Raw genomic sequence first — 142017 nt, 5'->3', positions numbered from 1 at the left:
CGTCGCAGCGAGAGGGCGTCACCCGTCACTATGGCAACATAAACAAAACATGACTGTACAAACAGAACCCCGAACAGCCCTGTCCCGCTACAATATGCTGCTGAGAATATAGCCCAGAAGAAGCGTATAGTATAGCTTTTATTTTGGAAAGAGCCATTTCTCTGTAATAAACTCTCTTTTCCAAAGATGAGTGATTCCTCAATCAGATACAGGTGTTACCGCGCCAGATCCGCGGCCCCGAACAGTAGTAAGGAAACCTCTGGCAGTTACTTGAAGGTTCCGTAACTGACTCGTAGCCGGCAACAGCTTACTATACAGGTCAACTCCGCTAGCAAAAAGATCGAAGGAGGCGTAGGAAACTGCTTCACCGAACTTTATTTCTTCTCTAAGGCACGAACACCGCGTACAGTGGGCTGAAACAGTTTACTCACAGCGAGCATCGCCGACACAACTCTGGCTGTCGAGGGAGTTATTATATTCCTTTTATTTATTTTCTTTCCGTCTCTTCTGTAGCTAACCGTTACTTTTCCCCCTTCTCCGCTCTCTCTCTTCACACACACACACACACCAGGCAGTCCCGCTAACACACATCCCGAATACATTTCCCATCAGGCTTCATCCTTAAAGGGCCATGCCTGTAACACAGGGCTTGCAAAATCGCTAGCCGGACGTTCCGGGGCTAGCGATTTTTCCAGTCGGGCTACCAAAATCTATCTCTGCCCTGCCCGTCGGGCTATCATAGGAAGGAAAAATATATGTCAATGCTTTTGCATTCTTTCGGAAATGTAGCTGGGTAATTATGTCATTGGCATCGGTGAGCCACTGTCAATATGTGACATATTGAAATCGCGTTTGAATTTGCGCTTGTTTTTTGCTTTCACTTTGCAAATGTCCAGGTGCCTTCTTTTGGCGCACCGGCCGGTCACGACCGGCGGGGGAAAAGTCACTTGGGTCAGAACATGGGGTGCCACCATCATCCCACTTCTGACACCAATGTGGCGAGCTCAGACAACGAGGAGACGGAGGTGTCGTTTGGTCTTGCTTCCCGTGAGCTAGCCAGGGAGCACAGCCGTTTATTGACATCTGCAGAAGAACACTGCCGCTAGCTAACTGCTCAGCGTGGCAACCGCACAGCAACAACAACAACACACAGGGCGCCCTCTGACCCCGGAAGGACACACCGTCGCAGCGAGAGGGCGTCACCCGTCACTATGGCAACATAAACAAAACATAACTATACAAACAGAACCCCGAACAGCCCTGACCCGCTACAATATGCTGCTGAGAATATAGCCCAGAAGAAGCGGATAGTATAGCTTTTATTTTGGAAAGAGCCATTTCTCTGTAATAAACTCTCTTTTCCAAAGATGAGTGATTCCTCAATCAGACTGATATATTTATTTTTTTAATTACTTTTGTTTCAGCAACATTAAATTTAAAAACTGTACTTTTGAGTTAAAAATATATATTTATAATTTTAATAAATGACAAATTAAAAAGGCATGAACATTTTTTTTGTATCGAAAAAATATCGAACCGTGACACCAAAGTATCGAACCGAACCGAACCGTGAATTTTGTGTATCGTTGCACCCCTAGAAAATACCTACAAACACATACAGTCTCACCAACGGTATCAGGCTTATCAGGTTTTGTGGATATGCCCCTGATCCCCTCTCATCCATCGCTCTGGTAGAAAAGACATTCAGCTCTTTGTTGTTGGCTTTAAGGGACGTAACAAGAGCCTGCTGAGGTGACGGCTCTGAAACACAAAGGACCTCTGTGTGTGTGTATGTGTGAGTGTGTGTGAGTGTGTTTTTGTGAACTTGAATGAGGCAGACTAAGAAAATGTCTCCCTGTCCTGATTCCAGATGTTCTTCTCTTCTTCCTTTTTTTGACTGCTCCCTTTAGGGGTCATCGCAGTGGTTCATCTGCTGCAGTGTCACCTCATCATGTATGTGACACCAACCCTCTGCTTGTCCTTCACGGCATTCATGCATCCTCTCTTTGGTCTTCTGTGGTCTTTTCCTCATTTCTGGCAGCTTCATCTTCAACATCCTTCATCCATTATATCCACTATGCCTCCTGTGCACATGTCTAAACTGTCTCCACATTGCCTCTCTAATGTTTGCTCATTAGTAAGATTTCCTGATGTTCCACCCCGAGGAAACAGGTTTTTCTTAAAACCCAGAAGAATAGGAAGGTTTGCTGTGCCCACTGTGGCCACCACACTGGTGTGACTGTTACCAACAAGTGGTTAAATCCCATTTTAATCACTGCAAGTATCACAAGTTCCCAGTATATTTCCACTCATTTTCCCTGTAAGTAGCACAACTGCAACCATGACTGGCTCCTACCGACATAGAGCAGGGCTTGTTCCCAAAGCAGCTCACATGTACATCTATAAGTGGGTCAACCTTCAATTGTTAGCAGTTCAATGGAAATGTGACTTTCTGAAGTGTTTGTCAATTTGGCTGATTTGAAACAGCATGAATCTCCAGCTGTTAGAGAACAATATGTTATTTCCCTGCAGAAAGTAACTAACCAAAAACCTTAAAAAGGCAGAAAGCAAAACAAATATCTGTTTAAATCACGAGATATGATTTAAGCACATGCTCTGGGGATTTTCTCTACTTTGTGAACTGAAGTGATTGACAAACCAGGTGGGACTGCAGTGGAAATTTATGAAATACCAGTATTCCTTCAAATATTTGTTTTGCTGATAATGTTCCCTCAGCTTGTGTAAATGATGGGTCATTTCCTTTCCTCGCATATTGTCCAGGTTGTGCACTTGTTGCGTCCTGAGAAAATGGCTAAAAACAAGTACACTGACATCTAGTGAGCACATAAGGCATTACCTTCTTTTCATTTATATAGCAGAAAGTTGTTTTTCTTCAGATCAGGACTCTGAAATTTGCAGGATACACAAAAAAGACCTTGTGTTGAGTTCTACTGATTTATTAGCACACACGAATACACTGAACAGTACAAAATAATGCATTTTCAGAGGTGCTTAGTTGTGTATTTAGAATGCTTCAGGTAAACCTTAACGATCCATGACAGCACAGCTCAGTTTTACTACTTGTAAATTTAAAAAATAATAATAATAACACAGAAGCACTCTGGTGGCATGCAAATAATCTCCTCTGGCCTTTTGTAACATCAAAAGGACCTAGCTAAATAAATAAAGGATATGATGATGGGCTTAAACATACACAGTTCTCATTACAAACTCAGATAATCAGCAGTATTTGAGACATTTTATGCCATTAGTCCACAAACACTAACAAGAAAGCTAAACGAGTAAAGCTTCAGCAATAATAAAGCATAACAACAGCATATTATTTAAAATCACCCTACGGAGATTTGAATCTTTGCCATGCGGTTAACAGACATAAAAAAAATCACACTTCTTGAACTGCAAAGCGCATCTATATCTGTATTTCAGAAGCCTCTCACCTTTACGTATAAGCTTATCTAAAAAAAGACAGAAGATCTTTGAGGGATTGCAGCATAACTGCACCTCCTCTGTGACCTGTTCACGCTAAACTGCTTTAGCCAGGTGATTATGACACAGTCATCTTCACAATTACAGTTTAACTGCTCAGTTTTATTCCCTGTAGGCGATACATTCATATGCTGTCAAAGTGTTTTTTCCATTGAAATTTACTGTGCACAGAAGATACCCGCCCCCACTCCCAGAAAAGGAGTCTGCCTATGTTAAGAGACCGTAGTGGTCATTCATCTACATTCACTTTGATTTACAGTGGGGTGCAAATGGGAGAGATCCGGGTGGATTCACATGTCTGTCCAGGTGGTACCCAGGGTGGCTGTCCTGGTTCCTATGCCTGACACCAACACAGCAGTGCTGTGTGTCAATCCAGCCAGACGTCCCCCAGTCCAGCTCACATCACAGGCTGGTAGCACGCCACGTCATTGGCTACTAATCTCATTCAGCATGCAATATGTACACGATTATATACAAAATATGTACACACAACAAAAAAGTGCAAAACAGCATTGCTCGCATCTCAAAGCCTTCACATTTCTTATGTTTCTGTTAAAGCATTTTTCTTTGTGCTCTTCTGAGCAGCCGACTGTGAGCAGGCAGATTTTCTTCACTTCTCTGGCATTTTGATAGAGCGGAAAAAGATACCAGAAACCCACGCTGTCAACTCTCGACAAGAATTGAGAGTGAAAGCAGACTTCAGTTACCCTGATTTAAATATGCTTCTAATTTGATCTCTCTGTTACACAAGAAATCCAAGAAGCACAAACAGGCCAAGACATCACAACGCTGGCTTTCCTCCTCCAGAAAGAAGAGGGAGCTGGGATCTCTGTGTTACATCACAGAGTTTGCCAAAATCTCACAGATAAAGAAAGGAATGATTAAAAGATTGAGGATTTTGGAAGAGATTTCTTTAGGCTTGGCTAAGCTGTATTTAGTGTCTTTGAAGACCGCTGATGCATTTTGCTAAGTGCTTTAGCCTGTGAATCTGTTTCAAAGGCCAGCTCTGACTGAATACTCCCACAGTAAGGCACCAAACATGGGCTGGGACTGTGGCTCGAGTGCAGCATCAACAACATTCAGCAGAAACATCAAAAGCTGCCTCTGTGTTACTGCATATAGGTTGAAAAAAAAAAATACACGGTACTTGAAGTAAGAGGAATTTCTTAAAATATGTTTTTCTGCTTTTTAACTGCACTATCTGAGCCTTAAGGGCAGCAAACTTGTCAACTCAAATACCACAACATTATAACAAATTAAATATTGAACTTTAACCACATGAAGGGAATAATTAGTAGGGATGCACATAAGAAAAAATACAGAACAGAAACATACAATGTGGTAACATCACTTCAATCGACAGTTTGAGTTTTTGGGAAATAGCCTTATTTATTATTTATCCCATCATTTTCACTTGTTTCTGCTTATTGTGAATTTTGAGCCAGGAAACAAAATTCATCAACATCCCTAAACCTCACAAAACTGGAAAGTGTATAAATCACTGTGAGGTTTAGAGGTGTTAGACCGTTTCTTAACTACAAAAACAAACTTGCTGGAGTCCACATTTAATAAGCGTATTTCCCAAAAGAAAAAAGAAAAGTCTGCGTGTTCTCCATCCATTTCATCTAAAGAGGTGATTTGAGGGCTTGTAGTGCAGTGTGAGCTGACGTGAGCTGTAGCCGGACATGCCGATACCCACGAGACCCAGCAGGAAAGCCATGCGCGGCGTAGCAGGGCCCTCCCGGCTCTGCACCACAGTCTGGGCTGCCTGGGTCTGAAAGAGAGAGCAGGGGTCACCACCACTCAGTAGCTGCGACAACCTCCACCACCGGGCACCACCATCATTGCCAGGGATGATCCTCCTGGTGATCCTCCTGGCTCTGGCTGCGGTTGAATCAGTGAACAGGTGGCCCTGGTCGCACACCTGCTTCAGCCCAGCAATCGTCTTACCATAAGGGAACAGCCGTACTAGAATCTCCACTTTTGTGAATATTAAGTATTTGTTCAAGCACCCCATACAGCTGATGCCGGTGTTTCAGTCCTCTGTGGGGGGTTTTTGGAGGGGTCTCAAAATTTAGTGCCAATCCAACACATGCCCTAAAGTCAGACACAGATTCAGTTACTTTCTGAGCTCAACACTGGTGTGCCAGGCACTATCCAGTGAAAACTAGGAGTCTCCAAATGTGTTTATTTTATTTTATAAATGGAGAGATCGAGCGTTATATTATGAACAGTTTTTTATTTAAATCTAGTTTTAGATGTCTGAAAAATTGACTTACACAGAGCTAAAAACATGAATATTCTTCTTATTTAGGAGATAAAGTTATAAATAGTTAGCAAAGGAGTACAGCCTTTTGTTATATTGCTCATAAAAATGAAGTTCTGTTTACACAAATCACAATCCTGTTTTACCGGAGTATGAGTTAAGCTCCTGAACATAAGCTGGGATGAACTGAGACACAGTAATAATCATTTTTAAAACAAACACAAACCATACTGGAGGTTTCTAAAACCAATACAGTCCCATATACCCTCCAGGGTCGCATGCCATGCTTCTAGAGATCTAATTAGAGGGCATTAACCTGACCCCAGGAAGCGAAGGAATCTCTGACTCAAATCCATTTAAGACAGGCTGCTCTAATCCTCTATCCTCAATCCGACCATGACACACACTAAACCTGGCACTTTGAGCACAGCGATGACTTAGTGGAATCATTTTCAAAAAGGATTTGTGGTGGTGGCCAGTGCAATGCAATAACAGAAACCTCATTTTTACCTATGTTATGGAAAATTCTTTGCAAAAATGGCTGCAAAAACTGAGGTGAAATTTGTCGTGGTTTCGTTTAAAATCTACAGCCTTTTGTTTTTCTTTTACTGAAGCACAGTTAAATTTGTAGGGCCTCGGCTCCAGAGCTCAACAGTTGTTTGTTGTTGGAGACGCTGCCTCCACTGTTTGTGCCACTGCAGATGTCCCCTGATGTCTACCCAAAGAAGAAAATTACCTCAAAGCATCTTACGTACCTGGAGGTATCTAATATATCCAGGGGTCAGCCGAGGGATGCGGAAAAACATTGTTGTTGTTGTTGTTCTCGCTGATGCTTCACAGGTGAGACCACAAAACCCCTCTGCGAGTTTCCCTCAGGACGTTCAGCCAGGCAACTGTTTCACTGGTTATCCCTCTGCTTCTTAGTGTTATGTGACTCTTTGCCCTCGGTTCTCTTCCCCAGCCTGAGTGTGGAAGCAACAGCAACTCTCCCCCGTGTCCAAAAACACACACGCAAACACACCTCACCCACTCACTCAGACACACACCTGCACAGTGATGATCTCCCCTGAAGGAGTCCAGCCTCTGTAGGTAGTATATAAACCCTTGACCTGATTGCGTAAGCTGGTCACATGGTTTTGGACGGTGCTTGTGTCTTCATGCGGTTGTGCATTTGTGTCACTGATGGATTAGCAGAGCTATTGGAGATGCAGTGAATTATTATTATACTTGTGAGCGGTGTTCCAATTCCAGTGGCCACCGAAACGTTCAATCAACCGACGACAAAGCAGCATGGGATGTCTGCAGTCTAGATCTGCTACCCATTGAAAGCATTTTGTTTATCAATGGAAATCTGCTCTGTCAAGGATGCAGAAACATTTTGCACACAGAAACATCAGTTTCTGAATGAGAACATATTATTCAAAATATTTCTAAATAACAATATATTATATTTTTAAAAACATGTCTGTTTCCACCCTTTGGTAGAATACAGTGCTTAACAAATTTATATACGACCAGCCATAAAAATAAGACAGCAAATCATTTTTAAGTCTCTCTAAAAGCCTCCTTAAACTATGTTTAAATTTTGTCAAAAAACAAACTGAATTCATGTTTTTATTCCCCAAAATTTGAGCTGGGACACTGGACACTTTCACAACTAAAACTAAAGTTTCTGTTTAGGTAAGTAACTATAAATAGGCATGTAAAGAATAATAATGTGCGCTACTGTTTTATTTTTCTTCACCCTTCCAAACTAACCATGCTTGTTCAGTCTTTTTCTAACTGAACTTTAACATTTAACATGCAAAGTGAGGCCTGTAGAGTTTAAGATGTAGCTCTTGGGGTTTTTGCAGGTTCTCTGAGCATTGCATGGTCTAACCTTGGGGTGAATTTGGTGGGACACGTGCCTGAATGGTCCAGACCAGCAAACTACCAAACATCTGCTTTTATAGAGGTGTTGACACTTGCTGATGATCAATTAATTAAGTGCATTTAATTAGCAATGCCTAGCTGCTACTTTCCAGCTGATGGGGTGAGGCAGAATCAATAGATTTGTGTTCTAGCAATAAACATGCCTTACTATGGAAAAAGCCATCTTCACTGCTCAGTAGGAGTCAGGCCTGCTATGTAATAAAGGTGACAGTGTTATTGTCCTGCAGTTCAAAAATTGGAAAATAAAAACTGTAAGGAAGCAGGACTCTGGTTATGTGTTTGGTGTCACGAAAGTGAGGATTTGACTGTTGCTTCCAAGAAGGATTTCACAGACTCGGTGGTAGCATGTGACTGACAAGCTGCATCACAGAATGAAGAATGTGGAAACTTAATAACTCTCCACTATCCACAGTGCTTTGCTCGGTGCTCGGATTTTAAAAGTACACCAAAGGGAATATAAATTTAGCATGTGGAAGAAAAATTATTTTCACTCTGTGTGCAGACTGTCTGGAGCCACAAAGGTTATGTTCACTTGTTCCTGAGTGCCTTTCTTTCTCACAGGAAAGTATACAAGATACTAATATTTGTCTTGAAGGGAGAACAGCTCAGGATGTCTTGAGTCACATGCCAGGAACAGATTAGCTCAATCTTATAGACATGCAAGCGTGATTAAAGGAACCTCTAATCACTTAATCACTCAAAAACAGTGCATTTTAAGTTTTATGTAAATTTGCCTTCGCTATTATTAGGCACGGATAAATACAGATTCCTTGAATGCGACTTCAAGCTGCCTAAAGCCAGGATGTTGACCTTAGTATAAGCAGACACACAAGCGAGTCATATGATTCTGCAGCAGACTGAACCACTGTAAGAGGAATCCATATAAAGTCTATCAATAATCTGTTATTCAGGAAAGTTGTGAGGCTAGTTTTAGGTGGGTACCTGAGAACCCGAGAAGTACATAAAGATTATTGGACATTATAGGCTTAGGAGTGGGTTGAACTGGGTAAACAAGTCCCTAGCAAGCGTGAGAGTGACTCCTGAGAAACAGTGATATATGGCCAAGAAATGAGATCAGACGAGGAAGCGTCAAAATGTGTGTGGTTTTTTAATTTTTTAATTTAACAAACACAAATACAATACGCAAAAAACAGGCCTTTTTCAGTTACAAAAGAAGCATATGTAAGTTCATTAAGAAAATAATTCAGGGCATTTTTTGTCCATCATATAGCACTAAAATCTAAAAAAAAATAATAGTAATAGCATTTTTTTTTTTTTTTTGCTAACATACTCAGATTATTTGTCAGAAAGTCTTTAAAATATGTTTAATTGTTAAGAGAAATAAAATTTAAAACAAAAAACAAACAGGAGAGGGCAGCAACACTCCAGTCTAGTCTGTCTGCCTCAGAAGAAGAAGAAGAAGAAGCAGAAGAAGAAGACGTCTTTACGCATCATCATTGCGCGTCCTCAGGTAAAGAAGGACCCACGAAGGCTCCAAAAACAACGCGGGCTAATGTAAACTTCGAAACCGTATAGTCACTACAAATTCTCCATATAAATAAACTGTAACTGGGAAAGCCCGAAGCATATACGGATGTTACGTTCTGTCGATGCTGTGTTACAACAGAGGAGTGAAGTTTTCCCTCCGAGCTGGTAAAAACGAGCCGGCTAACGGAGCTAGCTACCGACCAAAGCTGCTGTGGCTGCGCAGTTTCGTTTCAGCTGAACTCACCGAAAACACCCAGTAGACCTGCCAAGTCTGTTCACGTTAGCTGACCAAATATACTTTTTAAATCGACATGGGTCAGTCTGCAAGACACCTGCAGCGAAAGCAGTAGATAACGGGTCATATTTGAAGTTTTTTTTCTCTCTCACCTTTGAAGATTTAACGTTTTATGTCCAGTCCTGGTAACGCAGGCTAACAGGTACTCCTCGGGTTTCCTGTAACGTTAACTCTGTTCTGTTTATGCTAATTTTCAATGTAACTAAATAATTTGACCTGCTTATTATATTCTTAATTGATGTTTAGCCGTGCCTTATAGCAGCTATCATAACAGGAAATACACAACACTAACTTTGCGCGTTTCTTTCTTTTTGTTGTCTTCATATTGAGCATTCATATTTTATAAAACATTTAAGGGTTACAGCAAAAGTTTGTTTCTATCCTCAGCTTTTTTAAAAATTGTTTTGACAGCCTAAAGCGACATCTTAACCATAATACAAAAATTGTCGAGGATGAATATTTTAATTAATATTTTAATTAAAGTGATAATAAAATCATCAACTTATTCTATATCAAAGTGATAAACTTGGATATAGATATAGATTCTTAATTTTTTAGTGAAATCACTGAGAATTACTAAGCCACTAGTCTTGAGCCGTCTCTCATTTCTTTATATTTTGCTAGAAAAATGGGATAAAACATCTGCGAACATAAATGGAAATACAGTTTAAAAGGCACAGCGATAGTTTGTAAAATTCAAGAAAATGAATAATTAATATGATCACCTTTACTCTCAACATTGCCTTGAACTCTCCATGGCAAGCTTTCTTGTAGTTTCTTTAAATAGCCTTCAGGAATAGTTCTCCAGGGCTTTTTTTGAAGGACATCCAAGGCTCTTCTTTGGTTGTTGGCTGCCTTTTGTTCTGTTTTTTATCAAGATAATCCCACACTGCTTGAGGAATGTTGAGGTCTGGGCCTTGGGGAGTCCAATCCATGACTGATAGTGCTTTAGTGTGCGCTTTTACTGAATTGGCATTGCGTTTGGGATCATTGTCATGCTAAAAAATAAATGAAGCTGTTGCCAGTCAGATGTGTTTGAGATGGTATTGCGTGGTGGATCAGACTCTGGCAGGACATTAATTTTGATTAGATCTCCAACACCACTTGTTGAAATGCAGCCCAGAACATGAAAAGCCTCCATCATGTCTTACAGATGGCTGTAGACACTCACTGTTGTACCTCTCTCCTGACCTCACTTCATACTGTCGACAGTTCGAAACAAAAGTTTTCATCTTTAAGTATGGCTTCTTGACAGCCAACCTTCCACTGAGACCATTTCTGATGAGACTTAAGTGAACAGTAGATAAGATAAGATAACCTTTATTAGTCCCACATGTGGGAAATTTGTCAACTGAAGGGCTTGATGCATCTCTCAGGGCATGTCATGTACTGTAGATAGTTTTTTAGGTCTGCTATTTCTTTTTTTTGTCCTCCTTGTGTCCAGTTTCCACAATTAAAAATAAAGGAAAGAAAGTCTGGCTGTTCGTAAGCAAAATATGAAGAAATGGATGTGTCTTAAAACTTTTTGCAAAGTCCTGTATAAATATTAATTTTGTCCTGTAAGGTCCTGTAAGAGCTTGTTTGACCAAATGTTTGTTTTTTAATCCATTCATCAGTCACTAAATTAAATAATCAGTAAAGAGTTCATAAAATATGAGTCCATCTCATACATGTTTGCATCATGTGCCTTTGCATTTTAGTTGATATGAACTTGTGCTTTAGTCATCGTAGTTGTAGCAGTTGCTTTATTCCCATCACATATCTTTGTTTTCTGTGTTATAATCTGTATGTTGTTATTCTTATTTTTTTACTGTTATCTTCTTGGCTCTTTTTCAGCCGTAATGAAGAGACGAGCCGATGTGTCTTTTGCATCACTTCATGGGACAAAGAGGCATCGTGATGACAGCAGTTCAGATGACGAGTCAAGACTATCCCGTCAAGGTAGATAATTAAAACAAACAAAGACAACAAAAGAAAATAGTCTTATATTTAGGTACAAACCCAATCTTTTCTTACTATAGTTAAAACTGAAGCACCTACTAGAGATTTTTGGTTATACATGGGCCAACAGCACACTAGTATCTCAGTTTCTATTGTTAACTAAATCATTAAACCAGGTGAAGATCATTCCTGCCTTCAACTGCCCAACCAGTTTTATTTTATATGTGCTCTGAAATTCTAAACTAAGGATGCCTCTCAAAAAGCCCCTGCCACAGCAGCAGCAGCATACAGATGATTATGTGGAGGAAGGTGCCACTGCAGACTCTGGGGAAGCTGACTTTCAGTTTGAAGTTAGCTTCAGTATGTCTGCTGAGCCTAATCTGGCCTCTTTGGCCAAGGCGAATAAGACATTCATACAAATTCAAATGGAGAGAGATAAAAGACAGGAAAAGAAGGCCGCCAAGCAGGAGGAGAAACTGGGCGTACTGTCACGTCAGGTCATGCAGCTTCAAATGGACCTTGAAGACGTCAGAGCCGGCCAGCCAACACGAGTTCCAGCCGGAGAACCCACGTTACAAAGGTTAGAAGAGTCGGACAACATTGAATATTACCTTTCCACCTTTGAAAGACTGGCAGAGGTCTATAACTGGCCACGGCAACAGTGGGCTGTCCGACTAATTCCACTGCTGACAGGGAAGGCGTTAACCGCTGTTCTGGCCATGGACCCAGCATACACCAAAGACTATTACCTGCTGAAGACTGTTATCCTGAAAACGTATGAGATTAACAGAAATGCTTACCGCCAGAGGTTCCGATCTTACAAGACACCTGCTAAAGAATCCCCCCAAGAATTATATGCACGTCTGAAGCATTTGTTTTGCAAGTGGGTGGCTTATGACACCTGCACAAAAGAAGACATTATGGAGAAGATGGTCCTTGAGCAGTATCTTAAAGTGCTGTTCCCAAAGGTGAAGGCTTGGGTCAAAACACACAACCCAAAGACTGCTCAGGAGGCTGCTGACCTGGTTGATGCCTACTTGATTGGTCACAAGGGACCAAGGGTTAACTGCTATGCTGGCCTTCTCAGACCAACACGGGGTAAGTTTGGGGTAGGTAGTGGTTCAGCAAACTGTAGTAGACTATATTAAACCCTTCTGCTTGGTAAAAAACAAACACACAAAAAAGTCTACTCTGTTTAAAATCCTGTAATATTTACTTCCCAAGATACACTCTCTGTCACTTTTAGTAAACATACTGATAAACGGGACATTGTATCCCAAATACGTTCCTAAAGAACTGTGGGATGTAGAAGACAGTACCCACTGTGTGTGTACATAGATGTAGTTTGAATTTGCCCACTGTATAACTCTGCAAGCACATGAAGTACATACTTTACCATGACTTTTGAAAGTAGCAGCAATTCCTGAGTTGCCATATCCTGTTCTTATTCTGTTAAATCTAATACAAGAGAGTAGCACCACATTGTGTGGGAACATCACCAGGGCTAGAAGAACGTAATCGGAGGCTCCAGAAATGTTAGAAAAACCAGCGTTAGTTCAGCTAGACCCTGTATGCTCAAATTTGGCCACAGGTGGTCTTGCTCGGGTCGTATTCAGTCTCAGTCCACTTCTGGAGAAGCTACACCAGTAACACACGCAAGCTAACAACGTGGATCTCAAGGGCAGCATATGAAGAAAGGCTGGAGAGGTGCAGAGGGCAGTTTGGAGGAAATGCTGGTTCTGTCCTCAGTAAAGGAGTTACCTTTTCTCAAGTGGAAAAAGTTGATCCCATCATGTCTAAAGTCAAGTGATACTTGGACCTGTGGGTTGGTATTCAAAGTTCATTCCTAGATTCTCTACACTCTATAACTTGACAAAGAAGAACCAGGCCAGTAGGGTTCAGTGGATTGTGTGGAGTGGAGTGTGAAGAGCCCTTTCAGACCCCTACTGAAGAGTTACAGCAGATATTCATTGCTCAGGCTGATGCCTGTGACCTGGGCTTTGGAGAAGCTCTGCTGCAGGTTGAACCAGGAAGCATGCATGCAAGTATTTGAGGATGCAGAATGAACGCCTTGGCATAGAGTGGGAATTGGACTTAAGTGTGACTTGTTGGGAAAAAAGTTCATCCTCTAGAATGGCAACCAAGCACTATAATCACTGAAGAACATGAGGGATACCCCCTCCAAGATAACAAGGTGCTTCCTGGCTGTGCAACCCCTTTGACAATCTCTACAAGAGTGTAAAACAGAACTGCATAGCTGACTGCCTCTCCAGGATCCCACAGGTGTTGTCTTCAGCAGGAGGAGGGGGAAATTGCAAGTCTAGAAAATTTACATTTTCAACACACTAGCAACTCAATTATATTATTCTGTTTTGACAAGCCAGCAAAATCTCATAAAAATATCAACTACATGGGAAAAATGAGTGCATGATTTGTTCCTGTAAGAGGAGCTAATCATAAGTGTGCTTCCACCCCATTGAGCCTGTTCTCATTTACAAGTATATTAATGAAGATATGGTCAGCCATTGCAAAGAAGAATTTTGACCTAGTGAGAGTCCTTTCCAGGTGCAGTGGTATACCAGAAATGGACATGAGGCTGTAGCTTTTAAATGTATTTTATAGATGTGTAAGATGGTCTAAGATTGTTACATTTGATGGATAATTCGTGTGTGTGTGCGTGTGTGTGTGTGTGTGTGTAGACTCTAGTCAAAATGACTCCCTTAGTGACCAGGAGGATCAAAGACCCGGGTTCTCGATGCCCTCCATATCATCATCATCATCATCCTTTGATACCCAGGACAATGACGCCCCCTCGCAGGCCTCCGCCAAGTTCGCTATGTACAACAGTGTGTCACAGAAGCTCATGGTAATGTATCAAAACCCTCTCTAAGCTGAGGTGTTTGACAGTTTCTATATATTTTAAATTTTGGGGGGGGGGGGGGTTCAACTTTTCAGAATATTTCCAAACAACAAAGAATTTGACCTTAGGGTTTTATTAACTTACTTGATTTTTTGCTATTTCTTACACTTTCAGGCCAAAATGGGCTTCAGAGAGGGCGAGGGTTTGGGTAAGTTTAATCAAGGACGCAAGGAGATCGTGGAGGCTTCTACTCAGCGAGGGAGAAGAGGTCTGGGTCTCACACTGCAGGGTTTCCAGGGACAACTTAATGTTGACTGGCGCGATGAACCCGAGGTAGGCAGTAGTCCTTTTTGGCATTTGTGTTTTTTAATCTTTAGGTTTGAAATAATATATGTGAATGATCAATTAACTGTCACCTGATCTCTGTTTTGTCTCTTTTCCTGTTTGTCTGCACAGCCCAGTGCTGTTGAGAAGGTTGATTGGTTCCCAGAATGCACCACAGAGATCCCAGACGCCGATGAGCTTAGAGACTGGATGATCCAGGGACCGGTAAAACCAGAAACTCAGATTCTCACTTACAGATATGCATGCATTGCTTTTGCAGTCTATTTATATAATTCCTGATTTTCCACTCTGGACAGAGAAAACTTAAAATTGAGGATGAGACTGAGTTTTGCACAGAAGATCTTTTGCACACTCTTCTACGATGCAAAGTGAGTTACATCAAGTATTTGCTTCTGTTAAATTTATTCCCACAAGGTATTTAAATTGTGGCAAGTGTACACCGGAAAAAAAATGATGGAAGGGTCATAGATAACACAAGTTTACATATTTCTCAGCTGTGTAATCACTGCGCCTCTGTGATGTTTAGTCAATTTTTGATGACCTGGAGGGCGAGGAGATGAGGAGAGCGCGGACACGCTCCAACCCTTATGAGACTATTAGAGGCGGTATCTTTCTCAACAGGTCAGTCTTTCGGTAGTAAAACACAGGCAGGATGAGTAGCCAGTGTCAATAATATATAAGTAGTTTCCTTTTTTAATAGTAGTTTGCTGCTATGAGTATTAATTTAGGTTGCTTCTTACATTTTTTTCAATTTTGCACAGCATTCTATGGCCTGACAGTCGTTTAAAGACAATGATGAGCTGTATTATGTGCGTTGTGTATTTAGAGCAGCTATGAAAATGGCCAACTTGGACTACTGTTTCGACCATATGTTCACCAACCCAAAGGATTCCCAAGGGGTGAGTGGGTCAGCTGTAATACTGAACTTTTTTAGTTGTATCACAGCACAAAGCTCCATATAAACAGATGGTGACATAAATCTTCTGTCTCATTATGCAGAGACCTCTGACGAAGGACCGCGAGGGCGAGCTTCTTTACTTTGGTGATGTGTGCGCAGGACCTGGAGGCTTTTCAGAATATGTGCTGTGGAGAAGACGCTGGCATGCCAAGGGCTTTGGCATGACGCTGAAAGGACCCTGCGACTTCAAGCTGGAAGATTTTTATGCAGCACCGAGCGAGCTGTTCGAGCCTTATTACGGTACGTTTACAAAACCCGCACGTCACACCCAGGGGACAAGAGACACGGCTTTGTGTTTCCAGTGATGAATGATTCACTGAAATCGTCACCTCTCTGCATCCCAGGTGAGGGAGGCGTGGAGGGTGACGGTGACATCACTCGGCCTGAAAATGTGACTGCCTTCCGAAACTTTGTCATGGAGAGCACGGAGAGGAGAGGGCTTCATTTCCTCATGGCAGATGGGGTAAGACTAATATTTGTAGGATATGAGGATAAAATAAAGGTGGACAAACTTCACAAAAGGTTATTATGGCTTAATGTTTGGATCAGTTTCAGTATGGTCTCTGTTTTTTCCCAGGGCTTCTCCGTGGAAGGCCAAGAGAACCTCCAGGAGATCCTGAGCAAACAGCTGCTGCTTTGTCAATTCCTCACTGCAATTTCCACACTCAGGACGGGTATGCATGTCTCTTTAAAAGCTTGTAAATTGACACACTCACTAGTGTTCCTAAACTTTCTCTTTAACCACCTGTCACAGTACAGTGCACATGTGCAGTATGTTTATAACCCACATTATAGTTGTGTCCCAAAACGTAGGCTGCATCCTCCTGAGGCTGCATTTGTAGACCAGTTACGTCACAGCGGCGCGAAGAAGGCTGTCTTTGCGTCCGGCCACCAAATGCGTCCTCCTTTTCCCCAGATTTGAAGGATGGGTCAGGTGTATCCTTCGTGGCCCACCATATCCCAGAATTCATAGCACAGCCCAGCCAATTCCAGTTTCCAACAATGGCTGCTGCTACTAAGTTTTAATCTTAATCTTATTAATCTTTCTGGGTCACAAAATATACTTTTAAGATATTTTCAGGCGAGAAAGTAGCTGTGTAAACTTCAAATATCTGCTTGGTTTATCAAGACATCACATATTTGCAAAAGTTCTGGAACGTTTTCGGAGACGTCTGTTACCCAAACCGCTCGATAGCAAGCCGGGGGGTTCAATGGTCACTGGAGTCTGCGAGAACAGCAGACTCACGGCTTCATTGTTTTCAGGCACCCGCGGTCTTTCGCTACTCAGGCTAAACATGATATATAAGAAGTGTGAGATGGTCGAGAATTTACGCCAGCTGTTATATTTTAGATAGCAAGGAGCAGACGGCTGAGTTTATTAAACTCCACCGAAACAGCAGTGACGCAAATCTGAAGGCTAGACTGTCCCATTTCACAGCCTCGCACTTCTGGCCTTCTCGGTCTTCGAAGGACCCGGCTCACGTAGACCGCGAAGGACAGGTCCTCAGGAGGATGCAGCCCATGACTTTGGACACAGCTTAAGTCTCACTTTCTCTCCCCTAGGTGGGCATTTTGTCTGTAAGACTTTTGACCTCTTCACTCCCTTCAGCGTGGGTTTGGTGTACCTGCTCTACCTCTGCTTCGAGAGGATCTCACTCTTCAAACCTGTCACCAGCAGGCCTGCAAACTCTGAGAGGTGAGCCCACGTTATAATGTGTCTTTGTACATGTGAGAATACAATGAGAGTGTGTTTGTAAAATAGCTACATTTTCTGCCACCTACACGCTACACTTCAGAAGCTTTTGTGGCATCCCATTCACCAAGATGGGCTCATAGGGATAGCTCGCCGGGGTAAATTGTGCTGCAAGTCTAAACTGCTGCAGATTAAATCTCTCAGCTCACTGCAGGGAAAGTAGGATGATCTATAGATCCAATGTAGGATTTATGAGGGGGTTTATGTAAGTGAGGTTACAGATCTCTTCTCACATTGTCATCCACAGGTACATTGTGTGCCGTGGCCTGAAACCCGGCTCAGACGCAGTCAGGGAATACATGTTCAGAGTCAACCTGAAGCTGAACCAGCTGAGGAACACGGACAGAGACGTTACAGAGGTGGTTCCGCTGAATATCATCAAGGATGACACTGACTTCTACCAGTTTATGGTCAACTCCAATGAGAGGTAGAAACACTGAGAATCCACAAAGCCTTCAATCACTGCTCATGAAACACAGTGACTGACAAAGATGGTGTTTAATTGTCTCTTCAGCCTTTGTGCAGTCCAGATCAAGGCCTTGGCTAAGATCCACGCTTTTGTTGTAGACTCGTGAGTAAACACTGTTGAACATTTATCTTTGCTGCACTATAACCATGTGTTTGACATGGTGTTTTTGTCTGGAAACTGACTGGGTTACACTGTCTCTAGGAATCTCTCAGAGACAAGGCAAGCTGACATCAGGAAGGAGTGTTTGAAGCTCTGGGGAGTGAGTACAGAAGCCGATATACATACCAAACTGAAAGTGAATTTTGAAAGAATGACTTAAAAAAGACAAGTTTTTATGTGCACTTTATGTTTATTTATGTCAATTTTTAGGTCCCAGACAAGGCCAGAGTCGCTCCTACTTCGTCAGACCCAAAGTCAAAATTCTATGAGCTGATTAAGGTCAGTTAATAAATTTGGGTTTAAATCAAATCCTACTGGGTACTGTACAGCGCTGATAAATGAGCTCTGCCATACAGACCGTAGAAACAAATGAATAATTAAAAGACAAATGATTTTTTCATGTGAAACAGTGTTATAAATAGGCTCATTAAACTTCTGAATGTGTCTCACTTTCTGCTCTTTTTCTGCTTCATATCAGAGCTCAGACGTGGAGTCGTTCCAGTGTAAGCCGACTCCTCTCAACTCCACCACACTCGAAAAGTTGCGCCATGTCCTGGACTACAGGTGCATTGTGGGAGGTGGAGAGCAGATCTTTCTTCTAGCACTGGGGGTGAGTTGGATGAAAAAATGTGGTTTGTGTGACACGGAAAACAAAACATAACAAGAAGCACTCCAAGACCTCAAACCTCCACCAAGGCAGTGTCATAAATTCTGTTGTGTTTGCGCTTTGTTTTGATTGAACACTGTAACTACCCCAGAGACTTTACCGTCTGCGCGACTTTGATCAAACCTGGTTTTCGATGACTTTTGCAGAAGTCTCAGATATACACCTGGGATGGGAAAATGCCTGTGCGCTGGAAGAAAATGGAGAATTTCAAGCTGGAGCTGCCAAGAGATACACTTCTAAGTGTAGAGATTGTCCAAGAACTAAAGGGCGAGGTGAGAGAATGGACTAAAACTCTGTGACAGACTCAGGTTTTCTTATCACTTATTATTCTGATCCTCTTGGACTCAAATTTTCTGTTTAAACATTTTTTAAGGTATAGACCTTTTACAGCTAGCCTCAATCAGAATGCGTGACTTGCATTGCGGTTTATGTGCAGCTGAGTAGGATGCTTTCTGAGCTGTGTTACGCTCTCCCTTTGGTCCTCAGGGCAAAGCTCAGCGCAGAATCAGCGCAGTTCATGTAATGGATGTGCTAATACTGAACGGCACTGATGTAAGAGATCAGCACTTCAACCAGCGGTGAGACATTTTTATCCACTAGCTTAAAAATGGGTCTTTGTATGAGAAAAAAGTAGAAAATCATTAAAAAGACTAGTAATGTATTCCCTGTATATTCAGTTTTATATTGTAATAGTTTCAGATAATCTTCGTTGTGTCTGCTAAATGATGTTTGTTATGTTTCCAGGATCCAGATGGCTGACAAGTTTGTGAAGGCGGTGGCTAAACCCAGCAGACCAGACATGAACCCCATCAGGTACTCCCATCTGCCTTCTTTTAATTTTATTTTCTTACTAACTAAATATTAGTTTATGCAATCTCACATGGTTTATAATACTTAAAAATACTGCTTCCAAGTACTGCTGCGGTAGTTGTGATCGAACGCTGAGCAGAAATCTTACTTGCAGTTTGGTAAATTACAAAGATTACAAAGCATCTTTTTTCCCCCCAGAGTGAAGGAGGTTTACAGGCTGGAAGAAATGGAGAAAATCTTTGTCAGGTATGGGAAGAGAACCCTTTGAGTAGCTGCCGTGTATATTTACTACTGCAGCTTCTTAGATTTGTCCTGTTTTTCAAGATCAAGGCTCCTTTTATGGCGCTTGTCAGAAAAACTTGTCATTTCCTTCCCCACCCAGACTAGAGATGAAAGTGACAAAGAGCTCAGGAGGTGTCCCGCGTCTGTCCTACACAGGCAGAGATGACAGACACTTCCTTCCCACGGGCCTCTACATCATCAAGACTGTCAATGGTCTGTATGTTGTGATTTGTTTTAACTGCGAGCACAAACAATGCTGCGAGCAAAATGTCTTTATTTATTTATTAGTAAGTAAATAAATGCGGGATTTCTTTTCTCCTCCACCATTCAGAGCCGTGGACGATGGCGTACAGCAAAAACTCCAAGATGAAGTTCTTTTATAATAAAACAACCAAGGAGTCGACCTATGCAATGCCACCGAACTCTGCTGCTCCTTTCCAGTATGTAGCGTCCTCTTAATTTCTCTCTTTATTCCAGAGATTCACATCTGAAAAAGTTCATATGCTTTTTAAAATAAAAATAATAAGTGAATGTAAATATTTTAAGATCTCATAAGTAGGGCTGTTCGATATAACGATATATATCGGATAACGATAAAAAAACGTCTATCGTTTCATTTTACGCTATCGTTTGTTTTGTGGTGTCGCAAAATAAACTGTTTATGGCAATATTTTTTTTTTATTGTTTTGATGGTCACTGTAGAATTTCCTAAAGTTCTCTCTTTCTCTTATATTTAGTAACCACATTTAGTAATAACCACACTACGGACAGACAAGCGACTGTTTTTATGCGTTGTCATTAGCAACAATGATCGTGTGGCTCCGCCGTCCGCTTGTTTATTTTCCACATAAATCTTTCTCAGTAAAGCTGAAATTCCTGTTGAGATTTTTCAAAATAAACTGAATCACGTGACAGATGAGCGGCCAAAAAGAGCCGTCAGGTGCTAAAAAATAAACCTTAGAACAGGCTTTTCCCCGAAGCACGCCGTGTAATAAATACTCACGAAGAAAATTGCGGCCGTTTCAACTTATGTAACACTCGACTCCAAGTACACGGCGCCCAGCTGAAAACACTTCACGCAAATCGAGTTGCCCGAGATTCACAGAATTGGCTGAAAATGTAAAATTTTTGTGATATATATCGTTGTCGGGACGATAAATGTCTTCTATCGGGAAATTAGATTTTGGTCATATCGCACAGCCCTACTCATTAGCTCATGTTTTATTCACAATAGAACACAGGAAACGTGTTAAACAGCATTTAAGCTGTTTCACTATTTCATGGAAAATATTGACAAATTATTTTCCTTGCAGCGTGTGCCACTCCGAGCGGCTCTTCTGGGCCTGGGTGGATGGGGTTATAGTTCATGATTCTCAAACCAGAGTGGACCCTGAGAAACTGTCCAAAAGTAACGTGCTGTACTTCATACACCAGCATTACCAGCCCTGAAAGACTCCCAGTCACAGGGCTTTGTCAGCTGCAGACTGTACACAGAGTGCGCTGGGTTGTGAAGCCTTGGCAAAGAGTACAATCCAGTTCACTAATCGTCATTTCATTTAACAATCAAAGGACAGTTATTAAAATGACTTTACAGCTGATTGTTTTTATGAATCCGTTGCTTACTGTCTTGTTAAATATCAATAAACTGCTTTATGACCCTTTGGAAGGTACCTCCATGTTATTTTGTTATCAGGTTGGAGTTGTTTGCTGCTGTTTTTAGCAGTGGCATGTCCTCGTAAAACTGATGTTTGACAGACCGGTCTATTTTTCAGTCTTTTCCACTTCCTTTGACTCGACCTTTGATTTTGAATTGTAATGAGTAGCATTGCCTTATAGGACAACATGGAGGTGTTTGCTGTGCCCTATAGATTCAGTTTCTCCAGTTCCTCCTCAATGCCACTCTTGTTTTTGTGCACACTGCATTAGCAGTGATAGATAGGGTCACAAGGTCAAACTGTGAATCCACATCTGTAATTATTCTTTCTTCTCACCATGACTGGTCTTCTAAAGAAAACACACGGGTCTGTTTGCCTCATCTTTACACTAACAGTGTCGCGGTGCTTTCCCTTGCAAAACTGTGTAGCATGTAAATCACCCTTTAAGTCGTTCTCACAGTCATTTCAACGTGCATTCAGAGATGGAGCAGCTCTCTCCTTTCCACGCTTCTCTGTCATCTAGACTGTGGAAGTGAAGTTTGGAAGGTGTCCCCTTTAGTTTTGAGGTTGTTTGTACCCCACCTGCTCTTTAAAATTGTGCCTCCATATCTTCTAGTTGTGTGTCTGGTTTTTGTTTTGTTTTTTTTAATGCTGCAAATGAGTTATTTTTCTGGTGTAAATTTAGCTTTCAATTTCTTTGATGTAAATATTAATAAGTAAATAAATGGGAGATGCTGTTCCCACAATATATGTTCAACTGCCTGGTGATATTGGGTGGAGACAGTAGTTGGAGTAAAGGCTGGATTAAGCTGTTAGAAGGCAACGGGTGTGCTCATATACCAACCAAATTACACAAGTGCACACAACATTTTGTAGCTTAGTTGTTTTGCTCACAGCTTTAGAAATGTGGTCAGACTGTGGGAATTTGTTATTGTAGATTCAGTAAAACCCAACTTGAGCCCAGTATAAGAGAAATAAAGCTTTGGGAATACTAATCTGTTCACTCTGGAAGCATGAACCATTATGAATCTATTTCACCTGCTGCGTAAGTACAGGCATTAACAAGTGCAGGTCAACCCTCAAGGAAAAGCAGTGGTTTTGCAGGTGGTTGCCACAGAACTTGCCTTCTCCTGTTTTTCAGCAGAGTCTCAAGAGCTGCACGGTGCTGGTCTGTGAGCACTGGCCCCACTAAAGGATGGCAGAAGCTCATGCTGGTCCTTGTTGAGTCTGTTTCTGATAGTTTGGTCAGTAACACACAGGTGAGTAGCCTGCTGGACGTCATTGTGCAGGCCTCCAGCAGTGCTCCTCCTGTTCCTCCTTGCACAATGGACCTGCTGGGTTGATGTTCAGCCTATCAGGTCTATCCATAGATTCCTCCACTACGGTCCACTGGTATCTCTGGATGTGCCTTCATAATAATAAAAGATCTGATCCTCTGGGTCATTTATTCCACATTAACTTTCTGAATCCTTTCAGTTTCACTGGCAACTCATAAGATTGAGAGTCACTTCTATTAACAGCAAATTGTCCTCACAGTTCTGCTGCTTTTTACACATTACACAAGAGAAACATTGTCTTTTACTCTTTTACCTTCAACTCTGAACACAATAAAATCCTATTTCACTGGAATTTTTCAGGCACGTTTATCATTTCATTATCTTACATCAGAATAATACATCCCAACCAATTAGAGTAGAAGGTTATTATAGATTACTAAAAGTAGACGTGAAAATTGTTGCTGTTAAACTGAAATTAAGATAAAATTGGATGTAAAACCTGTACTGAAATAAATGTATACGGGAAAACTTATGAGTTATGAAAGAAATAATCAAACAGATGCAAAGTTTCAGTAACTGGTTTAAAAATCTATATATTTCTAGTAGAAGAATTGTTGTAAATGACTTCATATATAATTGATTTGTCATGATAAAAAGTCTACATGATGTTAAGCAGAAATTGAAACAAATAAAACATAGTTCTATAAAAACTTTGTAAGTGGCTAGAAAGGACTGAGCTGATTACAATGTAGAGCACAGTATGTATAATAATAAGGACAAGGATACTTTCAAAACAGGTCATTTCTTTATTTTACATGTAAACCCTTTTATAAAGCCTGTTGACTACAGCCTGTATACTAATATAAGCAAAGACATTAGACATTAAATAACACACAAACACACACGGAAATCACTTTTTGGTACGAAAGGGTGTACACATTCATGCCAAACCGGTTTAAATTCAGGCTGAAGTTGAACTTTCCAGGAGAAGGCTTGTATTTACTCGGGGCGTGTCCTATTGTGACGAGACAATCGGTCCGCCAATCAAAATGCGCATTTATGTAACAGGAAGAGATGTTACGAAAACAAGCCAAAGCGCTCCTAACAGCACACACCTTGTTCGCCCAGACATCGGTTACCAAACACTCGAGTTGACTGGTAATTATGTCTTTTTCTATCTTTATATGTTATTATTTTACTGTAAAAAAAATAATTTTGCTGTGTTTTGATAAAAAGCTACACGTCCACCGAAATAAGAAAAAAAAAAGCGATTGCATTCGTAGGAAGTTGTTGAATAACCTAAGACGCGCGGTTTTACATTATTGTTTAACTTTGCAGCGGCTGGAAAGCTGAGTTTGCTTCTGTCTTATCCTTGGAAAAGGAGGTTTGGATCATCAGTCATGCTGAAAGCTGTGGGACAAGTGTTGTTCTCAACTGGTCTGCAGAATCCGAAATTCACTGCAGAGGAGAAAAAGGTAAGTGCTCTGCAGTTTAGCTCATAAAACAGAATATTGGACCTTTGGTCTGAGCTTGTCCCCACTGTGACGGGACAACAGGGTGATGTGCATTAAATGAGTGCTTGATGTTCAGTTGACAGCAGAAGAAACCACAGTAAACTTGGTTAAACTATTAACCCCTGTGTCGTGTGTGCACTGCGTTATGCATATTTCCACTTTTTGATTTTTTAGTTCTTGTGATGCTGAATTTATCCAGTAGATCATCCAGATGTTTGTGCTAAATATAAACAAGAATAAAGACCAATTCGAGAAAGTCTTGTCTGATATAAGATTTGTAACTGATTAACGGCCCTTTTTTGTTGCATTATTAATTTCATAACGAGCTAAATATTTTCAAGTGGTGAAATGTGTGAACTGCAGGCAGGTCAGTTCACACCCAGACTCTTCTGTTATGAAGCTGTGCTATTGTAATAGCACAGCTTCATAATAGCACGTATACAGCTGGCATCATCTGAATGCCAGCTGTATACGTTGGATAAGCTGTATGTGTTGTTCTAAAACCTGTATATACAGCAGGGGTGGAACTACAGGAGGGGGCAGACAAAAGAAATGTCTGACAACAGAAATTTTCCATTTTGCTTTAGTGCATTTTAAATGAACGTTGGCCCAGAGAAGAAGGTAGTGTTTCTGGATCATGTTTCATATATATATTCATGGATAGTGAACTGTGTTCATAGACAGTGATTTATGGAAGGGCTCCTGAGTCCATGCAGTGATTTCCATGACAGACTCGTGCCTGTTTTTAAAGCAATGCTGCCCGAGAGCACAAACCTCACAAGAATCCAGAATTGATTTTGGGGCCTTTTCTCGTGCGCATGGAGATTTCTCCAGATTCTGAGATTTTTTTGATATTATGTATTGTAGATGATGAGATATTTAAAGTCTTAGATGTCCTTTTTATACTGTGTCATGTTACTGATGTGCTGACAGTTAACCTAATTAGTGCAAAATTTTCCTCCAGATGTTACTTTTTAACACCACCAACACCACCTTGAAACATGTTGCAGCCATCAAATTCAAAATGAGCCAATGTTTTTCTTAAAAGTTTTATATTTTCTCAGTTTCAGCATTTGATATATTTTTTCTGTTCTATTGTAATGAAAATATGCTTTTATGAGTTTTGCAAATCATTGGGTTATGTTTGCTGTGTGAAATTTTCACACAGCAATTTTTTTCACACAACTCCAGTTTTCTAGATTTGTGGCTAAATGAGTCATATTTTTGTTGTAACACACATTTGAAGAAAAAATGGGATTGTCTTTTTCACAGTTTCGCGGTATTTTGTATACAAAATCTTGGATTTTTTTTGTGTGGCAGGGACAGGACTATGAAATCCGCACCTACCAGCCCACTAAGTGGGTGAGCACCTCTGTGAGCGGGATGCAGCTGGAAGCAGCCTTGTCTACTGGCTTCCGTAGACTCTTCAACTACATCCAAGGCAACAATAAAAACAGTGAGTTTCATGTTACTGCTATCACCTTCACGCAAGGTAAGCTGAGCCTGTGTTGCTGAGGCTGTGCGAGTTGTTTAAGGCTTTTATTTTGTGGCGCTGTGGCAAATCTGTTACAAAACCTACACGTCACAATGGCAGTATTTTAATGTTGCACAATAAATTTACAGAGAACTGGGGTTCCAAGGCATCAATGGATGGAAAAGTCAGAGAAAGTGCACTTTCGTTCCTGCTCAGCACTTTGCAACAGTTCCTCCTCTCTTACTTTTGCCTTGCTCAGCAGTTTGCAGCAATATTTATGAGAATATATATTGTTTGTGTTGCTGGCTCCTGAGGTCAGCAGCATAAGGAGATTGTGATCTGTAAACATGGCGTTTAATCCCATTCATCTGGCGCACATCGTGGTTACAGCCCAACCATCTGTACAGCTGTCACCATTCACCAAAGTTTCGATTCACCAGCTGGTGACTGATAGTTCGTTTAGGAAATTTAACATCTGTAAATCTTACACAAGCTGGTTATATTTCAGCCCTATTATCATCATCATCGTGTTTGGCATGTGCGGCTACTTTTTTTTTTTTTTCTTTTTTCAACAAAAGAACCTCCTTTCTTGCTGGTTCTATAGAGGCCAAAGTGGAGATGACGGCCCCCGTGACGTGCCACGTGAAACCCGGGGCCGGCCCTGCGTGTGAATCTCAGTTCACCGTATCCTTCTACATCCCAGAGGAGCATCAGGCCACTCCACCCGAGCCCAACGAGCCCGAGGTGTTTATAGAGCACAGGAAGGAGTTGACGGTGTATGTCAGGTAGGGTACAAACAGAGCCGCCAGGTTAGACTTTGGATTGTTTATTTTGTGAAAGTCCAAAACAAATACAGTGATCAGCCATGAGTGGTTTAGTTTTTTTTTTGTTTTTTTGGGGGGGGGTTTTTTGTTTTTTAAAAAGAAGAAGAAAGAAATCAATCTTTTGTCTATTCCTCCAGGACATACGGTGGTTTCTCCAATGATAACATGAAGCGTGAAGAGCTGCTGAAGCTTATGGAAAGTCTGAAGAGGGATGGAGTCCAATACATCGAGAAACCGTACTACGTAGCCGGGTACGACAGCCCTTTCAAACTGACCAACCGCAGGAATGAGGTTTGGATCCTCAAGAACGAAGAGGAGCAGTAGAGCGTTCCTGGGTCACTCTATCCTATCAAAATGTTAGTGAAGGGAATTTAAATGTGATGATTTGATACATTTCTGTTTGACCAGAAACAAAAGTTAGATTTGCTACTTACACTAAAAGTCACTGATTACTCACTGAAAAACTTGATAAGGAGACTAATTACACGACAACTAGAGGTCCTATCAGCCATATGAAGCAATATAACCAGCAGGTGGAGCCAAGTAGTCAAGAAAATGTTTCTTATGTTAACAGAAAACCCCACAAGTACGTCTTAATTAAAAAAATATGTATTTTTAATGAATATTTTCAAAATACACTAATTTTAGGCTTTTGATTGTGCATGTTGCTAACCTCCTTTTTCACAGCAGATGTTTTAGCCTGACGGGGCAGGGACAGCACCCATGTGACCGATAACATTCACAGTGTGAGCCGGGTCCAGGGGGGCGGTGTAGGCTGGCTCACTCTGGGAGCACACTGTGTACCTTTCCTGTGTGCGACGGACACGAAGCTTCTTGCTTTTCATTTACACTCCCACACTAGCAGGTGAGAGCAGCCACGTGTCACTCAGGCGACGCTGCTTAGATTTGCCGTGTCATCAGATGTTTCCATCAACAAAGATCTGTTTAAGTCATGCTGACACCATAAATATATCTATTTTAGGATCACTGGCTGCACTCAGAATATGTGAGACTTTCAAAAGTAAACCAGAATATATATATATATATAGTCTTTCCTGCAGGTCTTGTTGGAAGACTTAGTGAAAACCGTTAACCCATAATCATGAAACACAATTTCAAACAAACAGTTTCAGCTGCTTTTTCCTGCAACATCAAGTCAAAGCCTTTGCTGTGAAAAATGTTCAAATAACATGGCAACTAACTGCTACTTGTTTACACTCACATATTGATGTGACAGGACTGTGTAGGAAACAAAGAAAGCAAAGGAAATGTTCGTAGTTGGTTTTTAAGTCAGTCCTAAAATAATACTAGTGCCTTTATGGACATTAAAACACAGATAAATCCAGTCATCGCTGTGTGTAAAAGTGCAGTCTGACGGCTATTAGATGCAACTGTGAGGCTTTGTCAGTTAGAGTTACGTGAATCAGCAGTCAAAATGGGGAGAAAAATAGTTTTTTGCAGTTTAGTGAGGACTCGCAGTCCATTTAAAAAAAAAAAAAAAAAAAAAGTAAATCTACACAAAAATTATCAGTGCATCTAAAAGTGCAGAAGCCTCATATTTGTTTTCACTGAACTTTAGAGTATAATATTTGCACACGCCACGAGTTCAGCCTGTGAAAATGTGTCTCCTGGTACTTGGATTTGAGTCGCATTAAGAAAGGGATCGCATCAAATCCATTATGACCAGAGGGATCAAGTGCAAGGGATTAAGCATTAAACATATTTTGACTTTGTAGATCAGCTGCACAGTTTAGCAGAAGGTTTGTGTTGTCAGTCAGCTCTGGGAAGGTGACTCTGCCTGGCAAGCGGCCGAGCGTCGGTAAATCTCAGTTTATCTGCTCTCAGGCCTCACTTACTGCCACTGCGACCGCATATGCATCCATTGTGATGAATGGCTGGGCCCGTCACAACACGTCTCATAAGCTGTCATTTTTGTCAATGAATATAAATGTGTGTTTAACCAGCTTTGTGCTCAATTGCTCAGACTGACCATTTTTGGTTTAATATTGACAGAGAGCTAACAAAAATGTGCCTTTTTTCTTTTATATCTTCATATAATCATTAAGTGTGTGTGTGTGTGTGTGTGTGTGTGTGTGTTTATTACTCATAGTAGTACTCGGATGAAGAATGATGGCACGAGCAATGCACTGATAAGAATATTGGGAAATTTGAAAGTTTACATAATGTAAATTGTCTTATCTAATCAATAACTCATGATTAAACCATTATTCGGATCATAAATGTGCGTTTAAGTATTTGTCATTTGTATTTCCTGCTGGGCTTTTTCAGTCACAGATTACAGTTTCACGTGTTCAGTAACAGATAAAATCTGGATCGTCCTCGGCGCTCGTATCGATCGTTTGTCAGCCGCGGCTCACTTCGCCCTTCCTCACCTCACCTCACGTCTCCTCTCGCGCCCTCGTCGCTCTCAGCCCGATGTCTGCTGAGTCACTCATTTTATTTGTGGCAGAATTGTTCCCAATATCATGTTCACACACTCAGCAGAAATTTATGTATTTTTTTTTTATCCTCTGTTCATGCATACACACACGCATATTGATCTCGTTGGCCGTGCTCAGCAAAGCGAAACATGCTGTAGAGGGGATCGGTATAATGAGGCTCACTGTTTTAATCTAAACACCACAGTTTTGTATTTTAATTTTATCTCCTCCCCTCCAGCCTGGCGGAGACTAGAGCTGATGATGTGAAAGTACTTTCATTTTCTGGTGAGATTAACTGGAGAAATTTACTGTTCAGTTTGGACGCAACAGAAACTGTGTGGATGTAGTATTCATATCTCATAATGCACATGTAAGAACTCTTTGTCTTTGAGATTAATATAACTCCTGCCATTCATTAACTATAGTACTTTGGCTCAGCTGACTGGTGAATGAATGCTAGAGTTTAACACAGTTCAGACAGAAACACCTAAACACCAGTATTGGAAAGGTTTGGGCGAAGGGAGTCTACGTAGCTGCTGTAAGCGGGTCCCCAAAAACTGTTTTCTTCTGTGGTTTAAGCCCTTATGAGTTAAAGTGGATAAACTAAGTATTTAGCTTGATTAAAACACTTTCTTCTACTATTATGCCTTTTTTTTTTTTTTTTTTTTTTTTTTTTTTTTTTAAATAGCGTTCTTGTTGGAATCTTTAAATACTTTCACATTGTAAAATTTTATGCCCTCCAAATCAGTCCATCCACCTTTCTTTCACTTATCCAGATTTGAGAAGGTGCTGGAGTCTATCCCAGCTGTCATATGACGAAAGGTGGGGGTACACACATAGGTCTAACACATTCAGTCACACCTATGGTCAGTTTAGACTAACCAAATTACCCAACATGCACGTCTTTGGACTGTGATGAAGCCAGAGTAACCGGAGAGAACACGCTCCAACAACTCCACACAGAAAGGTCCCAACCTGGATTTGAATCCATGTGAAAATTATTAGCATGAAAACGGTGGTTAGCACTATTGCCTCACAGCAAGAAGGTCCTGGTTTGATTCCCCCATCTGGCCGGAGTCTTTCTGTGTGGAATCAAGTGCAAAAGAGCTAGATGTTTAATAAGTGAAGCAGCACTCTGTTCTCCAGCCTAAACACATGTGGTTACTATTCCTGGCCTCCCTGCGATCAGCCCTGCTTTATTTGCCATGACTTATAAACACTCTCCATTGAGTGGTCTTGAATGTAAGAAGACGGGGGGAAGCGGTGAAGTGTCAATAGTGTGATTATAGCTGCGGGGAGTTCGTATTGATTCCCGTCTCGCAGCCAGATGGACGCTGCGTCAGAGGGCAGGTGGCTGCTGAATCAGAGGTGACGGGGCTTCATTTAAAATACTAAGACACTGTCTGCGTTTCTGTTCCCCTGAGAAGACTGACGGGCCAGTGGCGCAATGGTATTTAAAGGTGTCTCTCTGCAGGACGTTGATGCAGGAATATTGAGAAGTTGCAGCGTCCTGTCTGGATGGCTCAGCGCTAACTGGGAGTCACGCGAGAGGCTCTAACACAGTGTGTCCTAATAGGATGTCCAGAAGGAATATAAGTGATGACCCCTGCAGAAGGAGCAGGGTGAATAATGGGAGTTTTCCAGATGACGGACGAGTGTGGGTGCCATGGCGACGGCGCTAATGAGGCTGTGATTTGGGGTGTTGAGCAGGCAGATGGCCGTGAATCTCTCTCACTCACACACACACACACACAGAAATGACACAGAGATGCGTTCTTTAAATATCACCTTGTTTTTATTACACAGACATACACGAGAGCGTTAGCAGCCTGCCTTCAGCTCCACTCCCACTACTACTTCTGTCCTCTCTGTCTTTTCACAAGCACAGATGCTTTCAGGAGCGCTCAATCACAGCCTGGCGGGCTCTGGGAGACACATTATTTGGTCACAGGTGATTAACACACAGGCTGTTAGGAGGTTATGAAGTCTCACGACTGTCACCTAAAGAGACCACGTTTATTCAGCCGTGAGCACCAGTGTGGCATGACTTCAGATTAAAGGCTGGTTAAAATTGATATTATTATCTTTTTGATGTGTCTTTAACAGAATAACGGCTCGCTGGGGTCAGCCAGCTAAATGTGGCTCTTTGATTTCTCTGCTTAACCCCTAACCTCTCTTTCCTGTGCCTCAACCACCCGTCAGCTGACTCGGACCAGTTAAACCATACAGACGCCCTCCTATGTGAAAATAAATAATCTACGAAAAAGGAAACCACTCCCTTTCAGCAAACAGAGGGTTCTAAAAAAAATGTACAAAGTCTTTGAAAATAGGTCAAGTGTGACTTAAAACTCAATTCTCTATTTATTTACATATAGAACCATATAAAACTGCAAAAGGATAAACAGAAAGGTCAACAGCATTATAGAAATTATATAGAAATCTGCCCCCACAGGGTCTGGTGGATCTTCTCGGAGCGTATGCACGGGGGTGTCAGACTATCGGATTGCTGTCACGTCCAACTCAGTTTCATTTTTCAAGCTCTTTGGTAACCCACACGATCACTAAAAGATAATAAAATATTATTTTACTCTAATGTTATCATTTCTTACTTAACTTCCAAACACGTGACATGACATGATGTAATTGGTTTATTAAAACATTTTTTTTTTTTTAATTCACCAAGAAAAAAAAAACTGTGCACAGTGCAAATTCTACAAACTAACTTTTATGAGCCTTTTCAGAGAGTAATTTTGATGTTTTGGTTGAACCTTCGTATCCCCCAACTATTTTTCCACACTGTTCCCCGTCACTAGGTGGCAGCACTGAGCCCTCTGCACTTCCTATGGACCCCTGAACACACCAGCTCTGCAAACTAAAACCACCGATCAAAGAGCGGGAAAAACAAAAACCCCCCGTTGGTAACCGTAGGTGAAGTTGTAGCGCAGAGCCACCTGCTGTACCACGTCCTCGCGCCTGTTCCACGTATTGATTGGCTGTTTGAAGCCGACACTTGCAAGCCACGGTGCTCTCAAACACTTCCCACAGCCAGCAGAGGAAAAGCAGAAACTGAAAACAGGCGAGCCTCCCGCACACTTTTACATTCCACTCTCTCCTAGCTACGTAGCACCACAGCAGCAAAGTTAAGCGAACAGTCAGTGACTTCTCCATTCCTTCAATTCACTTAAGTTTGCCATCTTAACTTTTAGTCCTTTGGTGAAACTAAAAGGACTCCTGCGGGATGAAGTTAGAAAGAAAACAAAAAAACAAATGGCAAACAAAACTAGGAACACCAGGTCTAAAAGAAACACTATTCTTTGAACAAAAAAAGGTGAATCACCAAACGAAGGAAAGAATGAGAATCATGGCAGTCTTAAAAAGCTGGAGCAGGTCCACTTCTCTGCTTCAGACTGCGCTCTGTCCGGTCCGTGATGGAGCTGCATCCAGGTCCCGCATCAGGACCAGACATGTCCACTCCCTCAGAGGGGCGGGGGTGGAGCTCAGGAAGGTGTCTCTAGAGGGCCTTGTGTTGGGCTCCTCTTCCAGCTCCCTGCCTGGTTACAACGAATAAGTTCAGCTCCCCAAAGCTAAGGGGCGGCTCCTGCTCTTTTAACTTCTGCTTTCTTCAGATAAAGTGCCATTGGAGTCTTTGAGCACAGGGACAGCCTGAGCTGCTGGCTGAGACAGACTTTCTGCCGTGTCTCCGTACTCGCTCTCAGCCAGTTCCCCGTCCCGCTCGCAGATTACTGTCATCGGGCTGCTGAGGATTCGGCTGCGGGCGTTGTACTTGCTGCTGGCAGCTGAGGGCGGCGTCCGAGAGCGCCCGTACTTAAATCCGCCCATTGAAAAGGGCGACGAAGTCGGCGAGGACAGGGTAAAGACATCATAACGGCCCCGCTCGTCAGCTGCCCTCTTACCCCGGCCCGGGGAACCGGCCGGGCTGTGCAGGGCCATCGGTGAGGAGGGAGAAGCAGTGGGGGAGTCCAGCGCCGATTCGGAGCGCGTTCGCTGGGAACGTGGGTCAGTGGAACGAAGCATTTCGGCAGCAGACATCCTGAAACTGGTCTCAGAGCGGCTTCCCTTTTTCAGGAGAAGTGCCTTGAAGGTGTCGCTGCTGGTGGAGGACTTGCGGAGATTGCGCTGGATGGATCCCGACTGACGGGGCAACGACGACGTCATCCCTGGAGACAGGCTCGTCGGGGTGGTGGGTGGAGATTGCGAGTGGCTCCCAGGCCGGGTCTTGTCTTCCTCGGACTCCTTGCGACCCAGGACCTTGCGCTTTGACCTGTGGAAGAAAAGATGATTTTAAAATAGTCTTGAGGAATTCTGCTGAGTGAGCGAGCGGAAGCATGGCTGATCAAATTATTTTAGGGCAAATAAATGCTGACTCGACAGAGCAAAATACAGGACTAAGTTACTGGGGCAGTGTTGTCAGGGAGCAATGAGCTCAGATTTAACTATTCATCCACGGGATTTCACACGTGTAAGCCCACTCTTGTTGATGTTTGTGCTGCAGCTTAAAAAAAAAGATTACATTTAAAACTCTGCTGCCCACGTTCCACAAATCTTTGTCCCAAATTTGCCATATGTCAGCACTGCCCCCAGCAAACAAACATGGCGGCGTATCTCGGAAACAAACCAGGGCTAAGGAGCAGAAGAAGAAGAGTTACACATTTCAGGTTAAAAGAAATTCGGTGAGGTTTTACAGCAGAAGCTGCAGAAGCTGCAACGCTGCATGAAAGCTCAGACGCGGCACAATAAAATTAATCAAAAACAAACTGAGGAAAGCGCCCAGAGCTGTTTTAATCACATGAGGACGAGGCGGCCTCCTCTCAGCAGGAGGCGGTTGGTGGTTGTTGTGGTCGGTATCAGCGTAGTCTGCTGCACCACTCATCCTTGAGTGTTGATAACTCCTGCACCAAAGCATGGCAATAAAAGCTGCAACTGGCAGAATTAGGAGGCGTTAGGGCTTGAGGCGAAAACAGCCTTATTAATCTGTGTCTGTGATACCGGGGGTGGCGGGTTGCACCGAGGGATTACTGCTGCTAATCCCAAGGCAGCATCAGCGTGGCGGTGGTGAAAACAAGGCTCACTAATTAAAGGAAAGGGGCTACTTGCCACTACGCACCTCTCTAGAAACACTGCACCCATTCCCTCTCTGCACAGTGGAAGAAGAGAGGAGAAACATGATTAACGGAATTACAAGTACACATTCTGTGATAAGGGAGACAAAATTCTTTAATCCTCAGATTAGATCGTTGGAGGGAAATCTTCCCTAAAGGGCAAATAACCTGTGGGGATGTACAGCGCTGTGTGAAGGTCAAAAAAGTGCGAGGGAGGACTGAAGGGATGGAAATGGTTTGTGTGAGAATCTAACGCTGCAAAATATGTCTGTGCCCTAAATTCAACCTCCATCTAGCGTCATCCGCTGTGAGCTCCCTTTCCACATTAGCCCATCAGCATTACATAAGACTTTTCTCACGCACAATCCCACGTGCGTGCACTCAAACACACCTGAATTCAAAGGCTCCGGTGTGAACTTGCAGTGGCAAACATCCAAACAGAGAGCGCAGGTGCCAATCCCAGTTATAGAGGTAAACAAGGAGGCAATATAAGCATGGCTGCAATGGATCGATTTCTTTCTGCTGGCTGGATTACATTCGGTTTGGAGGATTTCTCTCACAACGAACTTGTGTTTTCGGCCACTGCTGTGAAGGAATTTCAACTCGAGGCTTTTATTACTCTGATTTCACAGACAGTGAGAGAGAAAGGACGGGGGAACGTGAAGGTGAACGAAAATAAAAACAAAAAGAACTGGGCAGGTGGTATTACAGGGGTGTTACAGTTAATACCCGGTGCTTCCACCCTTGAACAGTTCTCGATTGAATTTACAGTTTAGGGCACTTTTTGCAGATTGAATTTGTGCGAGTTCATTCTTTTGTTTGAGGGATCTTCTTTAGTTTTAACAGCACCGCTGGGAAACGGTCATCACTTCCCAAATCTGCAAAATTATTCTATATCTCCCACGCTGTGAGGGTGCGATAGATGGAGGAGGAGGAGAGTGGTAAACAAATGCTGCCTTGACTACAAACGCACACACGCTTACACAGTATTCACGTTTAATTAGGCAGCGCAATAAATGATACATGCACACGTGACGTGGGGACCATAAATACAGCAAAATGAAATCCTGGGACGCTTAAGAGAACTCCCCAATGCTGCTGCTGCTGTTGCACGTGACCGCGAAACACAAACTGGCGGGCTGCATGAGAAATTTATGCCTGTGCCGCCTTCAATCACAAGAGCACGTATGCAGTATATGTCAGAGACGGCGGAGCGGCGTGTAGACGGAGAAACGGAGAATGAGAAATGTCTCCAGTGGCCTCTAACCCAGATTAGGACCAGGGGGTGTCGAGTAGTAAATTATGGATGAAGCAACAGCCTTTTTTTCCCCTTCTTTCTTTTTTCTTGCTAAAAATGAGCAATTGTAATCTAACTACACTCGCAAACACTTAGTATACAAATTAACCGTTGCCTTCATGCTTCACAGCCTGGCCAGAGATCGGCTTTCTGACAGATGTGTACTCTTCTGTATGGGATAATGCTGGATAAAGTTATGACTGAGAGGTGGAGGGCAGAGAGTGGGTGATGACTGAAAAACACAAATCAAGGGTGACACTGTGGTTTATGAGGATGTTGGAAAAGCAGGAATGACAGAGAGGGCAGGTGGAGAGGAAAGAAAAGTAGGAATAATAGGAAGCAGGACTATATCGGGGAAATAAATTATGTATCCAGAGCCGAGGTGGGTGAGGAGAAAATAAGTTGCTGTGGTGCTCTAAAAATGAGCAGGGCGACAAGGACATTAGACAAGTGCATTGTCGTACCTGTGAATGGCGGCGAAGAGGTCCTCTGTGGTTCGGGGTCGCGTGGGAGTCGGGGTTACCATGCTCTTCTCGGACGCCCCGTTTGCTGACGGGGCTGGAGACGACTCGGCCGTACTGGATTCAAAGACGTCACCTGAGGTCAGGGGGGATATACAATTTACATCCAACACAGTCAGGAGAAAGCAGACTTTTAGGGAGCACACACTCCTACATCCATCCTGTCGCATTAACCTGGCCGCCTATGAAATCTGAAGTCGTACGGAGGAGATGTCCAACTGTCTCCTTACATTTTCTTCCCTCTCTAGATTTTCCTCTTCTTTCATTTCCTCTAGTTTAGCTTTTTTCCCCCCTCCTCCTCCTCTTCCTCTTAACCTCCGCGCTCACGTCTGAGCTTCGACTGCCTGAGCCGCTGCAGGCAGTCTCACTTTACGCTCTCCCCATCCTCCCCTTCATCCCCTTACCAGATCCGTTCCCCTCCCCTCCGATACGACCGGGCCCCTCCCCCCTGTCCCTCTAACCACATAAAGCATCTCCTTTGGGATACTTACCCCCCTTCCCTTAACTCAGAGAGGGAGTGGGACAGAAGGACAGCTGAGTAGGAAAAACACGGGCTGAGCGATTAACACAAAAAAAGAGAGAGGGAGCAAGAGAAAAGGCAGAGGGGCAAAAATGAATATTTGGACAGAAGAGAAGGATGGATGGTGGAGCGGAGTCGAGTAGACAGCGGAGGCTGAGGTGTGTGTACGTGTGCAGCAATGCGGGGGGGGGGGACAAAAAAAGAAGGGGGACAGCAGCCAAAAGAGATCTCCGCATACAAAATATAGAAGGAGGAGTAGAATAAAGAGTAAGCAGGATGATTGCACGAGGCTGCAGAGCTGCTGTCCCAGTGATAAGCCGTCGCTCCCGCTTCGTTTTCACACTTTTCAAACCTTTAAAAGCTTCTGCCTTCAAGTTTAGCTCGCTTGCTTAGGGGCAAAATAAATTTTACAGCAGCTCAAAGGAACCCATTGCACAACCCTCAGTCTGCTGGATCACTTCTAACCTCTTAGGATTTTGGCAAATAAGTACATTAAGGCTTTCTGCTTCCGTTTCTGCATTTCTGCGTTTGTTTTGTGGAAACATATTCAGTAAACTACGAGTCAGACTCACCTGCCTCGTCGTCCTTGGAGCTGATGGACCCTGTGGTGCTGCTCGTCCCATCACAGTCCTCTTCCTCTTCTTCATCAGCCTCTCCGTTGGTATAAAGCCCAGAGGCATTACTCGTCTCCTTGCTAACAGATGTAGTGATACAAGACTCGTATCGGGTTTCAGTGAATGCTCCTTTGCGCTCTGCTAAATGCTCTAAAGTGTCTTCTCTCTCCTCCTGATGCTCACCGTCCCCCTCTTTCACCTCTTCTTTTGTTTGTCTTCGCGGAGAATCTACTTGGTCTTCTGTTTGGGGGATGTTAGTCTCTTCCTGCTGAGATGGAAACAGTTTATTTATTGTTTGGGGGCTTACTGGTGGGACAAGGGAAAATTTGGGCTTCTTGGAGACTGCTGGGGGTGGGGCCTTCTGCTTGATGGGAGAGCTTTCGTGGCTCTGTGCGGGACTGGGCAATGCTAGTGCCTCCTCTTTTTCATTCCCATTCACAAGTGTGTAACTTTCATCATCAGTTTTTCCATTTACGATGGCAATGTCCGGTGAGTCCTCTGTGATGCTATCATCCAGTGACAACTCTTCCAGGAGCTTTGACACAGGCGATGGTGAGGAATAATGGGAATCCGCTTCCAGAGAGCTGTTCAACAGGGGTAAGACAGTGGGATGCTCCTGAGAGTAACAGCTATCCAGGCTCAGAGGCTTTAGCCCCTGAAGGAGGTCCATCCCTGTTTTCTCAGCTTTGTTGTCATCTGTGATCTCCTTCTCTGGTCGCTTGACTGAACGAAGCTGAACGCTCTGAAGTGCAAATGGTGTGATGAGGGGCTTAGGTGAGTTTGTGGGACTGTTAGAAGGAGCTTCTTTAGGAGCATCATTTAGTGCCTTCTTAAAAGATGGGGAGGAGGAAGCTGTAACAGTAGCCAGCAAAGGAGGAGGAGGAGGTGGGGGTGGTGGAGGAGGAGGGGGACTGAAGCTCCCATTGGGAGATGAACTCGGGTGAATCAGCATCTCGGGGGATGGAGGTGGAGGGAATTCCGGGGAGGTGGAGCAAGTAGAGTTCAGGCTTAGAGAACCTCCCTGAGGAGTGGTTGGCAATGGGGGAGCTGGTGGAGGAGTCAGGGAAGCTGTGCTAGAGCTTGGCGGTAGAGGGGGAGGGAAGGGTGGAGGTGGGCTGAGAGGGGTGTTGGGAGTTGAGGAGGAGGAGAAGAGGAGAGGTGGTGGTGGTGGAGGAGGAGGACCGTTGCTCTTAAGTGAGTCTGAAGTGTTGGAGGAAAGGGAGGTAGAAGAGGAGGACATGGAAACTGATGAGAGGAGAGAGGACTTCCTCTCGGGGACTTTGGGTTTTGGCCGGCCGCCCGAGGGAGACATGGACCTGGCAAAGGCGGGCACTGGGGTTCCAGCTGTGGGAGTGTTGGACTGGCTGGAGTAGCCACTAGATGGCGAGGTGAGTCTATGCACCCGGTCTGGGGAGGAGGTGGAAGCTTTGGGCTTCGCCGACACCTCTCGCTCCTGACCTGGAGCTCCAGGGATCTGACTTTTGTGAATCCCTCCTCCATTCTGTAAGACTCCTGGGTGAACGCCGGCTGACATGTTATCTGCGGCATGGGCTGGGGGTGTCTGCTCCCCCTGGTCCGTGTTGTTACGAGGGTAGTCCATGTAGTAGCCCCAAGAGTCGGCGTAGTCAGAGCGCAGGCTGCTGGTGTCACTGTGGGCAGGTGTCACATGGCATAGAGAGTACACACTAGACACGCCGCCGCAGTTTGCGTTAGCTGCTAGTGATGCTGCGGAGCTGCCTGCACTGATGCTGCTGTGACTGCGCGGCCTGAGGACCCAAGGGTCATCATAATCGCTGCTTGGGCTGTGAGAGGTTGATGATGGCGACGCACCCTTTCCCTTCCCTCCTCTCAACCCCATCTGCAGGCTCTGCTGCAAGCTTGCAATTAGAGTTTCATTAAGTGTCGTACCCCTTTCCCCGTTAGCACCGTTGATGGCGCTAACGCCTCCGGGGGGCATTTTTGCAGCTGGCTTGCGTCTGAGAGAATCCGTGCGAGCTGGTGGCAGGGGAGGCTTCTTGGATTTGCGTAGGGAGATGCTGCGTGATAGCGAGCGGTCACTGTACAGGCTTCCAGAGTCCTCCTGATTGGCCATCTCGCGGCACTCGTACATGCTGTGTCTGGTGGCCCGGCCAGCTGCCACCCCGTGCCCGCTACCGTGACTGCGCGAGCGCAGGCCTGAGTCCAGGTGCATAGAGGTGTAGTATCCATCATTGTCCTGGGAGTAAAGAGAGCTGGAATCAGTAGTGGTCCTAGAGGACTGATCCAGGCTGCCATAGAGCTGGTTGATTGGAGTGGAGCAACTGGAGGTCAGAGTGCGGTGTGGAGCCACCACGTTTTCTGGTGTGTCGTAGATCCAGTTCTCCTCCGGCAGACAAGATGGTGGAGTGGGGGCCAAGGTGCTGTGGCTGTGGGTGCTACTGTCAGAGTGACCTGACTCACTGGCAGGTGCTCTGACTTTCAGGCCACTATCCTGTGCTGTGTGAGTAGGAGTAGACGTGGCCAAGGCAGGGCAGGTGGAGCTGTGGGTGAAGGCTGCTGGACTAGAGATCAGCGGGTCAGCATTAGTTGGGGAAGCCAGACTGAGCGCTCGAGCTGCGGGGTAAGCTGAGACCGGGGACTGGGTGAGCTGGCTCGAGGTGTTAAGGGTAATAACCTCAGCAGAACTGGACATGGTGGCATTGGGGATGAATGAGGTGGAATAAGCAGCATGAGGGGAAACCACACATGCCGGACCCCCGCCCCACTCACTGGACAGTGTCCCCTTCAACTCCTGGGACTTGGGCCTGGGCAAAGTTCCTGTCCTCGGGGCGTTTCTCATGTGTACCACAGTATCGTCGACCTGAAGCTTTCCAATTTGCCTCTGCAGATGTTCCTCTGACTTGATGGGCGTGCTGCTATAGATGGGATCGGCACTGAGGGACACTCTTGCGCCCTGTCGGGGCAGACTGTGAAAACGCGACGGGTCTCCATTAAAATGCTGCGGCAGCATCAGTATTCCAGAGCTGTCGCTGCTGGAGATGGATATACTTCCTGTTGAAGAGGAAGCGGATATGCCAGCCATCTGAGCAGCGATTCCCTGTCCTCTCTGCGCTCGAATTCTTCTCATGGACGGGGGCACGATCTTTACTTCTTCTGTCTGACAGCTCGAGTCTCTGGTCACTGAACGTCGGAGAGTTGAGTTGACACTCCCAGTACGGCCAAGTGTGGAGTACTGTCCAGGGAGGAACATAGAATGTGGCCGGAGATCTCCGCCGTGTCCTTTTGCTGTTGCCAAAAAAAGAAAGAAAAAGAAAAAAGAAACATATCAACATGTGATTCCTCTTCCTGCTACCCCACCTTCACCCCCCCCCCTTGCTATAACTTCTTCAGCCACAAACCTTTCTGCTCTTCTGGCTGGAATGTCAGATAAACTGTGGTCACATGGAAGCTAATTAATTTGATTTGGCGTAACCTGATTTACGTTAATAACTTCTGGTCTTCTTCATTATGGAGAAAAGGATATGAGGAGAGACAGAGAGAAGGAATAGAGGCTCTGCTACTACGCTTCTCCTACGCTGGCTACATCAGATAGAAAAATGAAGTAGTCTCCTTGGGTGCCAGGACAGGCAGCTGGTTAAGCATTAGGCAGAGAAAACCCCCCCCAAAAAACACAAATAGGAACACAGACATACAAGAAGACACGTGTGCATGCCAAGCCAGCCCTGTCATGCACAAGGACAAACATAAAATGCACATAACAGAAAGATGCACACTGAACATACCAGCTAATAAACAAACAGTTTGAAGATTGAGTCGTAAAACGAGAGAGGATGTCTACTGTGTCTCCCATCTGTGGTGGCTTCTACTGTTGATGCTCGTCTTCCAAAACATACACACTCTAGCGTCCTTTCTTCTCTCTCTCTCTCTCTCTCCATTCGCTCTGAACCACACATACACTCTCCTCCTCCTTTGCTAAAAGCTGGACTGACAGCTCGGCTGTTGCTGCTGCGATAGATTAAGCTGCAGGTCTACTTTGCAGGCAGCTCTGGTGCAAGGAGAGGGGAGGGATGGAGCACTGGGACAATTATCCCGGCCCAGTAATCATGACATTCAGAGGGTGTTGTCAGCTGGGCACTAACCAGACTTTAAAGCTCTTTTCCTATCAGCCTGGGCGATGTTATCGCACAGAGCAATGACATTTCCCTTAAATGGTGCTGTCATCCCGAAGCTCAATGACGTGTAAATAAACATTAGCCATGCGGTGCTGTCAGCAGAACACGGTGTCAGATTAGTGATCTTAGTACTCGCTTAACACTGGGCTCAGCTGAGTAACTCTGAGGGGACCTCAGCATCTTTACATTTCTAATGTAGGACAGGATGATAATGCTCAGAAAGAGCATGTGAAGGTGGCTTATCGACCTGAGATCAGGGCTTGTTGTCTCATAGATAGTTTATTAATAATCTTATGCTACCAGCATACACTATACAGATATACACAGAGATATACACACATCACAGACAAAAGGACTTCAGAAAGTTGATCCAAATGATCAACCAATCAGAAGCAAAGTCTGACGTTACCTTCTACCATATGACAGAACTGGCAAACTCTGCTGTTATGTTAGAAGTTTTTTAAGCAGTATAACAAAAAGACAAGAAAAACAACAGAACTACAAAAAATGATTTCATAACTTGTTCTTGGCTGCAGATCCTCGGGTGGAGGAGAGTGAATGAGGACAAATGATAATGTAGACATCAGCTGTAGCAGCTGCACATCCTTTATCCAACACTGTGAGCTCACTTGAGTCAGTCTGACCCTCCTGGGCTCGCCAAGTTTCTAACTGTACACAGTTATGTGTGATAAAAGCATAAACCTATAGAGAACAAGGTTGCTGGCAGTAAAGAAAGGAAGAAGAGATGCTTGTCTAGCGTGTTGGGACAGGTCTGTGGACAGCAGAGGGCAACATGTAGCTCCACAGTGATCCATACCTAGCTCCAGGTTGATGTTGTCAGGCAGCCCTGATATAGTCTTTCTGCGTTTGACCTTCTTGGGCCGGCGGGACACGGTGTCAGTGTTAATGAGGGAGCGCCGGATGCTCGCCTGTCGGTCAAACACTGCCCCTGGTAGCCGGGAGGGCGAGAGCAAGGCAGGCGGACAAACAGGCAAACAGCAGTCGGTTAGTCAGAAGGAACAAACTCAACAGACATGCGGAGGGTTTTTGTTTTTTCCAAGTTGGACATGCAACGTCAACAGGGCAGGAAATATTAAGGTCAGTTCAACCAAATTACAAATCAGCATTTTCTTTCCTTGCTTTTATTTTAAGTCTCAAACTGATTTGTGCTTCTAAAAACTTAAGATTTTAGTTTTTATTTATTTTTAAGGATGAATGCATTGCTTTTTTTTTTTTAAAAGGATGATATTACTCAAGAGTGTCTTTGAGGATTTCTGTTATATTTATATTAAGGTGCAAAATCACATACTGGAAACCCCTCGTGTGGAACTGGAGACTGTTCTAAACAAATAATAAATGAGAATATAGCAAAATATGACAGGAGACGTCACAAGTGTAAGTACAGACTACAACACCTATTCCCCTTATCAAGTTAATATGATAAGAGAGGCACCTGAATTTTAACTTTATTTATTTTCATATTTATTTATTAGAGACATTATGTTATATTTTGTATTAATATTATATCATTTAATTCGTACTTTAATTGGTTAGTCACTGTCTTGTAGCAAATGTGAACAAAATTTCCTCTGGGATTAACAAGTTATTTGATTCTGATTCTTCTGATTCAATTCCTGAGAAATGCTAAATATTAAATACCTAAAATCGTTCTTATGTCTGGATATCCAACATATCCAAACTACTAACTGGACTTGAAAAAAAGTCTGCATTTTTCTGAACTAAAGCTGGATTCAAATACAAAGGTTTAACACTTTCTAGTTAAGTATGATTATGCTCAGTGGTGGGATAAGAGTGATCCACAAAAACATGTTGTGCAGCAACTTTCAACACGAGAAAGTTTAGCCTAATTGAGAAAATGCATTGTGTTATTTGGGTGAACTGAACTTGAGTTAAACTTTTTCACCAACCAGCCAAAGTGTCTTTTACAACCCACGGAGAGAAAATGGTTGTGATGCCAATCAAAAACAAAAGGAAGGGGTCTGACAAAGAAAACCTTGGCTGGCCTTTATGCAAACTTCCATTACGGGGTATAAACATACATTGATGTAAGATGTGTGAGATGAGAAGTACATGCTCTTACCACAAAGCTCAACATGCGAAAGGACAGATATGGGATGAAAGGTGCTTTCAAACTCACACACGTACTCATGCAAACATGAACTGCTTCTCAATAATCTCCTCGCTCTGAGTCCGGTTTCCCTGAAGGAAGAGTGATATGTCGCTATGAACTGCTGCTCTTTCTGCTATCTCACTAGCTGGTGACAGCCTGCAGGCGTCAGGGAAATAGAAACCGATATAAGGGCGGATAGCTGCGATCACAAATTCCTCCCAAAGTGGCAAAGCCCCTGATCTCTCGGTGGGTGTTTTACTCCTTTTTTCCCACTAATTTGAAGTGACAACACTGATTTGTGTGGCGAGGGACCACGTTAAATGCTAATTAGTGTCAAAAGGCTGTAGATTGCAGATATATTAACTGTGACAATAAAATATAGATGTTGATGCTGAACTGAGAGTTCTGCGAGTCCATCCCACCGCTGGACTCCTTCCAAAAGAATCTCATGAACAAATCTTAAGATAAGTGTACCTATGAGTGGCGGAAAACCTTGAAAGATGTGGCGCGCTAACAGGGGAACTGAGTTGACACAAATTTGCTGTGTACGAGTGTTCATCTGTCAAACGGCCAGTGATCTGACACAAAGACGATGAAAAGCCTTGACCCTGGCATAAGCTGTCAAAGGACTTTCAGGCATAAACACACGCTCACGCATGCATAAAGGAAGGCAAAGGTCAGTCTGCAAGAGGCATGACGAGAGGAGTGAAGGTAACATAGAGGAGGAAGACATGGTTGAGTGCCACGTGCAAGTTTGCCCCCATCTGTGGATGACTGGATACAGTTCTCTATTATTCTGCAATCACTCATTCACAGAAGGTTGATTAAAGGAAATATGTGACTTTTTTTTTCTTTTTTGTAAACAGAAACAGTGAAAACTAATTAAACTAATAAATTGAAATGCAAATTTCTCATGACATGTCAGCATGCTGACACTCTCTTTATCATCGGATACCTCAATCAAACTGCTAAAAAAGTCAGAAATTTCCCTTAATAGCAAAAGGCCTGTCAGTGAGATGGTAATGCAAAATAAGAGACACCAGGGACGAATGGGGCCGATTAAACTGTACAAAAATGGAGCTACGGGTGGATCGGGACATTGGTTCTCAACCTGGCGATGAAGAATGGTTGCTACTTGCTAGCAGTTGAGAGACGGACTGAATGAAGTCATGAGGTGTGACATACCTGTGACATTGATGGCAACTATGTCTGTGGGTACGGCCTGAGCTGCCCGCCTCATCTTCTCCTCTGGGGTGGGGAGGAGGGCAGCCTTGTTCCATACCACCTGTCTGTCAGGGTCGGACCCCTCCCCTCCTTCGCCCATGCCCTGTGGCGTCTGAGACCTCATGGAGAGCTGAGATTTGTCATCCTCCAGCGATGAAGCGGTGGACTGATTGAGAGAAAGATAACATGTTAATGAGGGGTAAAGCTGAAGAAAGAAATACTAGAAAGAGAGGAAAGGAAAGAAACAAGGAAACAGGTAACATTACGCGACACAATGAAAGGCAATACATAAAAATAGCATCAGATCGAAGCATAATAGTTATTACTAAGAATAAATGTCTATATAACGGTATAAAAGGCGAGTGGAAATAAATATCATAGGATTTACTAGTCAGAACCATAAATGACAGATTGTGCCAATATGACCTGAACAAACTTTAATATATTATACTGCTGTGACCTTTAGAAGCTTGCGGCCCCGTAAACATCCTATCCAATGGAAACGGTCAACCATGCACACACAATCACACAAATAAACACCCGCCACAGAGAACTGACAGAGCAGTCGGAGATGGGAGGATAAAAGCTACAGAGCAACAGTGGGGAGAGACACAGAGAGAGAATCACTCATGCAGTAAACTGTGCTGACACGCTAAGGGCCCTGGATTGTGAATTTACGGCAGAAAGCAACAGACAGCGGTGCTTTACCCCAGCGTCCAGGCTTGAAGTTGAGCAGTTAGTCCAGAGCATGGCAGCAATGTTGTTTAGGTTGATGTGAGTGCCATTTGTTTCCATTCAGAGCAAAGAAAATCCAAATGATTCTAAATTGTAGTAATTATAGGTAGTTACGAAATCCAGATGATTGCCACCAATTACTACTGCATCACTCAAACTTTTCCTATCCCCTGACTGAGAGTGCATTCATACAAACAATGCACGGATGGATGGGTAAATATGGAGGGCAGCAAAAAGGGGAGGTGAAGAGAGGGGATGTATATAAAAACATCTCAGCAATAGTTTGGTTTCAAGCATGGCTTATTACTTTGCATAGCTGTGGCTCAAGCGGGAGCCCTGATTCTTCTTTAGAAGCTGCTGTCAGGCAAAGTTAGGCTCAGCGGTCTCAGTACAACAGGAAGTGATGGGGAAGAGAGCGGGAGGGGGACAAACAGCAGAACAGTGGAAGAAGGGGCAAGGAAGGCAGGGCAGAGGGGGATTGGCTTGAGCTGAAGAGATGGGGTGAGTGTGCAGAAAACAGGAGGACAAACAAGAGATGGGAGGCGACAGTTTAGAAAGACAACATGGAAGTCAGGGGTCAAAGCGAGGATGAAACCGAGGAGCTCCAAGGGACAACACAGTGAAAGACCCACTAACCCTTTTGAGTGCCCTTCACATCACACTGTGTGTGTGTGTTCGAAATAAAAACGAGGAGATGAGAAATATGCAGCTTTCTGACCATTTACGCTTCACTTCACACAAATTGTCTGTCAGATGAAAAGAGCAAGAAATAATAGTTTTTGTCTCGGATTCATTTTCTTGTCAATTTTTTTCTACCCGTCTTTATTTCTGCCTCAAATTTCTGTTTCTCTTCTTTAGTTTCTTTCTTGAAGTGTTTATAGACATCAGAAAAATCACAGGCCCCACAACTGTGGTCAACAAGTGTGCATTTCTTCTACAATGCTCTGCAAATGTTTAGAGGAACCCCTTGCTTAGTTATATTTTTTCTGGGGAAAAATATCAAGATGATCCCACACTGTTTCAATAATACTGAGGTCTGGGCTCATGGCATGACTTTCAGATTTTGTTCATCTGCTGTAAATTCTCTTTTTCTGCCACTTCTACTTCTCCAGTATCCTCACACCATGGTGAAATATGCCAAGTACTTTATCTCTGTGTTATCTTTCATATTTTTCATAGATTCAACAAAAGACTTTGAAATAATTATATATTTATGTATTAGCAAAGTTCTCTGTTATGTGAACACAGGCTTGGTGTCTTTTTAAATGCGTGAATGATTCACAGGTCAGAGTGACTGGGCTGGAATGAAAACAAGTAAAAAAAGCAGCCAATTTCCTGAGAAAACCTTTGAAAGACCTTCAGAAAACCTGGAGAACTATTGCTCAAGACCACTTCAAAAAAATTACAAGAAAGTCTGGCGCCTTAGGAAAAAAAATAAAGAAATGATGGATGGCTCAAGACTTTTGCCCAGTACTGATCACGCTCACCTTATTTGAAAAATTAGACAGAAAAATGGAAAGACCGAAAGCTACACAATGTGACAAGACTGAAACTTGGATAAAATGTAGCACTTCTTTTTCCAGCCACTAGAGGGGAGCCTAACACCACTTAAATTATTGTGCACGTGTTCTGCACCTGTATGCAAATAGAATGCAGAGCCTGTTGTACCTGCTACATTTGAAAGCATACATTAAATTAGGTGGGTATACATGCATACTGTGATTATGTATACCTTCTTATCATTTTCATCATCCCCGTCATCCTGCAGGCTGCTGGTGGACTGAATGGGGTCAGAGAAGGTGGGACCCTGAGAGTAGTACTGGGAGCTCCGGAAACCATCTTTCCTCAACTTGTCACATTCTGAAGAACAAAGAAAGAGACAGAGAAACAGGTCTTAAACTTATTTGCTTTGGTGGCCTTTGATGAGAACTTTCTGATCCTGCTGAAAGGTGCAATTTTCACATAATGAAAGCGACATTTTATTTCGCACTATTTAAATACACTCAATACAAAGATTTGCTTCACTCATTTCCATGAATATACTACCAAATAATCCAAACAGATGCTATTAAATATTCAAACTTTCATCCCATAACACAACGATAAGAAGAATGTGTGAAATATTTATGGGACATAAACATAGTGTTGTATTATCAAATGTGTACTGTAGAATAAACCATTTGCTGTCTGTGTGTGTGTGTTTTCACTAAGTTCCCTGCTGGACTCTGCCAAGCGTGCCTCACACCTCTTCTCGTCACCACCTGCCGTGATGAGGTTGTGATGTATGTACGTCAAAGTGAGATAAGACGGCAAGTGTGTGCGTGTGTGTAACCAGAGGAGGGGGGTATCAGCTTCAGTCTGTCACACACAGATGGCAGAAGCGTCCCTCTCTCTCGCTCTCTCATCCTCCCCCTTTTCCTCTCAGGGGGGAATCTAGCACATCATCTCCTTCTTCCTCTCCCTCTGCAAATATCTACTAATGCATCCTTTGTTTGGTCTTTAGGAGGCAATTAAATTCACATACTTCTTAAACATCCTCAGAAAAAAGCCTCAAGAGTTGTTCATGCTTTTACTGATGAAGGATGAAATGATCAAACACACTATGAGGTTGCGACCTTATTTAAAATAACCACAAAATCCAACTTCTACGCTTCTCCCTAAAATTAACGGCACTTTAAAATAAGCGCGTTTCTTTTTTTGACATCTCATCTTTCTCTGTGAAGTAATCCTGATCGATTCAAATGTAAAAACCCTTCTATAAATGACTGATTTTTTTAATCTTCCATCTTGGAGATGGAAGTGTGTGTTCAGTGTGTTTCGCAGGATCAAACTCCCTTTTGGTGAATTAAACATGCGTGCGTGCTCACATCACTGTTAGCCCGCCACCTAAAACATGCTGCTCCGGATCCCTTTTACATCCTGTTTATTTCCACTGCTAATTACAGCCCATCTCCACACAGAGGCACACTGATGCATGTATAATGCTGTCAGTAAATGGATCCTGATGGGGCTTGCGTGCGTGGATACTGTAACAACAAGTTGATGCGCTGAAACGGTGGAAGATGGGACTCAGAAAGCAATGATAATGAGGACGATGACGGAAAGTGGAACTGCTCAGATGATTGGTGTTGCATGATTGGGGACGGTAAATGAAATAAATAAGCTCTGATGAGCTAAGTGTGGCTTGTTGCTAGGCAGAACTGATAGGGGTGGGGGTGGGATAAGTAAGTGATATGAAAAGAAAAGCAGAAACTAGATGAGTCTCTCAGATACTTTTAACAGTGAAGGAAATCTTCTATTAAAAATATGTTTTTCATTAGGTCTTAGTGACCCTGACCTTTGACCTGCGGACTTTAATTTGTGCCAGGTAAAGGTGTTATATTGTTTTCATGTGAATGGGCTAGATGCAGGTACAGATGTACAAAGAAAAAACCTAAAGACTGCATTCGTCCCACTGGTTTCACCACTAATGTGTCCCAATCTGAAGCTGATATAAATTGAAATAGAGGATAAAAAACACAAAGGTGCAACTGTCAGGGCTACATGTAAAGCTGTGACAGCTGCAGGGAACTGATGACGTTGATTCTGGAGTAGGTACTGATGATGGTGCATGGCTATGATATGACTGACTTTTTTGGATGCAGGGGGAAAGTATTTAAACGTTATTTTTCTTTCATTTCATCGTAAACACTGACAAACAAAATGGATCCTGCAGTTATCACTCAATACCGTGTTATGCAACTTTAAAAATTTATTTCAGCCTGCTGGCACATTTTCAATAATCCACTAAACACACGCTGAAGCCCATGTGAGAGTTTTAGAAGGACAAAGAGGGGACGCACATTTCTATCCGACTGGATATCGATTATTAGGCTTTGCAAAGAATAAATCAGCCTCGTGGCACTGTGTAGTATGATTACAATACCCAGGGACTAATCCTCGTTTCACCTCCACATAAAACTTCTAAACTGTTAGTGTTGTGAGCGTAACGTTTACTTTTGTGATTTATTTGCTATTGAGTTTTACACTACCTTACCTTCCTTACGAAATAATAATATATAATTCCTTATGAAACCCCAACAACTTTTATAAAGTGAATGCCATATACACTACACCAGGAGTGTCAAATATAAGGTCAGGGGGCCTGAATCGGCCTGGCAAAGACTCCATCTGGCCCACTGGATGGCTTTGGAAAATAATGTAAATAAATGTTGGACTTTTAGCTGTTTTACAGCTTGTCCTCATGATGAAGACGTCCCCCATGGCCATATGGACTGAAAGTTCCTATCGGCAAGTTTTTGTCACTATGGACTTTAGAAATGTTTCTGAATATGGGTTTACAGTAAAATATAAATAAATAGTTTCAGGTTAGAAACATGGCTGCACTAACATACGTTTCCTCTGTTGGCTGAGATGTACAGCGCGAAGATCAGCCCGTAAAGACTTATCAATATACATTTGCATTCCCCTAATTAGATGTCTATAATCTATATCACAGACTGATTGATTATTGCCCTGTGAGATAATGGCACAAGCCTCATTAAATAAAAAAAGATCACATATAAAGTACAGTACTAAAAGAAAAAAGAAAAAAAAAGTCAAAGCTCACTGAAAGTCGGGTAAGCTCCGCTCTCCAACAAGGATAAAATCTAAAACAGTAAACGTTCTCTGCTTGTAAAGCGCACTGAGGCTTAAACAGACACCACAGGTGCTCGCTCACTGGACACCTGTTGTCTTGTCGTTAGGACCCCCGGGGATACGTGGTGTTGTCAGGTTGATAGGTTGGTGACAGGATGAGAGGGAGGGGGGCTGAATTAATCCCACCTACCAGGTGGTGTTTTAAGAACAGCAACAGTTCAGGGGTTTGAAAATTGGAAAAGACAGAAGACAAAACAGGGTGTGTGCATTAGAACCGGTGATTAACCCACTAACAGTAAGCATCAGCTTTCAAACACTTTCCAGTTTATCTCTCTTTCTGCCTTTTATCTCTGTGTCTAATCAGCTGACACACAAGGCCGGCCCTGGTGAGCATGCAAACAAATGTAGTACAGTCATACACTCAGTCCTACACAGAAACTCGGAAATATGTGATTTTTTCCCCCAAACTGTTATCTGTGAAATGCTTGAGGGGCAGCTTTCCCAGGAACAGGTGCTGGTATTCCCACTTCCTGTTCCTGGGAAAGTTGTGACCAGTTGAACAAGTTGTCACTCTGCTGTGAGTTTCTGTTTGTCAGCAAAGCCTGAGCCTCTTCCCCCACTGAGTGGGACAAACAAGTCTGCGATGTCAGTTGAACACAACTCACAAGTCGGGACATCTTTTTTTGAGTTACAGGCAAATGTACCAGTGTCACGAGCTTACTCCGATAAAAGTGACGCCACCTACCAACAGTCCCATGAGTGAGATTCACCAGTTTGTAACTGGTTTGGCTCACATTCAGCATTTTCCCTTCGCTATTTGTGTAAATATATGCCATGTACATTTCTTCTTACTTAGATATTTTATTTACATATCTAACATTTTGGCAATTTTATCTATCATCCCATCTAAAACTAATTCCTTCATATGTCGCTCCGGTGTGTGGTGTATAACGTGCTCTATTTTGATTTGTCTTTACCTCGCAGGGCAGTTTTGAGGTTGACTTTGGCCTGGCGGTGGAGGTCTTCTACGCAGGGCGGCCTGCTTCCCGGTAGGAAGACGTTCTCCTGCTGGTGCCACGGAGCTGTGTAGTGAACCGTCCACTTGCTCTCCTCATCCAGGTTAGACACCGCTGCAGAGATAAACAAAGCAGATTAAGGATCGATATAGTTCCCTCTGCATGATATAACAAAAAACCTCTCCATGAAATCTGACGTAAAAATGAAGGACAGCGAAAATAATAATGAACTAAGAACTGAAACATGTGTGGCCCTGCAAGTCTTCCAAAGAGCAGCATTGTTGGCCAACTTAAAAAAAAGTAAATAAAGAATAAAGTAATAAAGAAGTGGTGGAAAAATGTCCCCAAGTACTGACTATTCAAAGTGTTTCATTGTATTTGCAGATGAAAAGGAAGGGGAAGGAGGCTTAAGTGTTTTGCATAAAGCTGGCAGACTTAACAGCCTTCAATCAACATGACACTTATCTGTGACATCACACACATACAGTAGGCCTCACGAGTCAAGAGGGGGAAGGAGAAGCTTACTGGGACAAGTTGGAGGGATTCGCTGATCAGTCGATACCAACTCAAAAAACTCGTAACTACTGGCAACTGATTCCATTAAACCGCTTACCTAACTGTAAAAATCCTTCCTCGAAAAAAATAAAATATGACAAAGACACCGATACCAAACAGGCCACATTGCTGGGCACTTTGGAAGCTTACTATTAACAAAGAGGCTTTGAGGTTACACAAAATACACCACTGTTTAGATTGAAAGCACATTAATTAACAAGGTCAGGGAGAGGCACTTTTCATTATCCAAAACCCTTCTCTCAGTCATATCTGCTGATAAAGCGTTCACATATTTTCTGTCCCACTAGTCCAGTCCCAGAAACAGAAGCTCGTGAGGCCATCACAAGTCACTGTGTGAATAAAAATGCTGTCAAAATGTAACAAACACACACTCTTCCTAATTCTTAAGCTTACCAAGTGAGCGTATCCAAGCCAAAGTGGGTGATCGCGGATGTAAAACTATCTCCATCGACGGAGACAAAACGTAAGCAAAGACCTCTGAGTTTGTCCCTTTCTTTGCAAACACGACATGTCCAGCTGCCTGAGAGAATGGCTAAGTTTGTGAGAACCAGGAGGAAGGGGATGGATCATGGCAACGCCTGGGAGTGTTTTGCTTTAGGGTTTCTTTCACAGGTGCAAATGAGCTGAAGTGTGTTGGGGGGGCAACATCTGCAAATGGGCCCTTAATGACAGTGTGACACGCTGCAACTGCTTTTATATATACATAACTGCTAATACATGCCAATAATGACCACGTCAAAAGCACTGTTCTGTTAATCACCTAAAAAGTGCAGAGTGGGTGTAAGTGGATTATTTCCACTGTTGAAATAAGCCAAGTGCATACAACTTCAGGTTGTGACCAATTCCACCTTAATATCTCTACTGAATGCTTCTGATGCTCTGGTTCACACAAAGGCTGTCATTTTAACTCAAGTGCAAAAGGCCCAACTAACAAATCTCTAAATCATGTTTTTTGCTTTTATTTAAGCAGGAAGTTCCACTTTGATTTTATTTTGAAAGTTACGATCAGGTTTAGGCTGAATTGACACTTGATATCAATGCCAGATGTAGTTCTTCTCAGCTGTTTTTCATCCACTATGCTGTCATCTGTTTACAAAATAAGTTGCACTTTCCATGACGGTCATCCTTCTGCCTTTGCTGAGTAGGCTTCATGTGGGGTGGGAAAGTTTTAATGACGTAATCTTTGCAATTCATCTGAAAAGCAGTCCACCATACAGGATTGTCAGAATACCCGCCCGTGCATAAAAGTGTTTTATCTCAGTCAGATTGATCAATTTTAATGGAAGTTAATGAGAGGGGGGGGAAAGGATGTGGTGTATACATGTGATGGTAATCACTGCATATCTGCCTATCTGTAGTCATGCTGTTTTGCAGCGTGCTTGCACTGGTCAGACAGTCAAATGCATCACAAGGCAAAGCTGCTGACCACAAGACGGTCCCATGCTGCTCCAAGGCCCAGACGCACAAAAACGCGCAGATACCACATGCAGATACTTACACACCAGGGAGTGGCAGTGCAGATTGAAAAGTCAAGGTCACACCAACAGTTCAAAGTTATAACATGCCTTCGAGCAAGTCACTGACGCCCCAGGCTGCACGTGAACGGGAGCTGTTCTCACATCAGCTTGCTTTATCAAGCTTGCTTTTTTTTTTTTTTTTCCTAAATACAATTTGAAATTTCCTTGATCTCTCTCACACACTAAGCACAGGTAGCCCCTCCCCCACCCTCCTTTTAGACCATGGGGTTTGAATAGACCTCAGTGAGGCTATAGGCAAACCAAGGCGATGGGGACTAAGGACACAAAGCATTTATTGTCCCTCTGCATCAGTCTCCACATCAGGGCCTTTCAATACCACAATGACCCCAAGCTCCTCAACACACACACACTCACACACGCACACACACACAGTCTCATACATAGTGGACTCTGGCGCGAAAGTCTTTCAGAAGTCCCCTAATCCCTCTGTCCATCGACATCCCAGCCCTGCCTGTGCTCTTTAACAAACACAGAAAGCAAAACGATGCAAATACTAAAAATGCAAAGGCTGCATAAAGCAATCCTTTTGAGATACCTTAGCAGTCGCAAGCACGCACATACATGCACGCTGTGGAATTAACTGTGTGATCAATAACAGCAATAAAATTCCATTGGAGAGATCTATGTTAATCCTAAACTAAGTCCTTGATCACCTCCAAACACATGGATCGACTTTCAAACATGACTTTTAATTTGTAAACACTTTTATTTTTAATTTGTCAGAAAAAAGGAAACAGAGGTGACTCTAAAAACGCTGATATCTAAAATAATAAATAATAAAATTAAAATTAAAAAAGGCAACTAGCATCTTTTGTTTGTGTGTCTACAGCAAACAAGTTTTTGTGGACAACATTTAATCCAAAGTTTACACTGATAACTGCAACCATCTGAGGAGGTCTACACTGATCTGCATATAAAAGCATTGGGATTGTCATGGTGCGCAGTTAAGGTGCAAAGTGCAGGCATGTGCAAGACAGTAGCACAGGACTTGTTGACTACAGAAACGCTGAGCTAATGATTAAGCGCATCACTCCAGCTTTAACTCAGCACACACACACACAGGCTATAAATAAACCACAAATCGCAGTCTTCACAAGCAGCTTGCTTTGCATCAATCATGTCTTTGTTACAGCCTCATCTGCTTAATACCAAACCATTGATAAAATAATAGCTAATCGCCTTAAACAAAATCTAGTGTACACAAGAGGCACTTTAAAAAGTACTTCTCATGAGGTTGCTGTGGGTTTAACTTCCTGCAGGTGTCACTAGGGTTGCAGCAGGCTTTTCAAAGTACAATAATAAGAAACTACAACAGTTTCCAGGTAATACACAATTACTGCTAGTTCCACTGACCCTAAGTATCAACAAAACCTCATGTGATACAAGTCTGACAGACAATCGAGGTGGGGGGAAAAACTGACAATGCACACGTGCAGGGGAGATTCTACCATCATCCACTAACGGCAACTCTCACTGTCACCTTTAAACAAGCTGTTGGGTCATTTGGTGCTACAGTTGTGAAGTCCTGGCCCAGCGGTTACCTGGTAACGGGGTGCAACAGAGGGTTTTGTTTGTGCTTAGCTGAGGCAGCAGGGAAGCAGTTTGACCACAGGACACCATTAGTTCCGATCAAATCAGAAAGATCATTACGGCGGGTGTTTGTACACTTTTGACACAGAGAATCCTTAATGAAGCTGTTAAATCTAAATCCGCTTCAATAAATGGAACGCCGTGGGAATTTTCAGACACAAATGCATATCCTGTCAAAAATGATTAAAACAGTCAAAATCTCTAACCAACCACATGCAGTATTGATAGGGAGATTATTCAAATGCACATTAATGATCAGTATGGAACAAAAAATGTCTTACCCTTCCTTTTGAAGTACTTAATTACAGATTTTAACGAGGTTCCGATAAACACCATTTTTCCAGATCAGCGTATATGTCTCCCTCTTAGAAAAATAATAATAATAATAATAATAAGTGCCTTTGTTGAGGCTTAAAAAACAACTAAAAAAATCCAAGGAATAACAGAGAAGACGGGATGAAGGCGTGCTGGTGCTCTTCCGCTCACATTCTCACGGCTTGGCTGCGAGTGTACGTGAGCGTCTACTAGGCTGACAATAAGTCTCTACCCCTATCTGTCTCTCTGAACACACACACACACACACACACAAATCGTCCGCCACTCCCCCCCTCAGGCAGTTCAGTCCTCGGAGACAAACACACACACACACAGCAGGAGGGGTGTAGGACCGGCCCCTCTGTTCCTCTGTGCTTTGGTTACCAAGGAGTTCTGGCTGCCTTTCCCTTTATTTTTCATTATCAGTCATTCTCCAGTGCTCTCTTTATTATCGCTCTACACTTTCATTCTACTTTGCTCAAAATATAGAAGTTTTTATTAGCGTGTACAGTCACTGTGTTGCTTTTTCGGTTTGTGCATCAATACTCATATCGTTCTTCGCGCAGCTCTTTTTTCACACTTTCCACGGGTGCGCAGCCTCTCAATGAGGGACTCATCTGCAGAAGAATATTTATGCATGTAATTAAACTTCGAGTTACCCCACAGAACAACCTTGCACATCGTCAGGAGGGGGAAAAAAACATGTTGAGCTTTTCACGAGGTACTCTCAGGTGGATGGTGCTTCAAGCAAAGTGCAATGCAAACAGAAAATATAATTGCCTACGGTAAATTACACTCATGCACTGACATTTAGCTCATCTGGTCTCATTTTGCATCTCTTTGTAAAACAATAATCCAAAAATGTGATCATCTACTAATAAGTCAATTTTGCCTTTCTTTAAATCAACATTTCCTCCTCTGATCATTCCCAACCTGCTGTGTATGGCAGTGAATCAGTGCTACATGAATACAGACTTCATACAATCCTCCCATTGTCCAATCTGCTCGCAATCTATCATGCACACACTCCAGCACCCAGCCATTCAAACACACACCCATGCACACACCCATATGGGAAGGACAGCCCCGCCTTTTGCGACCGTATTTAATTTCAGCCCAAATGGCTGAAGAGCAGAGCGAGGGAGGGTGCGTGTAGGGGGCTCCAACAAGAGCTTGAATGGCACTGCAAATGATCCTTGAATTTATGGATAAAAAGGTTTTTCCCTCCTCGCTGTCGCATCCCTCTTTAATCCAAACCTCCATATTTGTTCATGCTTGTTAACATCCACTGTTGCTGCACTCCTCTGCATGCATGAAGCATATATGCACACAATTTCTTCTGAACTGAAAGCATGCAATAGGTCTCTAAATATCATATAACGAGTTTAACATGTGTTTGACCTGCTCATGAAAATCACCTTCTTTAAAGACATTATTATTGACCTACTTTAAAAACTGGAAAAATCCTGGCACAGTAAAGGTGTCAGGACAGGTGACCGTGTCAGCTTAAAAGTTCTTCTCCATGTGTCAAACATACAGCTTGCCACGTGTACAGTATTAGGATAATTTATGCACGAGACTACACAGCATCTCTCATTAAAAAGCCTATTGTTGTCACTCACACAAACGCCCACATGCGCGCGCACAGTATAACGGATAGGTCAACATCTCTATATCCGCCGAAGGAGGTCTTCAAATCTAGGCCACCTCCAGGATTAGGGATATCAATTCAGCCATACGTCTGTCCACTCCTTCCCACTGAAGCCCCCTCCAACACCCCAGCCCAAACAATATTAATCTTTCATCCGTTCATACTCTAAGCAGCACATAAAGGAAGCACACAGAGTCGGTGGATAAAACGTGAGGCCAAAGTAAAAGTATATTTCAAATCAAAACCTAATTAGCTAATAAAGTAGCTTTGCAATTACAATCCTCACATTATTTAACTGTTGGTATTTTTTGCTTTGAGAACCAGCCAAAACCCCAATTTACAAATGCGAGATTATTAACCTACTTATTCCAATTTATGCAAAAACTGACGACAACATCCAACAATTACTTGCACTGAATACAAAATCAAAACCCGTGTTTCATTAGTATTATTCCCGGCGGACAGACAACAATTACTTCCTCTTGTAATACAACCAGATGACTCATGTCAAAAGCTAATGATAGGAAGTAAAAGGATAAATTGGAAAGGGGAAGATGAGAGCTAGATGTTCTAATTAACACACACAGTGATGAATGTGGCAGGTTGAACAGAGAGATTGATGAGGGACTCCTGCTCTTCCTCTTGTCACCGCACTCCTGTTTTCTTTGTCCTGTTTTCACACCCCATTTGGAGCTCCCCGTCAACCTGGCAGAGGCAGCTGCACATTCCCTCTCACGATCATTATACTTTTTTTTTTATTTTTTTATTCCAGACTTCTGAGGTTAGCCCCATTTCCCTCCAGATCCAATTCAATCATTTGATCAATCCCCAAAAGACAAACCCACCTTCACCTTCTTTTTTCAATATAAAAGATCAAATAACCCCAAAATCAAACAGCATCTACGTACACACAGCTTCATCTGAGAGTACCCAGCTTTTATTTTTCTAATTGGCCCTATGAAGACAGAGCTAAGCAAACCACCTAAAACCCCTCCACTCTGTTTGATCTGCTGATGTCACATTTCTCTCGCCCCCAGTTTCCCCAATTTTCTTTTCCCTTCTTTCCTCCTTTTTAATTTAGGCAACAACGCTTTTACAGTGGCTAATATAATCAAGTCTGTATTGATTTTACACCACCCTCTTCCTCCCCTCTTTCATATCTTGTGCTACTGTGTTCGAGCTGTAGCCTTGAGCACCTTTTGCTTGATAATGAGAAGAACTGTAAGGTGGAAATAAACAGGAAATATGAATTTTTAACATACGAAAACAACACATTTAGCACATTTTGCATTGATAAAGTGCACAACGTACCTGTTATCACTGCACTGGAGATATTTGTGTACAAAATGTGCTGCTTTAGCTGATTTATCACCCTCATAAATCTTTACTTCACGAGTTTCCTAAACAAGGAATACGCTGAGTTGATGCTTAGCTGTAGATCTGCTTCTACAGCACTCGTAAAAAGGCAGTTAAATGATGTTAAACTTCAAACTTTCTCCTGAATAAACACCAGCTCTCAGCTCAAGCATCACACACATACAGACACTGAAAGTGACGGACAGACTAGGCTGTGTAAACAAGTTAGTAACAGTTTTTTCTCGCACTAATGATTCTGGCACGGGGTAAAGTTCGCATGCACGCTCACCCACACAAACACAGTTCAATAAATTCTCACGTAGCAGTTTTATGACACTGGGGGTACACACGAAAACTCCCGCGGTCTTCCTCTCCTTCATGCTTTCCCTGTACAGTCCTTTCCCCCAGCCATCCCTCTTCTAGTCTTCCCATCTGACCAACACCTCTGACAGAAGGTTTTCCATCTCTCTCTTTAACATTTAAACTCTCTTCAGCCCACAACTGTTGTCAAAATAAGTAAAACGACTGAAGATCACCATCAAAATGTTCAAATCACTGCCACTCAGCCTGGCCCATCAGGAGAAAGTCAGTGCCTGCAAGGCTTTTCTTTCTGGAGGTTTTCAATTGGCCCATTAGCGGTGTTTGTTCAGGATGGCTGGGTATAAACCCACTTAAGAGGCATCCTGCAAATATTTGGGACAAATGTACTTGAAAGAATTGGAGTAGCTCAAAAAAATGTTAGTGCATTTGTTAAGTGGGGATTTAGACAGGTGCAATTAAAGCATGCAAATAGGAGAGCGTGCAGTTTGAATTTAAAGTTCACTGAGCGCATCTGGGATGACATTTTACTCTAAATCAAGGTTCTTGCAACATAAATTGTGTGGGGGGTTTTTCTCTTCGTTGTGAGCACAAGTTAGCAGTGTGTATCTGTGCGAGTGTTTGATTATTCTCCTGAATGAAAAGCAGAGGGGGCCTCCTTCTATAGGCTTCTCCTTCTTTGTGATTCATGACACCCTGCAAAACAACGCCCTGAGCTCGCACACATCGTCCCAAAACACATGCAAAACCTTGTCCTTTGTGTCTAAGGGCGTTTTCTGTTTCACGTGTGCGTATGCCAGCGTTGATGTGGTGACACATGCATGTTTCTGTTTTATGTTCAAACATCATGAAGCTGTTCTCACACAGAGTCGTGTGGGAACGTGCACCAATCAGAAATATGCCTTTGTAATACTGATGGAGATGGCATAAAAGGCATGTAGACTTTGAGAAGAAAGAGAATGAGGTGGAAAGCAAAGTTGAATCTGCAAAAAGCTGAAGCGTGCTTTGATGTGGCAGAAGCGGAGCTATTTGATGGGAAACGATGCAAGGGGAGAGAGAAAAGGAAGCAGTTACAGGGGGGAAAAAGAACAAAAAAATAAGAGCCGAGGGAAAAGCTACAGGTGGAATCCAGGAGAACAGATGAAGACCGATAAGGAAAAGAAACAGACAAACATACACCAGAGCCCAGCAGTTTTTGGCAGTCAAGTCTAATTTTCTCTCCCTTGGCGTCTGACCCGGCGCTCTCTACCGACCCCCCCCCACTTTGAAATTCAAGCCAGGATAAAAGAGAAAGACAGAGAAAACAGATAGAGGATACACAAATATACCTCTGTTTGAGCTTGTGGACAGGCAAAGTGCATTTGTATCTAGTCTCTGAAACCTTTGACATAGCAGCAAAATGAGAAATCCAAAATGAAGGAAGTGTGCAGCCATTAAAAAAAATCTTATACATTCCTTTAACAGGGAAACTTTTACACAAGCTTGGACACAAAAAAGCAGCTCACTCTTAAATAGAGTTAAAACATTGTTGTATTACACGCAGGCTGATTTGTACCCCTACGCCTTTGGGGTCTTTTGAGAAGGTGGCAGTTTTGTTGTTGATTTGAGACTTTTATGTCCACCGTCAGAGCGAATTTGTAGCTAACCGTGTGTTTCCTCCCTGGCAACAGAGTTTTAAATCCCCACCCCCCCCATCTTAAGTTAGCGGGACAATAAACTAAAGCTAAAACAGGCCCGTGACATGATGGAAATCGTGCATGTTGATGTGTTTCCTGGTGGTTAGTTTGACTCAAGAAGGTCATTTTAGTCAAACATATATATATATATTTATTTATTTATTTGGGTTATTTAAAGTCTTACTTGTTAGATGAATACATTAGGAAGTCACAACATAGAAAACTGCAAATAAAAAATAGATTTAACTCATCGCACCACTGTGAAGGCCTAAGCTTTGGACTTGGTGTTTAGAGCTCCGCAGCTGAGAAGTGGAAAGAAGTGATAATTGTAGAAATACCCAAACAAATAAAAAACGGATTGTCTCCAAAAACCTGTTGTGTGAACAGGACCAGGCTTTAACTACAGCCATGAAAAGGACAGACTCCTTTAACCAGGTAAAGGTCACCCAGATCCAGAAGATGACTATTGAACCTCTAAAAAAGCGCCTTTAGGTGACTTATGTTGTGATTTGGACCTACATATATAAAATTAAATTGAAGTGAACTAAATGAATTGCAGACATGTAGAACTGTCAGCATGTCCACAAAGCTGTGGCTATATTTCTCACAACCTATCTAGCTTTGCATGTGATACGCTGTGATTGTTCGTGCTTTGGAGCTGGAATAAAACTTGGTAGGTGACCAGTAATAACCTTGACTTAAAGGACCAGTGCTTAGGATTTAGAGGGATCCATGAGCAGAGATTTAATATAGAATTGGACAGTTTATGTTCACACAAGGATCAGTTCTTTTCCGTGGAGCAAGCCATGGTGGACGGCAGATGTTCAGTAGGTTGATGCCACGAAATTATACATACTGTTCCTTCAAGAATTCAACTTAATGTGTGTTACTTCTCAGAATCGTGACCATGCGTGTGTATTACACGCCTGACATGCTATTGAAGAATAATTTCCCAGTGGAATTCCCTTTCTAGTCACTGGTAGTGTAACATAAAGACAGCCCACCGATTACATTAGGACCCATTACCATCCAGCCATGCTGTCGCCACTCATATTGACTCCCGGCCCTTTTCACTGCCCTCTGAGGATCTGCCATATCAATAACCGCGAAACCTAGGTGTGTCTTTGAGGAGCGTGGGTAAGGTTTTTGTCTGTTTGAGGCATTAGATGTCTGTCTAACTGCTTTTATTATAATGGTTTAAAGTATGCTGGATGGGTTTGTGTACCCACAGCAGGTCCACACCACTGAATTGAGACAGCTAACATTCTGGGCATCACTCTTACTGCACTGAATCACTATATAACCTTCAACTGTTTGGTTTTTTTCTGTTTTTAATCAAGCATCTGCTCTTACAGATACAAGCCGTAAGACAATACATGTGCATGTGCCTGAATGCTATATGCACTCAAGCATGTCAGCATACACACATGCATGCATGTAAAGATGCCTGCACAGAAAGAAGAGAATATGTTGGCTGCTGCACTGGTTTCCTGACCTACATTTCAACACCAGAGCTGTCTGCTCGTCTCTCTTAATGGTCTGTGTGTGTGTGTCAGTGTGTGTTGTTCCACCTTCATAGCAGCACACAATCATTAATCCAATTTCATAATTAACTTGACGCAGAAAACGCCATAAATCTGGCATTAAATACAGATATAGTGCACTGTGGGGAGCAGCAGCTGTAGGGGTCCACTGTGTCCTATATATCTATATAAACCTGTGTGTGTATGTGGGAGTGTGTGCGGCTGTCTTTACAATAGCAGACTTTCTACTTCATGACTCACTCAATAAAAAGTCTGGAGTGAATGATGGCCAGGCTGGGATGACTGCTAACGATCAATAGGTCACAGCTGGAATATGACATCATTTGCATTAACAGTATGATTCATTAGCATCAGTATTTCACTGGTTTAAGATATTAAGCCAACACTCTTAAAATATATTCAGCCAAAGACAACACAATAGGAAAAATAAGGCTCAGAGCTTTGGTCACACATCTTTTTTTTGGCTGTTATCATGACCTCCACACTCAGCTCATGCTGCTGAGGCGAGGGTCTTGTCTGATTTAGGCACAGAGGTACAGAGACAGACTGAGCTAATTTAGGTTAAGTGCCTCCAGTAGCTCAAGGGCACAAAACAACAAGCCACCTGGGGCTAGCTTGTTTTGCAGGGAGGAAAAAAACAAAAAACAAAAATCAAGAGTGTGCATGTGTTATATCAGCAAAAACACAGGGAGACCAGTGGGAAGTGGGCTAAAGCCATATCAGCCACAATGTTTGCATGTGTTCATCTGCAGCACCTCCACAACTGGAGCAGTAATTGACGCTGTGGTGTTTGACCCATTTCCCACATTGCACCTCATTTCTCATCAACAGTAAGACTAGGTCAGTCTGGGTAAGTAGTGGGAGTGGGGGGGGGGGGGGGGGGTGCGCGCGACACAAAAGCATCCAATCAACTTTTAGAGACACAGCCAATTGACTAACAAATTAAGGAAGTGAGCAAGACAATCAACCTCGAGGATTTAGCACAAGTGGGGGGTTAGTTATAAAGTCGGATGCAAGTTCTGGTGGCCGACATTGATTACTGTTAATAACCGATACATTTAAAACGCATGACTGCTTTTGGCTCTGCTCATCCGGCCTATAACATCGATCCAATTAACATCTGCCTTTGCAGGATTGTTCCAGGATGTTTTACAGACTCCAGATTGCTTTTAGTTGAGTAAAATCTGTCTACAGACTAAAGTTAGCAATACCAGGACCCTGAAACTGAAGCAGCTGACTAGATCCCAGCCAACATTAATTGCATTTTTCGCACCTCTGTCCCACCTACTTGACATGTCCAAATGTCTTCTGTAAAACTCAGTATTGTGGTATGACATCAGCAACAGTCTGCAAGCTAATCATTAAAAGCGCACTACAAACACAAAATGTTCTTAGCTGACTAGAAGGTCTGAAGTCACACAACGCTTAGGTCAAAACCATAATTTTTGTGTTGTACATATGCATGTAATTTTTGCCACACAGTGGTGTAAGACTGCACTAACCCAGGGAGGGTTATACGTGCATTAGGATAAGCTCAGAGTTCACTGACTGACGTGTGTCAGTATCTGTAAAACACTTGTACACACTGAGAAGCTGCGATTGGTGCTTTCATGTGACTTATCGATCATATATGGGCATGAATTATGCAGGAGTTTATATGTGAGCGCACATGCGTGCATTAAGCCTGTGTTCCTCCACTGATAATCCTATGCTGAGACCTAGTCTGGGAAAAAGCACAACCCCAAATCCATTTAACCCCTCCTTTCCTCCATCTCTCCCCGTCCCTCCCCCTTCTGTCCCATCTGAGCAATAATGGAAAGAGGGATGGGGCCTTTAATAGAAAGAGCAGACCTCTCTTGCAGGGAGTGCGCCCTCCTAATGGCCCACAAGGGAAACTAGTGTAGCTCCCTGATCAAATAATCCCAAAATTTAAAACCGCTATTATTCCAAATTAGATTCCTTGTGACACCTCATGTGTCTCTTTTTGTTGTAGATAAACACATGCACAGTGGCTAATAGGCAGATAATTAAATCCAAAGTCTTTCAGGCAATTGCAATAAAACCTTCAAATATTTTAATTTAGTCTCATAAATTAACAATTATATTGGGTATAAGTGACGCTGTGCAGATGAGCAACTAGGAAAACGAGGAAATCGCTGTAAATGCTGCCTGTTTTATCTTTAGTGCAGCTGTGTTATCATGCCACCTTGTGGTGAATGAAAGCAGCAACTGCACGCTTCTCTGGAAAAGTAACCACAATAGAGGAATTTAACTTCTGCTACAAACAAACAACATTAACGCCAAAAGCTCCCCTGTATTTTCACAAACAAGGAAAATAGCTGTAGCTTCCCGTTCCCTACATTCTTCTCTCTTTTTTTGTCTCAACTCTAATCCTTCTATGCATGAGGCATTGAGGGGAAAAAACCCCTGAAAAGGAGACGTTGCCATGGTGAGGACAACTCATTAACAAGACAGATTTAAAGAGGCTCTTAAAAATCACTTTTTCTCTTCCCTCTCCTTTTATAATCAGTCTCTTTGGGGGGACATGAGCTTTTCAGAGGCTCGGCTTTGCTCTCAGAGGCTTAATTGAACCTCCAGCTGACTGGGACACAAATAAGTTCTGGTGCTGTGGAGAAGGTAGGAAGAAGGAAGATTAGAGTTGGGGGTGAACAGCGGGGAAGAAAGGGGTCCGTGAGGCTGGTTAGACTATTGTCACCAGATTTCTCTTTTGTTTTGCTCACTGGTATCTTTACATGAGGCTGAATTTTTCATTTAAATTGGTTTTTAAATGCAACAGCAAGCTGCAGGAAAATCTTACAGGTAACAACTAAAAGTCTACGTCCCGCTTTGTGGTAGCAATATTGAAGTAAATAGTAACCAAATACGCCCTTTTTTGTGTTTTACACAAGCTGCATTTTAAAAACAGAGTAGTCAGGAATGTAACTGCATGTACAGAAGGGGGAGCAGACTGGTCAGTAGGGCAAATGGGGCCAGAAACCTCAGAGAGCCAGACTCGAATCAGCATGAGGTGGAAAAAAGCTCCTGCTAATAGCAGCTCTCATTAAAGAAATGAGCTGTGACCGAGGTCTGTACGGCCAAGCGGTGCTTAAACGCACTTATCCTGCACTACGGCTCAATTAGATTTTTCAATTACTAACAACAAGCCCGCTGTAGAACTGCACGAGTAGAAAGACGAAGGCAAAAGCTGTTGCCGAAGCAAACGGCCCAGATTAAAGTCTTCAAATCGCATTTGTTTCTAAGACCTGTGGGCATTTTTAGAATGTTAAGAAAAACTTCTGTGTTCACTATCAAATTGAGTTTTAGCCGTTTTGTAAATAGATTCTTATTTGTTTGCCAGTGAGCATGTGTTTCGTTTTACCGCACGCACAAGCCCGACTGAAATGAACTTAAACTTATCACCATGAATAATCAAAGGCCTGCCAATGACTTACATAGACTGCCTCACTAGATTTATTAAAACCTGGAGAGAAACATATACACAAACAACTAAACACTCATTTGTCTGTAAGGAGGATGGATATGGAGAGTGTGTCAGTGTACGATTAAACTGCAGAAGCAGAAAGGAGGAAAGAAGAAGAAGAGAGAGACAGAAAGACAAAGCAAAGTGCTAAAGATCTGCATGTATCATCTCAACAAGGGCAGGTGCAGAAGATGACACAACCACCAGGAGGCTCCATACGTCAACAGGGAAACAAGACTTCTTGCTGTCTTGTCTTCTTCAGTGAACCCACTACAGTAAGTGTAGGTTCACAGAATAAGGGAAGGAAGAAAATCAAGAAGAAAGTCCTGAAAGTAAATTAAATTCCCTGTAAATGATAGTAAGATTTAACATTTTCTATTAAAGCTAACCAAGCCCTCTGCTGTGTCACAGCTCCCACAGTTTCTCTGCTTTGACACATTTAGTCAATGAAAGGATAAATGTCCCCACAGACCCCAGTGATTATCCAGCCAATATGTCCTGATGTAATAATCAAGCCATTAAGTAAAACTCACTTGTTATACATATGGGGCTCTGAGGCCCACTTCCACCTGATCCCTCCTTCTCCATGACACAGTCCTCTCCTCTCTTTCTCTCTCTCTCTTCTCCTGCATCGCTTTCTAGTCCTGCCGCACTATTAATCTCAGCCCTGAGTGTGTGGAAGACCACAAAAGGCATGCTAGTTTACTACTGATCTCTAGTTTTGGTGATTTGCATGTGTGAGCTTTATTTGACAAATTATGATGTTCTGTAGCATAAAACCAACTCTCCCACACCTTGTTTTCGTCAAAAAAACAAACATAAAATGCAATGAAGGACTTAAAAACACATCCACTTTTCCTTCTAAGAGCTTAAACTGACAGCAAATCAGAATTTCTTCAAAGCAAAATATTGTTTTCATAATAAAAAAAAAATATTGAACTGCAATAAGTAAGGAGATTTTCTCTCACTTAAATGACTGAAAATGAGTTGCTATACACTCACCTTTACCCGACAGATTTTATAGTAAGCTTTCTCTTTTTCACTTGTCTTGCTCCCTCTAATTGCTGATTCTTTGCTAATACCGAGGCTGCTGGTTGGTGGTTGACTCAGAGCCCTTTGTTAGCCTCTTTCAAATGCCCATGTTCAGCTGCTAATTAGTTTGGTTGCTATGAAAATGTTTGTAGTGGTCCTCCTAACAACAGGTTACTGTGTCTATGAATACGCACGTCACATATGCATGAAACGGACCGACGTGTAATCGGACACATGTGAGGCTAAGAGGCCAGTCACCGGTTTGGACTGAGCGCGCTGGAAATCATCTGATTCTGGCCCCCGGCTGGTCAATGGTGCATCTTTATATTTAAGGTTTTTTTTAATGTATATGTCAACAAATACATTAATAAATATGGAACATAATAATAATTAATGGAACATAATAAAGTGAAAACACAGCTGTAATAATAATAAATGTCTTCTTGTGAGAGTTACCAGGCTGCTGTAAACTATATTGCGCTCCGAGCCATTTTCTATGTTTCCTCAGCGGTTGTGTGGTGAATAAAAGAAAGATTTTGGAGGTTAATTTGAGCAGACACAACCACCATGGTCGAGCAAATAAAGAACAGTGCTAATCCAAATACACTTAATTGAGACAGTAACATCTGGAGACCACCGCCAGTGTCAAATAAGCGTCAAATACAAAAGGATGAGTAAAAAGAACTGGGCAGGGAGGAGTCTGTGGATAAAGACGCAGACAAACTTCCACACAACTGAATCACCTCTCAATATATGTCAGTGATTACTTCATGAGCCCTCCGTCACACATGATGGAAGAGCACCTGTTTAACCAGTCATTGGAAAACCATTACCTATTAGGCCTTTAACAAGCTGAGAGGTCTCCATCTGTTAGATACACTGCATTAACTTAAACCTACTTTATGCCATACTCGCATAAACATATCCAGGGATGTGAACAGGAAATATGTGTGCTGGGATGCTCTAGCATTTATTTTCTAAGTGGATAAATGGAAAAGAAAACATGCAGATACACAACCCTGTGCACAGACAGTAAACAGCATTAAAGACTTCATTAATGAAAGAGAGGAAAGTGGAGGTGAAGAAGATTGAGATAGACAGGGTTGCAAAGAAAAACAGAGCCTTAACCCATTTTTACAGTTGAATGACCCAAAGCAACCCCTGACCCTCAATTCCCAAAAGTAAGTGTGTGTGTGTGTGTGTGTGTGTGTGTGTGTGTGTGTGCGCGCGCGCGCGTGCATAAGTGAGTGAGTGAGAGAAAAATCCCCCTCTTTTCTTTATCTCATTAGGCTGTGTGTGTCATGCTCTCTACTCCATTGTTCTGCTACCCCCTAACTGCTAGCGTGTGTGTGTGTGTGTGTGCTCAGGTTTTGAAATAGCCACAAAAAAATAAATAAATAAATAAAATACCACTTGTGTTTTGTCACAAAATACAAAAAAAATCCCAGAATCAAACAAGACCACATTGTGGCGTAAGAGTAAAGTAGTGATTCCTACTCAAAAGTACAAGAAATCCAGAAGGTGCTTTTAAACCATCTTCTTTTAATAAGATTTATTATAAATCCCAATTCGTTTGTTATTCAAGTATATTTAGTTCATTTCATTACCTACAGGCCTGGAAAAAACTACCAGTAGGATTAATACTGGATAGACTAAGTAGTGACCTAAAGGTATAAATAAAAAGTTTTAAGTGAGGTGCTAGAAGTACCTAACACTACAGGTTAACATTAGGGTCAGCAAAATAATGGTATTAAACAGCTGATAGTGACACATAATTAATGGATAGGTGAAATCTGATGAGCTTTCCTGTACCCTTAATGATAAGTTTTGGACAACTCCGTGCATATCAATAAACATGTGGTTTGACAACCATGTGAACAGTTTACTGTTTTTTCCACGGGTAGCTGTATAGGCAGAGACAACCACCATCAGGAAGTTTGTTCTACAAGCTGGCCTGAAACATGACAGAAGCTGCTTATTTTAGGGAAAAAAGCTTAAAGGGTTACTCTTAGCAGGCTTTCAAGGGGTCGAGAGTTAAAGAGAGATTAATGGTTGAAGCAGGAAGATAATAGTAATGAGCATTTGAAACACTTAAACATGTCGATTTTTAGAAATTGCAAGCTGAGAGTCGTCTTCACACCCAGGAGTTTTTGAGGTTCAATTAAAGTTTAGGAACTAATTAGGTGCATTCTGGGTAGTTTTAGAAAATTGGGGGAGAATAATGACAAGAAGAGAAACACTCTTTTGCTTTTGTCTTTTGGTTCACTGAGCACAGAGAGCAGGGAAGGTGGGGGGTGGGCTGTTTCTCATCTCAACTCCTTGATGTTTTGATTCAGATGTGTCTCCAAACTCACGGGTTTCATCTTCGTCTAAAAGATGGGAAATGCGTGTGAATGTACCACATAAAGGAAGACGAGGATAAAGAGCTGAGGCTGAACCCAACCCTCCAGTTCCCACTGCCAAAAAGATATTTAACCTAACTGATTCTCAGCAGAGCTTCCCCTATAAACGCAGTCAATTCATTTCATTTGGCCTCATTCAGTTACTCTACAAGCATGGTTTCCCTCAGGTGCTCTTCCCTCGGGAGCCATTGGCAGTGACTGGTCGATAGTTGAATCTGACTTCCCACTAAGAGATTATGGGGCATCCGGTTGAACACCTGCTCCACTTCTAAACTGATAAAAATTAAAAAATAAATAAAGGGAGGGTTGGAGGAGAAGCCTTATAAAACATAAGCAGGGGGAAAAAATGCTGGAATCACCCTTTGATTGCCATATACACAAAAAACGTCATATTTATAAAAAGAACCGGAGAATCATGTGTTAACAAAGGAAACAATAAAAAAAATATCCCAGAACAACAACACAGCACACAGGGACAAAGACACAAACACACACACAAAAGGCATATTAGCCAAGTTCCAATTTGTGAGTAAGAGGGTTATCCGTTCAGCCGTGCATAAACACAGACGGGCAGGCTGATTCAACCTACAGAGCCCGGACAATACTGTACCGACGGCAGCAACATCTTGAGCTGTCACGGCGTGTTAGTCAAAGCAGGCGTGAGGAAGGGCCACAGTCCTGTGGAAGCATATTGTTATGCACACATATTGGAATAAATGGTTTAGTTTTAGCTGTGCATACATGGAGAAAAACTTTAAAAGAGTAATTGGAAGACCAGTGGATGGACAGAAAGACTCAAAATGGGCCAATAAAAACAATAAAAGTTATCAAAGTTGGATTCTCAGGAAGTCTCTGCCTTGCCTACTTCCCTAATGGCCTCTTCTGTTTTATATTCATAGATCCATTAGATGCCACTGAGCTGCAGTTTAGGAAATGTGGACACAGGTCAGTCTTTTTGTTATCTTTTAACACTCTTTCCTGCCGCCCTGATGGCTCCTTTATGTAGTTCTGAGGTGAAAGTGGGTCACCTTCATAACCCCGTCAGTTTTACTTCCATCACCCCCTCATACTGTCAGCTCTCTTACATTTCCCTGAAGGCCTAGCCCATCACCTCCAGCTGCTAGCTATTATGTCTTGTTCCCAGGGGTGGCCACCCAGAGGAGCATCTTCAGTTATGTCTGTCCCAAATGACAGTGAAGCATAGTCTAGATGCAACCATGCACATGGGACCAAATGATCCATGCAAATATATGTGTGAATGAGTAAGTACAGGCTCAAACTCATGCCCAAGGTTAGTAGGAAAGTCTTAAAGTATGCACACAAGCAACTAGAGATAACTCAAAGCATTTTACTTCCTGGAGAACCTGTCTCATACATGAAAGGTCAAAGGTCTTTTAGGTCACAAACACACAGAGATGCACATGCAAAACCAGATGGCACAGATCTCTCAGATACAGCAGGATGGAAATACCCTAACAAGACGCGACAAAGCCTGGCTTTGTGGAAAAAGCTTCCATTGCATCTGCTGTGACCCTGGCACTGTTACATACAGCGTATCATTATCTCCTAAAACACTTCAGGTGACTTAAACTCTGAAGCAGGAGCCTGTTCTGCAGCCAAGTCAAACACCACAATCATTACAGTAGCAAAACAGCATTGTAGCGCTAACAGCAACTACTACCTGGACACTGTAATCACAGTGGATTTCAATTTAAGGCTTGGAAATACACCCAAATATCTTATAGATAATTAAAAATATCTATTTAGTATTTGTTTAGAAACTACAAAATGAACAGCTTTCTAGTACAAACCAACAGTCATTTGTTGTTTTTGTTTTTTCTTCTCTCTAAAAAAAAAAACAAAACAAAACCAAAAAACTGCAGACTCTCTTTAATCTGTACCTTTGCCATCAGAGGAGGGATGCTTTTTCCCTGGCGAGCCCTTAGCCACAGATCCAAGCAGCGGTTTTGGTGTCCAGAGCGAGTCCTGTTTCTGGTGGACTTTTGACACAGAGAGCAGACGTTTGTGCAGGCAGCCCTCTGGCCTGGCGGGCCTGGGGCTGGGGACGGCCGGATGCTGCAGGCTATTCCCCATCTTGCTGGCGGGCTGGAAGGAGCATAGAGTTCGTTTCTGGCCAGAGGAGTCCTCATAGCAGCCCCTGTGCAAGCAGTTGACCACCGGCTCCGAGGAGAGGCAGTGCACGTATGTGATCATCCCCTGCTAAGACCTAAAACCCCCCACCACCTGCCCTCCCCTGCTCTATCCAGGACCCAACCCCCCCCCCCCAACTACTCCTTCATCTTACACAACCCTCCTTCTCTGAAGCCTCCACTTGTAGTGTTGGGATGGACGGGTGAAGGGTGTATGTGTATGTGTATGTGTGTGTGAGTGGAGACGCCACCCCCCCTTCACTTCCAAACTCTCAATAGGCCCCCTCCTCTCTTTCTGGAAAGACAGGATGGACGTTTTTGCATCCCACAAGGGAGCCAGTGCTCCCTCTGTCTCCTCCTACTGTTTTTGTCTTCCCTCTCTTTCTCTCAGGGGATCCTATTGACTTACATTGATTTGCCTGACAAAGAAAGCTGTGCTCCGTGTTCGATTACAAGATTTATCTCCAAAACAAATATTTCACAGAAGCATTGCAGAATAAAACTATTGAAAAACATGACTGTTGGTTGGCTGTCTTGAAGAAATGCTGGCAACTTTAAAAAAAACAAAAAACAATTCTGACCCTAAAATAAGACCACAATAACATTTCTAAATAATCCAAAGACGCAAAAACTAAGGTTTAGAAACTGAAAATGTCTGTGGTTAAAGCGTGTTTTCTTCTACAATATGTGTCCTTTGCAGAAACCCAGAAGCATCACCACAAATTGTGCAAAAAAATCCGCCAATTGTCATGAAATATTTGAGGTCCAAAGACTAGAAAAAAAATCAGTCCATCCAAAAGGGTATTCAGCCAAGCTTTCAGCATCGAAGAGCATCCTCCTTCTTTCTTCGATCTACAGGAGATAGAGCATCAGGACTGTCCAGTGGCGTCCACACGGTATGTCCTCTGGACTCCTCCTCCTCCCTCCTCTTTCCTCGGCATTGCTGTTCTAATCTGTAAACCCAGATTATCCAGCCTCCAGGCCTCTGATTGTGACAGACACAAACCACAGATGGACACCAGGTTGCAGATAATAAAGTACATCACCTCAACTTCACAAATGTGTGGAAGTTCAGGAAGACCTGACGTGCTGGCGTGTCAGTAGGTTAAACTCGGATGACGCAAACTCAGATGTAAGACGCATGCATGTAGGCCACTTAAACTGCTGCCTCAGATTTAGCCCCACATGACTGCCGTTACTAAAACTTATTTGAGACGCTCAGATTAATTAACAGGAAGATGGAGTGACACTGAACTGAAGAGTGGGTAATAAACAAGTGTAACAAAAGTGAATGAGAGCTCAAACACAATCTGGGCTAGTAAACTGAATAAAAATGGGGTCAAATGGAAAAGAGTAAGGCAAATAAAAAGGGAGAAATTCATTGATAGCACCAAAGGTAAATGCCTCCCTCTGGTGGTGGCTTACACCTGTGCAGCACAACACATCTAAGCTATAATCATCAAAACCATTAAAACTTTTTTTTTCCAGAAAAAACTTACACAAAATAAAACACACACACAAAAAAAACAAAACTAACTCTATGGTTGAAGCCTCTCCCTCTGCAAGAACCTGCTGAATATATTTGTGGTTTGAGGACTTGAATCTCAGAAATTGGATTAGACACCTTTTACTATTTTCACGTTTTTAATAGATAACCTGAAAAATAACGTGCAGACTGATTCATGAGAGTTCTGTCAGTGCACAAATCTTATGCAACTTTGGTGGAACTGTAGCTGTGATCCTGCTAAAGCCACAGCAGATAGCTAGAGGCTAAAACAGCCCTTACTGATGGTTATCATTTCCAACGCATGAGGCAGCCAACACGCAAGCTGATTACAAAAACCAAAACCACTGTGAACACACACACACACACACACACACACACACACACACACACACACACACACACACACAACATAATGAACAAACCACAGAATGCGTGCGCGCAGCCACAAAGCCGCTCGTATAAAACAGTTTGTAGACACATGTAGCCCAATGGGCAAGCCAAAAGATTCTGGCTGCACTTAAACTGCACTTAACGCCGTTGTTGCCCTGAATCCATACATGCATGGACACAGAGTGTGTCACCCGGCCCATTGAATGAACAACATCAGGGGGTGTGAAGTCATGCAGGCCAACACAAGCAACACAGTGAATGGGACCATCATCACAACAGGGGATGTTTCAGTTGTGACAAAGAATCATTACAAACCTTTTACAAACAGGTACAGCACATGTATGTGTGTGAGAAGAGATGTTTGCAAATATATGTGTGTAGTTGATGGCTGCGTATTGCCTGGCATGCATTGCGGTGAGTGTGTCACATTCCACTGATTATTAGCGTGTGTGTGTGTGTGTGCGTGTGCATGTGCACCTAGTTAGTGAACAATGTAAAAGTCACACGGGAAGGGTTTGTGTGTAATAATAGATAAATTACACAAGTGTGTATGTACACTAACTTTTGCACATAGATTCTATGTGTGTGTTTGCAGCCGGGGGGGTTGGACAAGAGGAAGGCTTTGGGAAGGGGACAATGGTAGCCATGGAGACGCAAAAGGTCTGAATGGAGTGAGAGGAGCACCTGCATGCTGAGTTAGTCTTCTGTCTGGGGAAGTCATCCACTTGCGGGTGAAGTTTGAAAAGACAATGACCGACTCCCTGCGGACAACAAAACACTTCCAGCATTGTCCCAAGAAGAAGAAAAAAACAACTTCCCATTAACACTCGCTTGCTAAGAAAGTTTTTTTTGCATTACTATTGTCTCAAACTAGAAAAAAGACACAATAAGACCCCGTTACTGAGTCCTACATTTTTCCAAACCTCTAAACTTTGCCCTCAAAAAGCTATTGTTTTGAAAACTCTTTTCAGAAGACAGAAAGCTCACTGGGTTCCTGGCAGATCCCATTCACAGGCCACTGGAACTTAACGCTCTATTGTTTACTTATCAAGCCCAAGATCTCTTCTGCTACGACTTGTTTACAGAGGTCAACATCCCATTGTGAGCTTCCTCTCAAACTCCCATGCTCATTTACATATTAAAATGATTGATTTACGACCAAGTCATGTATCGATCACTGACAAAACCTGCAATAAGCCATCTACCCACGAGGCCATTGATCTCCAAGCTACATCTGTTTTCTTTTTAACTAAAAATATTCTAGCTAAAGTCTAGCAGGCAGCACGAGTGGTCTGACTACATTTTCTTAAAGTGTGACTCGCTTAACAAACAGCTAGACGTTGGTTTTAGATAACATTTAAAATCTGACTTTGCATTGTAGCTCTTGACACACGATCCTTTTCTATCTACTTAGATTAAAATGCAGATGGGAACAAGCAGAAATATCTTCATGGTTACAACATGTTGTCGTTTTTCACATTAGGTTAAGTGCTATGTCACCAAACTGGCTTTAAAAAAGGTAGGTCAGATATCCTAAAGTCTTTCACAAGCCATGTTTTACAAGCCAACTAACCCTCAAGGAATACAGACAAACTGTTGCCTACATGTTAACACCTCTCTCCTGTCCGCCTCTTTTTCCCCTCCACCTGCCACACTGAGTGTGAGAACATCCATCAACACTCCTAACCAGAAGGCCAGGGGACAGGTAGTGAGTCAGCCTCCGGTGAAGAGGTCACAATGTCTCAAGAAACACAGCACTGGTGGAGATGTTACTGGAGGACTGTCCTCTTACAAGTTCAAGCAAGTTCACAAGGTAGGCTGTTTAATGATTCTGGGAAATAAAGGTGGTGGACAAGAATCTGTTACTGAAAACACAAGTGCACATGATACCTTCATGTGTTTCAACATGAAAATAGTAACATACAACTACAGTGCAGGAGCTTAAATAGGTCATTAATCTATTTTTCTGCTAGAGATCATTGTTTGCTGACATGTTTGTAGTTTTTAATGGTGATAATCTACAGTAAAGCGCTTGAATGCCTTAGACATGTGGGGCATGTGGGAAACCTGGAACTCAGTTTACACAGATTCTACACCAAAAATTTTTTAAAAAAAAATTAAATGCCACCTTCCTCTCATCACCCATGCATGTGCTAACTCTTTACAAGGTTAAACCAACAGCTCAAAACCCAGACTGAAAAAAGACCACTTGCAAAATATACTTTGAAAAAAATCCTCTGTGGAATTAAGAATAAAGTCATTGCAGTTTAAAAGCTGAATTTTCTGATGACTAACTTCAATGAAGTTTTGGTTAAAAGTTTGAAAGTATCTGAGTAACACTGCAGAGTCATACGGTCTATGATGACGGAATATTTGGTCGTTAAATAAGCATCAGAATATGTCACAACTGCTGCCCATTATAAAAGAAAAACATATGAAGCATCTGTAATGAGTGAACTGCACACAGGAGAGCAAAATAAACCCCAGAAAAGTCAGGATCAAAAAGTAGATATAGCCTGAGATGCCCACAACTGACCTTTCTCTGAAATTTCTGTGCTAATCAAGGCTTACATTCATCAACATGTAACTTTCTATATCCCCAACCCCCGGAAGGCTGCAGGAAACTTCCAATTTAAGTGAGAATGACATTTCCAGCTCAAACTAATCCCTGCTCATGCCACATCTACTAACTGTGGCTCAAGTGCATAAAAAACTTATGCAACATACCAAAATGCACACCAAGTCACAGAGCCTAATTCTGGCCCTGCAAATGGCTTGCACTGCAACGCTAAGGTTTACTGCAGGGGTGGTGGTGGTGATTCACCCTGGCCACACAGCACAGCTGGCTGTGGAAGAACATGGGCTGAAATATGTCACATCTGTCTCAGAGCTGGCAACCTCGACTGAGCGAGGGGGGGGGGTTAATATCATAACATTAGTGGACATTCTGTAACTGGCAGCCAATGTAGAGTAATCTACTGGTCGGATCATGGTATTTAATGTAATACTGAGTATTTGGGTCACTTGTGAAGCTAGAAACCCAAACTGGGAATCGTGCTTGTAGCTGATTAAAGTGAAGCAGCATCTACATGTCAATAACCTGATCCTGGTGTGACAACTTTTAAACACTCAGCAATCTGAACATTAAATATTAATCCTCCTCTTGCTGTACGGTTAGTTACTGCTGACCACAGAAAAACTGCCAATCTCGTGTATAAAAAATGGCTTCATCTAAAAAAGAAAAAAAAAAAACTGAATTCCTTCTCCGGCTCAACTCCCACAACATCTGTTTCTCTCCATTTTCCAAGCCGGACTCGAATCTCACAGTGTAACTGACAACATAAATTACTGCATACAGCTGATGAACTGGGAGACTGCCACGTATAGTTGATGTGTTCACTTTATATTACCTCATTTCTGGAAGCCATTAATCTGCAGGCTACAGAAAGAGAACAAACAAGCCTGGTTTAACAAGACAGATAATTTCCTCATTTCTGACATTTCTGAAATAACAGCTAAATATATATTTAACATCTTAACTTTCTTGCTTTTGACTGGGTATCGTTTGGCACTGCAACCTAAAACTAGGTCAAATGAGACAATAAAATGTTATTCTTCATAATAAAACAGCTCATGTGTTGTCAGCATTAGCTGCATGTGATCCCTGTAACCATGACAGGTGAAATCACCACCATGATGTTCTGGAATATGACTCAAGCAGCAGGACCAAAAGTTACGGAAGGACAGGGAGCGGGCAGGGAAGCGGGTTTTCCCTCTTTATCAGCAGCATTGTGTTGTCTCCCAAACAGCATTATGTGTCTATTCTTTGTAGCATAGTTTCCATGAGTGTTTAATAACAGAAAACAATGTCAAATGCAGTATAAGACGAGCGAGTTTCCCCTTTATCTCATTTCAGCTTGTCAGCGAAGTAATAGCCAACACATGGCCCCCAACTCTGCAGGACAGCAGACCAGCAACTGCTGCTCTGCCAGCTGTTACTGTGAACAACGTGCACACTGAATACACACCGATACGTACGGATGTAAGCAGCTCTACACATCGCTCATCGCCCCTGAAACCCACACCAAAGTTACGAGAATGCAAAGAGGATCACAGCCAGCAGCGTGCAGAGACACTCTGCTTAGTCGAGAATAATACGAGTAAAATGAAAGGGAGGGGAATCAAACCGCAGTCAGGAAATACAGTATGCTTGAATTCAAAGACCCTTAATAATCAGAGACGGAACGAAAGAACAAAGGAAGAGATGATTAACAGGAGTGTTTCCTTCACTGAAGAAAAAAAAGACACAAGGAAGGATATTGTGCAGAGGAGGCTGCTGTGGGAGAGATTACTTTCCAAACAGGGGAGGGATGGAGTTTAACTTTTCTTTGTCTCACAAAAGTCCCGGGGAAAACTCCACACTCACACCGAGTCAGTGCCAGAGCTTTCATGCAATGAGCGGCTACACTCACCTTTCAGACAGAACATGATTCTTCACTTATTTCCCCCAAACAAAACTGCAGTTTCCTCCTTTTTTCTTGCGGCTCACCATTTCCTCATAACCATTCTGCTTGTCCTCCTTTTCTCGTCCTCTCTCCCGGTTTCTCCACACCGCTCGCTCAAGCCGATCAAACGCAGACACACTGATCCTGACACATACACTCCACTCTCCATCTCCCTCCCCTTCTTTCCCCTCTCACACACACATGCACACGCTCCGAGTGGCAGCAAGCCAACTTCTACACTGCAGGAAACTGCCTTGCGACCCCCCCTCACTTTGCTTCCCCTCCCTCTCTCCCTACATCCCTGGATATCTTTCTACCGCACTGACACCCCCCTACCCTCAACCCCACCCCATCTCCCCGCCCATCAGAGCGAGAAGCTCAGCCTCGATCTAAAACTCTTAAATCCACTGTCACCCACAAGCCCCCTGATTGGTCACCTTCACAGATACCCAAGTACACACATATATGTATACATATGTGGCATTTAGTCAAATACATGGTTTTAAAGAATACATTTGTTGCTTGGGAGGAGGCAAAAATAAAAACAATAATATATACACACACACACAAATATGCACAGTGTGAAGCTTTTACTGGATAATGATGGCAGAGAATCTGGGCAGTCAGCAGTTCAGAGTGAGACAGGGGGCCCCGGCTTGAGGCCGATCCATTGTGCGCTGATCAAATATAATCGCTTTAATCCCCACAATTCAACTGCTTGTTATCAGACGCAGTTACAAGCGTGGTGCATCACAAACTCTCCAGGCAGGCCGATCCCAATCGCCCTCAGCGTCGTGCCAGTCGCGGACAGAAATACAGGCTCACTTACAAGGTTTTGGAAATACACATGAAAATACATCTGGTTTATGGGTGTTAAACTGATGTTTTTTTACCACCTTGTTCAGATGTGCAGCGAGAATAGCTTATGGATCTGATTCTGGGCCATTCCTCTATGACTTAAAGTGCTTTGTAAAGCTCACATGAGGTACGCTTTTCACAAAAGGAAGATTAGTTTTAGGTTTGCTGAAATGATAGTAATCAAAGACTTTGACTGTGCTTTCAAATCTAAAAAAAAGAGGGGGAAAGCATACTCTCTACAAACCCAGTAAATCAATATATGCAGCTAGACAACACAGTGCACACTGACAAGAGTAAATTAAAGAGTCAACATAAAGTTTGGCTTAGTCCAGACTGGATAGCAGAATGCAAAATGGCATTGATAACCAATGATGAGCTGTAATGGCTTTCTCTTCCTCTGCAAAAACACATTTGGTGTGGCAGCCTTTGATCTTAAGTGATCTGTGGTAAGTTATGTAAAACCCAGAACCCTTAGCATTCATTTATATTCCAAAGCCCACACATACAGTACATAACAATGCGTGATGGCTAAACCCTGTTTGCTATGAATCTGCCCAGGGCTACTGGTGACTACTGAACTTTATCAGAAGAGGAATATAGTCGTCCAAAACAGAATGGCGCTGTGTTAGCTGATCCAAGAGGCAAAACCTGTAATTCAGGAGGTGATCTACCAACCCTCATCTATAGTTAGGGTTATTGTTAGACTTGGAAAGAGTGATAGCTTGGAACACAGACGCTGGTACTTTATACTGTAAAAAACAGTTAGGTTGGTTCAGGCAACTAAAGACCCAGAACTCAATAAAGACATTATTTATCTGTCTGTTAAATGTAAGAAGATGGATGGATGGATGGATGGATGGATGGATGGATGGAAACTTTAACTGTTAGCTTTTCATTTTACATCAAGAGAAAATACCCAAGTAGACAACCTAGAATTGGTGCACTGTAACCTGATGCAGTTTTGAATAATATGACAGTGATATTGTATAGGTGTGTGCTCACTTCTGTTGTATACTGTATAAACAGATGTTTAGCAGACACAAAACAGACAAAGGCTTACTTCGTGTCTTTAAGATGTTATGGTTCCACTACATAATTACAGCAACGGTGATTAACCTTGCATATAATTAATGCTGATATTTATAACTATTCCCTACTTACTTGGCAGAGTGTACGCTCTGTGCAGATGTTCCAAAAGAGGATTAAAGTGGCACAATCATAATAAAACTATGACGTCCAAGCGTGATTGTTGCTTGCAGGCTATAACACATCTGTCTCGACCAGATGTGGCCAATTAGAGGCTGACTAGTGTGCAAATGTGTAAGTGTGACCTCGTGTGACGTGGAGCCTCAAGGAAAGCATGATTGACTGAAATGAGAAAGCCACAAAAACGCAGCCTTGGAAGAAAAATGCTTGAATAAATCCATCTAACCAAACAGTAAAATCTCACTTCATCAAACCTTCACCTTAATTGGCCAGAATGGCTTTAACTTTAACCTTCTCCTATAAAACCTTTGGCTTACAAGCAGCATTTTGAGGCCTGCGTAATCACCGCTCTCGCAAAGCTGAAACTGTCAAAGCAGAGATGTGGATTTCCTTCGCTTTTACACACAAACACAGTCTTGTTAAGATTAGTTTCAGAAGTCAGTGCGAGCCAATGGTCGGTATAGCAAAATTTTACAGCGTTCTTGTTTAAATGATCTACAAAAAAAGGAATAAACTTAATTCCAAATATTTACTCAGTCTTCTTTTCTCACGTTTATGAATTATATATTTACTATTGCAATTTTGAAAAATTCAGCCCATAACATGCTCTAATTGAATCGTTTCATTAAAGATTATCTTCTTCAAGTATATTTCTGCACATGGACTACATGGCAGCACACAGTGACAACCTCCTTCTGTGGGTGCAGGATGCAAACAGTACATACAGGGAGATTTCAGCTTCTACAATGCAGACCGTCTTCAGATTAAACACCGTTTTAGGACTTGAATCACGTCAAAGGGCCCGTATCAGAAACACAGACAGCATCTTATCTAAGTGTCCAGGACATTCTCTGTCACATCCACTGCTGTGCAAGTATGCCATGTTTTAACTGCGGCACACTTTGCATTAGAGATAAGACTAAATAGCAAAGGCAGATAAAAATTAAGCAACTAAGCTTGTTTGTATTTATATATTTAGACACGCGACGAGAAGGAATCTGAAAAAAATCTGACTCTGCCATTTAAAAAAAAAAAAGAAGAAGAAGAAGAAGTGATTAGTAGCAAAAACACAAAAATAAAAAAGAAATAAAAAAAGAACACATGTAAGGATAAACATGAACATATTGGCTCTAAAATGACGGAAAAAGATTATTTCTGTTCGTGTTACGTCATTATAACTCACGCATTTGTCATGAAGAGGTCTTTTTTTTTTTTTTTTACCTCGCCACTGTGTTGGGACAATATCAGTTCATCCTATCAAACTAAACCCCGAGACCTCTATCCCCTCACAAGCTGCTAAAACCATGTTCAGCAACGTAATCACTTGTTTTTCCTCTGCTTGCCCTTTTTTCACCAGTGAATCAGGCCTTTTGTGGATTAGAGGCCACAACACAGAGGTAATAGAATACATACAATATGATTCAAAAGGGTGGGTGAAAAAAAAAAAAATCAGAGATTAAGGGATTGGTGGGGGGGGTGACTTAATTTGAGCTAAAGCTGAACTCTTGTGTGTACCGGGATTAGGAGCATTTCAGCACACAATAAGACTGATCTGGGGTCAGCTGGCAAAGAGATACAAAGGAGGATCAGAGAGGAAGAAAAAGTTCGGACTTACCTGTGGATCATCACCGACAGCAGCACATAGGAGAAAAGAGAAAAATGATTAGAAGCAGTTTATAAGTGTATAACACTTGTTATAGATATGCTTTTTTTTTAATGAATGCTTCGCGTGTTTCTATGTACAGCACTGGTGTGTTTAGCCCTGGGCTGTGGGCCACATCACCAGATTTCTGTGTCTGTCTTTTAATGAGGCCTTCCTGGTTTATACATCTCCTCTCCCTACAGCAAATTATCATCTGCTAATCTGGATTTACACAACGACTACACGGTAATGATGAGTGTGTTTCTGTGTGTGCCTGTATAAAACCCTCCAAAAAAAAAAAAAAAAAAAAAGACAGTTATGCAAGAGTTTGGTCTGTGAAGCCTCTCAAAAATTTCACCAAGCATCCCACAAAGAGAAATGTGTCCTCAAATACCCTTTTCTTAAAGCCTGCCTTAATAAACACATCTTCAATAATGTGGAACCTAATTCTGGTTCTGCCACAGCTGTGGCGTGCCAAGGTATGGTTAATATTTAGGTCACTGTGCTCCTGCCCCAAATATGTGACACAGTGACACACTGTAGATACCAAAAACTACATCACACATAAAACTCTGCTGATGACTAATCCCCAAATCTCCAAACTTCCATGTTAACACGGTGCAGGCACACTTGCCAAAGGAAAACATCTGGATAAACAAGAAGACATTGAGTGCACCTTCATCTGGTGGCTTGATGATCTATAAATAACAACCAATAAGGAGTACAGTTAACAACTGAGACCTAGATTCCACTGTCTGATGGGGTCCCACCAGCTGCAGGTTGGTTCCTTATTCGAAATGTTGCCTTTTATGCTTTTCTATGACAGTAAATTAAATATCTAAATTTTGCGATGCTTCTCTGACACGGGTGCTTCCAAGTGCCCCTTATCAAAAAGGGAAAAAAACAACAAAAAACAAATGGTGGTAAAACAGCTCACACACAGAATAGGAAAGCTCCTGGAAAACATTTAACTATCCCTTTATAAAGTTTAATTGGCATTGTGATATTTTGTGACGTTTTGGAGATCAGGGGTCGGACTGATTTTGCAGTTGCTCCAAATCCACAGTTTCGTTTTTGCAAGATGGTTTGTTGGAACTTAAAATGACACTGTCTGGTACGGAGCTAATAAATCAAACAATGACATTATATGAAAAAAAAAAAAAAAAAAACAGATAATAAATACAGTGGTCGTATGCAGCCTAGAATTGGGACACAGCATAAGCCGTTGGATCCTTACTGGATCCTTCAGCACAGGTCAGGTGCCAGCTACAGGAGGAAATTTATTTAATGAACTGATTGTTTTTGTTTTACTTTTATTCCCTTAGAATTCTTAGTAATGATATATTTATTTACATTTGTTTAAATTAATTTGATATACAAAAGAACTGGGACCCTATCACCTGTATTTCAATTCCTAAAACAGGAAGGAATAGCTGTTACAAAATATAGCTATATGTTACACTTGCTCAAAGTTTTTTTAAGAATCTTAATAAAGTTAATAAATGTCAAATTGAGCCACACCAGGAGCACTTTTGCCATTTTCTGTCTTGTTTTTGTTTTGTTTTTTTTAACTGAAACCTGCAGGTTTTTGGTAACATGCTTTTTGGGCCACATTTCCTCTCATTTAGTGGGTGTGTTGGAGGTTTTAACCAATCAGCAGCGATCTGTATATAACCCATAACTATAAAGGCATTGCAGACAATGAATAGGCTGGGTGTCTGACGAGTCACCATTTCCGTCTGGAAAAAAAAAAAAAAAAAAAAAAAAAATATATATATATATATATATATCAAACCAATAAATAAAACAACTTTTGCAATGTTTTGTCAGGGCTGCAACTGGCCCAGGAAGCACTCACTCACACACCCGTTACCTCAACAACCGAGGCAAACACCCAACCAGCCGAGCTGGAGGCTACATCAAAATTGTAGGTTTTGCATCCCCAGGCACTCATTTTCGGGCTATATTTACACAGAGGCACAGTGCGTGGCTGCCCATATGCCTTGTAATGGGTCTTGGCAGGCGTGTGGAAGCAAGATCCAGATGTTAAAAATACTTAAGGTTCAAACTGGAGACTTATTCCCGAGACATTTCCTCTGTGTGCAGTGTGCATCTGTACACTACGTGTGTGTGTGTGTGTGTGTGTGTGTGTGTGTGTGTGTGTGTGTGTGTGTGTGTGTGTGTGTGTGTGTGTGTGTGTGTGTGTGTGTTAGTTATATTGACCTGTCTATGACACTGTCTCTGGCCTGGAATTAGCTATAAAAAGATACAGTCTGTCTACAACAGAGAGAAAGAGAGAAAGACTGAAAGAAAGAGGCTGTAAAAAGAAACAGCAGGAGAAAGAGCATTAGCTTGTGAAAAACAAAAGTCTAATGCAATAAGTCTGATCGGTTCCTGTCTTGTTGTTTAAAATCACTTATTCACACTTGAATGCATCATCTCAATCTCCAAGCTTTGTAGTTGGAAAATATATCCCTTGGTAAATAAATTAGTCCCCCTTATTTTTCTGAATATTTAATGGGAAAATGATTTGTTTCTTTAAAATGTGAGTGAAATTTTTAGATTTAAGATTTTGTAATTATTCCAAGAAAGGACTGAAAGAGATCTGTGAAGAAATCATGACAGCAAAGAGCTTTCCTGTCGCCAGCGTGAGGGGCAACCACGGATGAGATAGGCAGACAGCAAATAAGGTAGGATGATCTTCTTACGTAAGACAGATCAAACAGTGGAATCACATGCGGTGTAGTACATTCAGATAAAGATTTGGCTTGAATACAAAGACATTTTCTGCCACTGAACCACATGCGGGCAATAAAAGGGCGCGTGCTTGGTTTGCAGATATAAAATCCATAAAGGTTTAGGCTGCACCACAGCGCTGCAACGCTTATCTCTAGAGTTAAAGGACACAAATAATATTATATGTAATCTCAAGTTCAAGATTATAACCAGAAAAAAAAAATCCTTCAGTTAAAACTAAAAACAAAACACTACATACCAATACAGTTACCATATAAACTTTGACCAGCTTCTGCTTTAACCTTTTAACTATGAGAAAAATGTCAGGACCTTCAGCTATGTGCGTCTCTGAGCTGTTTTAGGAAGGGGCAGGTTCAGAGGTGGAAGGGCTGAAAGTTGCAAAAACTTGACAAGAGCAGCAACAAGCTCACTTTTCTGGAGCAACAAAATGTCATCATATACTGTCAGGTGACACTACTCCAGCCCTGACCACCAATAGGGACACAGATTCAAAATATGTTCTTAGCATCGACAGCAGACTGAGGCTACATGTGGCGCCTATGCTGCTAAATCATTGTTATTGCTCCATGTAAGTCTCCATGCTATTGTGACAATCTTACCCCAGGAAGCTTTGCACCAATTTGTTGGCCACATTAAGATAAAGAAAGTTCCGATTTGGAAGCAACCAGTCGTCATGTTGCTGAACTGCTTTAAAAATAAAACGCAGAGCCAGGCAGAGAGACAACACATGTAATTTGCCTATTGAAACTGATAACAACTTGTTATGTTACCATTAGTGTAATAGCGAGTGAAACATGGGCAGATACTGATCCTGAATGTCTGAAACTTAGGCTACAATATCTGCTTTTTATTTGGTTTGTATTTTTGTCCCACCTGCCTCACCAAAATCTTTGTGTCCAAGCATGTATAACCTATCCCGCTCCAAGTGTATCTAAAGTATTGGCAATAATTTTAATGTTAATGTACAGTGTGAGTGAAACTACCAATGGCAGCAAGTGTGAGAGTTAATGCGACTACCACTGGGTGTCTTTTTCCATTCTCAGGTAAAGGTTAGGCTACAGTTACAACCACTCTCCCTAAAGTCTAACTGACACCTCTGACCGAGTATGCACAGATGCATGTACCCCGGCACACAACTAATGAACCAATCAATAAATAATGAGAAACTGGAAACTTAATACCCCTAAAATACTGCCAGGTTTAAATTTCATTCTTACCTCAGACAGAAAGATGTCCAATATTAAAATTCTAAACTAAAGAGCTAAAAGAAACTATTATTTAGTTTCTTGGTGTCACTGATGAGCTATCCAGGTCTAGACAAACACAAACACGCCCTCTCGCTGGTACCAAATCCTACACTCACACTGGTACCAGCCTGTGACATCACCGCGCTGATGTATCGTTGCTGACTTATCACACAGGGACAAAGTGCCCTTTGACCAGCCACAAGTCCTGCTGACCACAAACGCACACATCCAACTTAGTCTCTAAGGGAACCAGGAAGTGTGAGGGTTGTGGAGCTTGAGAATAGGGTGCCATAAGAAAGAGAATGAAACAGTACTCGTTTTGCTTGTGCGTGTAAACACCGTCTCTCTAACTGAGCTCGAGAACAAAGAACCATTCTAAAAGCTCAAAGAGACGTAGCCAACACACATGGTTAAGTAGGTGTGTGTCCAGTATAAAAATAAAATAATCACTGCTTTTCTTTTTGTTTCCCCACTCTCACCTATTTTGTGTTGAGGCCGGTACACCCAGTTATCGTCGTCCTCACGCTCGTCTCCGTCTGAGGTGTGAAGGTGACTGTGAGACTGAGAGTACGGGTGGCGGCTGTGAACCACGTTGAGCTCGTTTTGGCTCTGGAAGACGCGTCTGCTCTGGCGGGAGAGGTTGGACACGTTGAGCCAGCTGAGAGCCCGGGAAAGGCCCGCCGGTTTCTCCTTTCGGAATGATGCGGATCTCCTGTCTCCTCTCATTGTCCCTCAGAGAGGTCTTCTTTAAAACTGAGCAAAAAAATAAATAAATCCCCAGCCGTAAATCTTTAGGTCGGTGGGTTGTCCAGATATTCACACTTACGAAACTGTTTCAGACTCTTCAGATTCAACAATAAGCACTGAATTAGTTCCAGCAGGACATTCAGCCATATCCCGCTTTGCTTTCCATTTGCTTAGCGCACTTCCACATCATGACTCTGACCCACACAGCCTCCTCCTTCACTTCATCTCTCTGCCGCAAAAACTTAAATCATCTTCTCCTTTCTTGTCCTCCTTTGTGCCTTAAAACTCCAGGCGTGATTCCCAAACCCAAAGGGGTAATTAAGCAATCCAGCAATCAGGAAAATCACCGCCCTTCCGCGGCGCACACTTCTCTGTGCACAGTCCCCTTTTTCTGTTATGTTCCTCAGTGGTGCATGACAGGGTGGAGAGAGGTTTCCAAATTACCCTACGATTCTTTTCAGTCTCAGCAAATCAGCGGTTGTTGTTTACGACCATGTGTGCCCCTGAGTGTTGTTATCTCCAGTTGTTAGCACGCGCCAGCTGAGTCGCACCATCTTAGAGCCAGGGCCTGACCAAGGGGTTAAGAGGTTCCCGGGTTTGTTGCTGTCCTGATGAAGTTACTTGCATGCTCACGCGCTGGCATAGGCACACTCACATGTGATACTCCCTTTGCTGGGTATGCAGCAGAAATGAGGATGCCTGTTTTTCCAGAGAATTTACAACCAACTTCTTGTGAATCCTCATTCGTTTTCCTCTCAGTCCTGTTTTGATCCCTTTTCCGCAAATATTACCGTCACTAGTGGTTGAGGAAAAGGCGTGCTAAGCAAAGGCTGTGATAAAAGGTCCCAGTGTTGACCAAGCTCTGGCTCTCCAATCAGCTGATCTACACCAGTGATAAAGCAAGAATTGGGAAGGCAAGCCCACACCTGCTTATCGCACCCAGGTGAGTTAAAAAGAAAGGGTATGCTGGTGAGGATTGCCCAGACTCCGCTCTTCGGGACTCCTGAAGTCCTGCAAGTGCGTGACTACTAGAGTTGACACAACTAGAGTTGTGCTGTGAGTATAGGGTTAAGGTTACACCCAACCCTTCACACATGAAGCTGAAATACGAGTCAGCCCGTCCCTTCTTCCTTATTCCCTGCCTCTCTTCTTTCTGTTTTCTGCGCTCCCTGATCGCTGCTCCGCCCCGCCATTCATTTACTGGCATGGCAACCACTCATCACACCCTCCTTATGTCCTTTCCTACCTCCTAAACACCTTTTTTCCACCCCACATACGCTTCTATTTACATTCCCTGTTATCAATATCCCACAGGTTCTTTCATTTTGAACACAAAACAGCTTTAACCCCAGCCTCAGCAGTACTAACCCTTAACTACTGTTGGGAAACACGCAGTGTGTGAGGAACACAAAGGCCCTCAGGGATAAAAACATGTATGTAGGGGGGGTGGAGCCTTCCCACCTGAGTGTAAAAGCATAGGGAGCGCAATACCACTAAGGTGTGACAAAAAACTGAATGAGTGAGTACACAAACACACGTAGGCCTGGCTGAGAAACCTCATCAACCATTCTCACCTTCTTGTTTACCCCAGAAAAGGTGGTAAATTAGAGGATCGTCAGATCGTCAAGACAAAGATCTGGCACCGTAAGGTTTTTTTTATGGATCCATTACGCTACTGAAAGACGATTCCAGATCTGTGACTGCGATGTGGTGCAAGCTTAGACTTAAACCCTTATTGCTCTCTCAGGTCCCCGACCTCATTTGAGGTTCCCCTTAGAGAGAAAATCTACTACGTCGGCACTTGTTTGTGCACAAAGCCAGGTGCTCATTTCCAAGCCTAGCTTGGAATATACAAATATAAGTAATCAAGTACACACTACAGATATATTTTTGAAGACCTTCGGTCACAGTGGTGAGACATAAAGCCATAAGCCCTTTAATATTTAACCAGCATTACTCTACTGTGCAGCAGCGATCAGTAAGACGTCAATAAAGTGGGACAACAAAGTAGGTTTTATTACAGCAGAGGAAATGATGTAGGGGGATAAGGACATAACTAATAGTTAACCTGGTGCTTTGTGACCTTGACCTGTAAAACAGCAGCAAATTATAATCACTCAATCCTTGAGTTGAAGTAAAAGTTTCAGCCCGACGTGTAAAAAAGATTTTTTCTTTCCTTCCCTAAGAAATCACAAGAAAAGAAACCAACGTGTGGTCACAGCAAGTGAACATTTCACCACCAAAATCTAAACTTTGGTGGCAAATTTGAAGGAATTTCTTTAAGGTTGTCAAGAGACATTACAGTCACAAGAACACGATTAACGGACAACTCAAACACAGAGCATCTGGCTGCATTCAGGATTAATTTATTTTCTTTTTTGAGGAAGTGAAGCTTAATAACATGACCCATAAATGGAGTCAAAATGTCATCACAGGTCACCGTTGTGATTCAAACCCCCCCCCTCATTTATATTTAATGAAGTGCACATGAAGGAGATAAAGCACTGACGATAATCAGTATATTAAACTGCAGATTATAGACAATTGGACATTCAGCATCTTCAGCTTGGTGGCGTGTCACCAAAAGAAGAGCGTAAACATCTCTGACTGCGTAGAAGCAGAAGCACAGCTTTCACGTGTCTAATCCATTAAAACCTTGATAATGTACACAATTAAATTTGAATAGAGTGACATAGAGAAGATGTTTTTTCCAGCTATGATCAAGGTTATTATAGTTAACTAAAACTGGATGTGAAAACATATTTTGCTTAACTATAAATCAAATACAGACCATTTTCTTCCCTGTTGTTGGCATTAAATACAAAACACATTTTAAGCAGGCTTTAATCTTTCATCAGAGACATTAAAGGCTCCAAAAAGAGTGTCACGTTACCTCAGAATGTAAACACGATTATACCATCAGAGCCGTGTGTCAGTGATTAGCTTTGAAAACGATGCAGACTCTAAACACACTGGTGTTTAAACAGGAAACCATGGGTCACTAATGTCATGTTGGGACACTCCTATCAGACGTGACAAGAGAAGACAAGAGGAAAAGCAAACAAAAATCCAGACAGTGAAGAAGTACAGGGCAATTAAGGCTAAATTACTCTAAATCTTATCAGAGTATTGACTGGATTCACAGTTAGAGCTGACCAGGTGGGAAAAGGAACAAAAAGAAAGAGACTGAATGGATATAACTATGTACTCTGATAAGATTTTAAATGTATAGATTTTAAATATAAACACACGCTGCCACTGCTTGTGTCCCACAGACATAAAACTGGGCCATGAGGGCCAACCTGTTTGTCAGGTAACCCAATCACACATTAGTGCCTGGGTATACCTGACATTGATACACACTCACCAAACAAAAGGTAAATACAGCAGATAAAGAAGCCGAGCTGGAAAAAAAGTAGCATTTAGTGCATCCAGCAGTGCACAACTATCTTATAAAAGCCTCACTCAGTGTTTCTGCCAAGTTTCAAATCCCAGTATGTGCAGTTTCACAGTGTGTGCTTCTCAGCGGTAACACATTCACACAGGCAGTTAAACACAGGGGTTCAGCTCCACCACAGAGGAAGGCTTTTATTACACCAGAGCACCCCACATTTACTGGGACAGTTGGTGCCTTTGCGCATGTGTGTGTTTGTTTGTAAAAGACCACTTTTGGGCAACAAATTCTAAACTGTACGGTTTGACACCAGCTGATTAAAGTCGTATTTCTGGAAGGCATTTGTTTCCCCAATTTGGTTCGACTGCAGTCACATTCAGTGTTTAGGAAATCTGCTTTACATTATGGTACATCCACAGGACGGTAATGTAAGTAAAGGAAAGCATGCTTGACTTCTATGTGCATGCGTGTGTTATATACTGTATGTTCTATATAAAGTTCCTCCTGGAGGTGTTGGAATCTTCCACACACAAGTGTCAGATTTACACCTGATGAAACTCAATTACAGCAAGAATATATTTACACCTGCAACTTACAGGAAGATCCGCCCACTTTTCAAAAATTTCTACCTAAAGAGACGTCATTACTTATCTGTTGATTGTCTTTGTAAACAGGTGTTATTGCATCATTTTGGATTTACACAATAATACTGTTAAGAGTTACGGGAGGTTGAAAGGCTGGTGTGTGAGAAAGACATTAATCATCAGCGTTGGCCACCCCGATACGACACCTACGCAACACCTACACAGATAAGTCATACTCAATGTTCGTGCTTTGCTCCTTCTGGCAAAAACTGCATATTAAGAAATCACGACTGATAAAGGCAACCACAAACAAACCGCAGGCACACAGGGAACACGGGACAGGGAGTAAAGTGATTAACTCATGTGATAATAGACTACTAGGGAAGGAAAATGTGAGTCACACAGTATAAAGTGTCCTCTCAGGTTAGCTGCTGAGCAACTTCAGACCTCCAGGGGGAGAGGTAGGCCAGGCCTGGACGCCCAGCAGCAGCCCACCACTAGAGGGCTGTTGCTGGGCTTCCAGACCTGGCCCAGGCCCAGCAACAGCCCTCTAGTGGTGGGCTGCTGGACCTCTGGAGCATTGAAGTCCACTACCATGCTTTTTTTGTTGTTGTTTCACATAATCTGCATCACAATATTCATCCGTTTCCATGAAATATGGTGCAGTTTTTTGTTTTCTTTTTTAAGATTAAGTAGTTGATTCCTTCAGAATGAACTGGCTTAAATCATTTGGAAAATAATTTTTTTGATTTTTTTGATGAAAAACGACAAACATCGTGTGTGCTTTCGGTGGGAATCCAGTTACTTTGAGCTAAATAACAGTAGGTTTCGCTCTGGAGAGGATGGAGGAAAAAGGATTTTTTGAGACATCATTTTTGGATCTTCTAGCAGATAAAAATAATCATCTATTATCTGAGAAAAGAGGAGATTAATCAGTCGTAAAGATGATCAGCTGTTGCACTCTCAATAGTATGTCTGTCTTTTTGAAAACATTTTATTTGACACCCTATTTGTCACACTTCACACTGCATCTGGACACTTTTACACAGGCATAACTTACTGCAGAACTTGTTTAAATCTATTAGAAACTGTGAAACTTATGGTTTCCCACAAATTGGGGGGGGGAAAGCCTGCCGCCTCACACAATTAATCACGTGAAACAAAGCTTCCTTTCTTTCCTGCAGCCTATATTGTATGCAATTACCACTTCCGGCCACAGGAGGAGGCCATCAGACTGAAATTACTTTAATCCCTAAGACAAACGTTTAGCTGCAGGTCAGAGGAGCCTTGGCACTTCATCCAAATGTTAAATCGTCCAGAAAATGTTGTATGTTTATGTGTCAGTTCATTTTTGTACGTGCCTAACAATTTACAATCAGATGACAGTCAGTAAACAACACTATCACAAGGCCTGGAGGGAATAAAGCATGTTTGTGTATTTATGGTTGCGCGTGCCTTTAAAGATAGCGATCTTTAATCAAGGATAACACAGCTATTTCAACAGTTTTTTCAAACATTATACAGTTTTTGGTCTCTATGGAATAAGTCTTTGATGACACACACACACAAAAAAGCCCTACATACACACACTCAAGTTTTTGTTGAGTTTTTCCAAGATTAAACTCTCTCAAACCTTTGGAGTCAACTTTTGTCACTTCCCCCTGGAAGAAGACAAATCCCACATCCCGCTGCCCACGTGCTCCATCATTCCACAGTCCAATTTTCCAGCTGAAAGTACTTGTATACTGTCATTGTTGTGTGTGTCTGTGTGCGTTATACTGTGCTCCTGAATTCTCTTACTTCTTGGTAAAAAAAGTTGCAGGCTTAACTAGGAGCACCATTCTTCTGCGGCCCTCCCGTGTCGGCCCATCACCGTGTCTAAGACTCATGTGCGAGTGCAGATTATCCATAGAGATAAAGGCAAAAGCGCAAAGCAGGTAATGACCTCTGACCTCTCACCCCTGAACCCGAAGCAGCAGCTGCTGACTCAACACTCTTAAAAGTGTGCTTGTAAGTCTGCCTGTGCGCTCTAGCATATGCACACACGCACCGTGTGAGCAAATACACCATCACTGGGACAAAGAACAAGGAAACTCAGACTGGGTGTGCATCCGAGCCACATCTGTGAAGCAGATAAATTCAGCATGAGAGGCTGCATCGAGTTCAACGATATGTCTACAGGCTCCCTGTGCTCATGCCGCAGATTTACGATGTGAAAGGCTTTGTTTCTGTTCATCTTTCTGACCGAACAGTCTGAAGCGAACAAAGAAAGGCAAAAGAGCAAACAGGAAAGGAGAGGGGGCCGACAAGGTGATACTTTAGCATGAAAAGAATAAAAAGGAGTGGCACCAGAGCTTACAAGACAAATGAACTCCGGTAATCTGAGTAGGGCATTCACACACTCAAGCACAGACAGACACACACACACACCCAGCAGGCCTGCGTCCAGTGGTTGAAGGGGAGAAAGGGTGCGGTCGACTGTGCATTCCTGATCAGTCATGCCTGAGCAAAGAAGTGAGTCCAGCAGACCTGGGGCCAGATGTGGTTTGCATATGCATTGTACTTTTCATGCAGAATATGGAATTTGCAAAATTGTGCACAGATGGTGAATTCCAAAGGAGAAGAACTGGTGTGTTAGTGATATCTGAACAACTCCAGCTGAAATCTGAATACCTTAAAGATATGTCTTTCTCTAGTACACTGTGACATCGAAAATCTGGCACGAAGCACGTTTCTAGTCCAAAAACTGTTCCCTGACGCACTCCTGAACCGCAGGGCAGCATGTTTGTCATTGCTACAGTAATTAAAATCAGCTTGGGTAAAGTTGAAATGTGGTTGAACCAGATTTGAAACGTAACAGGTAGGACTGTGCTCGTTGGAGAGAGCGTGTGTTTGGGCTCGTGTTTTTTTTCCCCTTAAACTCAAGTGGTGACAGCAATTTCACAACAGCTGTTTAAAAGGGAAGCACCCGTCACGACAGAACAATGTTCAGTTTATTACCACAAGCTGATACATGAATCTTAAATGAAACTTAAATACTGTAAGCATGCCAACATGTATATACGCATATAGGAAAGTAAGAGCGAAACACACAGGGGAGAAAACAATGCCATCATGAACCGTCAAAATAGCAGTTCCCGAAACGACTGCTTAAGGCGACCATATAGTTGCTCAACTGATCGTATAGGGGTTACCAAATGTGCCGTCACCACAACCCCATCGCTATTTAGGGGTCGCCACGCTAGGATCATCTGCCTCCACCTTCCCTATCCGTAAGTTTCCACCTCCATTACACCAACCCTCTTCTCATGCCCCATGAGGAGAGTGTTGTTGCAATTTGTTGTTGTGCTAAAAAATAAAAATGAATTGAAAATTGACTATCCTGTCATCTTTCTCTTTTCCTCCTGCCTGGCAGCTCCAAATCCATCCTACATTTAAAGCCCCTACTCTCATCTCTACTCTCCTACCTTTCCTTCTCCCTCACTGCCTCCTAACATGCCTTCCCCCTTTCCTGTTCCTTTTAAACAACAGTAGCACAGTTTCCACTGGCACCCCATTGATCAACAGCACTGTAGGCAATCATTAACCAAGACCAACCAATCCTGTATGGAAATATTACTCTTTTCTATCCGTATGTTTGATAGAAAAGAATAACAGCAGTGTCAGCAGTGCATCTCCCGAGACTTCACAAGACCTGCTGCACTTTTAAATATTCTCCAATTGCCTTAGGAGTTTGAAAATGACGACAGCTGGACTTCTTTCAGTTTGTGGAGACGTTTTGCCCCTCGTCCAAGAGGGTTCTTCGGTTCTTAAACCACTGGAAGTCCCAGGTAATGAACCATTGGTGCAGATGGTCTTGAGGTTCGTTAATCCACTACTTGTCATCACATAAGCCAAGGTGTGAAAAAAAGGTGTGGGTCATTAGTACAACTGAGACCACCAGGTAAAACTTCTATGAGACACAGCACCACCCCACTATCAGGTGAGATATTGAGGTCACCTGAGGCAAGGTGTGAGTAGGGGTTGAAATGCCTGGGAAGGAATCTCAAGACTGTAGGTATACGGTAGCTGGTGTCGTAAGCAACAAACTCTGTTCAACACTCATCATTCATAACTAAGGTAGACAACCTCCTTTAGTCCTTACAAACCGTCTGTCTCCTTGGTCCAAAATGTGAGCAGATGTTCCCACAGTTCCAGATGTACTGCTGAGTCTGGTCCCGTTGAGGTGGCTTTCCTGTGTTGTGCTATGCACTTGTGGAGTCGCCGTTTGGTTTCTTCTGTGCACTGCACCTAATACACCATGTTGTTTAGTTTGTTTTGGGGTATTTTGTCTTTGGGATGAACCAGTTTTTGTCTAAGGGTGTTGCTACGTCTGAATCTCCTGTATATTTAATTTCAAAGTTGATCTGTCTAGCTGGGCTATTAATTAAGGAAATATGAACCATATGAATGTCACTTTTAAAATAAATGCAGTTTCTTTATTAGACACTTTGTTTTAGTGCCAATCCCAGTGATTCCTTTTGTCAGTTGTAGTGATCTTGAAATGGAAAAAAACTGGGTAGGGACAATGATGAAAATATTCAAATGTTCATCATATTTGAATATTAACAAGTGCAACAAATCATTTACTCTAGACTTCAGTAGTATTAAAGTACAACAATTTTGAGCTGCCCTCCCAAAAGAGGAATGTCAAAAATAAAAGGGTCAGAGCTGGATATTTAGTCAGAGGCAAAGTTCAGCTCATCTGCTGACAGCCAATCTGGCAACCCACCAGGATTCCAGTCTGGCAAGACGCCCATCAAACCCCACTGGGACCTGCTCACTACAGGTGCCGCAGACCACTGCTGAAACTGCTGTCTTTGTGTGTGTGTGTGTGTGTGTGTGTGTGTGTGTGTGTGTGTGTGTGTGTGTGTGTGTGTGTGTGTGTGTGTGTGTGTGTGTGTGTGTGCAAGAGGGAGAAGGTGTGAGTTAAAAACAACACAGCAGATAATTACGCCATGTGTTTACATATATAAAGCCTTTTTAACAAGCACACAAGTGGAACACCGTGAGAGGAAAACTCTAATAAAAGCCAGGATGTGTGAAATAGCAGTAGCAGCAGACTCGCAGCTCAGCCATTCAAGCGCGTGTGTGGCCCTCAGCCACAACAAGACGTGTGAGTGTGTGTGTTTGTGTGTGTGTGTACAGAAACGCATATGAGCTGCAGCTCTTCCAGAGACACTCAGCGGTGGCATTAACGCTGATTTAGAGGGGAGGGCGATGTGGAGGGATAAAAGAAGACATAAAAGTAGAAAAGAAAGACAGATGAGGGTTAGATGATAAAGAAAAGAGATGGAAAGATAAACAGACAGAGAGAGAGTATGAGATTTAGACAGAGGATGAAAGACAGAAAGACTGAGAGGCAGAATTCTGTTGATTAAGCAGACGGTAGGCCGACCGTTATCATGACAATAGAGGCTGACTCTGGGTCTGGCTTTTTGCCCTCTACAGCTGTGAGCTGTCTGACACACACACACACACACACACACACACACACACACACACACACACACACACACACACCCACAGAGGGAGGCAAAAATGTTCGTTATTCTGAGCTCATCCCTCTTATCCAGGCTCGTAGCAATACATCAACCCGACGCAAACCTCCTCTAAACGCTGGACTGGGACCAGCTTTAATTTAGCGGCAACACACACGCACACATTTGCACAGATTCTAGTCTGCAACCTCTTTTCGCGCTGGCTTTACTTTCCTTACTCCTGATCCAAGTACAGCTCCCTAAGCAAGCCATCCTGTTAGACATGGATTTAAGAGCAGAATCCAGATCAGCAGTTGCCGGCCAGAACTGCTTGCTGCTCTGCCTTCCAGCCGTTACACGCCGCCGTCTCAAGGCAATTTAGAGACAAGCCATGGAGGAAATGGGGAGGACACACACGCAGTCACACAATAGATCGATTCAAAAATAGAGCGTCCGAGTTGAATACACCCACACAGAGTAATATAAACAAAGAGAGAGTTCATTTTTGCTGTGCTATGATTAACCATCCAACACAGTACGGCTGTCAAAAACACACACACCAATCAGAAAAAGAGTTTCGCAAAGATATTCCTCCCACGGGCTGTCACAAGTTTCAGAGCGGAGTCCCATCTGGCTACCCTCTACTTCTCCCTCCTTCCTTCCTTCTTCTCCATCTGTCTTTCTCTGGCTCTCCTCATCCCTTTTGTGTCATCTTCCTCTGTCTCAGGCTCATCTTCCCTCCTCAGCTTGCTTTTCTTTGTTTGTCCATCTCAAATCTCTCTGAAGCATTCCAGAAATCACTCAACATTTTTCCAGCACCCCCACCACCCCATTTCTCTAGACCTCTCTCCACCTTATCATACCTTCACTCTTTTCTTAAACACAGTGGCTCTTTGTGTTTCTCCACCAAGGGGGTTGGGTGGAACACAAACTCTCAGCCCACCTTGGACTCAAAGCCAAAGGCCACTGCTGGTCGCGGCCACCCACCCGTAGCACACCGCTGCAGCAGGGACTTTCCCTCTATGCGTGTGCGTCTGTGTGCAGCTGTGAGCATGTCTTACCGGTGAAAATATGCATCTGCATCCAGACGTCCATAAGTCTGGGTATGTGTTTGCCGGTGTCTTCTCTGTTTATTTGTTTGCATACGCTTGGCTAACACTTCACGCCGACTGTGATAGCGCACATGTACTTGTAAGTGCTGCCACAGGCTCTGAGAAGATTGTGTTTCCAGAAAATAAGATAAATAAAAGAAGATTAAAAACTGGAATTACAGCCCCGTTCAGGACAGGTACTGTGTGTATTTTTCCACTGCATCTCAGGTTTCACCTGATCGTTCTCTTCCTGCAGGGCTCCAAAATATTTTCAAACCGGCTTATATTCCTGGGAAGAAAAACTCCAGTGCAGCTGGGCTCTGTGATATTTTTTATTTCTGTGTGTGTTTTGCTTTACAGTATCATTCATCTTACAACTTAAAGGATAGTCAACAAATGTAATGATTTTGAAAAAAGGCTAAAACAAAGCTAACCATGTCCAAAACTTAAAAAAACTGCTGAAAATCACATTATGTTATTTTGACATATTCGGATCTTTCTGGTCAACTTGTGTGTTTGCTTTGTTTTACTCAAAAGACAGAAAATTGTTGCAATTACCCATTAATAAACTATAAATGAAGTATATAGCAGGCATGTCGCATCTTTTCACACATGGACCTTTGGTGGTCCGATTCTGGCCCTCGGGCCGTATGTTTACTACACAGTTAAGTTGAATAACCCATAAGAAAAAAATCTGTCTTTAAAAAAATGGCAAAAAACAGAAAAAGAAAAAAATCAAAGCTAAGAAATCCCAACTGTAAGTATTTGATATGGGTCAAATTCCTAAAATACTGAATCTTAAGGTAAGAGTTGTGGCGCTCTGAAAGCCAGGGAAAAGTCTTCAGCATTAGTTTCTGGCTACAAGTGACACACTGCTGCAGCCAAAAACAACTTGGAGAGCAGAAGATGAACTGCTGGTTTTCTGTAGGAGGCAGAGCGAAGTGAATGTGTCCACTGGCAACACATACAAACACACAAATTCTTCAAAGCTGACAATAAAAAAAATAAATAAATAAAAAAAAAAGCAGGAAAAGAACTAGATTGGAATAAAGTACTGTTTATAGTTTTCTGGAAAGTGTGGGGAGACTCCAAAGGATCTTTTTTAACACGACAGAAGGAGTCAGACAGCTGATGTTTTTACAAACTCCTTACAGCATCCAGTAGCCTCCACAGCCTCAATAAAACAGAGCCGTAAAGTCAGCAGACCATAAGGTGGCCTTTCTTCAGCAGAGTTATCCACTGATGCTATACTCCATTATTGTGGCTGATCTCTCTACCTCCCACTTGTCTAGACAACAGTCACCCTCATTTGCTTTACACTTTTCTGACTAATGAAGTGTAGTGTTGGTCAAGACAAAAAAAAAGAGTCAGCCGCGATCCTGGCCAATCTCAGCTGATGTCAGTGCCAGCCCACATCAGCTGACAGCTCAGCTGATTGCCCTTTATACAGCTGTTTATTTAAGCTACAGAAACCAACCTAAAGTGGCGGGACATTCCCAAGCCGCTTTGAAACACTTCTCCATGCCTACTCATTTTCATGCTCTATATATGGTACTGCAATTGTGTCCTTTTGTGTAGAGGTTACCAAGAGGGTTTTTCAACCACAGACCGGTCGTTTATGACGCTTTAGTGACACTGCTACAACATGCAGACGAGGGTCTGCATAGCTGTCTGTAGGCTGGGCGTAAAGACCATCGCAGTAGCACCTTTCACCCATTAATCAATGTCACGTCCACTCAACAGCCACTTCATTAGTCACACCTTGTTAATATGGCGTTGGACCCCCTTTTGGATTCAGAGCTACCTTAATTCTTTGTGGCACAGATTCAACAAAGTGCTGGAAACATTTCTCAATGAATGTCCTGAGTTATTGTCATGTGACTGACAGATTAGATCACAGATGTCAAACTCATTCTGCATCGCAGCCCACATATAGCCCACCAAGATTTTATGTTGAACAGACCGGTGAAACTCCCCTTTCTGTCAGTGTAAAGAAGTTATAAAAGATATCCCGGTGTAGTAAATTAAAGACATCTGTCAGCATGATTCTTTAGGCTTAAATTCTATGAAGTAAGGCAATGTATCATTTAATTATTTTGGTTTATTGTTAATGGAGATTGAGGAGGTCTTTGGGGAAGCCGTAGCCAAGCTGAATATGTTTGGATGGATTAGATAATTGTATTCTCAATTAATTAATTAAGTGGGTGGTGAGCATATGTCCTTACTGGTGCCTGTTCTGTTCTATGCTAGGGGCATGGTGCTGCTCTCCCTGCCTCCACCTTTCCTCAGACAAACAGAGAATCAGGTGCCATAACAGAGCCACACTCCCAAATATACACTCTCAAGTACCGCAGATGGGAATAACAATCATGCGTTGAATGTAGTAATCCTGACCGATCTTTAGCTTTTTCTAAGCACTAAGAGAGGGTTACATTTTATAAGATGAGCTGAGCTGCCTCAAAACATCAGAAATCCAACATATTTAAAGACACTCTAAATGACCGAACTGTAAGGTGGCGTAAAAATCCATCCATCCGTAAGGAGGGAGTCATAATGTGGTCAAGCAAGGGGATAACCGCACATTTGCTTTCAGTAACGCCCGGCTTACCCTCTCACCCTGCACAGCTGGCTAAACATGCTGTTAAGCAGGTGTTGGATTGGTAATGCTTTTTCACAAAAATGGTCCGACACTGCGATCTGAAATTAGAAAGTTGTTGGGGGGGGGGGTCTAAAGCGATATGACCCTCGGAGGAACAGCTCAGGCAAGATTATAGTGGCAAAACTACAACAGCTTTGCAAAACTGTATTAAAAAAATAACCCCCCTCTTTATATGTATTAATCAGAATCCAGGAATATTTGAAAACAAAATCTATCCAATCTTATCAAAAGATTTAATTTAAAAAAGCCCCAAAAACATGATATGCATCGTATAGATAAATCTTTCACAACGCTTTAAAGATTTAAATGTAAGTTTTCAGCGCTTTAAGATTCACTGATTGAAAAATTGTGATGTGAGACACACTAACAGCACAAAGATATTCTCTCCACTGCAGAGTCAAATATTTTATACTCCTGCAAGAGAAGATAGATGAACTATCTGTTCTCTACAACCCTCCTATTTTTTTGCCCAAAGGCTCAGATAATGAGTTGAGAATAGCAGAGTTAATAACCTTTAGAGACACACAAGCTCCAGTGTCGCCTACAGCTCTTCATAACACATGCACCTACATGTACACGTAACCTCATTTCAGGAGAAGCAAGCTCGGGAGACACCATACAGTCCAACGCATAAATGTTATCTACATCTGGACACAGTCAGATATCTTCAAAAGAATCTCTAACATAATGTACCTTTATAACAGGCAATAAACTTTAGCCATTTCCATGCATGTTTACCAAGTGATTAACCGAGCCAAAGGCAAAGAAAGGGAGCGATACTTTAAACTGAGCTAAAGCAAACTGTAATGGATCATTAGAAACTTGAAATGGCATGCAATTCATGTTCCATTGACTGAACACTAATTTAGTCCTATCAAGATGTCAACACAGAGGTTTTTTAAACAGCAGCCACTCTTTGTTCTAAAGGCCATCTTTTAATGTTTCCACAATTTAAAGGTGCAATCAGTCGTTTGATGTTACTTAATGGAAAAAAAGAATATTTTACTACTAATGAATTATTAGAGTATTAAAAGTGATGCATTCTCATAATAGTTTTACTGTATTAAAAATGCGTCAGGTCGTAAAAGGCGCCATGTTCCCGCCCCATTTCGAATAAAGTGGCCAACATGGACATTGGTGTGTTGCGTACCGTAATTGCAATTTATGTATGTGGCTAGAGAACAGCCAAATTCCTTGGTTTGGCGATTGTACGAAGTCTTTCACCAATTGTTTTTACAAGGGCGATTTATTTATTCGCTCAAGAGTAAGTTTGCTAATAATGTTGGTTGAAGCTAAGAGAAGCAGTCAACGAAAAAAATAATAGCTCTGTTTTAAAAGCATCCTCCTCAGAGTGCGCCCAAATGCAGCGATTCATTTCCTCAAACTCATAACAGAAAGAAAGAAAGGCAGTAGCCAATGTTCAGAAAAAAAAAAAATTATTTAAATAAAAAAAAACACAATGGTGGGGAGGGAAACAAAGATAAAATGGCTTCTTTTTTCCACTATAACTGTGTTTACAGGTCATTCCAGCGTTTATCTGTCTTACACACTCGGCCAAACAACAAATACAAAATTAAACAGAAAGCAAGTTAAAAATGAAAATGTCTCTTCCAGCGAACATAAAAAAAATATCTATCTATCTACATATATATCTATCTATTCTTTGGTGCAATTTGGTGCATCTCAAATAAATAAATAAATGAATAATCCAAAAAGTAGCTATATTAATACTGAAGCAAACAAGAAAAGAAGGTAAAATATTCCCTCCAAACAAAACTTCTAAATTCTTAATGTGCAAATCAGTCTGTGCATGATTACATTGCTCTGCCCATCGAAAAGTCTGTGCCTGCACGAATATATCACCTATCATCACGTATTGGACTGAGGGTTGTCGGTTGGAAAATTTTTACATATCGCCCAACCTTACCACATAGTACATCAAAGGTGGAGAAGAAGAGAACAAATTTAAATTTAAATTTGTGCCTGCACCTGCATAAATATAAAGTAAGTAAATTCGAAAAGTACAACCGGATGTAATTTTGGCAAATAAGAGTTTGAAAAAAGTAAAAAGTTTGTCTTCCTTTTTTTTTTGTGTTTGTCCTACAGCAGCCACCGTAGCTAGGTTTACGAACAGACAGAATTGACTGTAATCTGCAATCTACTGACACCTAGTGGTGACAATTTCCACACTGTACCTTTAAAGACTTTAACGAGAGACAACAGGCTATATAACATAGTCCATGATCTCCAAATATCCTTTTTTTCTGGATAATAGTCAATATTTTAATAGTTGCTTCAAAAGCCATGGTGATTATACCTGTAAAAAGTCAACTGACAAGACTACCTAAGTACACAACTTCAACAACCACGAACTGGGTGAAATCCCTTGTGGCACCTTTGTAACCTTCTGTGTCCCAGAAAGGGCAGTTCCACTTCTTTACAAAAAACTTTTTTCCCCCCATGTTAAAACAATACAAATGCTTTTAAATCATCAGCTCTAAGTGGCTGACAAGCCAGCTGTAGCTACAGGCTGTTGGCAGGACAGAAAGACGACCAGTGGGAAAAGAAGTGATACGGGTCAGCAGGGTGTGAGAGCAGGTCAGAGCACTACAGTGAGAGAAAACATTTCACGGCTGGGCAGAAGAAGTGGACTTTGTGTGGACGGTTACCAAAAGCGCTGCTTGTGAGCGTCCACGGCTATGGATTCATGCGTGTGTGTGAATTATGCAGAGGGGAAAACAGAACGGCGCCTGCGGGCTCTGCATGGTATAGCATTGACAAAACACTGAGGTTAATGATCTCAGAGGCATTATTTCACTTTCTGTTCCCACGTCAGGGAGGAGGAGACAGTTTGAGGGCTTTTCGACTGTTGTGTTTTACCCACTCTAAACACACAACACCATTATTTGAATCCGAGTGCATTCATAATGTACAGAGCTTCACACATTTCTGAGGTTTGTTTTAAGAAATCAGGCCTATATTCTGGTTCATCAGTGACTATGTGTGTGTCAGGGGAATTTCTAGTATTACAAAACATCATTAAAAAATGGCAAAAAAAAAACAAAACACTTACCTGTGAAGTTACACGTTGAGTGGTAAAGTGGTTGGATAGATGTTGAGGGGCGATCGCAAAACATGTGGAGAGAAGAGAAACATGACATTAGATTCATTCGGCAGATGCTTTTGTCCATACAAACGTACCATTAATGCACTCAAACTCAGACCTCGAGAAATGAAGTGCCTCCATGTTCAATAAAAATTAAAGGCATGCTCAGTGATACATGCAGGTGCGAAAGGTCTTTTCACCATTCCTAATCAGAGTATGAAAGAGGAGATTTTTAGCCTTCAGAGGAGGATGATAGCAATTGTGTTGACCTCAACTGAGTGAGTCGCACAATGCAGCACTGTCAAACATGAAGTGAGATTAGACTTGACCAAGAAAAGAAAGAGAGCTGGTGTGTCTAAATAAGTGGTGTCAAACATAAGGTCCCAGAGCCAGAATTGGCCTGGAAAAGACTCTAATCCGACAATCTGGATGAAACTGTGAATAGTTGCATAGATTTTGGACTTTAAACTGTATTTTCACAAGCTTTACAATTTTACCAATACGGGACTTCGCCATTGTAATTCATACTACACTAAATTAATAAATTAATTAAGTCAAGAGGTAAACATTAACCTCTTGACTTAATATCAGCATTTCACCATCAGCTATAAAACAAATTTGCGGTTTTTCAGTAATTTTACACATGCTGACATAGATGTCGTTCATTTACTTCAGCAGCATTTCTTTATCACGGAGAAAAACCGAGACGTGCTGCTGAATTTGCACTTCTTTTTATTCTTATATTAAATGGAATTAAATGTGCAGTTAAACTTCTTCGGCCTTAGTAAGTAAGTTCGGCTCTATTCAGATCAAAGTGGGCTGTATGTGACCCATGATGCAAAATGAGCTCAAAATCATGGTGTTTGAGAAAATTGGCTCAGATTTATATTTGACTGTCAAAACAGCTGAATCATTGCATTCCTGATCTGAGCCCACTGAGACTGGGAAATTGCAGCAGTGACTCGCTCCTGTACATCCATGCAGATTTTGAATATGTCTGCAATTCTTTTCACTTCCCATTTCCCACTGACAAAACCAAATCCCTCCTAGTGCTTTGAGCACATCCCAGTTAGTTGTAGAACCAGTTAGAACCAGTAAGACAAAATAAAAATGGGAATTTATTCACCACAGTGGTACGCTACTAATAGGCTTCTGCTCCTATCTGGAGTTCTCTTAATTATTATGTGCAAGTCGCAAGCTGTGCAACGGTAAACGCCTAATAACAAAAAAAAATCCCCCCACGAGAGTTTCATTCATGCTGCTCAGTTCTTCTGTGAACTGAGGACGACCCCGAAAGCTGCGTTACGACACGTTTGAGATGTGATTCAGAATGAATGAACATAGATAATGGAGCTGCAAAGACACAGCAAAATAAAGACGCAACAACAACTGACAGGCACTCAATTACCCCGTGATTAATGCCTGAGAGAAAGAGGAAATGTTTGTTTACTGGCACAGAGACCCAACATGGTTCCTCGAAGTCATATTAGACATTATTAGTGACCGTTTGTTCCTTTCAATGTTTAAGCTTCCATGCTGTCCGTCTGACCTAACCTGCATTCATTTCAGATGCTTTTCCAGAAGCAACACAGAAAAATATTTAAAGGTTTGAAAAGTGAACAAGAAACACACAGTGTACTCGAGTCTGTGCGTGTCTTAGAAGGAACCTTATGTTCACAATCGCTCTATATGACTCAGTGCTCATCAAGGCCACTAAGGCTGATGTGAGGAGGTGGAAGAGACAGAGGAGGAGGGACGGCATGAAGGGGCAAGAGGGTGGGAGGTGCGGGAGCTGAAGCTATAACATAACAAAGATAGAGATTCAAAAGGAGGACATGACTTCAGATTTTTCTTCTTGAGCCACTCCTATGATTCCAGTTCTGTGTCAGAAAAAGCAAATACAAGACGGTTTCATTCAGCTAATGAGCAATGTCACGCCTTGGATCAGTGATTACTGGAGGGGTTGAGGGTAGTGTTGCATGGTAAGGGTGTACGTATACATGTGTGGTGGGAGGCTGGCAGAAGGAGTAAGAAACTGTCCTGCTGTGTGATACAGATCAATAAAATCTCTCCTGCTGCTACGCAAAAAATGACCAGACAATCACTATCGCTCAGTCAAGCCGTCTCTGCAAATTACTTTATTTTTTCACATTTAATTAAATACAAATTATTATTTCTGAAAGCATTTTATATGCTATATACTAAAGAAGAACTGGTCATTTTGGAGATTAATCTGAAATGCTGTTGAACTGAACTCTAATTAATAAATATTTGTTATTACTTACCTTAATGCTGGACCTATTGCAGGACTGCTTAGACTGCATTAGTGCTGGCCTGTTGTACCTAACTAGTTGGCAACTAAGCACAACACTGCCAAACATTAATATCGGCCAATAAAAATCTTCTTGATTGTCATCAGTCTATCAGTGGCTAACATTTATCTGTCATGTCATATTAGTTATGCATTGGCTAACGCTATCGCTGAGAAACCGGCATGGTTCGGTGAGCGGCTCAATATTTGTGTTGGTATAAAAGGAGCATTTTTTGCACCTTTAAGGCGATTCCCAAAGAGCTATTAGTCAAAAAAAACTTGCCATACCTACATGGTGTGCAGTGTGTCCTTAAAATTGAGGAAACTGGACAAGTGGCGCACAAAAGGATTAAGTTACAGGCCTAAAAACTATCATTTCATATTATCTGAATGTCATATACTTAAGAAAAAGGAACAAACTGAACCTAATTTGACATTTTTGGCTTAACTGTCATCAATATTTACAGAGGAGGTCAGAAGAGAGGTACAGCAATAAGTGTTTACAGCCATCTTTAAAACACGGTGGAGGCTCTGTTGTAGTTTGGGGCTGAATTTCAGCCAGTGGTGTTGGAGATCTTACCAAAATCGATGCAATTATGAACATAGAAAAGTAACAATAAGTTATAGACTGGCTTCCTCAGACCCGGACCTCAACATTACTAAAGCAGAGAAAAAACACAAAAGGCAGAAACATCCAAAGAAGAGCGTTGAATGTCCATTCATGTGTGCACACCCTTCAATAAATCACCACACCTATTTCTTTTTTTCCAAGCAAAACATAAAGAAATGAAGCGTGACTCAAGATTTTTGCATGTCAAAGGATATGTATACAATGTACAGGGTCTACTTTTTCTATTGTACACAGTACAATGGAGAAATTTAATTAAAACATCCACAGTTCCCACATCATTAGGTACACAATCTGAGTAAATTTAATAAAAATCAACTTTTATGGAATTATATTAAAAGGTGTTTGATATCAAATTGAACTATAGACTTCAAAACATTTGCAGATACAGACAGTGTTAACATAGGCTTTAACAGGACTCAGTTTATTGCCACAATATCTAAATCATGACAATTATGTGAATTTTTAGCAACACAGAGCAAGTGTTACATCATCAGTGCTCAAAGGTGTCATATGCTGATGAAAATCCTGATTAATAACACAGTAAAAAAGGGTAAATTAAAAAAAAAAATCAAATTATATGCAACACTATTACCGAGTAACGCCGCTATTGTTAAAGCTGCATCAAAGGCTGCAACCTCTGACCTCTAAAAAGAAGCAACCTGCTTAGCTGTCTCGCTCAATAATCTCTTACAATCATCCCCAGTTTAACTAATCATTCAAGTTCACAGCAGTAGTGACCGATAACATAACCTAAATACTGTGTAAATAGAAAGAAAATAGATCAAATTCACCTGCAATGACAAGTGCATCTGTATCTCCGTCTTTTTCCATTCACTCTTCTGTCCACTATTCAACTTAGTCTCAGAATCCAGCTTCTCTTTACCCATCCCAGAAAACCAACAGTCTGAACAAAGGAAGCTCTCAGCCTACACTGCACTGTTTGCTGATTACCACCAGCTTTGTATCTCTCCCCCACCTTTCTTTTTCCAATTCACACTCTTCACACCTTTATTTTCCTATTTTAGCTCCCAGTCTCTCCCTCGACTCCTTTAATTCTGCCTCTGACTTCACACCATCTTCTTGCAAATTTTTGAAGACAATTCCATTAAAAGTCTGCTGAGTTTTTAAACACAACCTGCGGTTCTTGAATTTGTTCCTATGTGTGTACAAACAATTTGTCTCTACACATACACTCCAAAACTATCAAACACACAAACCTGCATAGGGGTTCCTCCTTTGCTTCCGGGCCCAAATCCTAATCCCTTTAACAGGCATGATGCTATCTAATAACTACACAGCTAACATGCTCCATCAAAAAGCATCAAAAAGTCCAATTTCACTTCTAACATCAATTCAAAGACTTGTATACACTCACATGCTCAAATCACATACTCCGGTGTCTGTACCGCCTCGCTGCACGCGTGGAGCGCACACACACGCGATGGCCAATCAAAAACCTGTCATGAAGAAAAAGGGGTGTGTGAGGGGAGTGATGTATTCAAAGGAGCTCCTAAGTGGTGACCCCCCCTGAACCCCAAGGTTGCTACGGTGATGCAGTTGTTATCTGCCAGAGGCTGCTGTTACCAGGGCAATGAGGCATGGTCCACACTCTCTTCTAGCGGGTCCTCGGGCCTCTTTGAGTATCAAGTTGGGGGTCAGTGGTACATACGCCGTGAAGAACACACACTTGTGAAATAGGTTCTTTGTGCGTTTAAGCTGCTGAGCAATCAAGCTTGAAGAATGGGCAGGTTGCATTTGATCTGAGCCACCAATGAGAAAGCGAGCTTGTACGGGACTCCAAGTTCCCAACTACCTGTCTCACCTTCCGAACTTTTATGTTTTAAAGGAGGGGTGTCAAACATAAGGCCCGGGGTCCAAAATCAGCCCAGCGAAGAATTGAAAATGTGCTTTAGAAAATGTGGAGGAGTGCATAGAGTTTGAACTTTTAACTGTACACCCCTACTCCTATTCACAGTACACCAAAGTAATTAATTAACTTATAAACAATTAAATAACAGGAAGTTCCTTTTCTGTAATTTTACACATTTATCATGTTGTTTCATTGGTCCAGCGACAATGTAAAATAACTCTTACATCCCCCATCCTCAATGCTCGGTTCAGGTCTCCCCACCTCTACACTTCTAAAACAACCTTCTTCACCTCTTCAGCAGCATCTTGACTTTTACCCTCTGCTCCCAAGTGTCCCATCATCCTGTCACCATTTTCCTTCTCTGCCTCCTGGCCCGTTTCCTCATTCCCCTCCACTGGTACACAAAGAGGTCCTCTAAACCTGATGCAATTACAGACACCACTTACAATTAAGAAGAGAAAAGGCCGGGACTCTACCAAACCAATTTTGATTATTGAGACAGACTTAAATGTGGTTACTTTTTGCACCTATTATGTTTTTCCGTTGTCTGTTCTATGCACAAAATTTTAGGTTGGTCTCCATATAAAATAAACTCAAAAAAAAAAGAAAAAAAAAAAAAAGAGGTAATTATGTGTGTGAACAACTTTCCGCACCGGTGCTTACATTGTTTGCTTTAATCATAACCTGCAGAGCATGCGGAAACCTTTTTGGCTAACCCTTTCCGCAGACAAATTCATCACTGCTGCTCTACTTTTCCAATGCAGCAGGAAACAACGGCGAGAGACGTGTCACATCCTGTGGCTGGACTGGAAAACAATCGCAAAGAACAAGCTAAGGGAGGCGACTGGATGAGACGGTTGTCCTAATAAGAGCATTTTTCCTCTGCGTTCTGAGTGTGCTGTCGAGGGTCTGGGGTGTAGGGAGAATGGTGACGGGGTCAGGAAATGGAACAGGATGTAGTTGACAGTGGCATCTCCCACAGGATGCTGAGAAATGTATGGCTATCAAATGGTTAGTTCATGGTTCATGGTCTGAAATGTGATCAGGGAAGAGGTGGTTAACCTAAATGCCAAGGCAAGGTAGCAGGGAGAGTTGAATAAATCTGAGCAACGGAGTCACGTGCAGACTATCTGCATATTCACAGCATCCGTTGTCTGACTCCCTTCACTCCACACTTTTTCTATCTCTGTTCATCGCTGAATTTATCATTCTTCTTCCTCCCACACTTCACTCTAACTTCTTCTGCCTGGCAGAGTGTACGTATCAACAATCTGGTACGTGCAAAAAGCCGGAGAGCTGTTGCCACAACTGTGAACAACTGAGCATTCGGAGAAACACAAAAGCATGTACATGCACGTTTCCATAAAGCAAGGATTTCTATTTCCAAGCGCCCTGCATTTCCTCTTCCTCCTCTTCTTCTTCTTCTTCTTCTTCCTGTCTCTAAAACATCCAGAATTTGGAAAAATGGCAGAAGACAAATATGACAACAAATACTGAGAAGGAAAAGACACAAAGGCAATAAATTCAGTGTGTGAAACAGTAACAACACAAACACCTCAGTACCTTCAGAAATTCTGAACAGACTCACTGATGTTAGGGATGTGTTTTAAATATAAAAGAGCACACACGTACAAACGTGCAGATTCATATTGTGCTTCAGCGGCTTTGGTCTGAGCCGACACACAGGACTGAAAACACTGCCACATGAGCCGCCGAGGGCTGTAACTCTTATCTTAACACTCAGAGAGAGAGAGAGAGAGAGAGAGAGAGAGAGAGAGAGAGAGAGAGAGAGAGAGTGTGAGTGAGTGAGTGAGTGAGTGAGTGAGTGAGTGAGTGAGTGTGTGTGTGTGTGTCGCAAGTGTCCGTGAGACCAGACTTTTTCTCACACTCCTCATCATTTGATGCTTAATTCACACTTATTATCAGCATGGGAACAAATCGACAAGGGTTTCAATTATGGACACAACCACAATCAAACAGACACACACATGTATTTACCATAAATCAAGCTGCGCTGTCTTTCCACTGATTGAGCTTAAAAACATTTGGTCATGCTGTATCCCATCACTGCTACAGCTTAGCGAAATAAAGAGACAGGTGAAGGAATAAGCAGACAGAAGGAAAAACTATGAAGATGTTAAAGGAAGTACAGACTTCTTTAATACTGGGCACTAGCTTTGAGACAGCTGAGCTATCATGAGGCAGCAATGCGTGTGTCTGAGAGTGTGTGTGTCTGGACAGCATCAGTGGAGGGCTGCAGCAGAGGAAAGACAGCAACAGAAGGCCTATCACTACATGTCACCACCACACAGTAGCGGGGCACACCGACCACAGTTCAGAGCTACAGGCTTGGAAACACAAAAACCAGTAGCAGTGAGTGCATGTGAGACTGTGTCCATCCATGAATGAAGTAAACATTATCCCCTAAAATCATCAATGCATCCTGTAAGGACACAAACTGGACTTTCCACCTTGGGTCTTATTCTCACAGATACCCAAATTAGGCCAGGCTAATTATGTACTCAGTACAAACATCATAGAGATCTGGGAAAGCTGATTTCTGGAAAATGAGCAGTCTCCTAAGTGCCCCACTAAAACACTACAGCCACTGAGGAGTCCTATAATTAGAGCCCAGGGGACTAATTTCTGTGTTTACGTTTAGTTGGATAGAGAAACCAGCTTTTAAAACTGTTTATGAAAACCAAAGTTTAGGCTGTGTGTGGCTTTACAAGCCACACACAGCCTGACCCAAAAGATCATGTTTGCAAGAGTCCATGTTTCAAAAAATCTCCATATTTAGGCTGAACCATAGCTAGAAATGTATCAACAGGCAGAGGACAGGGAGCATTTGAACCGCAGGGTGGGTGGTGCAGAGTGTTGTCGAACTGTCGTTGGTTACTGAATAGAACAAAGCCATCTTTAAAGTTACCAGTAACACCGGTGATTTTCTACCTCAAATTGTCTCCTATTATAAGATTAAGACCGGGGTTTAAACGTCAATGTATCATTGGCAACTTAATTGCAATAGCAGGATTTCCTGTAAATAAAAGTTTCTTTTAAGCTGATCACAGACATTTATAAAGAGAAAGACACCTCCATATCGCCCGATTAGTTTCCGATGGATTTGTTTTTTCCTCTTTCCTTTTCTTTAAAAATATAATAAAATACCTGGAAAAATTACATTGTCAGCCTAAACTAAGCTGTGCTGGAGGTAAACAGCAATCTCTGTGTTGGATGCCATCACAAAGCAATCATTTCCACCGATGAGATCATAGCCATTAGCCTAACTAATGAAAAACATCACCATTACGGCTCAGTGATTACGAGTCAGCTCCATACAGTGTCTTCACAACACTGACGCAAACTGCAGACAGTGCAAAAGCAGCGGATTGGGTGTGACTATGATACTAATAACTGTGTTTTAATAATGCTGACCATAAATTTACAAATGTTTGCTATCATTATCAGTCATATTGATGAGAAACTAAATTAATAAAGAGACAAGAAGAGCAAATTAATTCCAGTTGTGCTGCAAGAGATATGGAGGTGCAAAAGACTCCACTGGTCTGTCTCTGTGTTGCCCAGAGACCAGTTATGAAATTCCCATCAAGGTGTTTCCAGTTTGGAAATCTAAAACACATACAAATGTCACCACTTTCCATGTACAGTGTCCCAATGACCCACAAAAAAAAAGCCAGCCAGAGAAAAGTAGTGCATTAGTGTGTGTGGGTGCATGCATGTGTCCATGTGACTTATGGTGTTACTGCATTTCAAGCTGTCTACACTGGTCGGTAGTAGATGTGAGCTCATACAATGGGCTTCTTTGTGGGATTGGGTGATGGGGGGAAGAGATTAAGTAATATGTGAGAGAGGCTGAGCTTGGCAGACTTTAGTAGCTCCACACAATTCAAAATTCAGTGGGTTAATCTGTCAGTGCAGAAGGATTATTCTTTGCAAAAACAGCTTTTTTAAGGGTATATCTGTCATGCTGTAGATGTAGTTATGGGATATTTATAAGTCAGATGATTAATTCCAGCATTACTCAATCTCTACGCGCATGCATCACATCAGTGTTTAGACAAAGTGTGCAAGAAAAAAAAAAAGAAAGACTTTCTCAGAGTATTGGGGTGCGACCTTTAATTGCCTAACCACACATGTGGCAAAACTTAGTCAACTACACCCAAAGCACTCCGCCCAAACTCTGGCAGCAACAGGAAAACTGTTGGGGTCGAGTCCAAACCGCGAACCGCTGTGTCACTGCAAGCCCCTGAAAAATATGAACCCCGACTTCTCAAAGTGTTTGGTTGAAACAAAGAGATGAAACAAGGAGGAGAGGAGAGGAGGAGAACTGCTCAGACCTCGTGTGTCACCTCCCTGCTCCTGAAACCGCTTCCCTTCCCATCCACTCCCTGAGCCCGCAACCACATGAAAAGCCTACTGGGCTGGGTTCCCATCTGGTGAAGAGACAGGGGTGTGTGTGTTTAGACGGTTTAGCCAGTTAAGGGGGCTCCGTCCGACCTAATGCCCCCGGCCTTAAGAAGCCACTCAGACAGCTGTTTTCCTGAAGAGCCTCACTCTCTCTCCCCAACACACACATACATGAACAATGCACACTCATCCCTGACCAATTAGGACACCCAGTTATGCTATTAGGCCTGTTTACAATAAACTCCCTGCTAGTCCCTCCCTTTCACCCTTCCCACTTTCCCCCCTCTCCTTCTTGCTTCCATCAACAAAAATTGTTTAAAATCCGAAATTCCTACATAGTTTAATCCCACAAGTAAAACAATGTGAAAAAAAGAAACAAGGCAGCTAAAATTGTGCTCATAAATCCAAAAAACAAGGGGCTCATAGCTGCGGTGTATAGTTATGAAGTGTAGCATGGCTGCAACGATAGCAGTTTTATAAATAGCGTGTAAATGTTTTCCAAGTTTCCAAATGTGTCCAAAAAAGTAAAATAAAATGCCTTCATTAGTTCCTTTTTGTGTGTCTGTGTTGTCATGTGTGTGTTAAAAGCCTCCAATTCCCCCATTTTTGCTCATTTCTTCCTTTTTTAATCCTCTTGCATTTCACCCTCCTCTCGCCTTTTCAACTCCTCTCTTTTACCCTCTCGTTTCCGCTCGCTCCCTGTCACAGCTCCCCCTCCGTCTATGGAGCCACTGAGTTGGAACTGTTGTCGAATGGTCAGCATGCTGGGAGAGATCGAGACTGGCCAAGAATGCCTGTGTTTGTGTGCAACTTCACTGGTCTTGCCAGGGGGAATTAGCCTCTTTTTCTTTCCCCTTGCTGTTGTGTATAGCCCTGTCTGACTTGTCAGCCTCAACGGCACGCAGATCAGTCCAGAAAAAACACTTTAAGAAAAGATGCACAAAACAAGAGAAGAAGGAGGATGATGAGAGGACAAGGAGGAGGAGGAGGAGGAGATGTGCCAAATATCGTGAGCCTGACTGACTGGTTTGGAAAGTTCAGTCAAAGGGAGTGAGCAGTGGACAAAGAAGAGGACATAACAGTGACATTACAATGCAATACAGTACACACTGAGCGCCTGCACACACCCCACGATTACAGTATGAGTACAAGCTTGTTTGCATCTGCACTCAGGTTTTGTCCAGGAGAGCGATCAGAAATAAATGTTTCTCCAACCTGATAGACAAAGCGAGAAATGAAGACAGAAACACTGACAGGAGCAGATATTAAAGCGAAAGACAAGGCAGCAAACAGGGTGATAGAATGCCGAACAAAGACCAGATTCTTCATGAATGATTTAAAAAAGAAAAAAGAGAGAGAAAGATTGAGGGATTTCCCTGTTTTTTTTCTTCCAGCCCTAGGGGATCTGCAATTTCCATCGAGACCACTCATCACTGCCTCAGTCTTCCCACAACAAAGATCCTCATCTCTCATCTCCAAACATCCAGGGGGCTCAGGGACTCAGGGTCTGGTCCCTCAAGGGCAACAGTCCTTACCGGCCCCATTAACCTGCCTCGCCGCTCCAGCTTCATTCAGGACCTTTGGGCCTCGAGACCCAAGTTTTTCCAAGAGGTTGGGGGTGGGGTGGAGAAGAGGCCCTGACAGTAGGAGAGGCAGCCGATTGGGTGAAATCATCTCAATCCCAGCAGAGAGTAGAAGCACACTGTTGGGGTTGAGGGTACTTAACTGAAGAGAGGAGGGGGTTTTCTTTTATGTGGTGCCGCCCTTTTAGCTACTGTGGGCCCCACCGAGGCTAACGGATCAAACGAAGAAGGAATGTGTGGGTTTGTGTGTGCGTGTGTTAGAGTGCAATAGATGGAGAGATCTAAGGATCACAGGAGGCAAACAGGCAGACTGTGGGTGCTTTTCATTATGCAAACTTATTCTTCTTTGAGTCCTCTCTCCACCTGTGACCCGGAAATCTTTCCCACTCTGCCATCATGTGGTGTTTTCCAGTTCCATAAATGCATCATGGAAACTACTTCTTTGTTACAAGCAAGTGATGCTGCTTAAAACCTAAGGAGTACTCATTTGCCCAACCCCTCACATTCTCACTAAGAACCGAGAAAGAGACGCAAGTGAGGAAAAAGAAATTAGACATTTGCACACAAATAAGCACAGAAAGTAATTAAAAAGGTGAAACATCCTCTCTCTCTTCTCGGTCTTGTTATATGCTGATGCATTTTCTCACAGGCAGTCAAAAAGTTAACTGTTTTAGCTATCAAAAACACAATACAACCTGCACTGGAACCATATGTGATCAAGTTAAAGAAAACAAGAGGAGGGGGTTAAAATGACACAAAAACACCGCGTCTGTGTACACTTACAGCACAACCTGAAACATGCACACACTGAACAAATAAAAGCGCTCTGAGGTAGGAACCAGATCCCTCTCGATCACCAATGAACTCAACACGAGAGAAACTGGGCTACGGTGACTTCAGCCCTTATGATACCACTGACAGGCGCACAATAACAGTTACCTGATACACCGGTACCACAAGTCTGCTTCATAACCTACAGCTGGGACCACAGTGCCTCCAGACTCTTTCAGTATGAAAACATTTGTTACTCTGCAGGATTCTATACGAAAACACGCCTGACAGGCAACTTATCAGATCTCTGTTGTAAAGAAACGGGATGCAGCACCACCAACTTTCATTTTATTGGTATTACTTTTTGTAGGAATTTTAAAATTGCACCAAGCATTTTCCATTACTGGCTGACATGTTTTGAACATAAACTAATTTAAAATAAATGTATGGCAATTAAAAGAACCAATTATATACTTCCTGTCTTCAGGAACAGAAAAAGACAAAGAACTCAGATTTCTCAGATTATATTGATTATATAATTTGCTTTGTGCTAGTTTTCATCATATTCACCAACATCTGCAAATTTGGGACTTTTTTTTTTAAATTGTAACTTTCCCTGATGAGTACATGATCTTCTGACTGTTAAAAGACTTCCCTTCATATATATCGAGTAAAAGCCAGACTTTAGAAAAGTGGAGAACCAGTCAATTACCCGATTTCCTTCAGGGCCAACCTTCAGGATCAATAAAGTTTTATTGAATTTAATTGAAAATGTGGGACATTATCTCAAGATGTAGGACAAGAGGGAAAGGAATAAAATCCAGTTCACTCCCACATAAAGAGGGACATCTGGTCACATTAAGTATAGAACAAAAATTAGTTTTTCACTTTTGATGTTGAAATTCTAGTTTTTTTATTAGTCTGTTATTTGGCAGAAATATTAGTCTGTTAATTGGCATATTTTATACGGTCTATGTTTTTACCATAATTAACTTACTATTTACTATTGTAACAGTTCACATGTTTACAGTCGTTTTCCACAGACACTTCTCCTGCAGGCAGATCAGGGATACAGCTGAATTAACTAAAGTGAAGTGTGTGAGTGGTGTCCACTCTCTGGAAGCTGCGTCAGTAGCTATTTGGCAACCTGTGTATAATAATAACTCAAAAAAAAAAAAAAAAAAAAAAAAACCCACCTGACACTAGGGAACACACCAAATCAAACAGCTATGACGGTGACAGCCTGTCTCACTGAAGCACACTCACAAACACACACACTCCTTTCACACACACAGAGACAGAAGGTCAAAAACACAGCTGAGTCAATATACCAGGACATTAGCTGGCAGCAGCCTTCAAAACACATATCAGTGCCTAAAAGGTTTGACCATTCAAGTCCAAGAGGCTTTCACTTCATTGCAAAGGCTGTTTGAGCAGGGCACTTTTGGATTAGGAGGCAAATTTGAGTCTAAGAATCTCATTAGAAAGCAAAAAAAAAAAAAGCAGGTTTGTATTTATAATCTGCCCCCTTCTGAAGCCAGCGTAAACCCCAGAGTGTGGGACAGAGAAAAGCTTGAGCCAACAGCAACAGCACCTGAATGACAATGTGGTTGAAATACATGAGAGAAAGCCATTCACATGACCTCACAAGAACTTTAACATAACTACTATTGCATTAAAAACAAGCTCAAATATCAACATAATTAAAAGGATCCTTTAATTAATGTTATCCGTAATTTCATGTTTCTAACCATCTTTCAACATTTATAAACCAACAGGTATTGTATGGACACACACACACACACCCTTGTTTCCTGGTCTTTTCAGCTTCACATGGAGCCTCCGTTAATGGGCAGTAACTGAAATGGGTGTGCAGACTCCAGCAGAGCTTAAGGAGATTAACCATTCTGTAGCCATATGAAATAATATTCCCCATAATCCCCGTCACCGACTCCAAAAAAAAATCCCTTCTCACTGTGTGGCAAGGGAGGGCCTCGATTAATGTCCTCTCTTGTTCTTTTGAACACACACAAACATACACACACCTGGACAAAACTATTGTTGTGTGTGTTTGAATGTGAATATGTACACTGTTCAACAGTTTTTTTGTAAAGTCAATCAATAAATTCGGTCCCTTGCTCTCTCAGCGGCTCTCTCTGTCAATAATGCAACAATCCTGAACATTTAATCGGACCGTGGAAGCAAGCCGTGTCCTTTACTCTATCCACTTTCACTTAACAGATGTTCTGACTCGAGGACGTTCTGCTGCTGTGTGTGGCCAACCACGCTAAGACCAAATCTGTGCACTGGTTAATCACAATTAGAGCCTTGTTTTGTCTCCAAGCAACTTATCAACAAACTCGTGAAGGTGTGATCGAGTCAAACAGAACAGTATCAACAAAAACCAGAATAAATACACCATCTCATAATCATCAAGTATTAACCTTAATAAAGCTGAGTGTTCTGACATGCTGAGGTTTACTGAGGAACAGTGAATCCCTATGCCCAAGGACGATCACTGTGCATGTCTAGCCTTAGTTTTATTTCCTCTTTGTGTGAGTTATGATCCACAAACCATGCACTGAAAAGCACAATTGAGAGCCCACATTACCACTTCAAGGCCAGTGCCTTATTGTTTACATGTGTTTATCCAAGTTATTATTCTTTTCTGAGTGTTGATAGACGTCAGCACATGTTGCAACCAGTCCCTGAACCTCATTTTCCCTCCTTAGGCAAGTTTCATGTTTAACAGACAAAATCACAACAATAAACAAATTTCTGTTGCTGTTTGTTGGGCCACAGTTATTCAGCCCGAGACACTGATCAGCAACCCCTGCAAACCATCAGCTGCAAGAAGAAGAAAAAAAGCCTGACAGGTTGGCAAGTGGTTGGTGGAGGTTGTTAGCAGTCATTATGAAGTTGTTTGTCAAAAACGAGGCTTAGAGATTCGTCAAAGACTGCTTGGCAACCACAAGTTGTAAGGAAATTGGTTGCAAGGAGGTACACAGTGCTAAAAAGAAAACATCCATAGTACAGGGTGGGCCATTTATATGGATACATCTTAATAACATGGGAATGGTTGGTGATATTAAAGTCCTGTTTGTGGCACATTAGTATATGTGAGGGGGCAAACTCCTCAAGATGGGTGGTGACCATGGTGGCCATTTAGATGTCGGCTATCTTGGATACAATAGGAAGAGGGCCATGTGACACATCAAAATTATTGGTAATGTCACAAGAAAAACAATGGTGTGCATGTAGTAGCCTTGGTAAAACAGAGAATTTAGTGTAAATGTACTCAAATTTATATAGTGCTTCTCTATTTTTACTGACAAAGCACTTCACATAAAAAGTCACATTTTATCCATACACTCATACAACACTTTATTTTGTTCTGTTCAAACGTGTACCTACTGCACATCCATAGCCAGTTTAGAACAAGATTAGCCTAAAATGCATGGAAAGAGCTCTGGGAAAAAGTACCCAGAGGATGTACTCAAAGCAGAAAGCCCCCAGCCAGCCTTCTTGTTGTCACTTCTTGTTGTGAAGTGACAGTGTTAACCACTCCATCACCAGGCTGCGCTAATACTGATGAATGGAAGACTGGAAGAGCACAAATAAGTTTAAGTGAAGGCACACACACATATATGCACAATGAGGTCTCTGTGGATGAGGCAGACAGCTAAAGCTGCTACAGAGGAAGATTCAGTAGTCAATGGGGATTCCTTTATGGAGTATGTCATATTTCACAGTGACACACACTTTCTCAGACACACATGCAAACACCATGGAGCCTTCTGCAGCGAGACGGTGATTAATGATGAGCCGAGAAAGTGCTTCAGGCAAAAGAAGGAAAAACAAAGGCTTCATACTGATGCCCATTTGAGTAATTAATTGAAAAGAAATTACCGAAGTAAACAAAACAACTCAAAACTCTCACTATGCATCTTTACGCCTCTTGCACTCGCAGGAATTTTTCTTCTAACTCTTTGAGAGTTTGAGCTTGCAGTCTGAGAGGACTTCCAAACCAAATACTTAATTATCTGAGAGGGAATAGGAAACTTCACTGAAAAAAATTCAGTAGTCCTGCATCTGCCAAAGTTGTGATGTTATCATATCGACAAAATCAGTCCAGACTTCCAGTGTAAACACCTGTCAAAGTTCTCAGTCCTACATTTGTGGCAATTTCCACTACAGTAGGCATCCCTGGGAAAACATTTTACTACGATGACACACACAAGGTGAAAAAAAAAAAAAAAAAAAAAACACCATACAGAGAGAGAGAACAGTCTCATGTTAAGTCACATACATCTCAGTGACTAATCAGACAGAAAGATAAACAATTCTGGCGATTTTGTGGGTGGTGAAAATGAGCCAGTAAAATTGGTCAGGGTGAGCTTAGATATTTATGGCGATGAGTCAAGACAGTCGTAACTGTTCAGTCTAACAGGACAAGGTGAAGATTTTTTATGATCTTTACCAACATTAAGCTGACATACTTTAGGTTTACTCAAAGGAATATGGGTAAACCTAAAGTATGCTGGTATCCACCAGGTAATGGCTGCACATTACGTCTTGAATTTTGTTTACTTCAACTTCTCTTTAAGGTGACGGCAAAGGCATCAGGAAAGTCAAGCGTTAAAGAGTTTAAAGCCAAAAAATAAGGAAAAAAAACAACAAGTCAAAGTGATCAGCAGATTCTACTAAACTCTGCAGTTCAGCAAGCCTCTTCGCTTTATTGTGCTCTGTTGTTAATATTAGGTCTAATGGAAACAGTGACGAGTAAGGTGGCACAGGCCATTGTTTACCATACAATCACCAGACAAACATGCAATAACCAAAGCCGCATAATGTAATCACTAAAGGGAGCCATAAAGTAGGGAGTGGGGTATGTATATTGTATTAAATAACCTAGGTCAAGAGGATGACAATGAACCTCCTGACCACTGTCAGGAAGGTGGCACATTATCTTACAGCTCTGACAAAAAGAAAAGAAAAATAAACATTAGAAAAAAAACAATCAAGAGAAAAGTTCCTGATATAATACATAATTAAGACTTTTTTTATACAAATAATTAGAGATTGCAGGCATAATGAAACTGAAGGCCATTATATGGAATGATTCCCCAAGGCAGACTAATGTAATGTATAATTGAATGTACTTATGTAGCGCCAAATCACAACAGCTGCTTCAAGGCACTTTATTTTGTAAGGTAAAGATCGTGCAACAGTACAGAGAAAATCCCAACGATCACACAACCTCCTGTGAGCAAGCATCAAGTAACCTCCGACTCAGAGAGGGCAAGCCATCTGCCGTGACAGGTTAGGGGTGAGGGTCAAGGGGGGATAGACACCGTGGAAGAGACCGAGATTAATAATAACTAATGATTAAATGCAAAGTGGTGCATAAACACAACCACCGGGCCACGGACCGGTACTGGTTCGTGAGCTGTTTGGTTCCGGGCCGCAAGAGTTGAGGCTCGGGTGAAATTAATGGTTTTCGGGGTTTTTACCGTTAACTCGGTTCCCCTGTGTTTTTTCCTGTGTTATAGTTGTGTCTTATTTTGAAAGAAATATTTAAGTGTTACCATATCAACCAGAGAGCGTTAAGGGGCAGAGAGGAGGATGTTACTCTCAGTGTTGTTGCCGCATTTCAGGAGGACGCTGCTAATAAAGTTACACAATTACACAGTGAATTCGCGTTTATTATTATATTTACAAAATACCACAGTTTTTGTCTTGGTCGTATCATTTTATTTTGTTATATTTATCCGTGACACCTTAAAGGCTGGTCCGTGAAAATATTGTCGGACATTAAACTGGTCTGTGGCGCAAAAAAGGTTGGGAACTGCTGACATAGTGGGTGAAAAGAGGTGCATGAAGATGAAACACTCAGTGCATCATGGGAAACCCCCAGTAGCCTAGGCCTATTTCAGCACAACTAAGAGAGAGTTCAGGGTTACCTGATCCAGTTTTTTAAAAAACTATGGCTCCTTCAGGATACATAGTGATTTTACCATTCTAACAATCTTCCCAGCAGCATCAGTAAACACAAGAACCCTGTCCTAGCTTGCATATGACAAATAAAACTGAGGGTGAAACTACAAAGCTTACCCAACAACTTCCCTCAGACAGTCATCACCTCAAACCAATATAGCTGACACTTTATGCACGTCTGGAACTTTTCCATCACACAGCTGGTGAAACCTAGCCTTATATTATTAAGACTATCAACTGATTCTGCTATTGCCGGTCTATGAATTACAAGCAACGGGTTCAACCAGAAGTGTCAGTTGCACAACGCACATGTCTGAATAAACAAATCCTGAGATGTTCATCAAGTATTAAACATTACATCAGCTAGTCTACAAAAAAAAAAAAAAAAAAAAAACAACTCTTGATGACCCTCTTGTCCCGCAACTTGTTTATTCAGCTGAGGATATTCAAGTTGGCTAATGTCGCCAGTGTTTACGGGACTAAAAATGTGCCTGAAAAAAGCCAGCCGACAGCTGTTTCTGAAGACTTATCATTCAGTCCAAATATAGCAGGAGGTTCACACCAGCCTCTGCTGTTGCAAGGTTTAAAGTGCAAATATTTCAATTTACCCCAAAGTCATCTGTTGCATCTAATCTGAAGCCTTGGCTTCATGTGATCTATATTCTGCAGACAGTGTTATTTGCTGCCAAGTGGCCCATTACATTTCATTTCTTTTAATGATAGACACTACATACCACTAAGAGAGTTTGAGTGCACGACCTGCGTGCTTCTGCCTGTGTGTTCCTGTGTGAGCTTTGGTTAAGTGGCACAAGTGACAGATGTGGCAGAAAATCCTTGTTTATTTTTCCTCAGGCAGCCATTCAGACATGTGTGTATGGTGCGTTTCCAGGCCTTGAGTGCAGTTTTAGTGCAGATCCAGGATAACAATAGCCTTTATATTCCTGCTAGATGAGCTCCCACCTGCTGCAGTATGTCATTATGTACTGGATGGAATGGATGTGCCTCCCTGTCGGCCCATCTTCTTCCTTCCGTCTGCCTCTTGTACACATCACTGATAAACCACAATCTAATACTTGATAAAAATCCATCCTTTATTTTGCTCCCAACAGATGTTTGTGTAGCTTTACGTGACACTTTTTTTTACTCTTTAACGTAATAAAATAAACATGAAATGCTGCAGCAGGTTTGCCACCACTGTGCAGCTGTTGTCCCTTTTGCAAAAAAAGAAAAAAAGTCAAAGCAAGGTTGATACCCTCATAATATGCCCTGTTGTGGATCACTTTATACCAACTGCAAACATGTTTTTCTCTACAGGTTGCTTTACAGTATATAATGTGTAATAACACATGCAGGATACAGTAGATAGCAGTGCACGGTATTACATAAATGTACGAGTCAAGATAAAAGATTAAAAAAAAAAGATGAAATTTAAAGATGCAACTTTTAGTAGGAAATTCATGCCTTCATCTTTGGATATCTTGTAGGTTTTTCTGAATTAAGAATAACTAATCTCACTCATGCACAGCAATAAACTATATTGCTTCTCTGTTACTCTCACTGTTCTGCTATATCTACAAAAGGTTTCCCTGGACGCCAGACAAAAACGTGTAGGACAACATTATTAGAGTTTATTTTACTCACTGTGAAAGCTCTAACCATATATATATATATATGGACACATCATATACACACATTCTTCCGGGTATTCATAAATCTTGAAAACTCAAGCTACTGTAAACACTGATTATCTGAAGATCAGTAAGTCAGTAAGTAAGCTAGTCAGTCATGAGGCATGTAATAACAGCTGTTTAACCACTATATAATATAAAATTACAACAATAAGTTTAAAATAAAGGCAAGAATGAGCATTAAACACATTTAAAAAGGAACACATGCTTTAAAGGGGAAAAAAGGATAGCTGGAGGAAAAACAAAAGATCGTGACAAAAACTGATTATAAAAAGAGAAAGTCGAGAGTGTGAGCGTGGTCCTTGTCTTTGTTGTGGTCAGCATGGCAGTATAAGGGTTGACATCAAAGTGTAGACGATGGACAGAGATGAGAGAGGAAAGGTCTGGAAACCATATGAAACAACAGGAAAAGAGAGCGAGAGCAAGGGAGTGAGCGAGGAAGAGACTTTAAAACAGAGGAAGGGAAAGCTGAGGCAAAAAGGAGAGCCGCTGAAAATTTGCTGAAATGTCATTTTACACTCACACAGAAGCTGTGAAAATGTTTTGCAATATTTCATGTAAAAAAAAAAGAAAAAAAAAAGGTATATTTGCATATATTTAGTTTCTGTGGTCTAGAGGCAAACACACGATTTCACTTGAGATCTGCTGACGGTTCAGCTTTTGTTTGTCTCTCCGTAGGAAATACATTTGGGAACGAACATCAGGCTATTTGTGACACTTTTCCTCTAAAAACAATAGCTGTGTAAAAACCCGACCGTGACCTCGACTTGAATTTTCCAGCAGCGGTCCAAATGTAATGCATCTGTGTAAAGGCCTTTGAGTGTACAAATACACACATCAAAACAGATATATGAAAATAAAAATACCACAAAAACACACGCAACCCTGAGGATGTCCCACTGCATCCTGTCAGGCAGAGGTCACGACAGTGGGGATTAAATCTTGCTCATCTCCCTGCATGCTGGTTAAACCCTGGATTACCCCACAGCACCCTCAATTGCCGACTTACTAACCTATAAGTCCATCATGTGGTGCTCTCTGATTGCGGAGATGTTCGCATGTTTGTGTGTCGACAGCAACAATGAAATCTCAACAGTAGGGAGACAGATTTATCTAATTAAGTTTACTGCCGTCAGCGTAAGTCCCCAACCTTTTTTGCGCCAAAGACCGGTTTATGTCCGACAATATTTTCACGGACCGGCCTTTAAGGTGTCGCGGATAAATAAGAAAACCAGTACCAGTACAAAAAAAAAAAAGATTTATTCATAAGACACGGGAAAAGACCCAGGGAAACCGAGTTAACAATAAAAACGATTTAAAAAAATAACAACAAAAAGAAAAAACCCTGAAAACCATAAATTTCACACCCATGCCTCAGCTCTCACGGCCCAGTACCATATGACTCACAGACCAGTTAGGGTCTGTGGCCCGGGGGTTGGGGACCGCTGCTCTACTGGACTGAGATCTGGTGACTGTGGAGATCATTCAAGGACAGTGACATCATTGTCATGTTCACCAAACAAGTTACAAGTTATCCAATCAGCACACTGTGTCATAGAGAGATGGATGTGACCAGCAACAATACTCCGGTAGGATGTGGCATTGACACTGGAGTGGCACCCAGTGTGGTCTTCTGCTACTGTAGCCCATCTGCTTTGTGCGTTCAGAGATGCTCTTCTGCATAACTTCTTCAACAAGTGGTTATTTGACTTACTGTTGTCTTCCTATCAGCTTGAAGCAGTCTGGACGTTCTCCCGACATTAACAAGGCATTGCCACCCAGAAAATTGACACCCACTGGATATTTTCTCTTTTTTTGTGTTAACAAAAAGTTGAAAAGGTACATCTAGTGAATATTTGGGATCCAGCTTATCAGTTTGTTTAGTTAAGTTTATATTTAGAGACAGAAACGGAAACAAAAAACCTTTAAACAAAAAAAAAGAAAAAGAAAAAAAGTGCTATAAGCAGCATCTGCTATCAGCAAAACTGTAATCGCAAACATATCCACCAGTTCAAGGATATTTTTGGACTTTCACAAGTGGAGATACAAATCAACCAAGATTATAAGGGCTTTCATCTGCTGCCATTCCAACACCGATGTGATATTTTTATTACTTTATATAAGTAAGGTCTCTCATGACATGTGGTTTGCTCAGGAAATAACTAGATCTACATGTATTACAGCTGCAGTTGAGTGACACAAGTGAGGAGGAGAAGCGGCCAGGAAACGGAGCCATTAACCAACCAGATTACCACAAAATGCGAAAACCAGCTTAGGCCTATCATCTTCTACTGGTGTAAAATAAGTGATAAAATACACTACTGTATACTGTAAGAATGATCTTGTGGCTCGAATCGGGGGTTAAACACAGTCAGGGCAGCGCTCGCATATACACAAATCTAAATTTAGCTGTTTCCTTATTAACTCGACTGTCTCCCACCATCAACAGCAAATCTGTCTCTGACAGATTATGTTTTAAGAAACTGCAAGACAGCACTGAGTCGATGGGATGTATCTAAATCCAGGGATGTATTGGAGCCGTGAGAGAGCACTGCCTGTAGATTCAAACACACAATCTCATACACACAGTCCAAGTCAGACACAGTTCACTGGCAATATCCCTCCACTTCCACAGCCCCTTCCCACTCATTTTCTCTCACTTTTTCCCTTCATTTCTTCGACCCATCTCTTTTGTTCCTGATGGGAGAAGGTCGACCTCTAGAACCAGGCCAGGGTGCCGGCGTTGGAACGAGCGCCGTGGGAACCGACTTGTGGATTCTGGCTGCGTAATGACTGCTCTCTATCGATGAATGAAGGGGACCACAGTGGGCCAGAGTGAATAGTGACTAGGGAGAACTGAGGTAGGATAAACAGGGCTGTGCATGTGAGTGTGCATTTGTGTGGCAAACAGGAAAAGAGGGTTAGAAAAAAAGCCACAAACACCAATTAGTTTATCCAGGCACGACTAATTTGTTGTTTGTTGGCTTTTGATATGGATGCAACTTTGATCTCAGTCAAGCAGTTCCACTGTTATTATCTGAATAACTGATTGCAGTCCCACTCTGAGGATGAACTCCCCTTCCCAACACAAGAAGAACCACTTGAACATAGCAACACACCCTAAACATGATAGCATACATTGCTACTCATGAAAGAGCATCGGGCAAAGACTATGCCTATAAATATCTGAGGGATAGGAGGAGGAATGTCCAGGCACTTAACATGTATGTCAGTGTGTGTATGGGAGACAAGATGGACTGTAGACATTAGCAGGTCAGCTGGAAACATGCTTTTTTTTTTTTTATTCTGTGTGTGTGTGTGTGTGTGTGTGTGTGTGTGTGTGTGTGTGTGTGTGTGTGTGTGTGTGTGTGTGTGTGTGTGTGTGTGTGTGTGTGTGTGTGTGTGTGTGTCTGCTAGTGGGCATCAAGTTAACTGACAAAAGAAGGCCCCAAGTTTCTCCTTTCTCCAATTAACCTTCACTAGTATGACCTACTTTTAACATTAAAATAGCATACTCCCAAATCAACCCAGAGTTATATTTGGCAGAAAAGAATACGTTTCTAATATATATAGCTAAATTCATACTACAAGTAAAAGTCAAGCTTGTGACATCGCAGCGATGGCTACTTGGTGTACAGAAGTGCACAGACCTCTGGGGGAAGCAGAGCCTGGCGTGGTTCTCAAGGTCGAACTTTTCTCATGAGGAACAAAAGATGGGTTGTAGAGATGAAGGGGGAGAAATGACAGGAAATAGGTAGTGGAGGGATACTGTCAATGAACGGTGTCTGACTTGAACTGTATTTATGAGTCTGTGTATCAGCATGAGCTCCAAAACAATCAAGTATTGATGAGAAAGCTAGAGAGATAGATGTTTGGATTAGTTAAGGCATAATAATACATCTTCATCTGGAACAAACAGCATGGTTAAGGGACTTGAAACTGTTTTTATTTCTAGTATCCATGGCATTAGCCTTATTAATATTATTAATACAATTGCACTTAATACAAGTAATACACCAGGGTGGAGCAAACGAGATCCATGTGCCAAACTTAGCAGGAGTGGCTGTTGTTGGCAGCCAGCAGAAATCCAAGCTAACCAAACTAGACTTTGTTTAAACTCTTGACTCTGAGTGTCAGGTGTTCCCTGCTGAGACACAAGAGGATGACCTGTGACCTTTGCTCTGGGGTCCGCTCCTTCAGAACACATGGATCAACAGTGGAATAAAGCAGACAAAATACACACAATGAGGAAATCCCATTTTCCTATCATGTCTCTGTTCAAACTGCCACTGATTACAATCAGTGTAGAGGTAGGAGTGCGCAAACACACACACTCTTACTTCGCCCTTCCTTCAATGTCAGTCTTTCAGTGCACAAGAGCCCCTCTTCATGCCCCTCACCAGTAACATGATCTGGCTCAGAGCTCTGAGGTTAGGGTAGGAACCCTGAGCCACAGGAGCAGAAGACAACAGGGTGACCAGCCGCAGATATTTACAAGCAGGCTGGTAAATTTATGTAATACAGTGCATTCCTCAGGGTTGGGTAGTCAGCACTACCCAACAAGCAACATACCATTATGTCTCATCAAGGATTTGAGGTAAACACCAACTCTAAACACTGTCATTTAACAGCCACTCCTCACTTTGTAAACCAGTGAGAAACAGCTGTAAAATAGCACAACATGGCAAAGAATGCTTTGTTTCCTGGAGTCATGCGCATGACACAGTAACTTTTATTCAAATACCAAATTCAAAGTAACTCTGCCAGGTGTTCTGGCATATTCAGATCCAGGACTCTTTTCATGGATTAACGCTGGAGGGCACTTAAAAAAAAAAATACAGGTGTTTCCATGTGTGGAAAAAGCTGGCGTTGAGCTTCAGTGTCTGCGTTGTAATAAATCTAGACTCAGCGCTTCCGTAAACCTAACACACGGCTTTGAGGGCGTGTGGGAACTGCAGATCGCGACATAACACACCGCATTCCAGCCTACTCTCTCACACCTCGTCTTCGGCTTCTGATGAATCAGGTCTTTAAATGAGACAAACCCTTTCAGAAAGAGCTCCCAGTCCCGCCTAAAACCGCATCAAAACTTCCAACAGGTACAGAAAATGGGAGCAGTCGAGTCATGACTGGGGCTGGTTGCTGTCATGTAGTGGGCACTCCTACACCCCTTCACCTCCGTCTGGGATCTGTCTGCCTGTTCGGCTTATCATTTCTCTGCAGTCACTTTTGAACCTGTGTGTGTTTGTGTGACAAAGGGTGAGTCATATTTAGACACAAGGCAGGATGGACAGACGCAGATCAAATGCAGGAGGAAGGACAGTAAAAAGGAAACAAAAGTGAGTGAGTCAGAGATGAAATCCTCCTCTTTCACTTGGGTTTAGAGGAATTTGCACCAATCTTCCCAGCACTACTTTGCAATACATTTCGGAAGCAAGTTAGATAAGAAAAAGAGGCAGGGACTCAATAGAAAACATGATCCCTTAACTGCTGGGTTTACACACATTACCACATAACAGAGTCTTAAATAGGTGTCGAGAGGCAGATATGCAGTCATTCAAAGGCTCTGCCTCAGGTCTGCAGCTCAGCAGATAAAATGACAGGCCTATCTCTCAGTCTTGCTTGCACAGTCACCAGAGCATGAGTCAGTCTCAGTTAATATTTAACCCTCCTAAAGGAGGGAGCTTTAATAAAAGCAGGCTAAACAAATCACAAAACTTTAAAAGTAAACAAATTGATTTTCCATTTGTCTGTGTGTTTATCAGCTTTATGGACATTAAGGAGAGATGAGGAAGGTGAAGGGTCTCCTGGGATCTCAGTGCCCTTTGAGGACCTGGATACAGATGGCCAGTATGTTGAGAGGATATCCATCATTTCTGACACAATGCCCCTGTTAACATAAGTCCCAATCAGGCAAATAAAGCCATGTGGGCAGGAGTCAGTGGTCACTCCTCTTTGACTCTTTTAAAAAGACAAATCATGACAGTCACCTTGGACCTCTCCACACTACTGCACATGTTATCATAACAGGAAAAACTAGAAGGTAGACGCACCTCTCTCACACAGACATATTTAAACTCTCGAATCATACATAACATGCACATCATATCTACAAATATGAACTCACTGCATGCATTTTTGCATGTCTCTGGATCTCATTTAGTGGCTTGTAAGCATTTCATAGAAAGCTAAAGTGATTGGAGCCAAAAGATCAGTAGAGTAAGACGGACAAAAACAAGTGGCCAACAGTGCAGACTCACGGATTTTGACTTTCTTGGGATCAAGCTTGTGGACTTCATCCTGCAGAATTTGCAGGCGCTCCTCGATCCTGCAGGATCTTCTAAACACCATCCCCGCCTCCATCTCGATGCCCAGGAAGATGTCGCTGGCATATCGGGAAAGGTCGGAAAGTTGATGTATTACGTTAGTCAGCGTATGACAGCCAACCTCATCCAGCGATGAGAACAAAACGGGTTTTCGCAGTTTGCGTTTGCCGGCTTCTTCCCTAGGTTTCCAGCCATCCTTCTTCGCCGATAGCCTGCTCACACGGCGGGGCTCGATAGTCCTCTGGTGAAAGGGCATATTTATTTCATACCAATAACTCCAGCGGGACCGAAAAGTGTTCACGCCGAGAAAAACAAAGCTTTAAAACAAACCCAACACGAACTCCCTCCCCGCGGTTGAGGAATAATCCTTGAATCCCGCCATATTCTGATTTTCAAAGCATGGGGACTTTGTGCTGCTGTACACTGCAGACGTTGCCTCCTAAAGTCTATTCAAATTCAACCAGACACAGTGCAGGCTGGAAAGAAAAAAAATCACAAGGAAAAGTAGGGAAATGTACAAATAAAAACCCGGAAAATACTACAACCACCTGTAGCGAGTGGAGCCGGAGCCAGAAAGAAGCGCAGAGTTTACCTGCCTCCCTCCGGAGAGAGCGGCCTGTCACAAAACAAGGACCGGAGCGCTTCAGAAAACGGAACAAGGAAGGAAACGAGCAGGAAACCTGGAAGCTGTAGATCCTGGATCGTATTTTTTATTTATTTATTTATTATCTGAAATCAAAATTAAAATCTTTCTCAAATGGTTTGACTTAATAAGTCTTATACTTAGTTTTTTTTATTATATATATATATAGTTATATAGAGTTAGTAAATCTCTCATCAACCCTAACCCTGACTTTACATAAGTACATTACCCCCCCCCCCCCCCCCCAATAAATAAATAAATAAATGTCGAACACAAACATTCATTTTATTAATTTATTATTTTCGTTTTTCTGCAACTGAAAAAAAATGCCATCCATAAATTCAAAATTTGAGTCAGCTTAAATGGTCTTAGCATTTTAAGCTAGTACCTGTCACACTAATTTTGAGTATGTCGAGATTTTTTAAAAGGAAAAAAAAAGAATTTTTACTGTCAGACACAAATGTAATTATATGTATTTTATAATTTCTAGAGTTTATTTCAATTTCTTACATTTTTAGCTATTTCGAGTTAGTAAGTCTCGGATCGTTTCTCAGTTTCTCATATTCATGAAAGTCATCAAGTCAAAAATCATGGCGTTAACAAAATGATATGTAGGTAGCCTAGTCTGGATACTTTGAGGTAGTCATGTTATTTTCTTGCTATTTCGCTAATGTTTCTCTTGTCTGTTGCACATTTATTTTTAAAGGGGAATTTGCCCACAGTTATTACAGAGCAAACAGACATAAGTTTTTTTTTTCATACCATTTAAAATAACCTCATGGTAACACATTCTCTGAACACTTGTCTGTAATTTATGACCTCAGTGTGTGCACATGGCATGTTTGTCCAGCTCCTCTGTTCACCATCTGACATTCCCATATCTGCTCTTTAAATTCCTCACAGCTCTTTTCAAGGGCACACCATCCCCTCAACTCACTTTTAAAATTAACAGGCCACAAGTTCAGTGGATGAAGTCCTGTCTCTGCTCCGTAGCTATTAATGCGCCCCCTGGTGTCTTTTAGTGAATACTGCAACTTCCAGCATAGTTGCAAGCATTCCTGTCACTTTCACCGTTTTCTCATTACTCAATATGTTCTATGTGGCAATAGTTTAGTAGCACGTTGCTCAATATTTGCATGTGAAATGTTGGATTTATGCCCCCACCGCTCTGAATATTGAGACACCCCACATACACAGAAAACACAAAGTTAAGTGGATTGTTCTCTCAGGCATGAGCAATATCCGCATTTGTCCTTCCCTCAGCACAAATTGTGTTTGACAGGAAAGCAGCGTGAGGATGACACATTTACTACTGGTGGAAAAAGGAACAAGCCTGACAGTGGCGTGTTGTTCCAAGGCCATTTTTTGGTGTCCTCACATTTCCCGTATCCTCTGTTTGTTTAAAATACAAAGCTTCTCGCCACTTAACTACTGGGAGGCAAGACCCATGAGCTTGTGTCGCTGCAAATCAAGCACATAGGTAATCAACTGTGAGTGAACCGGCACTGTCTTCTTATTAAATGAGTTACATCCACTTGTGCTTTTTCTGCTGACACCTTGGTGCTATAGAAACCAGAGCAAGCAGCAATAAGCAGACAATTATAGAGATGAAGATACGTTTAATCAAGATTAAATATATGCCCAAAAAGATCTTGCAAATCATAAGAGATCCAAACATTAAAACAATACAAAAAAAATGAAATTTTATGTTAAGGGAGTCTCGTACTTCCTACAAGTTTTGGACTTTCATTCGGGGTAAAATGCACGTGTCATATTACAGTGCATTCATTCGCAAAAAACCCACAGCCTTCTTCCACATTTAAAAACCCATACATAAACATCATTTATAGAATTATTTACATACAAGGCTTAAACATCTCAAATCAAACCCTTTGATGAGCCACGAACAAAAAAAACATCACATTTGAGGTTACGGGGACTTTCTTGACGTTTAGGGCTTGTGTGAGCCGCAAGTAGTGACATTCTGTTGCACAAATCACTGAATGGATTTGGAGGCAGGAGTCATTAAATAATGATGCTCTGCAAACACTGGAGGGTTAACTGGCTTGCAAGATACTCCGCCTCTGTCTTTAAAGTTGCTTTGCATTTACACACACCCACACACACACACACAAAAAAAAAAAAACTAAAGTGTGATAAAGTGAAATCAAATGTCCTCGATGCCCACTTGCCATATTCGACAATCACTTTGATTCAGAGAGCACAGTTCATACAGCAATTCTCACAACGCACTCAGATGTTGGGTACATATGTCATGCGTAGCTGAAGAACAGAATGAATCTAAATTACATTTTCAATAATAATAAAAAAAAACATTTAAATGTTAGTAAGCAACCGTGTCACGCAGAACACAATTCTAATCACCTCTTTTTTCCTTTTTATTTATTTATTTATTTATTTTTTATTCATAATGTTTGAGATGACAAGTCAAAGAGGAAGAAAGGAAAAAAGTAGACAAAACAGTGTTTTGTGTTATGGATTTTCTACACAGATGTAACAGTGTGTTATGACCTAAAAAAAAAAAAAAAAAAAAAAAAAAAAAAAAAGGATGGTTAGTTGAGTTTATTGTCACGTGCGTGTCAGAGCTCTGAACAGGAAAACAGGAATGATAAAACAAATCCCCCTGCTAACATTGACAACACAAGCTCTTTCTTTTTTGTGAGTCTTTAATTAACAAGTGGTGAACAACACATATGATGAGGGACTGTCAACGAGCAACTTTTTTTTTTTTGTAAAAACTCAAACGGAAAAACATTTGTGGGAGAACGGAAATTACTCCTACACCAATTTGACTTTTACACTTCTTACACTGTGACGCTTCTGCAGCCGATAAGGCTCACAGCCATAAATTACCATGTGAATGATGTTTTGCACACCCTCCTTCAACACCCATGTTACTGAATGACTTCTTGCCGGTCCTTCATAAATGATGCAAGTTTAAAAAGACACACACTGCTGTTGTAACCTGACTCTCGAAATAAGTATAAGAAACAGAACGTTTGCGAGAAGAAGATGAAAAAGACCACTCATTCCACTTCACAATCCTCTCAGATCTTCATACAGGTACGGTGGCTTTGTGACAACAAAAAGGATGAGCAGGTTTGAGAACCCGGGCTGTTTAAATGAGTGAGAACACACTTGGCAAAGACCAGACGATCTCTGAGTAAAAGGCATAGTGTTATGAAGCACATCTTTAATAATAAATTGATTTCTAACATTGTCCTCTGTGTACTTGTGGGATAAACAACCACCTTTTCCACTCAAAAGCAAACAAACAAACAAACAGAAAAAGAAAAGAAAGAAAGGGAAACATAGGCTCGTGGAGCCGCCAAGTTTCCATTTGTGGTTATGATAGCATCACTTGGAGCACAAGCAGCCACAACGCCACCGTGTCGGACAGTGCTGGGCCGGGCTTTGGTGACTTAAGTGGAGCCCAGGGGAGGAAACTGGTGAAATATATCATGAGAGCAAAGTCCTACAGCTTGGTGTGAATGCAGCAAGGACAGGTGGTGAATATACAACGGGTATACGCACTCCTCTTCCAAGGGCTCGATAACGGGATCTAGCATGGGTGCATCTTGGGTCACGCGTACACATACAGTAAATACATATTAGTCGAGTCTCCAGACTACGACTCCAGATGTGTCTCTTTGTCTCCCTCTGGTGGTTTAATCCAGAATAAATCTGTAGTTTCCTCCTTCGCACACACGCACACATACACACAAATACAGGCTGCCTTCACACAAATCTTCACCCTCCCCCCCTCACAAACACACACGTACATACATATATTTATATATACGAACATACACACTCCTTGGCTCCCCTTGTGTCTGTATTCAGGCTTATCTGGTGTAGTAGACTCTGTAGTAAACACTCTTGGAGCGCCAGAGTGAATAGGAGTTGTCGAACTTGAGCAGGTAGACTCCGCGACCTGGGTACTGGTGGCTGCCGGCGTACACCTCCTCATGACAGTCCCTCCGGTAAACCGGTACAATCTCATCCACCTGAGGCTTCCCTGCCTCCTTCTTGGCCTTCTCTTCCTCACTGGTTGGCTCGCCTGCAGGTAAAAAAACCCCAAAACAAACAAAACATCAATGCATTATTTGCGCAAACAAGAATACATTTTGTGCTGTATGATTTTTGCATTACATTCCAAGAAATGAGCCCAACAGTGGGTATTCCTTACAGGTTAGTGTGAGAGGTAAAGAAAACACTAGAACTTAAAGGTGACAAAGCATCCAAACATTTAATTGGACTGTGAGAACAGCACAATATCAATATTATTAAAAAAAGTCAATGTTGTTCAATAATTTGACTGCCAGTATTCAGTCATATGCTTTCCTGTATATGACAAAAGATAGGCAGGACTTTTGTTACAATGGCAAGAGTCAGTGGATAATTAATTATAAGTGTAGGATAAGAATAAAATATTAATGGAAAACTAGTTACTAATCTCTCAAACAGGCTTATAACTGAAGCCACAGAAATAAAGCACAAGACAACACTAATTAGAGCATTGACAGCCTTCATGCAGACTTTGTGTGTACATGTACAGAAGTGCATGAGCATCATGAAAGACACTTTTTTTTTTTTTAATTTCTCAACAAATATTTTATTTTCCCAGTAGTTTTGTAACAAATAACTTAGCACTAAGTGATATAATCGCATGTCTCTCGTTCTGTGGACCGACTCCACCGTTCTGTTGTACAGAGGGCAGCAGTAGGCTACGTTCACACTGCAGGTCTTAATGCTCAATTCCGATTTTTTGATCAAATCCAATTTTTTTGTCTGCTTGTTCACATTACAAATAAAATGTGACCGCAAACGCGCTCTAGTGTGAACCCTCAAAGCGGCCCGCATGCGCAAAAGAAGACGTCACACACAACGCCCTCTGTTTAGATCCAGACCAAACAGTATTATTTGACTGATGGCCCTTAATATAAAGACTTGTTTCGGGTTTTACGTTTCCCAATTTTGCTTTAAGTTATAAAGCTATTTTGTTATTTACATATGGCATAATAATTATCCTTATTGCTGTTTTAGAGAGGAGCGGTGCTTCAAAGGATAGTTACAGATTTCTGTCAGAATCTGCAGATTATACAGTACAAATAAAATGTTCACGTTTTTCCAATGCTGTCTTCCCAACAGTTTCACTAACATCTACACGGGATGGCCACGAAGCATTCGCGATGTCTTATCGGGCGCTTCTCCAGCGCTGATACTTGGCGTCTGTCTTGTGTCAGTGACGTAAAAGACGGATTTAATGCCACATGACCATTCAAACAGCAGTCGCTTTCTGAAACATCAGATATGTATCGCATTCAGTACCACATATGAAAGTGACCCAGATCGGATTTGAAAATATTGGATTTGTGCCGTTCACACTGTCATACCATGATCGGATATGGGTCAAAAAAGTCGGATTTGATGCGCTTTCGCATGCAGTGTGAACGTAGCCGTAGTGTCACACACAGTTAACCAGTTCTCAGCCTATTCTGATACGACAAGCATTTGAACTGACGGTAGTTCTCTTAAGCAAAAGGATGACCACCATCGCCAGCTACAGTCCAAGATACTGGAACTGGAGCGCCGTTAACCGTGGGACAAAGTGCTTTTTGGAGAGGGATGATCAACCTGACCAACAAGCCAATCAGCAGGGAAAATACAGGAGGGGAACAGTCAGGGCTAACTGGTTAGAGGCAACTAAACTTTCAAAATAAGAGTTTAGGTGTTGCCACTAGTAAAACTATATAAATATAATTCACTATTTAAATTCCCTATATATTATATATAAAAACCAAAAACAGCTGTACGGCTTATACCCAACAGTGAAAGGAAACAGTCACAGTAGTGGTTGACACAGCTGCCTAACCCTGGTTCGATCCTGGGGGGAGAACAAATCATTGTAGGGGTTGTATGGGGGCATCCAGCATGAATAATTAACCAAACCAATCATGGTATGATTAAGTGAGAAGCCTCAAGGCTGTAATGCATAACTGCTGTTTACATAATAATAAGGAATGTGTTTAAGTACAGCAAGTTTAAAAAAAAAAAAAAAAAAAAAAAAAAAAACACTACGGTACCCTCACCTTCATCATCTTCATCCTCTTCACTGGACTCTGACACGTGCACGCTGACTGAAGCAGAGGCTGCGTCCGTCCACTCGAAGAAGACCCCAAAGCCGATGTCGTAATAGTCTGTAGCAAACTCCCAGAACAGGTACGAGCCGTCTTCATGAGTGGGAACACGCACCGTCACCACCTCGCCGCGCCCCACCGTGATCACGCTGTCTGCGTCCTGACGGATTTTCTCCTTGAAGTCCTTGATCTGTGGCCGTGTCCACATGGAAGGAGCAGCTATGACTGGTGGGGATTCTGCTGCAATCAAAAGGAAAGAGAAGACATTATCTATTGTCTACCAGTTTTCTTACAAAACAAACAGTACATTTCCTAATAAGCGATTCCCTTCCAGCATATGCAGACCGAATCCTAAACAAGCTCAACTTGGAGGAAACCTGTGTGTCTCAGAACGATCAGAGAAAACCAGAATCCATGTGCATAATAGCAAAGATTTGTTTTTGCAGGCACAGCTACCCCAGCTTCATTTATCATTCCACTGAACAGGAAGAAGGAAGTCATTTGGAAAGGGATATGCGTTTTGGATTCACACCAAGGACTTTTGCATATCTACTGTGACGTCTTTTACTCCTGTAAGCGGAATATGTGACTGGGTGAAACCTAAACCAACACATTATTGTGTGTCGCTTGTTCCAGCTCTTCTGCCCTCCAGGTTACATCAACAAGGGCACAGCAGATAAGCATCATGTTTCAAGCTTGGCAGACCGCTTCACTGCTCTGACAGAGAGCTTACCCTGTCTGACCCCTAGTCATTAGCTGCTCCAATATTTCATGCTTTTATTTTGAGATTGATATAGAGCAGCCCACCAACCTAATAAAGGCCCATTCTCTGAGACCTCTTCTGCCGGTTCAGGCTCTGGCTCCCGATCCATACTCTCTGAGTAAGAGTCTGACTGGCCTCCATTGATTGTTGGAGCTTCTTCTCCAGTCTGTGGTGAAGCAGCACACAATGGTCCAGCTGAGGATGCAGAGATGGGTTCACCTGTGTGGAAGCTGCTAGATTCTAGGGTGCCCTGCACCATTGAATCAGACTGCTGCTGCTTCTGTAAGGCCGCCTAGGATGAGAAAGAGAAACCAACAATCTAGTTTCACCAGGGCTGTGTTAGGGTTGGATAAGATTATTAACAATTAAATTTCCATCTTCTGGCAACATCCTATACATCTCGAAAACCGAAGGGTCTGTTTTTCCGCTTTGCTGCATACGAGTAGACCTAGGGCTAGACTTTTGAACAACTGATTTGCTCAGGGATTTTTCATCTTAGTCTTTGTTTGAGGTTTTTGTTTACCACACCTGGCTGTTAAAAATGGTATAAAATAAAGTAATTCAAGTCAAAAGGTTTAAAACATTTTTGGCTATTTTTCAATAACTCTTTTGCAATTTAACAGTTCACTTGAGCTGGAAGGACTCTAAAGGGAGGCCGATGTCTTACAGGAAGGTTTTATGCATCAGTCAGGATATTAAAGAGGACATGAATAAAGGTGTGTGCTGTCAAGACATATACCACCCAGTTTGGAAGGCTAATTATTAGCAAGGGATTTCTACACTAAATCTATCCTAGATAATACAGCTGCTAGGCTCTGACACACATTCCTTTCAGTCAGATAATGAAGAGTTAATTAAGGGACTAATCTCAGGGGTCAACTGATCAGATTGAATTTGGGGCCAAAGAAAGACCTGCAGGCAATCCTTCTAATCTATTCTAAGTACTCCCACATTAACTGCAAATCCTATATATTGAACAATAAAACTCAATCAGTGAAAAGTCTATGTTATGTTGGGATTCTGCATCCTACCTGTTGCTGGGCCAGCTGGACCTGGTAGAGCTGCTGCATGTACTGCTGATAGTGCTGCTCCTGCAGCTGACGGATGAGGCTCATCTGTTGCTCAGGGCTGTTTGGGTACTGCTGAGCAGCATACTGTTGGAACTGCACCGCTGTCTGCGCATTTAATGCTGCCATTATCTGTTGTCTGGTTACAGTAAAATGAATGACAATGGAAATACAGGAAAACAACAGGAAGTCAGACAGATTTGTAGTGAGATTTTCATCTTTGGGCCAAGTGTCAGCACAGGACTAACCCTTGTTTTCGGTCTCACAAAATATGTGGAAATAAAAAGTGATTTAAAAAGAAAAAAAGCATACAGATTTAAATACAAAAGGAGAGGAATGCTTATATATAAAATTAAAAAAGAAACAACACCACACATACTTCTGCTGCTCAATCCGTAGCCTCTCCTCTTCTGCCTGCCTCCTTTCTTCTTCCTCTCTTCTAAGCCTTTCCTCCTCCTCAAGCCTCCGTCTCTCTTCCTCCAGCCTCTGTCGCTCCCTTTCTTCCTCTTCCCGCCTTAGACGCTCTTCTTCTTCTCTCCTGAAGAAGAGAATTGAATGATTTAAATAACGCAAATGGATCAAAATGCATAATTTACATGCAAACAAAAGCCCAAACTGTGAAATATACATGAATATCACGACATTCTAACAAGGTCAAATACTGTATAACCTATCCACCCAAACTAACCACAGCTTTCCAGCTTTTCTAGATAAATAGAGAGCAAATTGTGGTAGAAACTAAATTTAAGACACACTAGCAGATGAATGTCCCTTGGACAAAGAAGCCGGTCCTCCCACCTTTTCCTCTCCTGCTCCTCCCTTTCGATCTTGTGTGATGTGACGTATGGGGCAAAGAGGTTACAGCATTTGTTAAGTAGCTTGACAAACTCCACCATGGCATCGTCCTTCTCCATGTTACCCAGTGAAGCCCACTCTTTCCTGCACACAGGTCAAGGTGTAGACAATAATAGGTGCATTATTTTTTTAAAATTTCATTCTGAACAGGATGATTTTCATCCATTGTCTGAATCCATTTTAAACTGTTAATGAGTGAAAATGCACGAGTGTCTATTTCCTGATACAAAGCAAAAATCACTGAGATGTCCACTACAATCCAAAGGTCACATGCATGAACACACACACGAACACACACACACACGAACACACACACACACAGAAGTAAGCTTGTGTTACCTGCGGTCGTTGCCCAGGACATCAAAGAAGCCGACCTCTGGTGAAGCATCGGGATTGTAAGGACCGAGTAACACCTGTTTGTGCAGAGCCACCAATCGAAGCTTCTCCTCATAGGTCGGGTGGAAGGCCTTTCCATCTTTATCTGAAGGCAGCAAAGTGGAAGCAATGAGTTTGCAGGCAATCCTGTTAATGTCCACCTGCAGTGAATACTACAGTGCAGCTTGTGTGCACAACAAGGTAGTAAAAACTCCCGCGTACAGGAGTGTTATGTTCTTGTGCCAAGACTGTAAAGCGCAGATAATTACTCCTAACTGTGCTCTCCCACTCTAAACTTTTCAAGCTTCTTTGTGGCTAAAATCATTACGAATGAAACACTGAGATAACATTAGTCATACCTAAAGCTTGATTTAAAGTGAGGCAAAAGGGAGATTTAGGTAGTTGAGTTGAACAAGTTGAGCAAGTAGACCTAACCCTGTCTGACACACTGACAAGAAATACAAAGCCCAGATTACTATCACACAGAGTGGCAGCCAGGCCCCGACCTGTTTGCACAGTCATCACAAGTGTTCTGCCATAATACAAACAGCACAAATGCCCAGTGTTCAATACAGCTTACACTTGTGTAGGATGACTGGAAAGTATGGACAGAGTATTTTGCAGGATTTGTGGCTTTTTGTAAAGCAGACATATAGAACTAGTAAGAATGGTCAGGCTGCAGAATAGCCACACATATCACAATTTTTTTTCCAATTATTCAACTACTTAGGGTATTTCAATATGCTTTAAATCCATCCCAGCATGTCCAGAAGGCCTAAAAATGGCTCCCAAAGCACATATAAAAGTAGTACTACAAGTAGTAGCAGCATATGAGTAATATGAAAGGGCAGGTGTAAAAACAGTCAAGCCGTCACATAAACCCCCCCATAGACTGAAAACGTGGTTAACTGTTTTTAGGGGCGGTGAGCTAAAACTATGCAGCAGTTGTATCCTCATAATAATAATTCCTCCAGCACAGCAGGAACTTGTCATTGAGTACTTTGGGAGGAAAAAATCTTTGAGGGCAGCTGCCACCTGATGCAGTCCCGCTTCAGTCACAGCAGAGGGAGAGCGTGTTTAAAAGCTCCTGAACACATCCCAGAATAAGCTGTCATTCAATTGGAATGGAAATCTTCCTCATTTGGTGGAGGAAGCATGCATAGAAATATGCAAGCTGGTAATAAGTATAGTCACTCCTCTTTGGTCCAAAGACAAAAAAACCCAGAAAGGAGACAACAGTGGCAAATCAGCTGACACAAAGGGGCTACTCACAAGTGCCGTGGTTCTTTTACCCTTTAACGGCCAGCAGCGTTAGACACTAGTTAGCCGTGAAGCTAATGTAACACCGAGGCTGACAGCAGTAGCACCAGTCCCGGTGGTGACAGCTAGCAGCTAATGCTAACAACCTGCTAGCCTGAACCAGCGAGCGCCACACTTTAAACCGTTCGAGCAGCTTTCTCACCGCTTGGCGATTGAAACAAACATGAAGTACCTTTAAAAAATTTAAGGGCCATTCCGTACAGCTCCAGCAGAGGAAAGCCCCATTTCCTCTCTATCGCACATTTGGCAGTCTCTCCATCTTCGCCTTCAGCGCCGCCCGGCTTATCTGTGCTGGGTTCCGTGGGTATGGACTCCGGTTCTTCGGCCTGGCTCTGCTCGCCCTCCGGGTCCGGAGTGAGGGTGAGGCCATCGATGGAAACTTCGAGCCGGCTAGAAGTAGCGCTGTCGAGGTCGCCGCTCTGAACCTCTGTCGCCATCATGTAGACTGTCAGCTGAAGCAGCCACGTACCTACTTCCGTTTCAATCTAGCGGAAGTTCCGGTTGTTTTTTCTCCCCTCACCAATATAAATAATGACGAGGTCTTACCAACAGATAAAAAGACTTGCCCAAAAACAAACACCCCCCACAGCATTTTATTAACCGTCACGTACACTAACGGACACATATAAAAATTAACATGTATTTTAAAATATGCAATGGATAAATTGTCTTTTTTATCGATTTTCCATGTTTTCCATATAACGATTTTATAAGCTTATGCTTCTTCCTGCTCCTTTTTGAACATGAAAGTTATATGTAGTTGTGGTTGCTCGTTTTCCTTTTGTTTTGCTTTGTTTATTTGTCTCTTTTAATTCTATGTTGTTGTACTTTTTCAACATGTTCAAAATAAAGATTCAATCTATCAATGTCAATAACCGGTATGATCATCCCTATTCTTCAACACATTTTGAACTCACTTTGTCAAGCTTTCTTGGAATGTCTTTAAAAAGTCTTTGGGAATAGTTCTCCAGGCTTCTTGAGGAACATTCAGATCTCTTCTTTGGATATGAGGAGCTATCCGGGTATGCTTTTACTGCACTGGCAGTGTGTTTGGGATCATTATGCTGAAAAAATAAGCCATTGCCAATCGGATGCTTCCCAGTTTTGTTTTGTTTTTTAGTTTTCAAAACACACTGCACACCATGCTGGAATATGCCATATTTTCGGTTAATAGTTCTTTGGGAATAGTGCAATAATACTTGACTTAGGGGCCTTTTTATTATGTCGGAATGATTCACAGGTCAGTGTAAAGTGACTTAACAAACAAACAAAAAGAACTATCCCCCTGAAAATGATCAGTTACAAGGACTGGACAGAAAATTAATGAAAAAGCAGGCAATGTCCAAAGAAAAACTTTAAAAAACCTTCATAAAGCCTGGAGAACTATATATACTATGCTATACTAATGTCCCCGATGTTTATTTGTAATTAGCTAATGATGATTGCTGCATTTGCCCAGGTGAGGTACATTGACAGTAAGACTTGGCCTATGCTTTGGATAATACTTGTGCACATTTTGAATGAGCACATGCTCTCCAGCTCCTTAAATTATCCTTCAAATACACAAATATTGTACTGAAATACATTATAACAAGGGCCCATTAGACAGGTGACATTTTAACACATTGCTGAAAACCTGTGAGAATACTTTGCCTGTCTGTCTGCAGGGTAAATGTATAGTGGCCTGGCCCAGGTGTGAACTTGCTTTTGTTTGGGGGCTACAGGAGCAGCAGTATTAATCCCCCACAAGAATTTAGTCCAGTGTTTGCTTGTAGTCCAGCCTGATAACTACATCTTATCAGTATCAATCAAATTAGATCTGCTTTTTAATCTAATTACAGTGCCCAGTGTCTGTCATAGGCTGCCAAACTAAACAAACTATATAACATACCACAACAGCTAAGGTAAAGCTGCAAGGAATTTTCATGCAGTTGCTGTACTAGGTTAGCATTTTCAATCTACCATGGCTTGTCATCACAAATCAATGCAAAAAAATAAATAAATAAATAACAATAACAATAAATAAATAAATAGTCCATGCTATGATCTCCAGGTCCATCAGAAGAATGTCACAAAACATCAGGAACTTGAGGACCCAGATTTTTAGCATAGCAATCTGGTCTGTGCACAAGGGGCAATACCCAATTAGGGCCCCCAGACAAAGCACCCTATGAACTGTGAATGCTTTAGCCAACAAGCAAATCCTATTTGAACAAAAGTAAGTGTCGAAGTACAGAGATCAAAAAGGTTAAGATTACCGTTACGCCGCGGCAACAAAAAAAGACACACATTAAATATGCACACACAAGTAAACATGGACTTAAAATGATCAAAGTACATTTAAAAAAGGGAGCAGAGCATGTGTTATGTCAGAGTCCCCTGGTGGTCCGTCATTGTTGCAGATGTTCATTAATAAAGGACCCTGCACCTCCATCAAGAGTACGGATTAACATATGAAGAATCACCTAAAATTTTGGCCTGTCAAGGAGTGTTGTAGGTACTCCCCAAGAGTAAACAATGCGTGCTGTATTTTAAACGCTGACAAACACATTGCCAAATTTGCACTACACTCCCCAGATGACTTAACCCAGTAAGCTCTCTATCCTGTAAAATCTGTGAGAGGAAATATTGCAAGGAATCTGGAAATTGTCGCATTGTCAGATCATAGCATAGTGCAGAATTCAATCTGCAGGCAAAAAAGTGGAACATGAGGCACAAAATTGTTTAGTCTGTCTTTGGGGAGGGAGGGCTTCCTGACCTCTTGACTCAATCTCTCTCTCCCCACCCCCCCTGAATCAAACGGAGGTGACATATTCAATAACACCTGCCTGCTCCCAAGTACTTTTTAACCGTGGTTTGTGTATTGAAATCCACTTTGTTGACACTGATAAGGCTCAGGAGGCATCATTTCCCACAAAGTAAGGCTTGTGTGAGGGGGCAAGTCATGGAAAATTTATGCATTATTTTATCTCCAAACATAACTTATAACCTTCCTGACAGATGTGGACAATTCAATATTTTGTCAGTTATTAGGGTTTAAAAGTTTTTTGTTTGTATTTTTAAAAAACTTGAAAAAGCCCCACAGTCTGTGGTTACATCATCTGATAACATGCAAAGGCTTAATGACTTGACAGTTCACAACATTCTAGAAGGACTCCTTAAGGTTGAGATCAGGGCTCTATACTTGGACTAAAGGTCTATTGCAGAACTGGTTGTTCTTACTGTCACTGAAGCAAAACTAATGTCACATATAACAGCAAATTCACTTCAATGAAGTTTACTGCCAGGAAAATTCTTCAATAGCAGTTATAGATGGCAATAAATGTTTTGCTATCTAACAAAGGGGTTTTTATATGGTGTAAGAAGTCATCCTTTTAACAGTCGTTTCTGCAGTTTCAGATTTTATTGACAGCTTTGTTTTGTTTTTGTTGTTGTTGGTTTTTAGGCTTTGGGATACTCTGGGATGCTGGCATGATGCAGAATAACCTGTATAAAGAGCCAGT

At 42.1% G+C, this 142017-nt stretch overlaps 4 protein-coding genes across 14 annotated transcripts; 2 read left to right on the top strand and 2 right to left on the bottom strand.

The window, feature by feature from the left end:
* Positions 1-9100: 9100 nt before the first annotated feature.
* Positions 9101-22137, top strand: cmtr1 (cap methyltransferase 1). 2 transcript variants are annotated; one of them, XM_040017641.1, is made up of 24 exons: positions 9101-9176; positions 11325-11429; positions 14129-14295; positions 14464-14622; positions 14746-14838; positions 14931-15002; positions 15161-15255; positions 15461-15533; positions 15634-15832; positions 15937-16055; positions 16170-16266; positions 17156-17288; positions 17593-17772; positions 17860-17916; positions 18016-18073; positions 18184-18252; positions 18452-18583; positions 18787-18912; positions 19127-19218; positions 19385-19453; positions 19649-19696; positions 19833-19945; positions 20064-20172; positions 21046-22137. In XM_040017641.1, exons 2-24 carry the CDS (start codon positions 11330-11332, stop codon positions 21179-21181), a joined length of 2496 nt encoding a protein of 831 aa, XP_039873575.1. In that variant the 5' UTR covers positions 9101-9176; positions 11325-11329; the 3' UTR covers positions 21182-22137. The 2 variants fall into 2 exon arrangements, with proteins under 2 accessions (XP_039873575.1, XP_039873574.1); XM_040017640.1 differs by lacking the exon at positions 9101-9176 and adding an exon at positions 9183-9630.
* Positions 22138-23320: 1183 nt separating this feature from the next.
* hebp2 (heme binding protein 2) lies at positions 23321-28717 on the top strand. The gene is made up of 5 exons (XM_040017644.1): positions 23321-23822; positions 24003-24139; positions 25499-25634; positions 26257-26437; positions 26614-28717. Exons 1-5 carry the CDS (start codon positions 23714-23716, stop codon positions 26798-26800), a joined length of 750 nt encoding a protein of 249 aa, XP_039873578.1. The 5' UTR covers positions 23321-23713; the 3' UTR covers positions 26801-28717.
* Positions 28718-30693: 1976 nt separating this feature from the next.
* On the bottom strand, positions 30694-127966 carry nhsl1b (NHS-like 1b). 9 transcript variants are annotated; one of them, XM_040017630.1, is made up of 9 exons: positions 127265-127965; positions 50846-50998; positions 46963-47090; positions 44457-44661; positions 41958-42089; positions 36948-40253; positions 35799-35931; positions 34043-34072; positions 30694-33199 (listed from the first exon to the last, which is right to left on the bottom strand). In XM_040017630.1, the coding sequence occupies exons 1-9, from the start codon at positions 127584-127586 to the stop codon at positions 32524-32526; spliced, it is 5085 nt and encodes a 1694-aa protein (XP_039873564.1). In that variant the 5' UTR covers positions 127587-127965; the 3' UTR covers positions 30694-32523. The 9 variants fall into 9 exon arrangements, with proteins under 9 accessions (XP_039873564.1, XP_039873568.1, XP_039873571.1 ...); XM_040017634.1 differs by lacking the exon at positions 127265-127965 and adding an exon at positions 85105-89873; XM_040017637.1 differs by lacking the exon at positions 127265-127965 and adding an exon at positions 76883-77184.
* A 1609-nt stretch (positions 127967-129575) lies between these two features.
* Positions 129576-139008, bottom strand: acbd3 (acyl-Coenzyme A binding domain containing 3). Of its 2 annotated transcripts, none has more exons than XM_040017643.1 (8): positions 138687-139008; positions 137159-137300; positions 136763-136903; positions 136344-136502; positions 135929-136103; positions 134946-135189; positions 134087-134371; positions 129576-132054 (listed from the first exon to the last, which is right to left on the bottom strand). In XM_040017643.1, the coding sequence occupies exons 1-8, from the start codon at positions 138952-138954 to the stop codon at positions 131840-131842; spliced, it is 1629 nt and encodes a 542-aa protein (XP_039873577.1). In that variant the 5' UTR covers positions 138955-139008; the 3' UTR covers positions 129576-131839. The 2 variants fall into 2 exon arrangements, with proteins under 2 accessions (XP_039873577.1, XP_039873576.1); XM_040017642.1 differs by having other exon boundaries at positions 134087-134374; positions 138687-139006.
* Between the last annotated feature and the right edge of the window lie 3009 nt (positions 139009-142017).

Source organism: Simochromis diagramma, unplaced genomic scaffold (assembly GCF_900408965.1).
Source record: "Simochromis diagramma unplaced genomic scaffold, fSimDia1.1 OVJJ01000802.1, whole genome shotgun sequence".
NCBI lineage: Eukaryota > Metazoa > Chordata > Actinopteri > Cichliformes > Cichlidae > Simochromis > Simochromis diagramma.
The sequence above is the reverse complement of the archived record's forward strand: the minus strand, read 5'-3'. Positions and strand labels throughout refer to the sequence as shown.

What these genes read in the sequence shown, in the direction of transcription:
- cmtr1 (XM_040017641.1), top strand. Translation starts at nt 11,330, where the DNA reads ATGAAGAGACGAGCCGATGTGTCTTTTGCATCACTTCATGGGACAAAG. An exon ending in ACTGGATGATCCAGGGACCG is followed by an intron (nt 14,839 to 14,930) that starts GTAAAACCAGAA and finishes CACTCTGGACAG; the next exon opens with AGAAAACTTAAAATTGAGGA. An exon ending in TCTTTCTTCTAGCACTGGGG is followed by an intron (nt 18,584 to 18,786) that starts GTGAGTTGGATG and finishes TGACTTTTGCAG; the next exon opens with AAGTCTCAGATATACACCTG.
- hebp2 (XM_040017644.1), top strand. Translation starts at nt 23,714, where the DNA reads ATGCGCATTTATGTAACAGGAAGAGATGTTACGAAAACAAGCCAAAGC. An exon ending in CCAAACACTCGAGTTGACTG is followed by an intron (nt 23,823 to 24,002) that starts GTAATTATGTCT and finishes TTAACTTTGCAG; the next exon opens with CGGCTGGAAAGCTGAGTTTG. An exon ending in GAGTTGACGGTGTATGTCAG is followed by an intron (nt 26,438 to 26,613) that starts GTAGGGTACAAA and finishes CTATTCCTCCAG; the next exon opens with GACATACGGTGGTTTCTCCA.
- nhsl1b (XM_040017630.1), bottom strand. Translation starts at nt 127,586, where the DNA reads ATGCCCTTTCACCAGAGGACTATCGAGCCCCGCCGTGTGAGCAGGCTA. An exon ending in TCCCAAGAAAGTCAAAATCC is followed by an intron (nt 50,999 to 127,264) that starts GTGAGTCTGCAC and finishes TTATCTCTGCAG; the next exon opens with CGGTGTCTAACCTGGATGAG. An exon ending in CAACATCAACCTGGAGCTAG is followed by an intron (nt 40,254 to 41,957) that starts GTATGGATCACT and finishes TTTTGGCAACAG; the next exon opens with CAAAAGGACACGGCGGAGAT.
- acbd3 (XM_040017642.1), bottom strand. Translation starts at nt 138,954, where the DNA reads ATGATGGCGACAGAGGTTCAGAGCGGCGACCTCGACAGCGCTACTTCT. An exon ending in GTCCTGGGCAACGACCGCAG is followed by an intron (nt 136,904 to 137,158) that starts GTAACACAAGCT and finishes ACCTGTGTGCAG; the next exon opens with GAAAGAGTGGGCTTCACTGG. An exon ending in AGAGAATGGGCCTTTATTAG is followed by an intron (nt 134,375 to 134,945) that starts GTTGGTGGGCTG and finishes TTTTGATTGCAG; the next exon opens with CAGAATCCCCACCAGTCATA.